The sequence below is a fragment of the Cygnus olor genome, chromosome 7 (genome assembly GCF_009769625.2).
Source record: "Cygnus olor isolate bCygOlo1 chromosome 7, bCygOlo1.pri.v2, whole genome shotgun sequence".
NCBI classification, from domain to species: Eukaryota; Metazoa; Chordata; class Aves; order Anseriformes; family Anatidae; genus Cygnus; species Cygnus olor.
The window spans coordinates 33,959,443-34,090,613 of NC_049175.1; the positions used below are offsets into that span (position 1 = coordinate 33,959,443).

The 131,171-nt window shown below is 39.2% G+C and overlaps 1 protein-coding gene across 1 annotated transcript; it reads right to left on the reverse strand.

Annotated features, from left to right (window-relative positions):
* Nucleotides 1–10,443: 10,443 nt before the first annotated feature.
* On the reverse strand, nt 10,444–87,940 carry CPXM2 (carboxypeptidase X, M14 family member 2). Its single transcript, XM_040564072.1, has 13 exons — nt 87,193–87,940; nt 62,510–62,619; nt 57,681–57,820; nt 43,835–43,919; nt 43,142–43,292; nt 35,719–35,807; nt 29,468–29,591; nt 27,892–28,088; nt 26,846–27,025; nt 25,664–25,961; nt 22,131–22,270; nt 21,095–21,194; nt 10,444–15,564 (listed from the first exon to the last, which is right to left on the reverse strand). Exons 1-13 carry the CDS (start codon nt 87,518–87,520, stop codon nt 15,311–15,313), a joined length of 2,196 nt encoding a protein of 731 aa, XP_040420006.1. The 5' UTR covers nt 87,521–87,940; the 3' UTR covers nt 10,444–15,310.
* Nucleotides 87,941–131,171: the final 43,231 nt, after the last annotated feature.

Genomic DNA, 131,171 nt, shown 5'->3' on the forward strand with positions numbered 1-131,171 from the left:
TCTGCTGCAAGAACCCCTTTGAAAGGGATAAACACTTACACAATAAGACATTCCGCACATGCTGGCACAGTTTAGTTGCATTGTTTCCAAGCTGTTGATAAATCAAGAGAAAGACTGCCACATGATATTTTTGAAAAGACTTCAGGAGATGATGAAATAGAAAAAAAAAATTAACCCACATTTTCAAAACTTAATTTACTAAAAACTTGGTTAAAATACCAGATTCTCACTTTTCAATGTTCCATAGCTGTAAGTTTTAAATCGTAGAATCACAGGATCGTTTGGTTGGAAGTGACATTCAAAACAATGCCATTCCAACCCCCTGCCGTGGGCAGGGACACCTCCCACTAAATCAGGTTTCTCAAAGCCCCATCCAGCCTGGCCTTAAATTCTTCCAGGGATGGGGCAACCACAGCTTCTCTGGGCAACCTGTTCCAGTGCCTCACCACCCTCTGAGTGAAGAATTTCCTCCTTATATCTAACTTAAATCTACCCGACAAAGGTACCCCCAACAAAGAGTCCCTCCCCAGTTTTCCTGTAGGCCCTGCTTAGGCACTGGCAGGCCGTTATAAGGCCTCCCCAGAGCCTTCTCTTCTCCAGGCTGAACAATGCCAACTCCCTCAGCCTGGCTTCACAGGAGAGGTTCTCCAGCCCTCTGGTCATCCTTGTGTCCCTCCTCTGGACTTGCTTTTACAGGTTCCTGTTCTTCTTGTGCTGGGGGCCCCAGGGCTGAACACAGCACTCCAGGTGGGGTCTCACAGGATCAGAGTAGAGAGGGAGAACCACCTGCCTTGACCTGTTTGTCATGCAAGATGTTATTTTATAAATAAAATATACATGACACACAACATTTATGTCACATGTAAACTGTTAGTTGAATCCCTGATAGACTACATTATTTTCAATACTATTTTTTAAACCAGATTGGGAAAGACAATTAATTACCTATGACATTGGAGTGTTTCTATTAGGCTGCCTTAGTTTTCCATGCTGGAGAGCTCACTATGTTTTCTTGGCCATAAGAAAGCTGGTGTGTGTGTGTGTTTGTGTATGTGCATGTGCGTGTGCACCAACCCATCCAGTCAGATAAACCCTGATGAGATAGAAACAAGGGCAGCACCAGCAGGGTCCTCCTTGCTTCATTACATGTTGTGATGCCTCCAGCACATCCCACTACACTATTACCCACTGCCAGTACAAGGTATACAGGGAATGTAGGAGCTGAATATCCCATATGAGATGAAAGCTGAGAGCTCAACTGTAGTTTTGGCAGACAGGACCAGGGTTTCACATCCTTTAAATGGTGCCAGACACCAGGGCTAGCATGTGGGGCAGATGTATTTCTATTTGCTCCTGTAATACTCATGTGTTTTTATAATCAATGTCCTTTTCAGTTCTCTGAATGTCATTATGAGAGCTCCCACATTGCTCTTACATGGATTCTTTTGTCTAAACAGAATAAATATACCCTGAAGTGATATCTGCTGCTCTTGGCATAGCACAACTCTCATGCTGAATTTACTTGTCGGACCTGTGTCTCAACAGCTTCAGAAGCTAAAAATTTCAGGATTTTCCAGAGAGCAAAATAGGAATTATGAAAAACAGGTACTTAAAATGTTGAAAATTACTGCAACCAGTATCAAAATTGTTTTTCTAGAAAAAGATCCTCCTGAACCATGTGCATCCAGAGAAAGAGGATGCCACAAAAGTCAGCAGTCAACATTATAAAAATTGCAACAGCAGAAAAAATCAGAAGCTAACAACAAACCTGACAGTTTTCTGAGGCTCAGGCTTGACCCAAGTATTTTCTGAACTCAGACAAAAGTGCAAGAGACAAGGCAGCACTTTGCTGTGTTAATTATTTACATAGGTACACACTTTCTCACTACTGAAACTTATTGTTTAATCAGTATGAGAAGACAACAACAGTCTATTTAAAGTTTTTAACACATACAAAGTCATGATAAGTTCATTTTCACAGGACTTTCCTTCCATTTTTCTGATATAAAGATTGCTTTCAGTGCTTTGTCATCTGTCCTGGTTTAATCCATTAAAAAAAATATCTGTGCAGCATGAAACATTGCTGTTGATCTCATAAAGTGTCGTCTAATAATTACAGGTTTTAAACAAGCTAAAGACAGAAACTGGTTGAAACAAAGCTTGTAGTGAAAAGGAACATGAAAAAGATGAGTAGGAGTATGGTAATTACATGCTTATGACTGTGACAGTAGGCAAAAGAAAACAGAACAGCAGATGGTATCTAAATCTAAAGGAAAATGTAAATGATGCTAAACTCAGACAGTTCTCTAAATAATGGTTTATTTAACAGCAGGTAGATGTTCCACCTGCTTGATAATTCAAGGACATGTATAGGAGGGACAGAATAGACTTCTTTGTTTGGTATCCTACATTATCATTATGTTATATACTGCAAGGCCTGTACTTCACCTTTGTGGCCATCTCTATGATTTTGCTATTGATTAAGTTACATTATATTTGATGCTTGTGATTGGTAGTCACACAAAACATCACCTCTTCTGTGACCTTGGTGGCCTTAGCATGGCCATTTGCAGCGTAGCCTGAGTAGTAGCTGGCCTCTAATTCAGTGAGGAAAATTAACATAACACTAAAAGCCAATAAAAAGAGCCAGAATTTTAGGACTTGCCCCCAGGAAGGTGGCTGAGCATTGTCATAAAGGTGCCATCTGAATGAGTGCAATGCAAGAAATCAGGTCTCCCTGATTTTCCATGCCTGTGCCTGCAATTAAGCCCAAAAGGACAAGAGGAGCTGGGCAGGGGCTCTGGCCAGCAAAGTGCCCGAGAGAAAAAGAGTTTATTCACAGAAGAGTAGAAAGCAGGGCACGGGTGCAGCCCAAATCTTTCACCAGCAGAAGCAGCACATTGGGTCTTATAAAACTGCTGGCTGAAGCACCAGCCAGCTGCCTAATGCCTGTTTCCAGCTATGAATTACTGTGTGTGTGTATAAACACAGTTAATAAGTTTCTTTGGCTTTGTTTTGCTCACATTATAATTCTGGAACCAGCAAATTATGAGACCACTCTGTATAGCCAGGATGTATTCATTGAAAGGTATTTTTAGTCATACTTTATTTCTCCATTCTAATGTAAAAGGTTGAAGAGGCAGGGAAAATATGCCTATGCATTCTTTAATATTTATATACTTATATATTTATATCACATATAAATATGTACGTGTTTTATAAATGTATTTCTCCAGAAGGTGCTAAAAATGCAATAAAATCCATTATCTGTTAAAAAAAAAAGGTCTATTTTTATAAAAAAAATAATATTTTAAAAGTATAATTATTTTCACTTTTCCTATGTCAACAGAACCTAACAAATATTGCTGCCAGTAAATATTGAATATATAGAGACAGCAAAACCATCTTGGAAGAACTTGTGATTACTTTAGATTGCTTGCTCCTCTAGTGTCTGGCCAATTTGCCCAGACTTTCTCCAGGGACTGAGGCATATTGTTGTCCGTGGTAGAAGCAAGCAGTTAGTCGATGAGATTTTGAAGACGCTGCCTGTGTCTTTCTAATTTTACTTTCTCTTTGTCTGTACCCCGAGTTGCATGCATGTTCCAAAATCCCCTATTTTGAGGATTTTCCTGGAGAGAGTTAGGCGTTCAGCATGGCCCACATGACTCCCCAGTCTCACGCTCCTTGTGCTGATCATCCTCAGCACTCATGAGCCTGCACAGTAAACCTGCAACGTCCTTTTCAGTTTTGCTTTAAGCTCAAGACTTTGAGTACATGGTCCCAGGCTGTCTTACAATGCGTTTTCTCCTTCTTCTTTCCATCTCAGCTCCAACTGGCCCATGCTACGACCTGCAGATGGGCTGATGAGATACTGCTTGCTATTCTGTATATTTTTCTTCTTTCAATAGATGCAGGTGCACACACTGCTGAAGCGGTTTCCCCAGGAGCCTGCAGCTCTTAATCATCCTATTAAAATGATTGTGTATTTGCCATAATCTTCACATTAAAATTATCTGCTTTGCATACACAGAGCTGTTCAAATTATTTGTTGTGAACAGCTGATTGAATTGAGTTCTGTTTGCTATTTACAAATCATCCCCTGCTAGTTCTCAGTTTTATGGAGATGTTGAGTCACCAGAACTTCAGGTATCTGTGGCTTGGGGGGCACAAGCACTGTTCCTCACAGTGAGCTGATCTTGGCACCCAGTTTCTGAAATGTGGTGGGGCACCTTCCACATTTCTTTGCATATGTTTAGCATCTATCCTGGTGCCATCCCTGGGCTTCAGTAGGGTATCTGAGATTTCCTAATCCTGACTGCATGCTTGAGACAGGAAGAACCGAGTCTCCCTAAAGCAGCAACGTAACAGAAGTAGCCTTGGTGACATCTTGGCAGCAGCAGCCTCCATGGATAGGGTTAAGCCATCAAAATAGATATATGTGCTGCCTTCTGCTTCTGTGGAACCTGCACATTTTTGTCTTTCCACACTGCTTTTCAGCCTTCTGTTCCAACCGGCTGATGTGCATAAAACAAGGGAGCTTCCAGGCAGCTGTTAATGTCAGTTGATGTAATTGCTAGCTTTAAATGTCTTGCTTACCCAGACACAGTGGGTAGATGTGAAAATGCTGCTCCTGCCTCAGAGCAGGAGGAGCAAGAGGAAGAAGATGACAGCCTCAGATATCTTCTGGTACTTCTTCAGAATCCATGATTTAAAAAAAAAAAATAAAAATGCTAGCTACCACAGTGACCATGAAGACCTCTCCTGCTCTGTTGTTTGTTTTTAAATTGTTGAACATGTTTTTATATTGAGGTTCAAGAACCCTGAGGTTTTTTTTGCCTTGCAGAAAGAAATGTGCATGCATATGGGATATCTCAAGGGCTTTATAAAGTTTAGGAACACTTCTCCTATTTAGGAATGGTGCAAGTGAACTTCTAATCAGGAAATACAATACTATTTTAGAGTTAGTTTCATAGCTTTTGCAAAACGCATTTGTTTATAACATGCAGATATCTGCTTTATTAAAGCAAATTTAGCTTTCATACATTTGAAAATTGTGATGTTATTCCATAGACAAAGGCAGTGAGCAGAAAAACTACCAAACGCTGGAGTGAATACTGCTGCAACCACTCCCTCCCCTTCCACTTTGTATTCACAAAAAAAAACCACCTCGATAGAGAGAAGCTCCTTGGTTTGTACATGAAGTACTGTTTGCCTGAACACAGGAAGAATGAAAAAAAAAAACAAGGAAACATTTTCCTTGCTCCCAAATATCTTTTCTCTCAACTCCTCTCCCTTTGGGATGTTTTGCACAAGCATGTTGCCAGCATGTTTCTTTCAGGCTTTTTCTTGGTTTATTTCTTGGCCCCTTACACTGTTTCTCTCCCAGTCATCCATACCACCACAAATCAGTAACCAGATTTTGGGAGAGGGCTGGCTGATGGAGGCAGGTACAGCTGAATTTTGAGGAGTTTCTGGAAAATCCATAATAAATGTACAGTGCTGGATGTGCCAGTTACCCCCATCAGTCCCCACATTTCCTTACAGTGCCATCTACCTCTATTGGGACCCCATGGCTGGTCTCCATTTCTCCCTCTTGCAGCAGTACAGCATCACAAAACCTTCTTTCACCAAAACAGGGTTCTTTTCAGCAGTGACTTGTACTATGGGTCTGTCTCTGGGAGGCTAATCCTTCTTGCTTAAAATATTGAGCTTACAGCTTAGAGAGGGCAGAAAAGAAAGACGGGGCAAAGGAGAAAAGGTACTGTCAGTTAATTAAAGAGATTATTAAAGTGATTTCCTGGGTCCAGAAAACACACTTATAAGCTCAATGGTAATGGTGGTCATAGAACTCCTATAAGAAAAGCAGTCTTAGGAAGCAGCAAGTGAAAAACAAAATATCTTCACAATAGTATCAAGTCACTGTCTTCAAATTTTTATTCCGGCTCATGCGAAGTCATGAGTTCATCTTAAAAATGATTAAATTAAGGAGAAAATGTAACTGAGGACATTGCTATTTGGCTATGGCTTTTCCAGATGCTTGTAACCATCTGATATGGGGCTTTCCTTTACAACTCTGAAGGTTAGAAATTTCTTCTAACAAAAGAAAATCTGAGCTTCTTCAGGGAGATCTCCAGCATAACTACAAGAGTTGGCAGCATTTTATCAGAACTCAAATTACAAGTTATTTTTTAGTAGTGTGTTTACAGCAGCACCCACGATGTGCTGGACCTTTTACAAACATTCAAGTGGCAATGGGTCACAAATTCTTGTGCAGAAAATCATCGTAGTTTCACAGCAGGAATCAGATAAAAAATAACTCTTTGTGAGCCATGACACTGTTTTTAAATGGTCGATAAGGAAGTCTACCAAATGCAGTGACAAAGCGTCTGGGCAATTTTATCTTGATGTCAGTAGATTTGGTTTGGCTTCAACAAGTAAGAATTTGTTCTTGTTACCTCCCTAAAACCTCTTTATAACCTAACTAAAATAAATACCTGGCAAAGATATTATATATTTCAAGATAGCATTTTCAGATGCAGAATTCACATGAGACATTGGGGTTTTCTTTAGCAGGTTTTTTTTTTTTTTTTTTTTTTTTTTTTTTTTTTCCGTCACTTTATTTGGAGGTTTGGAGGGATATTGAAACAGTTATATTCCATCTCTAGTTCTTAGGCTACAGCTTGATCACTGAAACAAATTCAATGACATATAATCAGGAAAGCTGATAAATACTACAGACTCCTACACTCTGCTCTGATTGTTACTATAATAAGGCTACATCAGTACAGTTTGGTTTTCCTAATGTCAAACAATTGGCAACTCCATAGCACTGATGCCCCGAGAGCTGCCTGTTCTCGTAATTGCTTCTGTCTACTGCAAGTAAGCATAGTGTACACTATATGCCCACACAGCAGCATATAAACACACACACACTAGTATCGTCATGGGTCATAACGACTCATTTCTACTCTATCATCTTTAGCATCCTTATTTGCTCCTTCTTCCCCCTCCAGAGTATATAATAATACACATTTATTTTATTTTAATTTGTGAATGGATCATTTCAGCATCCTCAACAGTTCTATAACATCTTTCTAGAAACTCAGCACCTCTCCCCAGATTCTCTGATGTGGGACTGTGGTAATTCAGAGCTATCCCTGTGCCTGGTATGGGCCAAAAACTCTGGAAAACAAGAGGTGAGTGGAGTCCCGGCTTGGCTTATTTCACGTGTGCTCAACTGGCTGTCCATCTTCCTGCCATTATAAGAATATTACACCATTTTCTCTTTCACAACAAATAAGAATTTCATGTCAAATGACCAACTCATTGATAGAATGCTTCCTTGACTATCTGATTTCCTAGCCTGAGCTTTTACCAACTCTCTTCCAGTTCCCTTGGTGTGAAAAGTACCCCTACTTCCCCTCCTACCAGATCTGAAAATTCAGAGTCATTTTCTGTTATTTGAAAAATTGCAGTTATCAATGTTCAGGGAGAAATGATTTATGAACATCTGCTTCTGAACTCTCTGGTTTGGGCCAGAAATCTTGAAAAGCCATCACTATGGCTGTTCTTTGTTGGACATCTCACTGAATGCTTCAAAAGAAAAGACTATTTGAAAAGTCAGGAAAAGGCAAGTTCAGGGAAGATTTTTTCTGGTCAAATAGGTGAAAGGAAGCTTTTGACTATAATCTTTTCCATGTTTCAGCTTTGCCCTGAAAATCTGTTCTCTCTCTCTCTCATTTTTCTTTTTGCTGCTCTCATGCTTTTTCTGTTCTCATTACCCAAACATTAGACCTAAGAAGTTAACATGTTCCCTGCAGATTACAAAGATGAGAGCCTGTGAAGTTCTATTGATTTATACTTTGTGCAGATCTTGTCCACAGTATTTCTTTTCAACCAGTGTTTTCAGAAACGGGGAAAGGTTGCACTTCTTCATTGTCCCTGGAGTTTGTGCCAGTAAGCTACCAAACAAGTGGCCAGATGAAACTCCATTATTTTCAAGTGCTTATTACATTTGATTTTCAGTCCAACAGCAAATCATCCAGCAGTCAAAGAATTAATAATACATTTGAAGAGTGTGATAAGCTGAAAAGTACTCTCTGGAGACTCATACTGCTTTAAGAATGATAGATTTCTTCCGAAGCCAAGATGGAAATTCACTGATTAATTTTACAAACACTTTTATTAGTGAGAAACTGATTTTCTTATGTTGGATTTTCTCCAAATCATGTATGTTCTGCACACCACCTAATGCTGAAGGTGGCATAGCTATTGACAATACAGTGCCATCAATATTTGAATTTAGAGTGACTCAGACTCATTAAACTGGTCCCTGGTGACCTTTTTAGGGCAAGAGTGCTACAAACCATGCAATGAAACATAACTGCAAAAACTCAATAAAACCATGTGCCAAATATCTCTCAAGAATACCTCAAGTTATAACATTTAAGCAACATAGTTTAGGATTTTAAAGCGGCATAGAAATAGAGGCAACAAATGATAGCAGAATATTTAGAATTAAACTAAATAAGTAGATTTAACAGTTTACACATAGTTTCTGGTGTAGCTGTTGACTTGATTGTCTTGGTCCTTCAACGCAACCATAGGGGGGCTGAAATGTTGCCAGAAAGCATTATATTATTAGAGCAACTCTAGATGTGATTCATTACCAAAAGTAGAAGAATAAGCTTTTGCATTTGTGAAGATACAGGGTAGATTATAGACACAGAGCCTGTTTTCCCATTCACTTCCCACTCCTTTCCACATTATACTATAAATCTCTCAGTTTTGTTTCTGAAGATCTGATCCAACCCTGAAGCCACCAGGAGCTGATCAGTGAGCTGGCTTAGAGCTATAGCATGCTTCTGGAAGACAACCAAAGTAATAACTAATGACTCAATTTGCCTTCGAATTAGAAGTCTCAGAAAACAGTAATAAGTAGGAATGTAGGAATGTGATTTTAAAGCCCTTACATTAAAAAAAAAATAAAAATAAAAAGAAATCACAACAAACCACAAACAAAACACCTGAAGCCATGTAATCAGATTCAGGTCCTTGTGGTAAGAAATAGATCTCAAATTTAAATCCCTCTGGTCTATTCAAGTAAGATTATGCTGTCATTGATCCTTATTAACCTAGGTATTGAATTTCTGTCACATCTAAAACATGAAAAGTAATTCCATTTTTCATACCTTACTTGCTGACAATAAGGCTGGCTGAATTTTGTTAGATCTTTAAATGATGGTTTACCCTGAATGCTCTTTTCTGTTGCTCTTGGGAGAGTACTGAGTTAATAAGAATGACTGTGGTGTTGACATAAGTGGTGTATTGAATTCTAGACAGCAGCTGCTGCAAATTAAGTGAGAGTTAATGATTAGAATAATTAAAATATCAGGTGGTTGATGTAACTAAATATGATAATAGGTGGGAATTGTTAACATTTTTCTCTAAACAGCACCAGTATTTCAGAATACACCAAAGAGATTTGGAATGTAAATTAATTCAAAAGAAAAGAGAAAGCTTTCTTTCCACAGCCATATTTTGGTATTAATATTGATAAATATTATTCAAAAATGCAGAGAAAGAATTTTGCTTGTTTATTTTGCTTGCAGAAAATAGTTTTTTTTTTTTTTTTTTTTTTTTTTTTTTTTCTCATTCTCATGGAACAGCCCATTCTTTATATGTATTTTAAAACTGATGTTATCACAAGCCTAGCTGGGATCCTACTGTCTGGGCATTTAGCAAGCTGCCATGCTTGAAACTACATGCTGGCTCACTCCATTTATGTATTTCTTTAGATCTGGATATGTCCTCTTCCATATACCTTTTTCTGGCCTTGAAATTCACTCTGTGAACATTGAAGCTTTATCCTATGAGACACCATCTTTCAGATGCTATCAGCCTCAGTCTACATGGAACATCACAGTTCCTCAGTGCAGAGCAAAGGGCAGGATGATTTGTTATTTAACCCACTGGAGACAAGTGATCATTTTGGTACAGAACTCAACTTTAAACACATCTATAATTTTTTCATAAAGTCTTACAGAAATTATAAAAATCTGAATGAGCCTGGCTGATGAGGAGAGGTAAGTGCTTGAAAGGTCTCTGCAGATGAGTTTAGTAGGGAGAGTCAAGCCAAGAGGCCTGAGCAGAAAACTGCAGGGGATATTATTTAATCCAGCCCGTACAAACCACCAGACACAAGGGAGGTGAAGGTGGGTGTATAACCTCTTAGAGCCTGGCTCTCTGTATCTGATTATTAAAGGTGTTAGTATGAATGAAAAGGCAGATAGCATGGAAAAACACAGATATAAAGCACCTTTATATTCATTACCTGTTTTTTGTTTTGTTTTTGTTTTTTTTTCCACTTTTTGTTTTTTTTTGTTTTTTTTTTTTTTCCACTTTCCAGAATCTTGTTCTTGGCATTTATTTTATTTTTTTATTGATGTGTTATTTTCAGCTAGTAATGAGTTAAAATGGTGTACCAAAAATCATCCAATAAACACAGTCCCTCTGAAATTTATGAAAGGCATAAACCCATCCTTTTGCTGCCTAATGAGCAAGGAGCATATAATGAATGGAAGAACACTGTTTAAAATATTCAATGTAGAGAAATAATCCAAATCTCCATTAAAAAAAAATATTAAAATGGTAACTTGCCAGGGTAAGAAGACAGAGGAGCTACCTGTCTTGCAAATTGTCCTGCAAACCTGAATGTGGAGTTGGTGGATTTGTAAATCTCACCTAGGCTTAATCTGGCAATATACACTGCACAATGATGACTACATCAGTGGAAGTTGGCAGACAATAGTTATTTACTGGCTTACTGTTCCAGGCACAAGATTGCATTCACCATGATGGCTTCATTGACCATAAATTTTGCTGCTCAAAAATCTTATTAAAGTGTCATAGTGAAATACAAAAATGTCATCTCAAGCTAAATGACCTTTAAAAAGAAATTAAAGATTAGTAAGAACATCGGACTATGTATAAATGTGATTTAAGCTTGGAAAAGTGAGGAAATACTAGAATAAAGATCTTAAACATCTACAAGTTAATCACCTGAAGCTTAAATACATTCATAGCCTTTTATTAAGGACTGGTTCACCTGTTATACCTATTTATGGAGAGGACTGAAAAAAGTGCTTGCCACTGTGGTAGCACAGATAAGCACAGGCAAAAGCGGTACTAAAATTACCCATGAAATCAACTGTAAAAAAGTACTGCCCCTCTCTCCACGTGTGCAACTACAGTAAGAAAGAGTAGCTGCTTATCCTGTGGTGTTCCCATGCCAGCCTAGCAGCATACCAGAGCAGAAAGTGACACTGCCCCAATCTATACCATTGGCATAGGCTTGTACACTTCCTCACGACAGGCTGGTGGCTGCAACCTGGCTGAACTCACATGGGTACACTACAAAGTTAAATGGTGAAGAGGGACTTCTGCCTCCAAACTTGGATATTTTACATACCAATGTTAAAGGTTAACTAATTAAAGGTGTTGGTGTGACACCACTTGTACCTCATTTCAAGTTAACCCATCTTTCTTCAGGTGTTTCTCAAAAAAGTCCAGCACCCACTGTAGAATGATGAGAGGCAAGTAAATCTGGTTGTATAACTGTCACTGATAGTTAAATCCACAGTTTGGGAAGATATCCTGAATTCGTTGAAAATAATGAGCTGAATTTATAGGGAAAAAACCTCCACAACTATACATGGATAAAGGAAGGGAAAGTATTTGGTAAGAGAAGTTGAAAATACACAACAGACTTAAAACATCCAATGAAACATTGCATTTCTTCATCAGCGTAGTCAACAACTTCATCTGCATTCAGTTTTATCAGTGTGTGTTACCCACACTGAGTTCAATTTCACAATACTCAGATAATCCTACCAGACTTCTGGTGCCAGTAGATTAAATTTGATTTAGAGATTACCAAGATCCAGTACACCCATACTAACATGTGTAAGTAGATATTGTTTTAGTAGATACAGAATTATTGGCTTCAGCATTCCCAAGCCGATTTGCAGATACTAAGATATGTCTTCCAGAGGTTAGCATACTTGCAGTAACTAAAATTGATGAGAAAAATTGAGAGGTTGTTATAGAAATTATGGTAATTAAACAGATAAAAAAATGAATAACTAGATGGCATGACATGAGGACTCAAGGAGAAGCCAGCTCATGCTGTATTTTGTGACTGTCAGCGCTCTACATAGGAGCAGAAGACTGATGGCTGGTATTATCAAAGAGAGTGGAATACGTCCTGTTACAACCTTTTATTTGTTCAACCTTTACTGTGTGGGTGAGATTGTGGAGCTGAATTTCTGATTACTTGAAATAATTACTTTTTTTTTTCCTTTATATCAGGAATGATGAAAGCTCGGCAAAATCCTCATATATGTAGCTGTTAAAATGAAACTGTAATTATAAAAGGAGTGTATTTATCTGTAAGATTTATTTCCTTTCTTTTCTTTAGGGTTGCAAATTTTTTCTACAACAATAAAATGAAAGGAGATAAAAAGCACAGAATTTAGCATAAAATACTATTTTAAAGACGGGGAAAAAGTAAATAACTAGAAAATACTGGCATCTGAATTTATTGGTTTGTGGCATGGATATACATGGAGATTAAATAGCAGTACCATGTATTTAAAAAGAAAGAAAGAACATTTTAACTCCCAAGTGCATTACTATAGTAGCAAATAGGGCACACTTCATTTTGGTACTATTGTATTCAGGGCAAGCATAAGCATCTTATCTCAGCATGAGATATTCGCATATCTGAAGTTACTAGTAAATTTCTTTTGAACTTGCACGTTCAGTTTAAAGGTGCTGAACAATCACAAAATAATTGCAGTGACGACTACACTTGATGTCTATTAGGCCATTTATTTAGTAATGCCTGGACCAAAATAGAGTAAGGTCACCTGCATTAGTCATAGTTCTGCTACACTCAAGCACATGCAAGCACTAGTCACTGCCAGCAGAGAACACCAGGGCCACTGTCTTCAGCATTTATGTTAGTGACGTCTGCAGCGATCAGAATCCATTTAATTTTAGCTAACAGACATCAAATGCCTTCCCATGAAATCCACTTCTCACTACTGAATAAAAAATGTCTTGTTTGTTGAGATAACCTCATACCTGGGAACAGAGCATAGGGACGGTTAGGTTTGTAAAGTAAATCTCAGAACAGCCTGAAAAGTTATTACAAGGTAGAAAGAACTGACCTGCCAGGACTGACTGTCCAGCTAGTGGTTTCCACCTTCAGTCTGAATATTAGTGAATTACATTTGACTCCTCTTTTCCCTGTTTGCGTCTTCGTGCAAACAACCCCCCAGCAAAATGATTGGGACTTCATAGGATTCAAGAAAGAAGCTACCTAAGGAACTTCATCAGTTCATAACAAAAAAATCAGTCATGCTGGCAAATTAGCAGGAAAATTTTTATGCTGTCACTACTCAAAAAAAAAAAAGTTTCTCATCATTACCTGAAAAAAGAATGATATCACTTGTCCTTTCTCAGATGCTAAAAAAAAAACCTTCTTAACAACTTTGCTGTTAAGTTCGTAGCTCAAAATAAAAATATGGAACATAGAATGTTGTAAAGGTAACAAATAGAGTGAAAAAAGTAAAATATCATTCAAAATGCTAATGTGATGATTGGATTATTTGTTTACCTCTATTATTTAATTTAAATGATGCTGACTGGGAGCTGGAGTTCGATAATTTCAGTTATAGAAAATTGTGTGCACCCTGTTATTTTCTTTGTGCCTTTGCTGTCAAATACATTGCTGTAATTTAATGGAATTTGCAGAACAAACATAGGCTGGAATTGTCTATGAAATTTAATAATAGGACTATTTATTATGCAAGGGTTCATGATTATACTATTCATTCTGAAATCTTTTGCCTTTTGTGTTTACAAGATTCTTTGCTGACAAGAAAAAAGATTTAGTACAGAGGGCAAGTAATATTTTTACAGTAAGTTTTCTATTTAGTTTATTTTTCCTGTTTTGAATGATAGTTGGGTGAATGTCTTTTCCAAGAATCATATCAAGATATGCAAGAACTGTAATAGCAATTAAAAAGTTTTAAACAAACTATTTGGAAGTGTACATTGCAGCCTCACTACCATGCATATTAAAAATGTTTGTTTATCCACAGACTTTTGACTGGCTAAAAAGGTACAGCTGGCCCTTCTTTTGGTATAACTAAGGTCACAACATTGAAGCTAACAGAACAAAATCGATTTTCACCAGCTGATGGTTTGATGAGTGTTTATTTAGTTCATTCTTTCCTAGATCTGATCTGCATCTTTACCAAACCTCAATCCTATCCTGCTGTACAACTTTGTTACTTAAAAGACAATAAAAAAGCACAAATCCAACTCTAAGAATAGTGAGGCCAGAGAAGCAGCAGCTGTAATGGTAAGATGAGGAGACCATGTAAAGGAACATGAAATCTCTTGCATGTTATGGAACACAGGGACACAAGGTGTGCATGAGCACAAAAGGCACTTATAGGCAGGCCAGAATCAAGAAAAAAGATGCTGCCAGTGGATTTGTGAACTATATACATGCCCATGACCAAGCCTGCATCCATGACGAAAGCTTCATTTCGAGTCCTTCTCCTGGGTCAGAGGGGAGGTGCTATGGCACAGTGCTGCAGTGATCTTTATCAAGCAACCTTTTTGTTAGGTTTAGAAAACATAGCCTTCTAAAGCAGAAGAGAAAACGCTCTGGGCATTAAGTTCTGGAATCAGATTATGATGCTTGTCCAAAAGTCTCTTTCAGGGCAAGAGACTGAAATTTGACACATTTTAATGATGTTCAGCAGAAGCTGTGCCCTCTCAGCTTTCCTCCCATATGTGGATAAAATGTAAAGAGCGTCATAACTTTTTTGAATTGCAAATATATATCAATTTTATACTTTAGAAACACCATTTTTCATTTTTTTCATTCAAAACAACATTTCTCATTTACAAGTATCTCTCTTTCTTTTTCCCTTCTCTATATTTAAAGAAAACAGATTTACAAAGGATTAAATAATCCACAGGCAAAAAAAAAAAAAATCACTTCAGTTTAACTCAAAACATATTTTTACATTCTTCCCGCCTCTCCCCCACACACTGGGGCTTATTTCTCTTCAGCTCAAACTGAATTTTGTTTCCAATTTTTCTCCAAAAGAACAAACCCACATCCAGCTCCCCTAACAGAAAGGCCTCGCGCAGGAAAATGCGTATGAAGAGATGGGCTACATAACTCTCACTACTGCTACAGCTGGGCTGATGGAGGCAGAGCTGAGGCCTATCTCCGCTGCCGCCACTGCCGAGCCCGCTGCCGGAGCCGCCGCAGGGACAGGCTGATTGGCTGCTTCCCAAACTTCCTCATAATTTCCTTGATCCTCGCCAGGTTGGTTTTGGAGATGGTGAAGTCGCACTGGGTGGCTCCCATGTCGTAGCCCACCTCGCAGGTCTTGGTGGCACCGGTGTAGCCCTCCGCTTTCACGCTCACCACGTATTCCCCTGGGTTGAGAAGCCGCCAGTAATCCCCATCAGCTCCTGTTTGAAAAAGGGATGGTTTTAGGACAGGGCTCCTTTCTTAATCAGGGACCTACTTGCACCACACATGAGGTCCTGGCCAGACCACCTGAACACACGTAGGTTAGTGCTGGGGCTATGTGAGAGTGTGTACCATATCGACTCTGAGATCTAAGCATCCCCTTCCATAAAATCTTACATTGAGCTTTATTATGCTAATTTTCCTACAAACTATAATTCATCAGGGTACTTGCTTACCTGTAAATGCATGAACAGTGTCACTGTAATCAACTAAATCACTTGTGCATAAAACATTGTATTTTAACACCTCATTCAATCAGGGCTTTCCTTTCATTTCATCTTGGTTTACCCATATATACACTAGGATGGTTTTAGACTTTTTTAAAAATATTATTCTAACCAGAAAGTATACATCGCTGAGGACCAAAAACAATGAAACATCAATATCTGAAATTAATTTTTCAGCCAATCCTGGGAAAACCCACTGTGGACTGAAAGTGCATATTCAAATATGCAATTATATATATCTAAATAGAAATGCAATATCTTGCATACAAAGAGTTTTTGTTTGTTTTTAGTACTAACATTTACTGACAGCCCTGCTATCACTAGCCTTGGGTTGCTTGCAATGTAGTGTTGCAAAAACTAAAGACAATTTGTATGAAAATATTATATTTGTGAAAAAATCAGACTAGCTGGCTTCTGTTTAAAGAAAAATGATTTTAATTTAGGCCTTTGTAAAATAGAAAGTGTTTACAAGCAGCAAGCATTAGCAAAACAGCGATATCTACTATACCCTGATATTGCAGCCTTTGACTGCAAGCATGAAATTGTGTGCAAGCACACCTGATACTGTTAGTTCTTGCACACCACCTTGCTCAGGTGTTTCTTTCAGACACTTCAGCCCTACTTGGTGGTGGCCAAAGTCTAGATTTGCTCTTTCTCAAGACCTTAGGAATGGCACTCTTAGAAAGGATCCTCTGAGGAACACTTTATTTAGTTCTTCTCCTTTATTGGTGGGTCCGTTGACACCCTAACCAAAAGACAAAACTGAAAATTGCCCAATTTGTTGCTAGAGGCTCATTTTTATCTGTAAATGCCCTTCAGCATGTGCCCTGGGTGTACCTGGCCAGTGCTCACTGCCATGCTGCATTGGACCCTGCTGCAGCACAGTAAAAGGAAGCACAATTTGGTTCCCACTGACGTTTGTTTCCATGACCATGTCTCCAGGGATGTTGCTACATGGCTAGTGAATGCTGCATGCCCCCAACTCGTGGCTGTGAATTCATCCCTGCTCAGATGTTGGCTTTAGCCCCTGGGATTCAAAGCTGACCCATAATTTTTTGACACGTTTAGCCAGCAGTTCATCATAACCCTGCACAAGGCCAGGAAAAAATCTGCAAGTTCACACACCACAAGGAAACCATTACACATTCGGATATTAAGCTGTTAAGCACGATGCATTTTACCTCCTTTTCATTCACAAGTAACTAGACATTAGTGCCTCTGTCAGCTGTCATCACCCAGAATTTAATACCAGACTAAAAGGGTAGGGTTGTTTTGTTTCATTTTTTTGAAAATTAGGTTGAATGATGCAGAAGGTAAAAAATAAACAAATAAAAATCAGAGCAGATGGCAAGAGAAACAATTAAAAATACAGATACTTTTATCAAATACTAAGACTACTAAATTAACAGTCTCCAATGGGAGAAGGCTGAAGAAAGGCTATGTCCATATCCAAAAGCTGGGTCTGGAATGAAATTTTCATGTCCATTCAGGTAAAATAAAAATGCAGCAAAAATATATATATATATTAGAAATTAAATGTGTCAGATAACTCCAGAAACACTCTAGTTAAAAGGGGTGCTCTGAGCCTGATAGGATCGATCAACCTTTTACAACTAAATGACTTTAACTAAATGTTATGAATTTAAATACATTATTAAAATTATCCTAATACTCTGTTATCTACAGAGGTCCCCAGGAAATCTAGTCATGGTGATGCATGCCCAATGCATACAATAACTAAAACTTAACTTTTCTCTGCTGAACAGGCAGTCAGCAAGGAGAAAAAAACTGGAGAATTATAACATTAGAAATATGCTTAGCTGAGACTAATGTTATTAAATATTAACTAAATGCTACTTCAAAATCTTTCAGTTTGGTTACATAATGTATGCTGAAAGCATATCAAGTTTACCAAAATATTCATAAATCTTTCTCTGAACACTGTGTGAAATTAAATTAATTATGCTTAATTGCAAAAATCATACAGAAATGTGCATCTGTCTTTGAATTCTGGTAAAGACTCCAGTACAGAAATGCTTCACTAGAAGGGAACTGTACATTTCTTGATCAAGACACTAAATACTCCAGGTTTAACATTGTCTTAATTGTTTACTGCAAGCAGTCAGAGGCTGCCACAGGTCAGGTGGCTTCTCTTTCTGTGGGTGCATGCATGTGTGCACACAGGCAGTGATGGGAGGTGTCACGAGAGAAACCCCCAGGCAATGGTGCTTTTGGAAGGTGGTCTTTTCTGTAATGACATTTGGCTTGCTTGTTTCTCTCCTGCTAGTATATACAAGCAGTTAAAACACTAGAAATTCCACCTTCCAGTTACTTTTCATTGCAGCAATTATTGGAGCTGCCCAGTGGGTGCGGGAGGAGAGGCTCTGTACTATCCTGAAAAGGTGCCACTGAGTTAATTTCTGTATCGAGAGGCCCTTTCCCTATCCTTGAGTGATCCAAACCTGAAATGCTGGCACAATTTTGAAAATATGATAGAATATGCTCAAGTCTGCTTCCTACTCTGGTAACAGGGCACATTTGATCTACCCATCCAAAAAAATATATAAATAAATTAAAAATGAGCTAAAGCACTGCAAAAACAAGCAGGTGATAGAAAACAAAATATAACCCTTTGCCAGGTACTTGGAAAAATGCCACTGGAGTATGATTTGATACACCCATTGGCCATAGTAAATCAGAAGCATTTTACAAATTCCTTTCCCTTTGTAATGGAAAGTCCACTGACCTCTGCTAGTGGGATCAAGAAGGCATCCCAAATAATTGCCTGCACTTGCAATGCAGGGAAAAAAGAGTGTCCAGTACATTTGTCCATCCAATCAATGAACTCTTTTCTGAAGGTTATCTCATAGAGCATAGTCCACATCTAACTGTAACACCATGCAATCAGAGTGAAGCAATAATTACACCTACATCAAAAGAAAATAGAATAATCTTCCATAAGGCTTACTCTCTAAATCAATAATTTCAATTAGCCTGTTAATATTATCAGTTTAGTGCCACCCGTATCCTTTTTCAATAGGATATATTGTACTGCCAAGAGAAAATAAAGGACTTTTTGTGCATTCTTTTTTTGTCCACAGAAAAGAGCGGAGAAATTTTCTCAAACAAATAAATATTATTAAAATACCTTTACACACAATTTTGTCTGCTGTACAGGGTAGCCAAACACATCAGTGTATCAAAGAAAAAGCACGTACCTTACAGCCCAGATCACTTTAAACAAAATTTAAATGAATAAAGATAGTGGCCACAATTCTTCTTCCATTTGCATTATTTTTATATCAAGGCAACTCAGACATTTAAATTGATTAATTTTTCATTTAAAATGTATAAATGAAAGACAAATGCTGACAAAAGAAAGCCTTCTTTCTCTAAAGTTGTCATTTAAATTTTTTTCTGCACCATAAATTCTGCAGTTTCAAGACCAACATATACATTGTTATCTGTGTAATATAAAAGAAGATAGAACTCCCTCTCCCATCTATAAAGTGATTCACAAACAGTGTCAAATTCAGTACTTCTCCTTAAATAAACAAACAAAAATAATGAAACTATTACTTTTGCTTGTACCAAGAATTTCAGATTGACATTAGCCACAGAAGCTCAGCTCTACACCTCATCCAAACAGCTGTAAGCTTCCCAAGAGTTGCAAGCTGGGTTCTGGAACCTTGCACAGTTATTGCCATGCTACCAGGACTCATTTCCATATGCTTGTCCATTGTTTTTAAACAGTCAATTTTTATTTCACGTAGCAATCCAGTATGCAGAGAGCTGGAGATTAATTTCCTCTTGCATTTGTTTAGTCTCAGGCAGAGTAATATCTTAATTCCATTACCAGAGCAATGCAACCCACCGTTTATGGCAGTCTTCCAAGATAGGGAAGACCAACTGATTACTTTCATTCCCACTATCATTTCCCACTGGTCCCATTTTGAAATATTTAAGGAAGAGTCATTATTGCCTAATTAAGTATCTGCCATCCAATGTTTTCTTGGATGAACAACAGAGACATGGTAGCACTGAAGTAAAATTAATTGTAAACTAAGTTAGATATTCCAAGATTTATTATCTGCTCAGATAAAACATTGAAGAGTTGGAAGTCTCTTATCTAACGCTCGGTGATGCTCTATAACCTGGAATCAGCCAACATATCAATGTGGCATCCTGTACCTCAGTGGCAAGCAATCAGACAGACTCTTGCTAACAACAGGTCTTGCTTGGCCATCTCCTTTCTCATGCTCCTCTCCCTGCTCCATACCCTCTGTGGTTTCTCTAACAACAGAGCTCACAAGCACAGTGATGACCATAAACGACTGTATAGGACCTACACAAACACAGCAGCCAATGGACACTATCCAGCCCCCAACCTGCCAACAACAGTTTTCGGGTATTACCATTAATCCTGTAGTTGCTGGTATCTATTTAAAGCAGTACTTTATTTAGAACCATGACTCCTTGCCAGGCCATTAAATAGGCCTGGAGTTTACTCTGAATATAAACATCTGTGTCTGGGTATAGACTAAGGCTGTACAAACAAGGCAACTATCCATTTGTCCATTTATTTATTTTTTTAAATACATATAGAACAGCCATTCTCTGGGCTGCAATCCACCCATTCAAGTCCTTGTTTCAGCTGGGCCCCACCAGGTTATCTTTTATGACACTTTGCAGAAGGCTCTGCAGCATGTGAAACTCCACTTCCTGTAGCAGCTGTTCCTCCTCTGGACACAGCTCTGGATCACATCTCCAACACATTCCCATAACATAACAGCCAGAGAAGCACTCTGTGCAACGAGCTACTACTACAGCCTTGTTTAGCTGTGCTGCAATTACTCTGGGTTAGAGCTACATTACCTTTTCATGAGAAAAGGAAGAATGACTTCTCTTTTAACACAGCCTTACTCAGGCTATAGATTTTGGGCAGATACAAGGATATTTGCTCAATACTTCAGAAAAGGTAGGAAGAAGAGGAACAGGTCCAAAAGGAAAGCCATAGTTCTGTTCTCGTCTACGCAGCTATGCCATGGAGAGAAAGAGCTCCCCAAATACCATCCCTTCTGCAATGCACTCCTTGGATTACATCTCTGCTGGTTTTACTCAGAAAAGACTTTAAGTTGTAATGAAGTTCTGTGTGGTTTTTTGTTTGTTTTTAACCATAAAATTGTTCATTTCCACTGACTTTCTATTTTAAATCTATTTTTACTTTTATTATTATTATTACCTGTGCGAATATCATGGTTAACACCTTCTACTGAAATAATGGCATTTGGGATTCCCCTTCCATGTACATCTTTCACTATGCCTTTGATGCCCCGATGGACCTAATAGGAGAAATAAATAAATATTACACAGCAATGAGCAGAACCATCATTAGGAAGATACAGCAAATCATTAATTTCTCATGTGAATCAGGTGCATCCTATTCTTGTTTTGGTGCTCATGCTTGTGAATCAATTTACAAATTCTGTTGGGATCCTAGAAACATCAAATTCAAGAAACTAATTAAAAAAGCAGATAAAAAAGCAAACAAAGGGTTTTTAGGTGCTCTTTTCTGGCAAGCTCTGCAACTTGCCAAATTTTAACAAGCTTTGTTATTTTGTCCTCTGAAATTAAGACAGTCTGGCTGAAATTATATGCCAGCGTTGCTTACAGTTAAGCTTTCTTTCATAAATATCAATAATCATGCAATTTCTACCACTTGAAGTGTTAGTGAAACCTTACTTTGAAAAAGCCTATGAAGTTGGGAAGATGTTATCCCAGTGAATTTGCAGGGGCTGTACGGCACAGACTTCACATTATAGGGACCATTTCTGTTTTTCACATAAGCATAGTTACAGCTGAAATATTTGCACAATGCAGACAGCTTCTCCTTCATGGGGATACAATGTGAGCGTGAAGCCTAAAAACTACATTTGACTTCCTAAAGCCACCTAGCAGTTTGTATAGAAACTTCTGCCAGAGCAGGACAATAATTACAGCCATGTGAGAAATACATCAGAAACCCCAGACTGCTTTGAAAACCTCGGTGACAGCATTAGTACAGCATGAGGGGCAAGGGCTGGGAGATGCTGAAGGCAGCAGCAGGTGGCTCAGCTCCTGCTTTGCATCGCAGCACTGCTCCGCTGGGCCTCAGCCCCAACAAGGCTCAACACAAATGGTCACAGCAACCTCAGGGAAAGCCAGAGCTGCTCCTTAAACTCTCTTTCAGTCTGAAAGGAGTCATCAAGTTACTCAGGAGTTGTTCTTCTGTCAAATACCTGCTCCATAAAAACGATCAGGGATTCCCGGTTGTTCTCCCATTCTTCAGGCAACTCGCTTTCATGGGGATACTTGTCACAGCCCACATAGATGGACAGCTCAAAGCAGTTTGTGTGCAGGTAGCTGAAGTCATTTATGCCTGTCAGAGAGGAGGGATAAAAAAGGAAAAAAAAAATAAAATCTTTTTTTAATCTATTAATCAGATCTGGTGATTTTATGCAAAGTAAACAACTTTTTCAAGCACAAACTGAGATTTTATCTAGCTGGCTTAGTCTGCAGATCTGGCAAGGAAAATCTTTTTTTCAGGAATGCTATGTCTCCTGTAACAAAGCACCAGAGTAACGGCAGAGTAAAGACAGCATCTCCTCTATATGCTTAAAACAGAGGACACAAGACCACAATGTGACAGCTGGGGTCATTGGTTCACCCCAGCACTGCATCCTCAATTCCTTTGATGCAGAGAGCTGTGCCCTTCTGCCATCATAAAACTTAAAGGAATCAGATATTTAGCAGAAAACAATAAAATAAAGAGTAAACTAATTCCAGATAAGGTTTCTAAGATACTGGTGAAGATTGGAGCACACCAGAAAGATGTTAGGAAAGTAGGTCTCTCCCTACAGTAAGAAGCTTGCATTTAATAATAAAAGATTATTTAAACAAATGTTTATTAATGACATTAGGTGTTATTCTTTACAACACCAAAGATCAGCAGGAAATACATTCATCAAGCGGTTTTGAGTGGAAAGAGTTAAAGAAGAAAATAAAAAATCCTGTCCTGTCCAATTACCACAGAGCAGTAGCCAAGTATTTAACGAGCCCTCAGTGCCTTCTGGGTGCAGAGCAGGAGGATTATGTAATACAGATGTTACACTTTTCACATTTGTTGATGGAAAAAGCCTAAATATCAGACAGTGGCATATGCTACTCTGCATAACTGTGCTTCCCTTCCATTTGAGGAACATTCACAGTTATTTTCCCCTCACATACTATATCGCACCCTGATTAGTCTATTGCGAGATGTTTTGCAACACACAGTAATTGATCGGTTTTAATACATTTATTTTAGAAAACAGCTTAATGTTGCCAAGAGCAATTTTCCATGTAGTGTCTGAACAGGCAAATCCAGCCTCAAAAACACTGGAAATAAAATAAAATATTCATATGTTCTGTGTCTTTGTGCAGTTCATCCACTGCAGAAATATTATAATGTCAAATTGCTGAAAAATTTGCATTCATTGCCATCCAGAATATGTGCAGGAAATGGTATGGCTGGCTTTCAAAGGCACTGGGAGATGTGTGATATCTGTGGTGTACCAACTACTCTAGGGATTCTCTGGTGCTGAAAAGGAATCGGAAAAATCCCTTACAAATTTTTGCCATAGCATGAGCAGCGAAAGGTTTATGTGCATGGCCACTGCAAGGCCACGCAATAGTGGGTGAGGAGAGAGAGGAAAGGCAGCTTCAAGGTCAGCAAAAGCACGGGGCAGCCCATTGCCAACAATATTCAGGTGTGTCACCTTGACATCAGGCATTAAGCAAGCAGCTCTTTGGAGAAGAAACTGTTATGCATTGAACTGAAGGGTAAATAAACAGAAAGTTGAGTGACCTACATAACTACATATATACAGTCATGGAAAAACAGAGGAAATGGAATGAAAAAGGTCCATGAGAAATTTGTGTACAAATCTGGGATCATATTTGAATAACCCTTTACATTGCAAGGTACTGTTGATTAACTGTCTGCTGTAAGATTTGTGTATATATATGTGTGCATGTGTATGTATACGTGTAAACATTTATATATGTGCCATACAAATCATTCTCTTCCATTTCTCTACATAGAGAAAAGGTCTGAAACCATCCTTCAGGTTGGAGGGTGAGCTTGCATGGAAACATTGTGTGAGGTTTAGTCCAAGGTGTAAAGAACAAAGGTAAAAGCAATATTCAAGCATTTTTTCTCAAAGACAATCTTGGAAGTCTTATTATAATGGCATAAAGCAGGATATACAATATAATGAGAAACATCCTAACTCAGTAAAACAGAACAGATGAACCAAATCCAATATGCAATTGTTACTAAGAAATCAAGATACTATACACCATCTATATTGCACACCATTACCTAATGTAACTTAATGCAATATCTGTCAGTGACATGGCCAGTGCCATCTTTTCTGTATCGATTCATAATTATGTTTCTGTAGCACTTTGGAAAATTAAGCTCATAAATTAGATAATTAAGCAGTCAAGTTGGCATTAAGAATTTGGAGGTTTTTTTTTTTTCTTTTTAGAATTTGCAGAAACGCACAGAAATGTATCATTGGACACTGGCCTTATGATCCGAGCAGTTCAATCTTTCTTCCCCCCCAAATTCACCCAGCACTTTTTAACCTCCTGAAAAAATATCTGAAAAGTTAATTCTTGGCTCTAGTCCTCAATGGCTGGCCAGCATTAACTGTACGCAGGCCAGTGTAAAAGATGTGTCCAAAACCGAGAAATGTTTATGCAGTGAAACTACCTGCGAGTTACAAACGAGCCAGCTCCAACAAAAATGTGTCTGCACAGTTGCTTTCTTGCATCTGTTTGCCATTAGGGCTGCAGTGGCTCCTATTGCTATTCAAGTGGTGGCAGGTACACTGCTTGCTTCTTAATTTCACAGAAAATGTTGTCACTTAGAAGCAGTTTTTGAGTAGAACTGTGATGATTCAGCAGAGTGCCTGTTCAGAGTCTGCTTGAGTGTACACCCATAGAGATAACTGTACCTATTGGGGATAATAATGTGCCTTTAATTGGGCTTTCCTGGAAATTGATGCTCTGTCTGCATTACAGGACACAGCTTCCCCTTTGCACTCTTTGACAGGGAGACAGGCTTGGGCACACAGCAAATGAGGCAGTCTGTAATTTATTCTGGCAGCAAAAATGCCTGTGGAGCCCAGTCAAAGTTTAAGCACAGGTGGTCCAGGTCTTTTAAAAATAGGACAGGTGCAAACAAGCAGTAGCTTTCTGTGGTATGTCTTTACAACTCAAATGAACATCAATGGGGGCTGGTCTGCAAATGAATGCCGTTAGCAGAGGCTGAAATCACAGTTTTCTTGTCTGAGGGTTACCAAGGGGGCCAGGCCCCTCTGGGAGTCTCTGCCTCGGCTCTGGCACTGACTACCTCTGCTGTTCAGCAGCAGCTTTCTGATGACACCTTCTGAGATGGCAAAAGGTTGACAGGTTCCCCCTGCTAAAGGGTTTGGGCTGCATTGTTGTTCCCCCAGCAAACCATATTGAATGTATGGAATCCATATATTAACATATTGCACGTGCACTTTTGGAAACCTGGGTAGTAAATGTAATGGCTATTGGGTATTAGTGACATGGTCTCTGTCAATCCGCTGATACCTCATGACGGCTTTCAGATAAGAAAATATTCCTCTTGGAGCACATTTCACCACCTTTACCTCTGCTATGTATAGCGGGCAGTGATGGCCTTATCACGTTCAGCACGGTAATGCCACAAGGGATAGCAGTTTCCACAGACACCTACTTCCAGCTACGGTATGCCACGACGCTCCATTAACTGTGCCGTCCTCCTTCTGGAAGTCCTCTGTGTGACACGCTCTCCTCCTCGCATCTGTCATCAGTCGGTGCGTGGAGGCGTAGGAGTACGCAAGCCAGCGAAAGACGTGGTCATCTGGGGTGGGTGTGTAGTCCTGGGTTTTCCACAGGGACCGCACCATGTCGTAGGGGTACGCCACCACCAGCTCTCCTCCCTGCAGATTGCCACCCAGCACAAAAGGAATTTTTTCCATCCATGCAATTATTGCTCGCGTCTCAACGGCCACCTGTGAGAAAGAGCTTTGTTTCAACCTGTGAATTTTGATAATCTTCTTTGAAAGGTAGACAGGGAGTTGCTTAACATGGAGTGAGTAGCCAGCACAAGACATGTGGCCAAGAAGAAAAGCTTCTGTTAATTGTGGTGCCTGCCAGATTCATCTTCAATTCCAGTGACAATCTACAAAAACTAAAACAACCTTAACATTTGTAATTTGTGCAGAAAGAACAATCTAGAGCAGCTACCAAGAAAGATGTCAGACCATGACACTGTGCCCACTGGCATCAGCTGAAACAAGTGTTCAAAACAAGGGATCTTAAGCATGGAAATAATTCTAAAGCCCTTAGAACTGTCACAGTTAAGTGCCTTCCTACAAAACAGGGGAAGCTCAGACACTATAAATAGTTGTTTAAAATGCCATGCAAAAATAAGTTAAATTTAAACATGGCTAGCATAAGCCACTGTGGTGGTTTTGCATTATGTTATTTTAAACAACATCAAGAAAAAAAAAAAGGGAGAAAACTTCATAGTGACTAAGAGCTCATCCATGCAGCAAAGACAGGGAGCAGCCTGGTTCGCAGAGCTGGGCCCTGTTGTGCGTTTCCCTTTCTTTACTGTTTCAGCCTCAAATTTGGCTGTCAAGTCCCCCAGGCTCTCAAAACAGCCCAGGGAAAAGATGATGCTCCAGGAAGCCCTTCCCTTCCCAAGCAGCCTCTGCATGGGACCTAATCATGCTTTTGAGATGCAATTTTATTTCCACTGACTACCAAGAAAGCCTAGAGCCGGTATGCAACCTCACCTACAAGCTGTTCATGTCTTGAGAAGCATAAAGCTCAGTCTTTCAGCCTGCCCTGGGCTTCGTATTCCCCTCTCTCCAGAGCGAGCGTTACTTACAGTGGCATTTTCAGACAGGTACCAATCAGGAATGGGAATGTGATGGTTTGGAACTTTTCTTTTGCTCTTCTTCTGATCTTCAGACTCCCAAAGCAAAGAGTTTAAATCAGGGAAATTATTGTTGATGTCAATGCCATCCTGAGTCCATCGTCCTAAAGACCAGCCCCCTAATTCTGAACCCTTAGGGGAAAACAAAAAAAGAGGAGGAAAGGTCATTCAGAACATGACAACCTGTGGTCCCCCAGGAAAGAGTTTGGGGATGCGGCAAACATAATTCCATACAGAGAAATAGAAAGACAAATTAGTTCTTTAACTGATTTTTTTTCTTTTTCCTATTTCATGTGAAACCTTGAATGAGACAAAGCAGAAGTCAGGAAAAATTAAAAAATTACCAGGGGTTAGAAAAAATATTCTGTTTTGTTTTCAAGGTTTCTACTGAAGACTACTTTTCCCGAGTTGCACTAGAGATAACATATCCCTTCATGGCTGTGAGTGCAACTTTTGTATTCTGGTCTGCAGCTGTAGACTGCCCTGGAAGATTTTCCAGTGCATTTGAATAGAGCCCCTGAATTTTTTCCTTCTGTTGTCTGTCTTCTTCCAGACTGAATTATTACAACGCCTGACACACTGTGCACTTCTTAAAGGGGTACTATTAATTTTCAGCTGCAGAGAAACACAAATTTTCATAGGCTTAAGTTTGGTTTCCCATGAAAAACAGGCTGCATGAACTTTCTATTTTCCATAATGGTGTTCCACTGATCTGTACACCTCAGTAATCTGTACACCTCAGTATGGTTTGTTCTGACAGTCTTAGTGCCCCTCCTTTCCATATACTTCCTCATACTAGCCAACATCACATAAAAAAATTGTTTCATGCTTTTTCCCCAGGTAAGATGTTCCAGTGGTTTACTTTTGCTTGCATGATTTTGGTTTTATCTTTTAAGCTTATTTCTTCTGATTGCTTGTAAAATTTGATCCCTGGAAAAAATAAGAATAAATTGCTTGTTTCATTAACCTAACTGAACTAAATAATTCCTCCATATTACCGCTTTATATGCCTTGTCATATCCATCCGGGTTGACTGAGGGAAGAAGGTGAATTCTTGTATCCTCAATGAGGTGGACAATGCGTGGGTTCCCAGCAAGGTATTCCTGACACATGAACTGCATCAACAAAAGGATCAGCTCACGCCCAAGCACTTCATTCCCATGAGCTCCTGCAATGTACCGAAATTCTGGTTCACCTGTCAAACACATAGGACAGAAGTGTAGTCAGAACAGCAAATCAAGGATCTACTTAAAACTCATCGATGTCAATCAGTAATTTTTCACTTAGGACAGGTTAGAGAAATGCCTTAACTGAACAAATGATAGGTGAAAATATATAAGAAAAAAATAATTACTTTCTGTACACTTTCTACAACAGGCTCATCAGTATCAGTAATGTCTAAAAGTCACTGTGTAAAAATCTCAACATCCATTTTCCACTAAAAACAAATTTTTAATTACCTGCAGAAAGCTGAAATTGCGATTGTAGATCTTAGACATTCTGATAGTGTAAAAATAACATGAAAAATACCTTGCTGGTAATTCATTTGGAGAGATATTAAGGCTCTGAAAAGATAATCAGCCAGTAACATTATCTGATTGATCTCTGACTTCACACACTCCTTTTCCTTCACTAATCACAAAACAGGTTCACATATATTTCTCAAGATTATACATTATATATTCTACAATACTTGCACTCAACTACAAAATGTCAGAAATTATTAGGAAAAGTATTAGCTATTCAAAAAAGCATAATTCAATTGTCCTTTGTAAGAATAATACTTGAAAACACCATATACAACAGATCCAAAATGGACAACCTATGACTTGTGCCTGGGTCTACCCTCCCAGCTGCCTGGCCCAAGATGCAGTCTCTGTCCCTACCCTCAGCAGGGGGTGAGAGACTGAGGGACTAAGGTCAGCCCCAAGTCTACTGACAGATGTCGTATGCTCAGCTCCATACCCTACAGCAGAGCAGAGAGATGTCTTAGGAGCATGTTGCAGCACTCTTCCTCGCATGGGGTGGGCACCTACTGAGGTATTCACAGGTATGGTAGAGCACAGTCACCTTTATACCAGCAGCTGACCTAAACAGATCACAGTGAGTTCTTTATTCATCTCCACAGAATGACTCAAGACTGAATGACTTTCTGTTCTGAAGGACTATATTACCATAGGAAATTATACCCCAACACTCACCGGTGAAAGAATACTGTGAAAAATCTCACCTGTCTTTGTTTGCAATGCAAACACTCCTATATAAAAAGGCAAATTCCCATTCAAAACTAAATAAATCCCTAGCACTAAAATTCACTGATTTTTTTTTTAATTGTAAAGAATAAAAGTCATTATCATTAAAGAATTTGATCCCACATTCAAAAATGCTTTCTATTTGTGCTCTACCTCCTCTTCCCAATTTAGAAATTCAGCACTGAAGTTCCTCCCACGTACATTTGAAGTCACTGCTGCCACGAATATAATTCCATCAGGGATAATTACTGCAGATACAGAGAATGAGGAGGAAAAAAAACCCTGACACCCTTCAACAGATTTAGTTTTACTAAATCCTAACCAACTTCGTGTTCTCCTGGGTTGTCAGAAATCTCAACAGCATACAGCTTTAGTCCTTGGTGGCTTTTTCCAATATTGTAAATTCTTGTGATATTCGGGCACATTTTATTCACCGTTTTCATCAACTGCCAAAAAAATGACATAGAGTTAGACAATGCATCATCAATAAATTGACTATTAATTATTTTATTCCAAATTGCTTTTTATCAGAAACTCTTCATTTTCTATTTTATTTCTTAGTTGTAAATGCTTCATGTTTATTTTACAAATTATGGCTTTGCTATCACACAACACAATGTTTGTTCAGCTGGAACAAATTGAATACTGTCTGCTGAAACAGCAGAGTGTAGATGGGTTCCAGATCTTTCTTACGCATTTCCAATATTATCACATAATTAACTAAAATGGGTAAGTCTAACAGGAGTAATAATAAAACAAAACAAAAATTCTCCTACATTACTCCTGTACTACCAAGAGGTAATAAAACATATGTTCTCAAAACATTACATGCTGGGGGCTGATTAGACACCCCAACACTTCTTCCTACATGCTCTGTGATCAATATAGCTAAATGACTCAAGATGACCCAGTGTGTTAATGGCATGGCAATGTGTATACATCACAGGTTCCCACAGACACACCGCCTAGTAAGGATTTCTCTCCCCTTCACCCTATGTGGTGATGACTTCATTCAAAATAAAGAATATCATCCATTTAAACAGCACTGTCCCAGAGAATTCTCATTACACCTGTCACCACCACCGAGACAGAAATCAAGCCCACCCCTGTATTACAATATGAAATTTCATAGGTGTAAAATCATTACTGTAGGCAGTGTTGTTGTGGCCAAAATAGCAAGATAGGTGTTATCTGAATGTCTCCTGTAAACATAGCACAATATACTCCAGGAAAAACTGTTATATCAGATTCTTCTGAACTGATTTACCAGGTTTCAACAAAAAATAATGGCAATACCAACGACCAGTCTGAAGGCATACCTATAGACAAAATCTATTCATCATTTCTACAGATATTGCATGACATAATCAAAACATAATCAAATAGCCATACTGCTTAATAAAGTGCATAAGGAGGAAGGTCATGGTAAGTGGTGTAGTCATGTTTAAATCAATGGAGGTACACAGATGTCATCCAGATAAGGATAACTGCGGTCTAAATCATCCCACAAACAAACAAAACCAATTTTCACTGTGACATTTCAAGTTAACATTAAAATTCACAAACAAGACTGAAAAGATGTGTTCTTACTAAGAAGTTATTGCAAGTAGCTTTAAATGACAAAATTTATCTGTTTTGATTTTTTTTTTTTAATGGAAGAGATTAAAGAAAGAAATAAGGACTTTACCGTAAATTGGAACCCTAGGCACTATTAATTAGACAATGTTTCTGTAAACAAGGGTGAATATATTATTGAAGAAGGATTGCAGGAGGATAAAAAAAAACCTCTGCTCAAACAATGTTAATATAGAGACAATACTGGATGATAACAAAGCAGATGATTTAAAAAATACATTAATTAGATGTGTCCAATTCCCATGCCACCATTTAGCAAATCAAACTGGAAACACAATTCACATTGGAAAGAATATCATTAAAATTCCTCTCGTAAAAGACTTCACTTCTATTTATAAATCATGCAAAGAGACCAAAGAGATTATTTTTCAGGTTTGTTCATCTTGTACGTTAGTTTTATACATATGAGAAACAATTTCTTTTGTAAACTTAAGCTCAGCACTCATCTGAAAAATGTACCCAGATATTGTTATCATCATTAATGTGCTGATATTATGAGTACCCAGCTATTTCCATGGATTTATTATTATTATTATTATTTGTTAATGTTTTGGGTGTATGTAAATGGGTATACCTTCATTTGCTGTTCCAGCTAAAACACATACAAGAATCAGAGGAAATTATTTTACATTTTCTAACACAATGTTTAAGAAGTCAAAACCCATTTTTTGGACAGACCACTTTAAATCTCCATGGTCAAGAGCTGCTGCACCTGAACCTGCTCACAATGAACCAAAAATACTATCAATGGATATGGAGCCATGGAGCTCTTAATAGGGTCTCACAGACCATCATTAATCTAAATGCTACTGTATGTGCATTAGTAGTCATCCTGACAATAGGATGAAAAGGATCATTGTTGGACAAGATACCATCTTTTTCTCCACAGAGATAAATATATATATATATATATATGTATTTTTTTAAACTTTGCCAATGAGTACAAATATTGAATTTAAAAATAGGTCTATTCTATAAGGCTAAAATCTTCTTCCTCTAACGTGTAAATAATGTAACTGTCTCAGCTCCGCGCATACCCATTCCTCTCCTTACTCTTGAGACTGCAGGAAGCTTCCCTCCGGCTGATGCATTCCTGCATCCATGCAGCTCTCCAAGTTTGAAATAGGGAAGTTAAGCTTGTCCTTGCAGAGATCTCTGTGAAATCATTCCACGGTGCAGAAGCTTTTCTTATGTGCCTGGCACTACATAGGCATAGGATATCCACGGCATCGATTAAGGAAAGTGGTTAAGAATATGTTAAATTTCATTCCTAGCAAGAAAAATGCCTAGAACCAAGTTCAAAACACATTATAATCAGTGAAAATATTTGTATTGGCCTCAGTAAACTCCTAACCATCTGTTTAATTTCAAACATGTGACTAATTTCCTAAGTTGAATGAAGAACTTTCCTGAATCAGGGCCTATGCAGTCGGCTTTATGTCAGCCCTTTTGTTGACAGTGCAGATATGGTAAGGTAGCTACGTGCTTATATACAAATACAAAATGGGAAACGAACATATTTTGTATTTGCTTTTCTCGTGCCCATTTCCTACAAGCAGCACAATAGGTCACCTGAAATGTCAGTGTTTTCACATATACAAACTGTCAAAGACAACTGAAGATAATAGTCCATCACGGCTTTATTAACCACTAGGATTGTAAAACATTTCCAGAGTTATGCTCACTGGCAGCTCTTATCGGACAGCTCCTGTTTGTTTGTCATTACCTATTATTTATCCTATTACCTATTATTTATCCTATTAGCACTTTGGAAAGACTGCAAGCATTCTTTGAAGCACCCCTGCAAAACTGATGTCTGAAGGTCCAATCATTCAGTTTTGAATAAAAGGCTTATTGATTGTAGGTCTGAGTGCTATCTAAACTTAGAGAAGGCAAAATGGCTCTCCTATCAATGACCTTCAGTTTAGGGCTATTCTTTATCCTCTATGGAGATCTTTTGGCTATCTGAGTCAACTGTATGGTTGTCAATGTTGGTCAACTGTATGAAGTTCAACAAGGCCAAGTGCCGGGTCCTGCACCTGGGGCGCAACAACCCCAAGCAGAGCTACAGGCTGGGAGATGAGTGACTGGAAAGCTGCCTGGCCGAGAAGGACCTGGGAGTATTGGTTGATAGTCGGCTGAATATGAGCCAGCAGTGTGCTCAGGTGGCCAAGAAGGCCAACAGCATCCTGGCCTGTATAAGAAGCAGTGTGGCCAGCAGGTCTAGGGAAGTGATTGTGCCCCTGTACTCGGCTCTGGTGAGGCCGCACCTTGAGTACTGTGTTCAGTTTTGGGCCCCTCGCTACAGGAAGGACATGGACGTGCTCGAGCGAGTCCAGAGAAGGGCGACCAAGCTGGTGAGGGGTCTGGAGAACAAGTCTTACGAGGAGCGGCTGAGGGAGCTGGGGTTGTTCAGCCTGGAGAAGAGGAGGCTCAGGGGCGACCTTATCGCTCTCTACAGTTACCTTAAAGGAGGCTGTAGAGAGGTGGGGGTTGGTCTGTTCTCCCACGTGCCTGGTGACAGGACGAGGGGGAATGGGCGAAAGTTGCGACATGGGAGTTTTAGGTTGGATGTTAGGAAGTACTTCTATACCGAAAGGGTTATTAAGCATTGGAACGGGCTGCCCAGGGAGGTGGTGGAGTCACCATCCCTGGAGGTCTTTAAAAGACGTTTAGATGTAGAGCTTAGCGATATGGTTTAGTGGAGTACTTAGTGTTAGGTCGGAGGTTGGACTCGATGATCTTGAGGTCTCTTCCAACCTAGAAATCTGTGTCTGTGTCTGAGTCCTGCAACAGAGCAAGTACAAAAAACTCTGCATTCTTTGTTCTGCTTAGGGTCAAACCAGAAATTGCCTCCTCTTTGAGCTCAGAGTTAGAGACAGTCAATCTGGTCTTGCATGCAACCCAAGATGTTTCCTGGGTTTTGCTCTAGTCATCTAGATTTCATTGCTTCACCCTCAGATATGTTCATAAAGTAATACATAAAGCTCAAGTTAGAAGAACTTTCTGCATTATCATTGCATCACTTCCATAAAACACTCTTGCCATGAAGACCAACATGACTTCAGGAGTGCTTGTAGTCTGACTTTTCCCAAAGGTAAGAATCATGTCCAGTTAACTAGATATAAAATAAGCGCTCTTATTTCCTAAGGCAGGTATGACAGGGTTTAGATATTTCATTCTGTTACAAATACAAGGTTGAAGCTTCAGACCAGATTCAGATTCACCTTCTTCTGAAGTTCAAAGCTATTTTAGAATAGGTACTCCTAATACAGAAAAAATATATTACTTTCAGATACTTTCACAGGATTCCCTCATACCTTCAATTTAATCAGGTGTTTCATTTTATTAGAAGGGATGGGTTTTCCATTCTTTCATACAACTGATTTGAGTATACACAGGCAAAAGATGTACTCAAATGTCCATCTCAAACTATTTCCAGTGATATCCATCAGCCATTTTAAAACCTTTCTATACAGTATAAGTACATGGTGTATATACTTCTTGGACTACAAAATAATCCCTACTTCTGAGTATAGGATACAGTGAGTGTTCCTATTGACTGAAAGAAGATTCCTGAGGGCTCTTTTGAAATAAAAATTTGGTACTATAAATTTCATCTTCCTAAACAGAGAGTTCTATTAAAATAACCTGACACGGAGAAAATTCCTCCCTCCCACAAATACTTGACATATTGTAATGCAATGCTTCCAAAACATGGCCCAGGGAACACTCTCCTCCTCCTTCCTCAATATTTATGATAAATAACTTCAAAGAACAGTGCTTTTCTGAGATGATTGGCAGTGAAGCAGCTAATAAAACTGATAACAACACTGTTTTTAACAAAAAAAATGGAGTTAACTCTGGAAATTGACAGTTACTGTTCTATTTTACACTCAGGAAAGAAATTAAGTTCTGCAGTTATCACTAAAAAGCAGTTTAGATGATATAAGACTTATTGCAACCCAGCCCACAATCTTCTGCCTACAAGCAGCAGAACCCAATTAGAATCCAATCAGTTCTAAATACACTGTTTTACCCACAGAAACACAGACTACAATGAGAACACAATGATAGGTCACAACTGACCAGCTCTTGACCACAGCTGAAAATTTTCTACTTGTATGAAAACTGGAAAAACATCCTGTTTTAAAGCTACATTTTTTTCCAAAGATCTTTCTAACCTGACCAACCTGTCTTTCTGCAAAGAGAATCTAAAATACCCTTTACTTTATTGTTCTTGGCAGTAATTATGCCAATTGAGTTTCTACTTGTCTAATCTTTGTGCTAAGAAATACAGGCCATGAAATCTCTACTGAAATAAGCGTGTGACTCAGTACACAATTGCTCAATAAAAATGAACGGTGATTCATGCAGTATAAATATACTGAAAATTCAGCACACAGCAAATGATTCACACACTTCAAGTCCAAACATATTATCTTTATATTTGAAGAGAAAGCAGGCAGAAACATTTCCTTAGCGCAACCCACACCTATTCCTGTGGTGATATGAAGCAAGATTCAAAAAACAACACCACAACAAAAACAAGAACAAAGATTGCTTATTTGAAGTTAAAGAAACAAGATTAACAGTGCTGGTAGATTTAAAATCATACCAACAGGATTTATTTTATTTTTTCCTCTTTAAGATTTCTGGTCAACAAAAGATTTTCAATGGAGAGTTTCCAATTCCGAAAAAGAAAATTTTCCAATTTCCATTGGAGATTTTCACTATTCTGAACACAGAATTTTACTCTTTATAATTTTTTGTAGTTATCCCGAACAGCTGAAAGATACAAGAATTCTGATGGCTAGGTCAAGGTCAAACTAGAAAGGAGAAATAACTGTAACATTCACCACTCAAATATACATTGAAGCAAAATAGTGGAACATATTTTGGAAATACTCTACTGTCAAGTAGGTAGACTCTACCTACCTGCCTCATTTCCTTGTAGTTGTGATGCTTGAAGTCAAGATTATCTGTGGTTGTCATTTCATTTCTTCTGTGGTAATAATTATTTGGGTCTATGAAGAGAAATAAAAGAATTTTCATGTACTTTTTAGCCATTTCAGATATAAAGATTAACAATAACATATGCATAGAACATGGAAATCTGAGTTCCACAGTTGTATGCAGCATTTCAAAAACAAAGCTCAAAGAAACAACACACTTGAAATAATTCTTGTTTCAGCACAAATCAATTCGTATTGATTCAAACAGAAGCAAAGAGGCAACAGGCATCAGCTTGCTAGACAGCTACTCTGCTAAACTTCAACAGAAAAGCAAAAGGGCATCCTCAGACTACAGAGGAGGGCAAAAGACAGGCAAATCATGAGTCAGATGCAAGGTAAGAGTGGGGAAAAAAATCACATCAGAGGAGAAAGCTCCAGTAAATGTTTTGTGTCCACTTGATTAATATTCTATTATGAAGAATGGGATTGCTTGATGAGTAGTTTGTCTACGCATCTCTTAGAGAGAGAAACCGCTACACAAATTACATATTTCTAATTGTTTTCCTAAAAATTTTTATGGTAGTTTAATTCCTTTTTACTTTACAATGAACACAATTGTTTCTGTAGTGATATAATTTATAGTTCATATGTTTTGTAACATCAAAGGTGTATACACGGCTTGAACAAAAACAGTTTTTTGTCCTGGACTTTTCAGGTGAGTGCTTTGGCCATTCACCTGGAAAAACAAAAACAAAATACAGGCTAAGACTGTCATTACTTTGCTTTATATTTCCTGATATATGTTCCCAGTTAATTTATTATGATTTTAGAGATAAACAAAGCTTTTTAGAAAACAAAATAATTCCTTAATTTGTTCTATTCAGAATGTCTGGAAATCTGTGTAATTTTTTGTCAAATCAGTGGTTGTCAGGCTCGTATGATAAATCATTTTCTTTCCCACAGTCATGTTGATTTCATTTAAAATTATTGAAAAAGCCAAATATTAAAAGCTAAATATCATTCTATCTTGTTTCAAGATAGCCAAAAGACACCACCTCTAGAGAAAAGTATTTTTTTTTCCTTTTTTTTTTTTAAATAAAAATCAGTACCAACTAGCAGTTGTGATTTTGGGGAGGGGAAAGGGAGAGCATAAGTGTTAGTAGGAGAAATAATGGTGTTTGTTTCCTGCAACCACTAATACTTCATGAAATTATGGAAAACTACCTAAAATACATTACAGCTTAACATATTTAAGTTTCATGTTTCTGATGTTAAAATGGCTAAATTCTCAAAACTCTTCTCCCCATATAATTCTAAGTGGGTTTGTTCTGCATTTTCATGTGTAAAGAAAACAAAATTTGAAGTATTTTAGTTATTTATGAAATAAATAATATTAAGCTTTAACCTGGCCCATGTTGCCACATTTATTTTCCATTTCCATGACTCTTTCCTTCTATTCAGAGTCTACAGCAGAAACACTAGATGATCAATTGAATGCTGATCTACAAATAGGACTGAAAAAAGACAAAAAAAATCAACTTTTTTTTTTCCATGTGCTCTGTCATTTCTAGTGAGAAAGTACTATATAGCAAACCAACAGGAAAATTATTTAAATTAGAGCCTAACCAGATGAGGAAACAAGATTCCTTTGCTTATGAAGACAAAGTTTTGAAGAATCAAGAGGGTGAAGTTTCAGGCAGTGCACCTGCACCTTTAAGTCTTCTTTCCAGCCTAACTGCATGCTAAATCATGCAAGTCCACCCACAACAGCAATGCTGCTGTAACCCTGCAGATGACTCTTAAAGGTTAGCCCATGTTAATTCACATAAATTACTTATTAACATATCCATGACTGAAAAATAGAGCATTAAAACACCTCTTCTAGAAAGAGGCAATGTGTTTAATGCTGCATGGAATATCTTCACTATTGTAAAAGTCTCTGTTGTAAAAATATAGAAAGAAACATCAAAAAATTGCCAGGACGTTGAAGGCTTTCTCTATCACCACAAGCCAAAGTATACAGCAGCTGATTTTTTCCTAATACTTTAATCCCATTCCTTCAAAGTCTGGCACTTTTTCCATACATCAAAAATTAATATCATGGGAATGACTGAATAGTGCAGAGTTGTTGAAAAGTCAAGAAATTGAAAAAAAACATACATTGAGAATGATTGCATCTCTAGACCTTCCTCAAAAAACTTGCACAATTTGACAGCTCCCTAGAGAGTTAACACTCATATTTTGCCAGGCTCTACTTTGAGTTGACTTGGATTACTGGATTTCTGCTGCAGCAGGAATACAGATCAGAAAGTTAGAGGCTAAAATGTAGAAATGCATAAAATCTCATGCACAGTTTCCTAGGCCCAACTTGGCAAAATTATATTTTGTAAAACAAAATAAAAGACCAAGAACCTCAAACCACAGAAGATTTTGAATTGAAATATGCTCATTTATTCAGGACACCACCTCAGACAGCCTCTCTTTCTTCCAAGGAGGAAAGATTTTGCAAAACCGTGGCACTCCTGTTTATACAGAGGAATATATTAGTATTTTCTTCCACTAGTCTATCTTTATATTACCAATAGAATTAAAGTTTACAGGCAAAGGTAATTTGATTCTTTCACACCTTAATTCTTTGTAAATATGGACAAGTAACTCAGAAGATTTCTCAACCTGCATTTCCATGAAAACAAGAGGCCAGCTCAGAAATTCCCAACGCCAAGTCCAGCATGTCAGCTATGGGCCTTGCCCATAAATTTAACCCAGTACCAGAGCAGACTGATTCCTCAGCAGCTTGACACATAGACGGGATTTTCTGTTGTATTTTAGCTCTCCACAGCACCTCACAACTATATATTACATATAGCGTGAGGTATAGTTAAATACCTCAAAACTAATTCCAATTAAACATATTGCATGATGACAATATGCAAGGTAAAAAACAAACCCTTAACCTGTTGTAGATGTTTGTTAAAAGCTTTCTAGCATCATCTAATCTTTCTAATGAGTTCCTACGTTTTTATTCTAATAATAAGGGAAACTGAGCACTGGCAATACTCTAAAATAGTAAACGTTTTAGAAATTAAATACAAAATATCCTTTTAAAGATGACCACTACAGACTGGGAGATATTACATACCTGTCATGATGACTACGTAGAAACATAATACATTGGCCTTCCCCAGTAACATTATATAATTTGGTCTCATTTTTATTCAGTCTTTGCTCAGAAAAACTTAAAAGTTTTAAATTGTACAGGATTAAGTTTTATCTTTATAACTATAAAAGCAGAACACAAGGACAGACTGTCACTCTAAGCAAAACTTTACTCTCAAAAATAATGCACTGAGTTTAGCGCTGCTAAATGAACAATCACTTATAACCAAAGAAAACTGAAGAGTTTTACATAGTGAGCTCATGCCTAGACTTAACGACGTAGCTTGGCAGAAAGAGGCAAGCAATGAAAATAGGACTGAATGATGCATCCACTGCAAAACACAGTACTCCATTACAGAGTTAAAGTTGGTCTTTTATCTTGGGTTGAAAGTGATGGCATAATCGTATCAGTGACAGTCTTCCATATAAGAATTATTAAAAATTAAATTTTATCACAAATTTATTCCATTAAAAGAATTGCCTATTGCCTTGAATACTCTACAGTATAAATAAATGCATGAAGAGTTCAGCTAATTTTCTCTCTCCTATCTTCTGGGTACTTTTGATCATATGCATTTTCTTTTTGTTTTTTCTTAGGTTTGAAAAAGAGCAGGCAAGGAAAGTACATCCATCCCTCTGAGGCAATTGCAGTAGATTGTGTGTGTCAGTCTACATCTGTGTAAACTCTACCATCTTTGGAAACTGGAGAGAGAATTAAATGTGGGTGCTTTTGTCCACCTTTTTTCCCCAACAAGTAATGGCAGCACTGATCCTCCACTACAGGTAGGATTTGCTGGCATCTTTCCTCTGCAGCTAAACGCTTTTCCATTGGCGAAACAGCAAATCACTTCTGTTGCCTGAAAGATGGTACTGACAGAATTCAATAACAGCTTTTGTTTTTGTACAGCTACTGTATTAGTCCAGAAAAGGCTGTTTGTCAAAACCAGCCTACAGTACAGCAAAAATGTATTATGAATAATATATAAGCTTTTCACTGATAAAAATGACAATCATTTTAGAAATACCGATTATCCAATCGGTAATATCTCTGTACAGATTGTATAAATAATGTTTTCTCACTTTTTGTCCAATGTTTGGGTTATGTAGCGCACACACCAGTTTTTATTAACACTGTCCTACTACAGGAACAGGTCCTAGTTGGCTCTAACCACTTTCATGGCCTTCTGCCAATGCTAACAAGCTTTCCTAGAATATTAATATCTTATTCAGGTTTCTTTTTTGTCTGTTATTTCTTTCTTCCTTTCCCCTGTGAGACTGCATGATGGAAAGCTGATACACAGTACAAACTGAATGCAAACCATTTAATGTATTCAGGAATTAATAAAGACAAAGCCTTACACTACAAGTTAAAAAGACATGAAGTGAGATTCAGCCATGAAAGATTTCCAGAACTCTCTTCTTTCTTTACAACTTTTTTTTTTACACTTTTTTTTTCCTTGATGTAGTCCCCTATGCAGTTTCTGCCCTTGCTGCCATTGCCCCAGGAGGGCACAGTGCACAGTAGCTCTAAAATCTGACCAAGCTGCTCTTCTTGACAACTTGTTTTCTTGCATGTCCATGTTCAGGTGCAGATCTGGTCACAAATATATCAGATATTCAAGAAAACTAAGTATAGCATAACTTCTTTCATGGATCATTGGGCTTTTGAAAGAATAGGGTTGTGAGAACTGATAAGAGTTCCACTCACTGGCTTTGTTGAATTTGATTTTGCCTAGTTTTGTGTGGGAAGCCTCTGTCAGAAAAGAACATTTCTTTTGAAAACTGATTTCTAGTTGCACAATCAGTGCATGATCAAAGAAGGTGGACCCATGGCCAAACCTGCTGGTTATGTAACTGGAACCAAGTAAAGTGACTCCTATAAAGAGTGAGGAAGTTCAGTTATAGGGAACTGCAAAAAAATTACTCGTCCTGCAGGAGGAAAGCATGCATGGAAAGGCCTCTGCAACCTGGGGATTTTTGTTTTGAGAGTTTTTTGTGTGACGAATAAAATGAGCTAGAAGAAAATATCCATCCTTTCTGAGCTAAAAAGATGGTTCAGCAGCTTATCAAAACATATTATTTCTTTCAGTCCAATTACATTTTGAATAAACACACCCCCATTCCCATTGTGTTTCTCAACGAATGATTATGGTATTTTCTTTCAAGAATAAACTGAATCAGTCACTGCAGACAATTAACTCAATAAATGACTACCAGGAGGAAACACTGATGCTGTTTCCATGCTAATCCAAGATCTGTGACAAGCTGTAACAGTACTCATTTCAACGGTGAAATAAGTGCAGATAAATTCAAATCTCAGTAACACCTTCACCAGCAGTGGTGGCTGAAGGGTGACAAATGCTAATGCTGGAAAACAGAATTTGACCCTGTAAAATATATATCCAATAATAAAACTGCTGCATTTACAAAACAAACAACAACAACAACAACTTAAAATATCTACGTATTTTCTATTTCTTTAAGTACTGTTCTATGGAATTGAAAAGGATTATGAGAAGTTCCCTACAAATTGCTCTTTACAATAGTTTGAGTGTCATCTCCATTATTCTCTGGAGACCCCAGTGCATGTCCTGTAGTAGAGTAATGGTGACAATGAAACCTCTTTTCCTTCAGTCTTACGCCGTGTTATACAGAATAGAGCTGATTTACCTTCTGCAAACATATGGAAATTTGGGGCAACTGGTTTCAGCTGTCCTACCAAAAGCTGAAAGAAAATGCTGGCTCTGGAATTGCTCCTCCAGGGTAAGAGGTATAAGTGGGAAACAAACAACATGTGGAGGTAGAGTTGTCTAAACCCATGGTTAAAATAAGTCAGAATCCTACCAAAAAAGTGAATAGTCTGTTACACAAGATTCCACTGGTCATTGCCATTCAGGTCCAGGATGGATTTGTTACCCACAGAAAAGCAGTTGCCTAATAATTGCTGCTAACTTGTCCTGCTTCATTGTAAGATACCAATTGATTTAGTTTTATGACAACAGTTGTTCCATACTTTTCTGCAGAGAATTACCCCTTCCATAACCCACACTGGTTTTGTTTTCCCATGAGTATTTAAACATCTAAAGGACAAAAATCAGGCTACCTCTGCTTGGTATGTGAAGACCCTACATCAACAGTGGAATTGGATGCAGCAAGTCTCTGAACAGCAGCAGGCACAGTTAAAGAAGTAATGATAGGATCTGGAAAGGCAGTTTTCTTTCTGGTTCTAGCATTTCTGAAAACATTATTCATAGCTCCCTGCAAAAAAAAGAGAGAGCTATCCCCAAGGTGCCAGAATTTAAGAGCAAAGAAAAAAGCAGACGAGATCTGGAACGAGTAGTGAACAACTTAAAGGTTTGGACAAACAGTTCTACAAATATCTATGTACATACAGACATGTCAATGTGAATCCACCACAAGACTATTTATGACATACTTAGCAGAAACGTGGGTTCACCATAATTTGCTATACTGAATGCCTCTTTTTAAAGCGGCTTTGTATAAGTTTTTAATCTGTATACACTAACAAAGTCCTAATTGTATTTTGCACTTAAATAGTAAAAGAAACATGTAATGCTTAACATTTCTGCTAAACATCCTGTTGTGTTGTTTCAGTCTCTATCAAGAACAAAACCATTTACCCTCATCTGAAACGTACCGGGAATCATGTTGGATTCAACAATACTTGAAATATGCTAGATTTTTTTTTTAATATATCCCCAATACCTCCCTCCCCTTCCCCCAAAATAAGCACTAGTTCAGTCATAGCTTTTGACTTCAAATTAATTCAAGGAAGTCCTATAGCTTTTGCAATGAAATTAAAAAAAAAAAAAAAGAAATAAAAAAGAAATCAGACAACATAATTATAATGGTTCTTTCTTGCCTTAAAAGCTTAAGACATCTGCAAGTGACTGTCTTGATATATAATTCTATTGCCTCTCTAGTACATGTGCACTCAGTAAGATTAATTGCACTGCACTTCAGCCCAAACAACAGAGAAAATCTTGTTAGATCATCCATGCCAACTTGTTCTTATTAATATAACCACTTATATATACTATGCAGTTGCATTTGAAATGAGCTATCTTAATATTGCCCATGTGTCTGGACAGATATTTTTCATTTCTTTTTGCATAGTGCTATCCATTAAAGAGAGGTATTATACCAAGAGCAGAGACATCCAAAGGAAATAAAATTTCTGTGTCTTGGCACAGCCAACCATGTCAACACCAACCGAGCAAGACTCTTACCTGGCAAAGGACACCCTAAGATTTCCAATCTCATACAGATGCTACCTTCTTCATACCAGGACCGAGGGTTTATACGGATGTAGCGTGCAACCAGTGGCACTGGCAGCATATTGAGAACTGGGATCTCCTTCTCCCTATTTCCTTCAAAAATCTGTGTAGGCAACAAACATATAAAAACAGTATGATCATTTCTTCAAAAAGGCTTTTTACACCTTTGGTAACAGAATCAGATAAAGTCACCTGGTACAGCCCCAGGTCGATGGTGGCTCAGGCCAGAATTGCTCTTCAAAGAGCACAGTCCCTCTGTGCTCCTCAGAGAGGGGCAGAGGAGCCAGAGCTCCACACCCTCCCTCTAGTAATGGGCACCTCATGTACATGAGATGTCCCCAGGTAGCAAAGGACAGATGCTAACCCTTGTGCAGGACATGCAGTTAGCGACATTTCTCATCTCAGGTAAGACTACTACCAGGGTGCTATCCATATCCATAGGCAGACTCATGCAGATTTGCCATACAGAATATTCTGAGTCCATCTTCGTATTATATGATGTGCTCTTAAAGTTACATCAGGTTGGTGGGACTACAGAGATATTGCCTTTCACCCTTTTACTTATTAATTTGGCAAGTCAAAATCCCGATAGGCAGCCCCCCACCCCCCTCCCTTTTCACAAAACATCTGTTTTGTGATACTCACCACATCTCCAGATTCATTTCTGACAGCAGTCCATGCATGACTGTCATTGCTCACCAGTACTCTGTAAGAAGTCACCCAGTTACTCCTTGAAAAAGACAAAGCAGCAAAGTTATTTTTTTCCATAGATAACAGCGACTGCAAATTACATTGTAAAAAAGCTTGTAAGGTTGGAAACCCCACTTGGCACAGTCATACCAACACTTGGATTAAAAAAGTAACATGCAGATCTAGATTTAACAGATAATTAAGAAATGTTAATGCACAGAACAAAAAAATAAAATAAAATAATATTCTAGGATTCCAGGATGTGAGGGAATACTGCTCTCCTTTCCTTTTCGGGATAAATGGCTTATCTAGAACAGATATATTCACTCCAGCATTCAGAACTCTTATCTGTTCAGGCACAGAACACATTATTTCTGCTATTATCAGAGAAGACAGAAAAAAATAAAACCTCCCAAATGAGAAGTCTGAATTTTAAGCAGCAATTTTTTCATTCACTTGTTTTCTATTTACAAGCTGGTTCCATTCCTTTGTACAAGCATTAGTCCTTCACCTGGCACCAATATTGAATAGGCCATAGCTTGTGAACCAGAGCCTGCAGTCATTCCCGGTTTTATTAGCAGTAGGTTGGAACGCAGACATAACTCTGCCTCTTCATAGCAGTCTAATTGATCACAGTACTTGTGCATTACTGCAATATAACAAGATCAGTCTTTAATAGTTTGATCTTTCTAGTGGTCTGTTTCTTGATTTACAGGAAAATCCCCTTTAATCTCAAAAGTAAAATCTTCATTCATATTAAGATAATACCTTGTCTGTATTCATCCAAAGAGGAGTTAGAGGAGAAATAAATGGCTGCTTCCCCTATTTTGAGTGGAGGTTAATCAACATGGCTCATACACTGTCTAGGCATTTCCCATGGTAATGCGTATACTTCTATGGGGAAGGTAACAACCTGACTCTCCCATCATGAGTTTTTTTTCCTCCATAATAGATAGTTTCAACAGGCAGGGGCTTGGATGAGAGTCATGCCTCAGAGATATCTTTGTACTGTAAGAATAGTCCAGGATGTTTAAATCCAGTTTTCATGTATGCAGACTAGTCATCTGCAACCACCTGTCCTCTAGAGCAGTCACTCTTGAAAGCAGGCTCTTAGCTAAGCTACATATTAAAGTTACTGAGAGTGAAACCTGAGTAAGGAAAGCTCTTGAGATTAGAAAGAACAGGGGCAATAGGAGAAGTTGTGAGAGAAACAACACGTCGTATGGATCAGAGATACAGGAGGACCTGGAAGGACAGAACTTCTTGTTCAACCATACACATGCAACTATATGTACTTTTATTTCTTTTAAATAAGAAAAACATTCACAAGCTATTTATGAATGTTCACATATTGACTTAACTGTGCTTATGTTTAAAGGGACAAATTAGCCTTCATGTGTTCTATAGAAAGTATTCAGACTTCCAGTGGATGTATAAGGGCAAATTCAGCAACCACAGGATCAACACAACTTCACCCAGCTTTGTAAGAAAATACATTGATCCCCTAACTTCCTTTTGCAAAAAAAGAACGACCTTCAAATAACATTTGAGTCAAGGCATGGAAGCAGAAAACTTATGGCTTTAGATGTCCAACTCTTTCATTTTCTATCCCATTTGTATGAACAATTCATACTGAGGTCCAGACTTGAAATGACACAAAACTAAAGTGCTTAGTAGGATCTACTTCTGCATGCAATGTATTAGTACCCCAAAAAAGTCAGAGGGTAAATATGTGCTTTTGAAAGAACTGACTGAAATAATCCAACTGTTATACACTGGATCTGTACTTTGCAAACCTCTGACCATCCTTTTTAGATGAAAAGGTTTTGCACTTCATGTTATTTTAAATGGAAAAATATTGGCTACTGCCGAGCAGATTGAACTTTTTTATTGTACATAGCTTGTAATGAACACATAACTTCAACATTTGTTGAAAGACTTTAACAAGTTAGCAGCCCTTGAAAATACTTATTTTCTGCCTGTCAACAGAAGATCTCCTGGGGTAGAGGCTCCTCCTGAGGTAGCAGATCTGTGAAGTGCCATGCTGGCATCTCAAGTCTTTGTGGCTGTGAAAGAATATACAATAAGGTAGACAGTGATTCCAGTGCCCTACACAAGTTCCCAGCAACTCTTGAAAAGAACTTTACTCTCTTCCCTCAACTTTGGCAATAACATGGTGGTTGCACCAAAATATTTCACTTTCACTCACAAGCTGAAGGAAGGCAGATTTACATCTATCAAAGACAGAAAGGAAGAATTTCAGAAATGGCCAACATCAAACCTCCACGAAGAGAAAACAAATTTTGCAATTGAAAAATAAAGCAAGCTTAAGAGCAAGACTAACAGGTTTAAACAGGTGAGGAGAAAGGGGTGTACATATTCAGTGCACAACAGAATTATGGACATTTTCAAAAATCAGGATAAACGAGCAAAGAGTCAATGTTACAAACCAGAGGACACCATTATTTCTGAATACAGAACAACAAAACAACCACACAACTAACTGCATAAGTAAAATCAGGACAAACAATGCATCCATATTCATTACCTTACAGCTGAAAAAATATTCCAAGAGAATATCAAGACCACACAATAACAAGATAAAAATAGGCATTCTTTATAATTGAGAGCTTTGTAAGAAAGTCACAGCACTTATACATTTTTTTATTATTATTTTTTTAAAGAACCAGGTCAATTTACTGGCATAAGAAAATATGTTGTTGTTACACTAATGTTTCCCAGCTAGGACTTATTCACCATATTTTAATTTTCTCATTCCATACACTCACAAAAGTTCAAACTTCTCCTGAAGGAAAATGTATACTAATCAGTAGTACACATAATCCATCTTAAGTGATAACAAGTAACATGCTTTTCAGAGGCAGTCTGCCAATTAAAATACAAATGGGACTTCATCCAATCTTGTATGGCTGCATTATAGAAGGACTACAGAGGGTCATGGGAGGAGATAAATCAGCATGATGTATTAGGTCACACACCACAGACTTAACTGGGCTTGCCTGTAAGGAATAAACGTTGCTTTTGCATCTGTTGAGCTGTAGAATAAACAAGTCACAGGTGACCAGCTCCTTCTCCCACTGGCACTAAATAGCAAAAGTGCCTCTACAGGTTTAAGTTCCCCCTCCTTTTTTCCCCCTACACATCATAAGAAGGAAATAAAAAGCTTCTGCCACTTTTAAGGAGGTTGCTGTAAATTCAGTCTCCCCTCAAAAAAGGAGGTCTTCCGCCTTGAAATTGCATTCCTGGCTGAGTGTCTTTAAACCCCAGACACTTCTACAGATCCAGATCAGCAGAGCAATATTTACATGTTAAATCTTCCTGAAAGCTGCAGGTTTTCCATCCATGTGCAACAAGGGAGGTCTGATACTTCCAGGGAGCAGATCAATGCGTTGCACATGCTCGAATCAACAGCCAGCCTGTTTACAGCAAGCACAGTGCTTCCTGGAATTGAAGAGTTTAATTCTTACAGAGTGTCTGGTTTGTTTATGTGTACACAGACATGTAAAGCTTTCAGGGAAACCCGTCACAAAGAAAAGCCTTGTGCCAGAAGTAGTACTGAGGAATGTCATCTGCTTTGTTTTGTTAGTGACAAAAAGATTCATCTCATTGGGTTCTGGAGTTGCAGACACCAATTTCTGCAGCACATCACATGAAATGCTTTTTGGGCCCCATCAGCATTGAACAATAAAACCATCTAAGGAAACTTGAAAGATAAGTATAAAGTTTTACAGTACTTCGGATGTCCCTACAGTTGTTATAGAGAAGCTCTTCTGAATTCAGTCTATAAAACTTCCCTGGACCTTACTATTATATTCCTGAGACAAAATACACAGACACTTGTTACACAGTCAAGGAGACAGAATTCAGGGAAGAGACCTACACCAGCATTCAGAACAGAACAAATTAATTATCAAGGTTTTCTTGGTAGGAAGCTAGGCAATACAGAAGGTATAGGTTAACAGTATCTTTTCAAGCACTAAAAGTTACATCTAGTTCATTGTACTCTAGCACAAAGATGAGCTTAAGTGCTACCTACGTGATTTCCTCAGAATTTCATTTATGCTATAAAAAGATCACAAGATACAGATTTGACAGGAATCATTTGGATCCAGGTGTTTCCCATTAATAATCCTTTTTAAAAATTACACCAGCCTCATCTCTTCAAAAGAAATTTATTTGAAAAATCTCTTTATCTTTAGCCAAGATTAATCAACTTGTTTCAAAGAAAGTAAATACAAAAATCAAAACAATTCCAATTTGCTTACTGTAATGAAATTCTTAAAAGTTATTTTCTATAATTAGTTGATTTTCATCTGTGATGCATTGTCTTTAGATTATGCTTAAACGTGTTCAGTTTCCCGTGATGTATGGAAGTGTCCAGCTTATCCATTTCCATCCAAAAAACGCAAGCTGAGGGAAGCTTAAGCAACTGGCCTATGGACAGAGGTGAAACCTGAATCAAAGCAGAGGCTTGAGTGCAGATCTCCTACAGCCTTTGCAGGTACTGAGCTTAGGTAAGGACATCATGACAACAACAGAACATCTTTCTGCCTTATCTTCCTCAACATAATTCTCTTACTTCTTTATGTAAGAAACACTGATATCACAACACAGCATAGCACACAGACAGTGCTGAATGAGAAGCAGTGAAGAGATGCCAGGCAGTTTTGCTGCCTGACCTCTGGCAGGTGAGTACATTGAGACTGACTATTTGGATATGGTTTTATTTCATTTGAACAGGATCTGCTACATGCCTATTTTAAGGCCAGACTCCTCAAATATGGGAAGCTGAATAAGGAACAAGTAAAATTATCTCAGTCTCTAAGTATGCTTGTCCACATCACCAAATTGCCTCATGATTTAAGACAAATGAGGAAGGTTGGCAGGTGCCTGTCAGCAGAAGCTGGAGCCCACAGCAGCTGAGATGCTGGAGATGAGACTAGCAAACACTGGCAGAGTTCAGGCTAACACCATCTACAGTGGACCTGGCTCCAGCTGACCACATTATTTTTGCTGCTGTCAGGATAACCAGATTTATCTGCATTATAAAACCCCAGAAATAATAGAAAATAGAAACAGACGGGCAAACAGATTTGTATCCTCCAATAATGTATAAACTGACATTCTAAAGTGGTTGAAACAGAAATCTCTATAGAAAAAAAAGTTAGGCAAATTTTAGATTAATCTCTAATGATGCAACAGAATCAGCATGCTGGCAATTAAATGACTTTCTGCTTGAAAAAGCAATCTGTAGTCTCTTGCAAATAAATATAAAACCATTAATATAATCTAATAACATTCATGCAGATAACATTTTAAATCACCTACTACCCAACAGTTTCCAGAACAAACCAAGTCAAAAAATGCTCTGGCTAACCACAGGTAGCCCATCAAGTTTTACAAACTAATTAAAATAAATATGATTTAAGAGATGGAGCTTAAATAGCAAGCAAGGGTGTTTTTTTAATAATTGAAATCTTTTAATATTTAATTTTTGAAATTGCTTCTAGCTGACTTAAATGAATATACTACTGTGAAATCTGCTCTTCAGAGGCCTTGTGAAGAAAAGCTCAGGGCCAGAATTTCATTTGCAATGGATGAATTAAGCATGAATTTTTTCAAAAGCTCCCTTCTCAAGCGAGTAGGAACTGGGAACATTTCTCACTCAATGGTTGCTACTTACTGCTGAGTTTGAGATTTTTTCTCTGATTTTCTAACCTTCCTTGAAAATCCAGTTTCCTGTTGCTGTTTCACATTCGGACTGTAACAAAACCTGAGGGTCCCAGGCCTCTTGTGTGGGGTCAAAAACATTCTCTGCCCCTAAGATTTTACAGTCTTAACACCTACCATTCACAGGCCCCTCCTCACAAAGCGATCTGCATGCATTTGAAATCCTTCCGACACCAGACCTTTCCCCTTTCATATCTTTTATACCCGCTAAACACAATCAAGGTGTTATTCCTTTTATTTTAAACCTTCCTTTGATATTTCACATTGTCCCTTTCTTTTTTGTGCCCACCACACCTTTTCATATTGATTATATACTTGAGATAAATCCAAACTATACAGCCACTGCCACATCATGCATTTTTGTCTCCTGCTTGTGAATATTAAATTAACGGAAAATAAAAAGCTCTGACAGTAACCAGCAAATATTGCCATTTGTGTGAACAGCTTTGAGCATATTTAAAGCAATGCTGAAAGGCTCATGCCTACCAAGTGCACACAATACCACAACCAAGTACAGCTCAGTGTGTGCAAAAGGGACACTGGCTTGGGAAGGATGCTCAGGTGGAAGGGAAAGCAGCAGCTGCCAGACAGCCATTCAGTAACTCCCCTGTGGTCACTCTCATTGCAATGAGTTCACATTTTGAATATATATATTGAATATATTATAATATAATATATATAATATAATATATATTGATATATTGAATATAAATATATCTTTGAATATTTATCATATATATATATCTTTGAATTCACATTCAAAGATATAAAAATCAAAGCTGTGAATGATAAACAGGTTTAAACAGTTGCCTGTATCCTATCTGGTTGCCTGTATCCTTTTCCTGTTTCAGCCCATTTGATTTAAAGCTTCCCAGTCTGGTTCCTTACACGGGAGTTAAGCTTTCCTTCATCTTCTGGACACCCCCAGAAGCCTCATTGCAGAACAGGTTCTCTCCACGCAACATTGCCCTTTCCAAGAGCCAAGTGGTGGCTAACCAGCCAGGAGCACTCCTCATGGGGATGGCAGTGACCCAGCCTCTGCACCATGAGTCACAAAGTCCCCAGCAAAGCAGTCATAACTGGAGCGCGAATACCGTGACAAATCATACCCACAGCAGAATGTCAGCAGTTCTGACATTCTTGTCAAGCAGAGTTGCAAAAGCATAAGTACATTTCTGGGTACACTTCTGCAGACCTCCACCCACGCAGGGTCACTGGAGGTGGTCACAGAGCAGCTCCTGAACTTCAGGAGCAGACAGTGAGCATCTGTGAGAAGCACTGGGCTGCGTGCTGCACCTTGCACAGGGCACAAGGACCGAGGAGGAAAGTAAACCTAGCACAGGGAGTGAAGATAAATAGATAGATGGAGAGCACTTGAGGCTGAAGATGCCAAAAGCTGACTGCCTGGGTACCACAATACAAAACCCAAGATATAGTTCCACCAAGCCAGAGTTAATGAAAATATAGCTTATTAACAAAGCCAGTGATAAACACCACTATAGTAGGTAACTAATGACATTGATGTATTGAGGAAGCTTTTTCTACACTGAATCCAGACTGTTGCATAACTCCCATCCTATATTTGATATGATTTCAGTGGATTTGGAGCAATTCACTCAGTGAGAGTGACTTCAGTGAGGATGTAATAATCTCTGCAATCCTGTCACCCAGTCAGGGCAAACAACAGCTCACACTGATTTAATGCACCGTAACAGTACATGTCAGTACACAGCAGCTGCTTTTTTATTACAGGACTTGGATAAAACATTGAGACATTTTCATTGAATTTGCTGAAGTCTTTAATCAGGGTCTGTTTTAGCAACCTCTGCATGGTGACAACATATTGCTTTGAAAGACAATGCCAACCATGGCTGTTGTTCTTGGGAACTGGACTGTATTTACAATTATCCCACGATGCTTTCAAAAGCAGCATTGTGCCTTTTTATCTTTTGCCCCTTCTTCCCATGTACAGTGCAAAATTGTTTTCTTAGATATCTGTAGCAACAACTTAAATACCAATGAGTATCCACTATGTTGACCCAAATGCTACTGTGGCTCCACTGGGATATCACTGCTTAATTCCTGATTATTGTAATACTAGAGACACTGATGTTACTTTCTCTCCATGAAGATAAAGTTACTATTTCTAAGACTATAACAGGCCACTGAACTGGAAAGGAAGCAAGAAATTCTACCTTCCTGCAAGCAAGGAAGTTTATTAACTTGCAATCCTCTCATGAAGACTGCCTATAAAAGTAAATCTCAGTTCTTGAGGAAATGTCAGTGAATACAGAAGTTAGGAAGTGGGACAGCAGATTTAGCTTGTGAGTAAAGAAAAAGCAGAACAGTGCACCACCCAAATTAGAAGTAAACTGTACTGACTTGAGTTTATCCTGAATTATATATCTAGAAATTACCGTTTGCTACAGACCTACTGTTCCCTAGGGACAGTTTGTCAAAAGAGATACTGGGGATCATGTTGGGTTGCACTGCATGTAGAACAGCCTGAGAACATGCTATAGGAAACTGCAAATTATTCCCCTATCCAAAGATTTAGTACTTGTAGTTAGAAAGAATGTGATCAGATACAAATAAATAAATTCTGCTGGATATTTGCTATCCTACATTGTATCACAAGGACAACAAACAAATGGCTCAGTAGGGTCAGTGTAATGGTGTCTATACTACCTTGTAGTTAAAGTGTATCTCCAACAGCAATGAACAATAGTGGGCAGTTTAGAGGTGGGTCAGAACTATGATCCTGTGTCCAGATCAGGTCTCCCAGGATACGTCAGCCACCTGACAGCTCTAAAAAGCTGGCCAGGATGGTTAAACATAAGTTACAATATTGAGCAAGTGTGGTCCTAAATAAATTCAGGAAGTGTTGGAAAGAAATGTGTCCATTTAAGTGACTTTCTTATTCTATTGAAAAATTGTTTCATACATTTTTACATCTTTACATACTAATAAGGACTAAGTTGTGCCCTGAAGAAATTATATAATGGATGAGGTCCATGGTCTGAGGTTCAAATCTTCATGCTCTGCGAGACTATCATGTTTTACAGGAGCAACAGAATGGGATACCAGGTCTTCAGGAGAGGTATCAGGTAAGTTGTGTAAACTAGGAATCATCCCAGTCTTACAGCAAGGCACACAGACTAACCTCTACCCAAATCAGACTTGGAGATTTGTCACATCTCCATTTGTTTCCTTAAATTTAAAAAAAAGTTTTGTTGTTGTTTTCCAAACCACTTTCAATATTTTCATAAAACAAGTTCTTAAACTTATTTGGAAACAAGTATTTTGAATTTCACCTGCAAAATTCCAGAAATTTGCTTTAGAATTTGAGTATTCCGCAGATGCTTTCACCCATAATTTTTTCACGTTGTCGTTGTTATTTCGTGACATGCAGTATTAGCACATAATTTAACATTTGAAAGATTAATTTTAATAAAATGCACGGATACTTCATAACTGAAATATTGCATCAAATTCTCTAATATCAAAACATCATCTGCATTGAAACACTCTGAAGCATTATATTAAAAGTACACATTGAGTCTATTTAGACTTTTTTCTTGATACAAGAGATGGTGTTGAGTTATCAAGATTGTTTGGGTTGTGGGAAACATGTTTCCTATGTTTTTTAGATTCTTGCCAAACTGCTAAGAGTGATTAATATTTTCTTTCCCTCCGTCAAAAGAGTACATATTTTAAACTATCACATCATTGTTTTAAACATGGCACAATTCCACAGTGATGCTTCCAGTGTCCCACTCAGCCTTGAACAGTTGTTTAAAGACACAGTTCAAAAAAGTCAGAGATGTATTGGCAGAAATGGAGAATTATACACTATATTTCTCTCCCAAATATTCATCCGTAAACCCTCTGGTAGCCCAGTTCAATCTTATCTGCTGGCATTGTCACTCTCTAAGAGGAGGATGTCCCAGGAATTTCTAAGAGATTACATCACTCACACAACTTCTCTGAAGGCAAACAAAACAGTTCTGTAAAGAGATATCAATAACATCCTTCTATTAACTATGGGATATTCATAGTGAAACAGCATGGTAACAGCCAACAGACACTGAACACCAAATATACTCAGTTCATAGGAAGGAACTGATGTTCTGCTCAATTTCACGGTGTTAGATCTTATTTATACTGGCCCACACTAGTAACACTAGTTAGTTTCAGATGTCATCAATATACAGTCAGAAAGGAGCCCTGTTTCTTGTAGCTGTTGCCCACTACCTCAGAAAAACAACATCTGCATATCTTCTGGAGAGTCTAGCCAGTGTTTGCTACTTACAGTGTTAAAAGAGTGCTTTGCCATTTTGGGTTTCTCAGGAACGACTGAGGTGCCTGAATAGCTACAGCTATTGAGTCCACATGCTTGCTTTGACTGGTAAAAGGAAAGACTCCTCAAATTCAGGAGTTTTCATTCAAAGGCTGTTTCTGCTTATTACAGGAGGGAAAGAGAAAAGCGGAAAGATTTGCTTCCAAGTTACTGTCACAGAATTTGCAGCCACGCAGTTCAAGTACAGCATTTGACTTAGAAGTGTTTTTCCTCTATAAAGGAAATGATTAAACAATTCAAATATTCATTACTAACCAAGCATGGTTTCCTTCTTTCCCTAGTCAGGTCACATGTGCTTTCAGGAGCTGTTTCCACACCTTGGCCTCTTCCTCCTCAGGGCTCTCATGTCTCAAGCTCAGGCCCAAGAACCCCGGGAAGGCAAGCAGAGCCACATCCCGCAGGGGGAGGTGGACAATAAAAAACAACTTTCCAAGTGAGACTGGGAGAGGAATAACTGAGGTGAAGCAGTTCCTGCCCACATAAAAACAGTGACAACCCCATGTATTTTTGTGTTCTTTGCATTATACCAATCATAACCTTCATTTCATCAATATCCTCCAAAGTTTTAAAACCAAGAAGCAAGGCTGATGCAAAGAAACCATCACTCTTCGGGTGGAGTGGGCCATAAGCAAAGCCAGACAGCAGTTGCCAGAGCTTATATAAAAGTAGAGGATTGTTCGCACCACCAGTAAACTAACTTTGGCTACAGCATCAGAAACACCAGCAGAATCAAAGGCCATACTCCTAATTGCAGCCTTGCAATGAGAAGCAGTTACTTGCTGCAGCATTCAGCTGGGTGTCCTCACCTGTCTTTCCTTGTTATTTTACACAACCTCATTAAATCAGCAGCAGGAAGCTAAAGGGACCAGGAAAGGAGTGAATTGGATCTAGGCAGAAGCTCAGAGAGGATTTTAAGTGAAAATTTCCATTTTGTTAAAGTTTCCTTGTTCAATATGAAGAGAAAAAATTGCTTTTCTCATTCTTTATCAGCATCACATAATAGCATTGGTGAACCTAAGACATATCCTAGCGCCTTGACTTTTATATAATGCTGGGAAAGTCTCCAAGGCTTAAATAAAATCTTACCTTGGCTCCCAAGCCTGGCAGGTTTTTGCTTCTAATACAACACAGAAGAGAGGGCTGTTTTCTAGCTCTTCTACCTGAAATAAGCTTATTTTCCAATATATGTTTCTACTAGCTACAAATGCACTATATTCCTTTCACGTAACTTCATGAAGTTGGGAAGGTGCCTCAGGTAACATAATGGAATCTTTTTGTACAAACTATCATAAACACTTTTTTGATACCATCACAGCCAGTAGCTAAATGTAAGAGAAAGAAAATGAATCTCCTTCATATCTAGTGCCCATTGTAGCAGAACAGCCACAAAAGAACTTGCCCACACCAGTAGAAGTGCCACCAGCCTGCTTCTCCTCAACTGGCTTACAAAAGAAATTCACTACATGCAACCAAGAGTCACAAGTACCAAAGCTTTCAGCAGAGCCCCTGAATTCCACTCTAATACAAACTCTGCTCCACGCTCTCTAGGATCTCTCTATTGATGTTCATTTTCTTTGTTCAGCTCCTGCCCACACCAGGGTTTCACGGTTCTTCCTTTCCTCTCAGTTCCTTGACCGCTGGAGGAGTTGGGGAAGGAAATTACACTGAGATCGTCTTTCAGATACAGCAGTATAACTAATTCTAAACACAGCCCGTCATCACCCTGGGTACTACCCTCCCAAATGCTGAGAAACTGGAAACCCTAGGACAGCACTTTGGTCTGGATGAGGGCTCCACATACCAACCTAAACTCTATTGAAAATATGAATATCAATTTCGGTATCCCTATGAGTACCAAGTTATTTTTGAAATCTAATGTCTTATACACATAAGAACATACATAAACTAAACTTGTTTCATCTGTTTTATCTAGTGAAGGGAAGGAGAATGTGAGTTGGACTCCAAGGAAGCCACTCCCACAGCCAAAGCTAGATCAGCAGAAACCAGGTTAGATGGAGGCCTCCATCTTGTCAGATCCTGACAAGAGAAGCCCTGTTTTCCAGGAAGCTAGTCCAGCTGAACCCATCTTTGCTCCTGCAAGGCAGAAGTGCATTTTTTCCCCTGCAAACCTGAGTAACAACCCCGGAGGAGCCTGGACCTGTTCTCCCAGCACCAACACCACTCCTCCTGCCCACCAAATCTTCATGAAGGAGAGGGTGAAAACAAGAGGGAAAAAAACACAACACCTCCCTCCCGAATAAAAACAAACAGGCAGTGAACAACAACTATAAATAGAGCATCAAGTCCAGCTGTAAACTGACAATACAGCTGAACTGAAAATAGCAATACAATACGATGAAGGAGTGCAACAGTGGTGTTGATGGGAACAGCAATGTCAAGAGTATGAATATAGAAAAGAATAAGACTTTTCTATAGTAATTATCTAACACAGAACAATGTGGAATAAATATAGAAACCCTATTGCCAAAAAGGCTCCCACACCAATGCTAAAAAATAAAATCAAAAAATTAAACTGCAGAAGTAAAAATGTATCTTTTTTCTTAACTGAAGTGATATATATATATATATATATATATATATATATATTTGATTTGCCTTTTATTATATGGCACACCAATTTTCTTAACGCAAGAGCTGACCAGAACCAGTCTAATGCTATGCATCTCTTGCATACTTAGTCAAAAAGATCTCGCAGCATGAGCAGGGTTATAGGGTCGTTTACTCACATAATGTTGTTAAACCCAACAAGAAGTTAATTGAAAGTGAATTGAAGAAAATAAGCCTTCACCTTCAGTTCCTGTTTATGCCAGCTGATTGCTATATTCCTATACCAAGAATAATTTTCACCTGATTGACATTAGTTATATTATAGAGTAACCTGGGTACCTACAGTCAGAAGCAGATTACAAAGAAACGCACACAGCTCTGTGCAAAATTTTTTTTTCCTACTGCAATATGTTCAGTACATAACATGAAAAACAACCTGAAAGCTCACAAATGCTAAGTAGACAACACCATGGGAATAAATGTGTAAGACCCAGGCTACAGGTAGCTGGATTCCCCCTTCAACAAGGGAACAAGACAGCTGCCTTACTCATGGCAAGCACTCTTTCCTAAAACCTTCATAGCAAGCAGGCTCAAATTGCATCGAGTCATCTGACCATCCATAAACTCAGCACTGAATGATTGCTACAAAAATACTGCAGTCATCATCAACACATTCTGTGGGTTTTGGTTATATTATAATTCCTCCTTAGAGCAAAAATATAGGGATATAGAGAATTGTTTTAACTGTTCATTTAAGAGTCATGTTTTAGAGTTTCACCAATTATTCCTTAGTATGATAAACTAATCAAGCTAAATACTGGTGAAGAACTAGGAAGGTTAACACAAGCAAATTCAACAAGGTGAGTATAAAAGCATATAACCAGAGGGAATCATGTTGCTTCCTTTACCAGATGTGAATAATGACTATAGACATCTGCTACCTTTAAATTTGTGTTTTATGCCATACATAAACACTTTGCCTTTTAATGTTCCTCCATTCAGTACTTGACTTCATACATCATCTTCACTCATTTATTTTCTTGAGAAAAGAAAACACACCTCAACATGTACTCCTTGGTTTGAAAGCTCAGATCTCAGTGAGGAAAACCACAATGTACTTACGACCAGAGAGAATTTCTTCCCTGTGTGATGACTCCAGTGAATTTTGTTAGCCTTCGAGCATCTACTTCAATCCACTGAAATGGGTCATTTCTTCCTGCACACCAAGCACCATCATAAAAATCATTTTCGTTAACACCTGCCTGAAAAGAAGGCAAAACTGTCGTCATAAATCAGAACCAAGAAACGAAAGGTCTTACACAGGAAAAAGGAAAGAAAACCTGAAGTCATCATTCATTTCATTTTCTCCTTTGGCTCCATTTTAAGACCCCTGAGACTGTCATTCTCCACAGCTACATGGAGAGACCAAAATATTTTCTTACTCAAAGGCAGGGAGAAAGAGTTTTGCAAGTCCCTTCAAAAACTAAGAACCATTAAATATAAATTTAACTTAGAGAGCACAAACAGAACTTCAGTTCAGTCCACCTGTCTGTGCCTGTGGCATAACAGATCCTTTATCCAGAAGAAATTAGCCACATGGTCTTCAGAGTTATGAAATTCCTAAAAAAGAACAAAAAAAGCAGCAACAAAAAAAAACAGCTCCACTCCATTTCAATAATGGCAAGTGAAGGAGCAACCTCTTTGTCCCACAGAAGAAGCAATGGAGCATGCATGGCATATGAAAGCTGTAATACTGTTTTCCACCAGTTATCATTCCGGGAATTATTTCATTTTTCATCAGAGATTTTTAGGCCTTAGAGCAAATTAATGTCAAAGGTTAAGGACTCAGGAATGCCCAGTTCCCTGGGATATTCCAACTTGCATACCAATTTATACCCTAATTTATGCTGGTAATAAACATCCCAAATACACCCCTTCTCAACATTTTCATAGGAGAAATAGCTGAAAGATATTTTGTGTATTCTAAACACACAAGAAATAACACTCAAAGAAACATGTCATCTGAGGTCTTCAGATATTTATCTTGTTGCTAAAGCCCAGGAAATGTTCTGCACTAAGCTGGTTACTGTCAGAGAAAGCACAGAAGCTTCTCCATATGGTTCTCAGAGACTACACTTATTTTTGTTATATCATCTGTGTTTAACATGGATTTATCATTGCCATCCATGTAACTCCAAGAAAGGATATACTTAAATATTTCCCAAAGAGAAATGAAGAAAATGGAAAACTTTGTAAATTTTCATAGACACTTTAAGCTCTGTTGTACAGTTATTTTATATTGCAATTGAAATTACATTCGTAGCTGGGTTACAGTGGCAGAGGCTGACAAGTCTTTCTCCATCTTTACATACAGTTTCTACCTAAATGGGTGTTGGAGTAGTCTAATTTGAAAAAAGGGGATGCAAATGTCAACCTCTCTTTCCCTAGTCTGAGCCTGGTAGCATCTGAAGGAAGCAAGGCAAAACAGATTCATTTCCTAAATTTTCTCACTTTCTCTGTATTCAAACCTGAGATAGGGCAGCTTCAAATTTATTAGTTTGCCTGCATTTTCCAAATTTACATGGAGCCACCTGATTTTATACTCAAATTCCAATATTTTAAATGTGAAGCTCACATACAGTGAGCACACTTCCACATACAGTGGAAGTGCAAGGTACAGAGAGGAACACTATTAACAATGGAATATAAATTCTTCAAGGAGACATGAATAATGGGAAATGAGAATAAATATAGTAACAGCCTTAGTTGTAACCTTTTTCAGGAAAATATTTCAAGGCATTTTAAAGTAAGATGGAACTTGAAGTAGTCTTAGGGTTTAAAATCAACACTTGCCAGGAAGCATTAAAATCTGCAGAGCACCTTGAACCAGCATCATGCTAATCCCTGATGAAATTCCACTAATTTCTGCAGAACAAAAGCCCATATCTCAGTGTTTCAGCTGGGAATCTTGGTCCTCAGACTGAGGTTGCTGTGCATTAATTAGCACGATGCTCATCAGGTCATAAACCTCTCCTCTGCATTACAGAGAGAAGGAAAGAGAGGAGAAAGAAGAGCTTATTTACAAAACAAACAAGCCAAAACAAAAAACAAGAACATCACATCAACAAAAAACACTAAATTACATATTCATGTCTTTACTCTTTCAACTGGACTTAATTAAAAGCTAAACACATATTTAAATTGTAAGCATACCCTTTAGACTCTCCAGATTAGATTTACAATTACGTACATCTTAAAAAACCTTACCTTAAATTGGGCCAAATATTAAGCATTAAAAAAATAAAAAAACAACACTTTGTTGCTTCTCCTTCCTGCACTTGTTTCCTGATGTCAGCTTCTCCAAAGCTAAAATAATATTTTCACTAGGTTAAAAAGAAGCAGGTGTCTGTGTGTAGCTATCACTAAGTAATACTTGAAATGGGATTTAATCAATGAGTAGTCATTATTAGAAATATTTCTAAAGGGAAATTATCCTAAGGAATTTGTGTTAAGGTTTCTCTTTTAGAATTTTAATTCTTTTTTCTTCCCCTCAAGGAAGAGGAAATTTTGAATTTGTCCTATAAACACTTCAAAATATTTTTGAGGTTATAAGGTTTTTATAACAATCAAACATGTAGTTTAAATTGCTGTTAAATTTAATTGGAAACCTTTCATTCCTGAAAGATGAGAACAATTATCATCAGATATTAATCAAAGAATATAGATCAAGCTACCTTGTCTCAGTGAGATGTTTACTTGAATTTATAAATCATGCATTAAATTAACAAAGTGAATGAATTCAAGTTATGACAACTTAAAAAAAGCTTTGCATTTTTAACACTTCTTCATAAATAGGAGAGTGAAGAAGCTAATGGAAAAAACATGCAAACAAACAAACACCACACACAAAAAAACAAAACACAAAAATACCCCCATGATCTTTCTAAACAAAGATCTCAGACCAAAAAATGAAGGGTAAAAACCATATTTAAACTGGCACTGGATTGAAGGTCCTTTAGCCCAATGCCCTGCAGCTCTGCAGGGAGGGCACAAAGCTGTAGCAGTACAGAGGTGGAGGCCTTTTTCTGCACAATAAATGAAAAAGAAACCTCTGTCACAGAACAGGCAGAAGCATTGTTCTAACCAGCAGGTGAACATAGGAGGAGACAAGTACAGCCACAAGATCCTGGAAGACAAGACACCAAAAGAAGGAAACCCAGCCTGAGCCAAGCCTCTCATAGTTTCAGGAAGGAAGAACTGACTGCTTCCTTGCTCCTGCTCGCTTCCCAGCGGGAGACTGTTCCTTCAGCTCCTACTGGAGGCTCTGGACAATAGGAAGAGCAACACCCAGAGGTAAAATACTCTTCTCTATTTTCTTTAAGGTGGTGTTATTGATGACAACGGTACACTGGGCTCCCAATCTGAAGCAGTATGGTCATTCTTGTACTTAAATAAACTGGACTTTAGTGTTACCACGGAAAATGAGAAACCACAGCCAACAAAGAATTCATGATGCAAATATGCATCACAGTCCTTGATATATATAATTGATTTTATATCGCTGTATAGACATTGTAATAAAATAATTAAACATTCCTATAGGATTAATCCAAATATCATCTATATATCTTTGTGTGTTCATTAGTGTTTTCCTTCCTTTTTTCTAACAGGAAGCATGAAGTGAAGAAACAGAATACCATACTCAGCTCTCAACAGGAATTCAACCCGAAGCCTGCAGGTGAGGCCTCGCACGCACCCAACCTGCCATACCCGCACATTGGCTTGGAAAGGAAGAGCTTCTTCCTGCTCTGTGCTGCCCACAGGCCCATACCGCTCACCTCACGCTGCCTCTACTACTTCTGTGGTTGCAAATCACCTTACTGAGCACACTGACAAAAATTAATCCATGAAAACATGCAAGGGGAGATGAAGAAACTTTCTTCCCCTGGAGAAATTCACAGAGCTATTTCTGCAGAAGCGCTGCAAGAAGCTGAAGGAAAGGCAAGCCCTTGCAGAGAAGAATTTTATCCAAGAGTGGTGCCACCTCCCAGCAGCTGCCCACCATTACCCTGCAGTGGGCAGCAGGTGAAATTACACCACTGATTAGAGCTCATCCTTCTCAGTCTCAGTCTTACTTCATTAGCAGACAATTCCCTTTAGCCGGAGAAAAAATCTACTGAAGGGTCTAATAATAAAAGGTAACAAATGAAATAATCTTTAGGCATTTTTATTGCTGACTTGGTGCTAGTATCCTCTTTATGAGTTTGAACTTTAAATGTGCTTTCTCGTGCAAAAGCACCGTTTTTACATCGGAAAGGATTTTAATTCAGAAAGTAGCACTCCTGAAGTTGAAAACATAAACACAAGAAGTAGGAAAATAGAATTTGGTCCTACAAAGCACCTAAGCACATCTTTAATGCTAAATAAAAGCAGCTAAACAATTCTGAAGCTAGTAGCTTATGAATTGCAGATTTTTTTTTTTTTTGCAGCATAATCATTGCTTTTGAAAAGCTGCCTCAGGGCAAGTGCTTCACTTAGAACTACACACTTTCAATTAACTGCTGTCATTAACTACAGGCAAATGACAAAAAAAAAAAAAAGAAAAAAGTAAAAGAGTAACACAGGTGCATTGCTGAGTACCTGGGGTGATTTTCTGCAGCTGGGAGGGGAGTAGCTCTGGGCTGCTGCCATCTCTGCTTACACATTGAGGTCTGTGTGGATTTGTACCCTCACCACACAAAGTTTGGAGCGTTTTGTAACCCAGGAAACAAGCCCCAGAACTTTAAGGGTTATCTGTCAACGTTATTCACTGCTCTAATTCTAGCATTTCCCCTTCATTTGAATTACATGAGCTGACAAAGTAGTCAGAACCAATAACCATCCATCGGCTCTCTTTATACAGTCATACAACCTGAAGCCGTTCTCCCACTTAGAAGCAAAATTGATGTTACCTGAATATTAAGCCTTCCTCTGTGGGCCCCAAGGCCATATCGCTTTGCTGTAGAGGCATGGAGCTGGAAGTCAGTAATTTTTAATGTCTCTAGACCAAGTGGAGGACAATCTACAAAACAAAAGATTTATAAAAAAATATTTTTTATTTTTTAAAAAGCAAACCATAAACAAGTATTCCAAGTTTCTTGATCTCACTTGTGCCAAACTGGCCAGGGCTCTCAACAAGCACAGCATCAGTGAAGTCGATGAGAAATGGCAGCTCTCATAAAATCAATGAAGCAATGCTGATTTATGCCAGTTGAGAATCTGGCTTTTTGTGGTTGTCAAAAAGTTATTACTGCTTGCTATATGTTCACAGATATGCAGAGTAATTCCTGTCAAGTGCCTCTCAGTATAAAATGCCAGTAAAATGGCCTTTTATTTTTCTGTCTTTTGGCATTTTCTGTTTCATCTCTTGTTTTGATTTTCCCCCTGTACTCATTCCAAGCTACTGTATGAAGTTATGGTTCTAATTAAAATCTGTTCTGGAAACTTCAATCACAGTCACTCACATTGCACAACAGCGTCTGTTACAGAGGGCTGGGTGGCTGGACTGCTGAACTCTGCAGAGGTAATAACTGAGCACTGTCCAGGTTTCAGTTGGGATAGAGTTAATCTTCCTCCTAGTAGTTGGCATGGTGCTGTGTTTTGGATTTAGGATGAGAGTAATGCTGATAGCACACCAGTGTTGTAGTTTCAGATCGGTGCTTGCACAGAGCCAAGGACTTTTCTGCTTCTCCTGGTGCCCTGCCAGTGAGGAGGCTGGGGGTCCACCAGGAGCTGGGAGGGGACACAGCCAGGATAGCTGGCCCAGGCTGGCTAAAGGGACATCCGATACCATGTGGTGTCATGCTGAACAATAAATATGGGAAAATTGACTGGGGTGGGGGATGCTGCTTGGGGATGGGATGGGCATCAGTCAGTGGGTGGTGAGCTGTTGCACTGTGCATCACGTGTTTTGTATACTCCTTTATCATAATAATAATTATTATTTTCCCTTTCATTTCTGCCCTATTAAACTGTCTTTATCTCAACCCACAAGCTTCTCCCCCTCAGATTTCTCCCCCATCCCACTGGGTAGTCTGAGGCAGTGAATGAGCATCTGTGTGGTGCTTAGCTGCCTGCCAGGTTAAAGCACAACAAGCACAAAGAGGGCAATTCTGAAACAAGGGGACATCTCTCTAAGCTCCAAACTTCACAGAGCTTTGAAGATTGAAAAGCAGATGCCATTACTTTAACAGTGAGCAAGTTACAGCCTGAAGCTCTGGCTTTTGAAGACAAGACATTGGAAAGAGCCTACTTCATTATTGTCATAAAAAACATTGTGGTCTAAGATGAGTCCAGCCACCAGTGTTTGAGTCCCTCACAGTCCTCAGACCTGGAAATAATATGGCCGGGTTGGGAAGACGCACCCTCAGTGTTTCACAGGAGGTGAACAAAACCACAGAGAAGCATTTGGGGAGCATATAGATGGTACAACAGAGCACAACTTAGAGATCCCAAAGTCAGCACCAACTGGGATTGGAAAGTCTATGTAGGGCAGAGGCAGAAACTGTGCCACACTTACTATTTAGCTGTGTCTGACTCTCACATGCAGATTTTATTGCTGTGCACAAACTGACAAAATATATATGAGATATCCTATGCTCCTCATCAGCTCATAACAACATAAAATCCCTCAGGAAAAATATTACATGCTGTTTATTTGTGCTAGTTCTTCTTTGCTTATCCTTAGAAAAGTTCTTACAGAAATCCAGGGCCAAAGTTTTATGTCTTTATCAGAGGCAGTAAAGAAAAATGTTAAGTACTAATGTATTTTCTGAAGTACCATGATCTTAGTATTACACAAGAGACAAAATGTAGACAGTTCCTCATTCTGAAGAGCTTTCAATCTAATTATCCAAAACAGAGGAGACAGTATTTATAAGGAAATCCAGAGGACAGAGCAGCTCAGAGGATTTTTGTTTCATTGGCAGATTGTTTTAATTGCATTTCCTTACAGAGCACTTCATCTTTCATTGCACTCTAACTGGAAGAAGTCTCGGGCTCTGACAGATCTCCACCAGCAGTAGATTACTTAGCTGAGAACTGCTTGCCCCCCTTTAACAAGTTCAGTCCTCAAGACAGGTTTGGAAATCAATCTCATGGGGTAATCCCAAATAATCTTTTCCATTTCAGTGTCTTTTTGTCTGCAAATACACTCTAAGCGCTCAGGCACTCAACCACTACGAAGAAGTATCAAAAGCAAGATGCTTTGTCATACTCAGTTCAGAAAAGATCATTTAGCTCTATGCTTATACCACACCTAACTGAAGGCTAGGGGGACAATATTTAGGTACTGCTAGAAGTTAATAAAGTAGAAGATTTCCCACAAAGCAAATAGCAAAGGATCCAGTGAAGCTTGGCCTCTTCCAGATTGCGTTTCACAGCCCAGTTCTCTGTTATCAAATATCTCCCTATCGCTCATAACCACACAATCTGCAGCCCCGTTTTCCTCAGCAGGGGTATTAGCACAATTGCTGTCTTCCATAAAAAGACCTATTTTCATGAAACCCATAGGAAACTTGCTATTTTTGAGCCTGGCAGCTGCCTGCCAGAGCTGGCTGGAGTTACCCAGCCCACTCAGACATTCCTGGAGTGACGTGCACTTGCCAGTGTACGTACAAACAACCGGATTTGATTTTATTCAGCAGACTGAAATGTTCCTAATTTACTATGAAACTGCAATATTCTGGGGTTGCCTGTGGATTTCAAGCAATGTTTCTTAAACTGCAGGATGGGCTATTTACAGGCTGCAAAAAACCTGCCTGCATATATTTGTGTGTATTATCTCCATTTTTAGAGAAACTGAAGCGCAATAATAGTTTATATGGATCAAGAATGTTCATATGGATCTCAGTTAAACATGTCTGACTGCTCATTATTTTTTAAGGATAAGTTATTTGTATTGTCTGTGAATGCCTCAGATTAACCGGCCAGTATTCCAAAATGCTCAATTTGACAGGAGTTATCAATGGAAACAAGACTGGCTCTAAGACCTGGCAGGAGCTATCTATGGTACACAATATAGATACTTTTGATAAAAATTATGTAATGTGTTGTTAACAATACACTGTCCTTTCTTCATGTTGTCAAGCTTTACAATATATCAGGCGAAATCATTAGGATATTTACCACCTATTCAATAATATCCAGGAATTTATTTTTTACTGTTTTTCATGTAAATTAGTAGCAGAGCACCTAATGTGCTTTCTCAGGAAGTGAATTAGACTAAGCTGTCACTTCACTAATTTACCAAATCACTTAAGGGTTGGATTTTTTGTGTGTGTGTGATTTCTTTTTTTAAACTTGGTAAGAAAAATGAAGGATTTTGCTCTAGCACTTGACTGAAAATTAATGAAAAAAAGATGAGGACGTATGAGGAGCAGCTGAGGGAACTGGGGCTATTTAGTCTGGAGAAAAGGAGGCTCAGGGGGAGACCTCATTTGTCTCTGAAAGGAGGTTGCAGCAAGGAGGTTGCTAGTATCTCTTCTCAGATGACAAGCGATAGGACTTGAGGCAACAGCTTCAAGTTGTGCCTGGAGAGGCTTAGATTGAATATGAGGAAGAATTTCTTCATGGAAAAGAGTGATTAGGTGTGGGAACGGGCATGGAATTGGTGAAGTAGCCATCCCTGGAGGTATTTAAGAGACCTGCAGATGTGATGTTTTGAGACATGGACTTGTAATGTTAGTGGTGGAAATGATGATCTTAAGGGTGTTTTCCAACTAAAATGATTCCATGATTTTATGATTCCCTTCTCCGTTGGCCCCTCTTTCTCCAGTGACTATACTGGTGACAACCAGGAACAGAGCAGCAGGATTGTCCATAAAAGACCATTGACTTTTGGGTATTTCCATCTCTGCAGCTCTGCACAGGGATGGTATTTTTGAAGTGATCAAGCCCATTCTTTTCAGTAGCATTGATGTATGGAATTTGTGCTGTCTTCAACAAGATCTTTGATTTTGCTTTTAAGTGAAATTTTGTTCTCTATTTATAGCCATAATATTTGATTGTTAAGACTTTAGAAATATTTTTTTTCACATGCATATGAATTCCATCATCAATAAAGAGAAAAAACTAGAAGCATCTTAGACCAAATCATCAACATGTAATGTACAGACATGGAGAGGGCAAAGTTTTCAGTATGACTTTATCCGATTAACCCCAAGTTACTCACTATAATATAATATGATCCACCTAAAGTTGCCATTTCCTTAAAGAAAAAAAATAATCCTGAATCATGTTGTGAATTTCAGTTTATCTATTCTACTTTGTTGTCCATGACATCCCCCTCCCACATACACACACACTTTCTTAATGCTACTAGAGATAATTAGGACAATCTAATTATTTTTAAGAAATATACAGGAAAAGAAACTGATTTATGGCATTCATAAATACTGTACTTTTAAAAGTATTGCTTTAATATATTCTACGTAATTTTAAGAAATCTTCCATATAACAATGAAAACTACCACACAGTTGATAAAACTGTCTTATTGCTGGTTTAGAAGACATACACAGAAGCTATAGAAATGAGGTAGCATGGATAAGCAGTGCAGCTTACCTTATAGATTCAACTTGAAATTACCTAATTATTTTCATTTCTTTAACTGGTTGAAAAAGGAATTATTATAAAATACAGAAAATTCACCTGTGGCTTTGAAAGACATTTAAATCCACATACTATTTACATAAAAACTTAGTAACAAACTCTTGCAACACATTTATGTTTTACAGTGACATAAAAGCAAGCATTAATACTGCAGGTTTGGGGAAGAATCTGAGGTATGGGCGTTTGTCTTTTTCTGGCCTGTATCCAACCATGATTTCATTTGCAATTTTCAACCATGAGTAGGTATTCACTCTAGAAAAAAGTCATTAACAAGATGTCTGGATCAAATTAATTAATTCCAAGACCTAAAAAGAGACAGGGCATGGATACAGATTTAATAACATTTGCATCTTGAAAAAAGGCTATATCTACATGTCCATGATTTTCAATTTTGCTTCTGCTAGCCAGATGGAAGTTTGTATCCCAGCTAAGGGCAGCAAGACATTTCTGATAGTTTGACAGTTAGCCATCACCTGTCCCTTGAAGTCAGGAGGGGGAAACCCTTAACAAATACCTCAGACCCCACCTCACCTCTTGGAATCTGAACCTTCCAGTTATAATTTAGGGCTTACCTATAAAAAGAGGACTACCTGAAGGAGGTACTGAGCTCCCTTCTCCAGCCAGCACCAACTCAGGTTGCAATTTCAATTTGTCTCTGTACAGATATATTAGCCCAGATTTGAAAGTAGTTTGAGCCTCATGATGGCATACCCTAATGATGCAACATCTTCCACCAAAACTCTTATCAAAAACAAACAAACAAAAACAACTCTGCAGAGCCAGCTTGTTTGTATTTATACATGCAGGGTAATTATAGTTGTTCTGCTGCAACATTAGCTGTTCTTTATGGTAAAACTATTAGTAGGCATTCTTAAAAACACAAATTAATGTCATAAGTAAAAGATACGTATGAACAGGGCAAGAAAAACACTCCTGTTCATCTTTATTGCCCAAATTGTTCATTTATTTTATTTTTTGTATCTAAATAAAGGTTGTCAGGTAAGCACAGATTGTCTTTATAGCTCTTGCATCTAATAAGGATGCATTTAGTAAATCATTCTGTATTGTCCTTTTGGAGACAAAGTGGAGAAATGATTGTTTTATTTAAAGAAAATTTTCCATCAATTTAAGTATTTGTTCAGTTCTTCAAATGGCAAGAAAACAGAAGCAACATGTTTTCTTTTTACTTATTTTTTAGGAGCCATACCTATAATCCTTTTCAATCCCTACAAGTCTGTGCTTGTCTAACTCATCACACTCAGATCTGGAAATGGAGAAATATCATCCTTGTGCAGTGTGACAGTCTCCCTAACATTTGGAGACAGAGTGTACTCAATTTATTTTTTATGGTTCCAAATGTGTTTTACCTCTAGGAGCTTTCTCATTTTAAAATATGTAAGAGCCCCCTTGCACTTGCAAACATTTGTTTGGGGAGAAAGGATGTTACACTATCCAGATACAGCAGTTCAGAGAAGACAGGAGGAAGTCAAGGCAGCACTGATGATGAGTTGACGCAGAGTTTTCTCTATGCAAATAATTTTTTAGAGCCAGGATATTTTGTCGTTGCTGTTAGTATCTCTGTCTTTGCACTTGAGACTTGAGCCAGCACCACCAAAGTCAATGGAAGAACTCCCATTGACTCAAGTGGAAGTTGGATCAGGTTTTTACCTCATCAACCTCCCAGCATAACTGATTTCTTTAAGCTTTTCATTTTCCATCAAAACGTACACTACCAGTGTGATCTCCAGTAATGCAGCACAGCCCAAGTTCTCTGCAGTCAGCAGCAACAATGGACAAATGAACTATCTTTTAAAATGATGTTGGTCAGTTTAGAAGGTCAAAAGCCCATATTGCATATCTTGGCCCTCATGTAGCCAGAATTTGCCCATGTAGGGGGATAATAGTGACCAGCAGGCACCCACCAAACAGAAAGTCTGTCACTGCTTGGAAGGAAAGCAGTATGGTGCCAGTGTGATGTGCTTTAGGATGCTATTTCTATTTCTAATTAGCAACCTATTGCTATAATCAAAACCAGTTTCTTATTTCTGCACACACATTTGCCTATTAGATTTGAATACAGTCTTGTCCCTGCTCCAGAGACCTTGTTCTCTGGGGACCCAACACATATCCTTGCTAACACAGCATGCTCAGGCATCTCAGGCAAAGTCACATCTCATAAGGCAGATGTACTTTTGATTTCTGATTCCCTATTTCTTTTTCTGGGCCATCCTAAAGTAGAAGCAGAATTTAGGCTTCATTTAAGCAAAACACTTAAACACTATTAAAGAAGAAACTGATAATCTATGAAGCTACTGATATAGGTACGATAAGCACACAAACATATATTTGAGGGGATGAAGACTTTAACACTTATATTATTCACACTATTTTGACCTAAATCTTAGATCTTTATAGTCTTAGACAAAACTTCTTAATGAAATCAATATAATAAATTTTAACCTATCATCTAACTTTAGAGTTTTCCTGTGAAACATGTGGTTGATAATTCATTCCAATAGTGGAAACTTAATAGAAACGCTGGCAGTCTAACACCTGTGTCTCAAATAATACTTAGGTCACAGATATGCCAAGTATTTTAAAAATGTAATGCACCTGAAAGGTGAAATAACAGTAAAAGCACATTTCTGCTGGCCTGCTACTTGCTGAAAATATCTTTTGATTGCTTTACTGTCACAGACAGCCTTTGTGGGGGCTGAATTAAACAGAACAATGTTTTTCATTTTCTAAAAAAATTGTTATATTTACAGTCTTAAGCCATTTGTAGGGGGAACATGGTTTAGCTAAATTTTGCTGTTTTGAAGATGTGATTTTGGAAGTGTGAAATTTTCAGATGTTCATGAGTCACACTCTATACTTGGTATGCCCCAGCTTTTCCCTGGAAACAGCTCCATGGATTTCAGTCTGAGCAGTTTTCTGACTTTGTTCACATACAAAATATTGCTAGCAATGCATGCTAGTTTGTTTTCTGGCCTGAATTCAGACTCCTAGCCCCCTTGTGCCCCAGATTAACTGCAGCAGTATAGGCAGATGAAGGTTCTTCAAGAAACACATTTTGCTTTTATTTGCTTTTTGTTATAAACCCATTCCCAGGGCACTAACAGAATAAAATGAGCAATGTACACTTAAAACAAATCCCCTATATATAAGCTAAAATACTGAATTATAGTCCCAGATCAAAGATCAGTTAAAGGATTAAATAGATGCCAAATTTTATATCCTAAGATGACATTAACTATGTTAACCGTGTTCTAATATTGCATCAAAGCTGTATATTTTTCTAGCACAATCAGAAAACACTGCACAGGAGTTTAAGATGTCAGTGACTTATATGAGAAGGTGAGGGCAGTATTTATCACAGCACTGCAACATACACTTCCCTTTGTGGTTGCTGTTGAAGATTAAAACAAAAACAAAAACAAAAAAGACTTTTGGATAGAAGCCACAAAACCCAGGTCAGAGCCAAAGCCTCATTAACTCAGGAGGAGCATTTTGAAGGGCTCTAGGTGAAGGCAAAGCCTCGGTGAGGTTCCCACAAATATGACCCATCTGATGTCTCTAAGCTACTTTTGATAATCAAATATCCTGCTTCTTTGTAACCATCTTCTCCAGGGGCTTCAAGGCCACCAAAGTTATGTTCTCACCGTACCTGATACCAGTGGCACACAGAGCCTTTCCATGACACAAAGACACTACTTTTTTCGTGCTTCTTTTTTGCCACCTAAGTGCTGAACTGATGGCAGGACTGGACACCGCAGACACCTGAAAGGCTGCAGGGTGCCAACTCTATGCAAGAGTAAAAGTGTTTCTTCTCATGTTTTTGAGGTTCAGGGAATATTCAGCAGTTAAAGTCAAATAAATGATAAATTGAGGATTATCTTGATTATTTATGTCAGATCTGACATGAAATCAAACATTTTTCGTATTCAGAAAGTACACTTTTTTATTACTCTTCACAGTTTTGCTCCCTCACACATTCAGATTATGGCTGGTTCTAGATGCAACAAAAGAGCACATTTAAGACGGAAGAGTTTCTGTTATTCTTGGCACAGCTAGAGGCAGGAATTTCCAGAAAGCCTGTTCTCTGGGAGTTTTCTGGCCAAGCTTTCAGACTCAGGAGGCTCAGCTAAACTCCAGACACGACATAACCTTCTTGGAGCTGCCTGTTGCTGCATACAGTCTACCTAGGAGGTGACGTGATTTATGACATGGGCAGTACAGGAGCTGTATCCTCCATGCACAGAGCCAGTGTGACTGAGCAAAAGAAGCTTGTCCCAGTTTTCCTCCTGGAACTGGGTCTTGCTGCCTATGATCCTTCTGCTAGGGGTGAAGAAGCAACCATGCCTGTAAGTGCCTGGAGTGCCTCCTCCTCCAGATGGTATGGAAATACTGCCCATAGCTCTTGCATGTCTGAAACTGGGCTTGTCTCCCTTTCCCCTCTCTTTTCTTCCCTCTAGTAGAAGAAAAAGGTGGAGGAAAGAGGGGTTTTTAGGTAGGCACCCTGGAGTTTCTGCTGTGCTTGCCCATGGGAACACCACCTACACTGACCTGACTTGGGTGGGAATCAAACAGCTTCATGTTCCAAACCCTGTCATAGCAACAGGCCCTAACAAAAAGAAATGATGTGCTAACAAGCTGTATTCAGCGTGGAACATAACTGTATTTAGGTGTTAAGTCTTGCTGTAGACATAGCCCCAGGAAAGGTTTCCAGTTGCTCATAATACAAGGTACCCTCTCATTTGTATCCAAAGCTGACGAGTCCTCCACTTTCTCTACAAAAGAATATGTGTATTTAGTCACCCTGAAAAAGAAATATTTTTCCCTTTAATAGCCGAAAAAAAAATACAGTTTGAAAAATAACATATCAGTTCTTAAAGTTTTATTATAAGCTTTGAGTAATACTGACTTATGTGCTATTTATTTTAAAATGTCTCCTCTGGTGTTTTTCTGAAGCATGGGATGAAGACTTTCTGTAATTCCAGCTAAAGCCACAAAACTGAGCACAGACATCAAAAATGAGAACCACTCTTTTCCTTCCAGATCCAAACAAATAGACTTAGCCAAACAATGGAGAAAAAAAAACAACAAAAAACAGTCAGACTACTTGCAGACTGGCTGGGTATAGGACTAAAATTACCATTAAAATGCATATCTATCCAATATGCTCATGCCAGAAATAGCTTAAAATATCAAATCACTGAGGTATACTGCAAGACCAAAGATTTTACAATAAGAACTTAATTACAGCTATTAAAAATAAACATTGAAACTTGGAATACCATTAACAAGTATAAAATCAAGACAGAAAATAGCTACTATCTTAAGATAGTACCGTGGCCCAAAAAATGAGACACCTTTAAAGTGCTAAAATTTAACCACCTTAACAATTCAATTTGAGTGCATTTTACCAAAAATAGTACAACTGCATACAAACAGTTCTGAGTACAAAAATATCTTATGATACAATCAATTTCCTCTCTGTCCTGTGAAAGCTGCAGTAGTAACTCTGTTCAGAATCTAATACACCCATAGCTCAGTATAGCACATTCACTAGGCAGATGTACAGAGTAACAGCTTAGTCAAGAAACTCCTTAAACATACATAAACTAGCAAATTGCCTAAACTTTGGGTCCTGGAAATACGGATCTTCCAAGGATTCTGTGAGCTTTAAGGATTTAGGGGCAGAGCCACCAGTTCTGGATCAAAGCAAGGACCCCAGGCTCCCCATCACAAGGATCAGAATTACACACCTTAGGCTATAGTAGACCTAGTGGTGAAGTAGAAATGAACAGCTTCAGTCATTCTCTACAAACTCATAACTTCACTGAAATAAACGGCACCACTATACCCAGTTTTCACTTTCTGTCTTCCTAGCACAGACATGAAGCACACACACATAGAGTAAAACAAAACAAAACAAAACAAAAAAGAAAGATTGTAAAAGAGTTCTCATTTGTACTGCAGAACCATTAAATTTTATCGCCACTGCTTCTGTTGCCTCCATTCCTGAGTCCTAAATTTACAGCTGAGAAACTGAAATCAGCTACTTACCAGTCAGCACTACATAATGCCTTTGTACTTTTAACCAAGTTTAAGTCCTAGCATAGACCAAATTGTATTTGTTTTACTTTCCTAAAAGGTGGGAAACATGCTGAATGTGATATTGAAACAGATACATTAGCTTCCTTTGATGAAGCAGTCCAAAGCTTAAGACAAGCAGATAAGTGATGAAGATAGAATCACTTTGCTATTCCCTGTTGGGTTCCACAGCAGGCTGTTTCCTACCAGTTTAGCTCTCAGACTTAGCTGTTGGTGGTAGCCAGCAAACTTCAGAGCCAGCACAAGTATGAGCTATGCCTTTAGGCAGCAGATAGTCATTAGTCATCTTAGCTGTAAGTTGAAATGTCATCTTTCATTTTTTTCACGATTAAAACTAAAAATATGTGTTTACCAACAGAATGTAGAATAGAAATAATCTGTGTCTGCAGTGATACCTAGGTGAACAGTGTAGGACCATCTTTCTTAGAGTCATTCCCCCCCTCTGCTGATCTGTGAAAAATTAGTCCTTGACATTTTTAAATCTTCCCAAAGGGTATGTGGCTAATCAGAAGTGGCATTAAAATCTGCCTCCCTGTGCGTAGACAAGCACACAGTTGCAAACACACCTCCATGAACAAAGCAAGAAGACCCTGGAAGGTGGGCTGGCCACTTCAGCAGAGCAAACCATCACACCCCAGCACCAAACTGTGCTTATAGCAACCCCTGGCACTTGTCTCTCTTCCTATGGCAGCAGTAGCAGAGCTGCCCACCACGAGGAAGCATCAGCGAGCGGTGGGAATGCTGCTCGGGGCACAGAGTTTGTTTGTGAGTTGTCACCCCGTGCAGGCTGGTCTCAGCTGCAGCCTATGCCTCCTCCAGGTTGCACATCTGGGCTAAATACTTGACCTATATAGAGAGCCTGTGACAGGAAATACCTAAAATCTATCCAACTTGGTTTTAAAACCTTTTATACGATGTAAGTCTCGGTTTTATGGCGACCTGGTGTGTCTGCTGTAGCAGTGAGTTTAGACATTTAAATGTTTTTTTCTAAAATCACATCTGTTGTTACTATTTTATATGAAATAATAAGATGAATGAATAAAAACAAACACTCCTCATAAAGCACAGAAGTCCCCATAGTGCCTGGAGCTGTTGCTCAGACAATGATTTCAGAAGGAAGTTGTGTGGTTACAATTAACCTGATTTCAAACCGTGTGCTCCTTCCCAGCCCTTAAAACAGAATGTTTGTATTTCCTTGAGCACAGTAAAAGAAAAAAATAAGTTTAGTTGGCTTGTTTGCTCTTTATTTAATTCTTTTTGATGTACTCTTTTTTTTTCACAGTTGATCCAAGCTCAGCTCTAATATTGTACTAAAAAGTCAGAAGTAGCTGATACATTTAAAATCCTGAACAGTGGAAACTGTTTTAGTAAGAGGATGAAAAACTGGCCAAGGGCACACAGAAAGTAACTGGAGGTTCTTTGGATATACCCAGAAGTCCTAAAAGGCAAAAGATTTAGGAACTCATATAACAAAGCTCTCTTCCTTTCTTTAGAGCACTCTAAGTCCAAGCTGTTGCACCCTTGAGAAGCACCGTGAAAGCAGACTCTTTAAGGGTTCAAAACTGTAGGAAGTAAAACTTCAAGAAACAATTAGATCTCAAAGATTTGAGGAAATCAACCCCAGACCTGGATTGAAATGTGACTACTCACATTAAAAAGTGAAAGAAAAAGAAAGTAAGAAAGAAAGAAAGGAAGGAAGAAAAATGAAGGAAGGACAGAATGACAGAAGTAAGGAAGGAAGGAAGGACAGAAGGAAGGGAGGAAGGAAGGAAGGACAGAAGGAAGGGAGGAAGGAAGGAAGGAAGAAAGGAAGGAGGGAAGGAGTTGCTTGGGTGCAGGAGGGGTGCAGGAGAGAACAGGTCCAAGGATGGTGTTTGGGCTCACTGTGGGACACAAACTCCAGGGCAGCACAAGAATCCCTCTTGAAAATGTGCCACCAATGCAGAGATCTAAGCACAGAGCCCAGCTCCCACAGGCAATTAATTATTCCCTAAAGTAATTTCAGAAAAAAAAAAAAAAAAAGACTTTTATGGAGCTCAGAAAACACACAAGCACCCTGCAGTCAGGCTCTCCCTTTCCCACGTTTCACCAGCTCTCTTTCTCATGAGCTTTTGCTTCTGTTCCCAAAGGATTTTAGTTTTCAGATGGCTTTTTAGCTTTCAGATGTCCACTGTGAAGATGGCACCGCGCACGTATGATAGCCTATACATTTTACCTCCCCATCTCTACCTGCCCTTGAACTAGTCATGGGAGAGCCAGTTTAGGGAACTTACAAAAAGTAAATAAATAAATGCCTCAAGCCCAATCAAGCACTAGAATTCTGTGGTTTTAGAAATTCCATTAATATCTGCTACATTTTGAGTGCTCAGCATTTTCACTAGCTTCCTGCCTGCAGAAAGAGAAATGCTAAAAATACCATGAGAAAGACATGGCACTCAATATTTCTCAACTGATTGGAGGGAAGGACTGGAGGTTCAGCAGGGAAGCTCTTGCAAAACTCCAGCTCCATGCTAGAGAGCAAAGGATCTGAAACAGTTCAGGCAAGGTTCAGACAAACATCTCAAAGGGTAGGCACCTCTCCAACCAAAATGACTGTGTGTCCAGAGGTCCTTCCTCCTCATTCCAGCTTCGTATGAAGCCTCCTTGAAATGTTGCACAGCCCACAAAAAATTCCCCAAATTCATTCTTTCTAAACATCTTTCATGATTTGTTTAACAACTCAGCCTTGGTCCAGCAAAGGCTCATAATCACAAGCTAAACATATGGCACATAGGACTCACTGATGTGAAGCTAAGTGTGTCAGAAGTTTCAAATGACATCAAATATGAGCTTTTAGTGAGTTTAAAATTGAATGCATGCATGAATGTATGATTCTTTAGGGCCCAGAGATCCACACCAAAGGCTTACCACTTACCAGCCTGTGGATCCAATGAGGACTCCTCAGGAATGCGTTCAAATAAACCCAAATATATGCTACCTGCCCAGTGGGGTTTGACATCCTTTACCTGGAGAACAGTCCTGTACTAGCAATAAATAGCCTGTGGTATTGCTAAGAGAGTCTTTGCCTCTGCTGTAAAGCTTGAATGTGCTAACATGAAAAGTTCAGGCCATGATCCAGGATTTTTCACTAATTCAGCCACTGCCATAGAGAGCCCATCTTCCCAGCCACCCACAGGAGCTGGAATTATTCAGGGGGCATAGGTATTCTGCACTTGGAAAGAAGGGGAAGAGAGAAAGCTTCAAGGCAAGCTTCCCTGAGCATAACAAAATGTTTTTCAACTTGTTAATTGGGAGGAAAAAATCTGGTTCAGGATTAATGACTAGAAATATGGAACAGTTTTGCAGAGGAATAGTTCTGTGCTATTTTCTCTCTATGCTTTCAAAGACCTCAGTGGCATTTTAGCTGCATAACTCCCATACTAGCATTTTTTAATTGTATTTTGAAAAGTACCCCATTCTAGTTCTCTTGTAAGAGTGTATGGTCTCTCTCTCAGTCATTGCCATTTGACTAGGATTTCAAGCATTAAAAAGCCAAAGTACATATTTGATCTTTGCATATTATTAGCAACATCAAACAATTCAGATGTGTCTGCAATATTTTGTATTCCATATATTACTAGCATTTGTCATGATTTGGATTATTTAGAAAGTAGATCCGCAAGAATTTTTTCCCCTCTTTTCATTTCATAGTTTAAAATAACATTGAATGCCTTCATTTGCTGGAAGAGAGCTTTGTTCTTTGTTCATTGTGGACTTGAACTATTGCTTGCAAAAAGACATCATCCTTTTTTCTTTATAGAAGTGTTTTCAGATCCTAAGCAACAAGCGTTTAATTTTGCAGGAAAAAAAAAGGATCTAGAATATATTCGCCCTCATATTTTTTAATTTTTTTTTTTTTTTTTTTTATTTTTCAATAAAGAATTCAGTCATTCAGACAGAGAACAGATGCTAAACCTTGTGATTACAGTGACCAGATACCTCATTCCTCCTGTGCAGCAAGTTTGGCAGCTGAGGAATTTATCTCAGCCTAATTTTCTTCTCTGAGCCTTGTGCATCCCACCCATCTCTGGATCTCTGCAGTGCCTGGGCTCACTATGGAAGCATTCACAAAGGTCTTTGGAAGAAGACTCACAGCTTTCTGCTTTCTGTGTATGATCCCTCAGTCATCTGTTCATCTATAAGATGGAAAAAATATTTTTGGGGCCCATTTTTGTCACTTATACGTATCTAATGAAATATCCAATGCAAAGGAACTGGACCAGATGTGAGACAGTCTTCAGAGGAGTCTGGAAAAGAATTGGACTGCAGTCCTCTGCTGGGATCCAAAAGCATCCAAAGGAGTCTAAGGGCAATGTATCTGTCAGAATAGCTGTAAGGAATTTTTCTCTTCATCTTGGGATATGCCCTGGGCCCTGGCTATGGCTGGCCTTGGCTATACATCCCTTCTTTTCATCAGCCCTGTCTCACCATAGGAGAAGTCTTCTTTTCTGGGCTGTTCAAAATGCAGTGAGAACTGGGGCTTGTCCCCATGCTGTTAGGTCACCTACATCCAGGAGTATATCTAAGTCCAGATTTACTCTGGGAAATTCCATATGTATCGCCTGTATATAACCCACATATATTTTTGGTAGGGTTCTCAATGGAATTCTTGCTTGGAATTTAAAGTGTGCAAAGAGAATGTGGATTAAATACTTGGTGGGATAAGATTGGCTCTGTCCTTCAGGGTAGGGTACTTGCCATCTATCTTGTGATGGCGAATATCATTCTGTTTCTGAAATATTTTTTGTAACTTCTCAGTACATAAACAATTAAGAGGAAAAATAGAAAATTGATGTTGTCAAAGGCTGAAGTTTTAAGTTCTACTCTTACATGTAGGCTTTTGGCTGAAATTGAAATTTCTGCCCTAGGTCAGTAAAAATCTTTGGGAGGTCTGAAATCTGGTCCCATGTTCAGATGTCCTGTCATGTGCATGGGGCAAACTCATTACACTATTGAAAACTATTTGGGGGAAAAAGGAGTGTATATTAAAGCCAATTAGGGCATTAGGGTTGGTAGTAATGGTGGTGGTAGGGACTGCTTACATCCAGATTTGAAATCAACTATTCTAAGAAACTTTGAACTCTTCCCTTCCTTTGACAGATGTTATATGAGCACCCTGACAGTAGAGCAGAGCCATAAACCTGTCACCATCAGATACAGTCTCTCTGAAGAGGAGAAGGAAAAAATACTCTAATTTCTGGGAAAGAATGAGAGACAGAGTTCTCAGTTGCTTCCACTGCAAACACCATGTTTCCCAGCACATCATGATGACTAATGCACTCAGGCAGTTTACAGTAAACCTCATATGTGTTAGAAGCAGGAGACACTTGGCCTCAATTTACACTCTCTTGTCAAACAGAACTCCCATTGAAATGGGATCATGAAGGCTGATTTACTCTCTGAAGATCTTATAAGGAAATAGAGAAAAGGCAAATCTGGGGACAAGAGAGATCAGAACTCTTGGGCCCCTCTATAGGCCAAAGAAAACTCTAAGTCAAACTGGGACTTTTGGGCTTCCCCTTCAGGTTCCCTTCAGTACCCAGACAGAAGGATCAGTCTTGTAGAGGCAACAAGAAGGGAAATGCCAAGAAAGGTACTACATTTGTGACACTTGGGAGTGTGAAGAAGAAATAATCTACAGGAAGCACTCAAACAACGTAAGCCAAGAAAGCAAATCAGATTTAGGAAACTATTAGTCATTGTCTGGATGAGGTATTGAGGACCAAAAGAAAAAAAGAACAAGCTGAATAGAGGACTCTGGTGCTTAAGTTGCAGCTGAGTCCCCTTTTAGATGCACAAATCTCCAATTAATTACTATTTTGCCTTTAAGACAACTAGAAAATTTGTACACGCAGCATAGTTTCCTTTTAGGTACCTGCAATTCACCTTTGGGACATATCCAGTATCTCCTTCTGAATAGTCAAGATCAGTCCACTGTGTCCACTATTAAATAAATAAATAAAAATATTCAGATACACTATTCACTTTGAATATTAAATTTTCCATGCCAGTAACTAGAAACTTCAGAGTAGATAAGATCTGTAGTAGAAAGAAATAAAAAGAAGTGTATGCTACCAGTACATGAACTATGTTTAACTTATGTATAGAATAACAGTTATTACATTCCTTGTTTGGACTGTTTGATTCAGCAGCACATTTGCAAATTCAGCATCCTGCTAATGTCTGTGTGAAAGCAGAGCAGCAGAGCTATATTATTTACTGAATAAAAGAACTGTACACTTACAGTATTTTCATACTGTAAATAACTGCAATTAAACAGAAGATTAAGCCTTTGGTTGCTTTCACTACTAAATCAGATATTCAACTTCACCTGTGATTAATAGTTACTGGAAGTCACTATGGTCTGCTGAAGCTTTTCAACTTTTGTCTGATTTTCTTCAATATCAAATCCCAGTGGACACTCTGAGACTCAGCCCCACACATACCATACAGAGCAGGTTTGAAGCTCTTTTATGTGTCAGAACAGGGAATCATTCACTTTTTCTGATATATTAGTAGTATTTCATATACTTTTTACAAGACATTCTTGTAAAATATATTTTACAGTGCATTGAGCCAGATTCCCATTTATAAGACAGCTGCTTGAAACACCACTCCAGAATCAGAAAGTCACACTAAAGCCTTATTTTATTAAGAAACAATGACGTAGTTCACTGTGGAAATAAAGAATAAACCCCTCATCTTTACTTGTCTCCATTTAAACTGTAATAACATGGTACAAATCCTTGCTTGCTAATATCGGTATGTTACCCAGCAGAAAGGAACAATTTGATGTCCATAAGAGGACTCAGATATCTATCAACAGACTCTCTAGAATATCCTTTTTACAGAATATCCTTTTTAATTTAATTCAAACAGGGCTAGAGAGATCATTAACTAAACCCAAGTATTCCAAAGATGCTTTAAATGATCCTCACGTACTTCTCTGATGTCTTCATAGGCACTCTGACTCTCAAAGTCACCATCTGGCATTTTTTCATTCCCCCTCTTGTTTTTTTCACCTTTTTTTTTATTGCCATTTTTAGCTATGGGTAAAAAAGAGAAACAGTTTCTCTTTTACACCTGTCAAGTTGATTTAGCACTGCCTGTTGACTGCATGGAGAATAAAATGCCTTGCTCATCTCTGGTTGGGCTCCAGCACTTCCTGCACATAGCAGACACCCAGAGTATTCTGTTATTCCCCAAAATGGGTCTATAAAACCACAAGGCAACAGAATCATAAATGCTTCTTTTGCTGTACTACAAGAAAATTAGAAATGTATTTACTTTTGAAGTAATGAGTCAACATTGCAGTGTATTTTACTAATAGTAATATGTAAAACTAATAAGAAAACTACTAACAACTCTTGAAGAAAACAGACAGCCAGAGAAAGGTTTTCAGAGAGGCTGGTTAAGCTCCTGAAAGAGATAGCTGAGATGTTCAGTGATCAGCATCCTCCATGGCTTAGGAAATGAAGTCCCCATCAACAAAGTTATCAGAGAGCAGTGGTGTTAGATGTCCACGGTCATGGTGACATCTAAAGACCCTTAACCCACTGCCCATGCACTTTATTCTTGTCAGGGCATGGACAGTGTGTTCAAGAAGTTTACAGAGAAGTAGCTTCTGCATCAGAGACATATAAACGCACAGATATGATGGCTATGATCAACGTTGAAAGAAATCCCTTCCAAAGAGACTCTAATACCCTCTTTGATTCATGGCTTATTGAATTAAGAAGGACCAAACCATACATTAAGGTAGTTCCCAGGGACAGAAAGATTAAAGGCAATTGCCTGCTCCTAGCATGACTGATCATTACTATCACCTCTGTTTTCTCTTGGGGAATGTTTGTTTGAGCTGAGAAAATGCTGTGGGAGTGTTTTGCACGTGTAATCACTTGATTTTAAATTTCAGCTCCATCACAGTTTTGCTTGTTTCCGTTTTCCACAGGTAACCAGCAATGAGTGTTGAGGGCACATACTTGGATATTTGTTTCAAAAAGCCCTACTTTCTAAGACAGGCAGTACCACAAGACATACCATCACCAGAGGCCTGACAAGAAGGCCAGATTTATTGCATACTTTGCATAATAATGTGGTAGTGCCCCCCCCCCCCTTTTGATAATATAATCACGAGCAGCTATTTTGTGTGAATATGACAATCAAATTTCATCCCTGTATCCAGACAATAAATCTTTCAGAAGTCTGCTTTTTACATAGACAATGAATTGGGCAAGGCTCAAAAAATCCCTGGAAGAAAAGGCTCATATTTTAAAAATTCAAGAAATTGCTTCTTCTGCACCATATCTTCAACTTCCAGTACTTCATCTTTTTGATAGATTCTAAGTTCACGTAGCTGATAGAAGTCTTCCTGCCAAACCCAAAAGAAATAATTGAGATTTGATTGTGAACCATCGGAATGACCTCTCTAACCAGCTCACTGAACAGAGAATAACATTAGAAAACAAGAATGAGTTCAACTAATGATTGACTCAGAATATGCTGGTATGTCAGGGACAGGTGTAGGCTCAGATTCATATTATTAAAATCTATTCAGTGAAATCATCCCTTTCTTAAAAAGGTATTTTTCTCACCTTAAAAATTAGTTTGAATTCAGAGAAGCTTGCTAGGAGAATTATCATAGAACATGGTGTTCTCTAGCATAATCAAATGCGTTTATTCTAAATTTTTTCTCATGTTATATTATTCATTGAAGCCATAGCTAATCAAAAAGGGTTGGCCGATTTTGAAAGCATTGCCCATTATTTATTCTTAGTCATCCTTTTTCCTCTTTTGCTGTGACATTCTTTAAAGGATGGGCTCTTAAACAGAATGGTTGTGTTATGGTTTATTATTCTACTTATTTGCAGAAACGCTGAGATGAAAATAGAAGCTGATAGATGAAAGAAAGCTCATTAAAAGCCAGATGTTTTCATCTTCGCTTGTCACATCTGGCAATTAGGACATGATACAGGTCGTATTAAAATCCATGGGAGATATTCCAAAGAGCATGTAGGGCCAATGAGTTCATTCATAGAAGGTGCCAGTATAAGAAGTTTAAGCAAAAGTTTTAAAATTACAATCTACATCCTAGGTCGCAGGAGTGCTCCAGTTTCTCTGGACTTCTCAGGAATGGAAGCCAGGCTGAAGACAGGATACCAGTGGGTTAGATAACAGCAACACCGATAATATTCTTGGTTGCTATATAGGTCATTTACAACTCAATAGCATTCACTTATATATCAGCCTCTGTATGCAGTCATGCCCAAACTTCATTTTACCTTCTGATTCAGTTCTCTAACCCCAAAGCCTGTTTCATGGCCCCTCTGAATCTCTGTATTACTAGCCACTGCCCCATCTCCCTTCACACCGACCCCTCTAAGCTCCTTGATGCATCACCTAAAGCTGCTGCTGGCACAGCTCTCTGCCAGACCCTCACCAGCCTCCCGCCCCATCTGGCTTTCAGCCCTTGCATTCCACAAAAATGCTTCTTGCCAATTTTTCTAATGAATTCTTCCTAGCTGGAGCTCTGAGACATTACCCCATCTTCAACGTGCCAGCAAAGTTCAACATGCTGGATTTCAAACGCCTTCAGAAAACTGACTTTGATGACTCCCTTTGCTCCTAGCCTTCCTCCCAGCTCTCTAGGTATGCATCCAGCATGCCTGCCCATTTTCAATCTCCTCCCTATCTGCTCCCTTTCCATCTTTTCTCTAGCTAACCCCAGCTGATCTTGGCGAGCAATGTTGATTCACAGGCTACCTTTTCCTTCTGCATCTCCTTCTGTTCTAGCTGGAAACCTAGCGTAAAAACTAGACTAAAACCCAAACACAGCTCCTTTATTTTCCAGTGGCAGTCAGAATTGTGGTGACAGAACAAGAACCACTATAACGTGTAATTTTGTAAGTCAGATTTGTTTCCTAGGAAGAACTTTTGCTAATGTTTGGTAAGTTCCACCTTTCTCTACTTTCCATGAGCCTGATAGTCTCAGATTAAAAAAAGCTGTGTAGATGGCCCTTTGGAAAGAATGGTATCATGTTAGACATGAAAGGCAATATAGAATAGAGTATCTTTTGCATTGCCTTTCTGAAGCTATTTCATAGCTATGCTGAAAAACAGCAAAAGTATAAAAGAATATATAATTACAGATATAATTGTGGCACATTCACGCACAATAGGAATGCAGGTTTAACCGTGACCCTGAGCAATAGGCAATATTAAGCAGTGTTCATGGGCACCTCAGCCCATAAACCCCTCTCAGGTGAGTTTTGGCCTCTAGGCAGACAAAGCCCCAAACCATCTGTGGGGGTCTGCCCAGGTGGTAGCTGAGGCAGCATTTATTAAACTCCATTAAAGAACTCATAAAAGAAAAACACTGATGTTAATGAGACTCTTTCCACTGATTTGAATGGGCTTTGGATCAAGGCCTAAATAAGCAAGGATGGAATTAGAAAAGGGAAATTTGTATATACAGAAACCCGTCAATCTGACTGTTTACCTTCCAACGATGACCTAGTACCATTTCATTTATAAGTCATTTAAAGGACAAGAAGGCAGGCTGATATTTTTTTGCTGTTATCTGAATCAAATATTTGCAAATATTGATTCCAACAATACTTTTCCAAACATATACATATATTGCAACCCCACTGACATCAATAGTATTTCTTCCTGCAATTATATTTCACAGACTGAAAACATTTATATTCTCACTACCTTTAGTAATTAGCTTAAATAAATTGAGCCCGTGTCATCTGTTACGTGCTGCATCCTTCAGACTGCTAAGTTTGATTTCAGCTTTGATTCAAAGCTAGAAGTGATCAGTACCAGCTGCTCAGCCAAAGGGCAGATCACATTTTCCCGGTCCTCCGCCTTCTTCATCCCAGCTCTGAGCCAGCCTATTGTTTGTTACAACTAATTAATCCCACATGCCCCAGCTTCCAGCGAGCCTCACAAAAAGCAGATTTTTGTATTTACTGCACGTCCAGTAAATTATTTCCAGTTCTGAATACATGTATAAGTACATGGATGTATACACATGTGTACAACATGCACACAGCCAGACTTGTCGTTATTGTTCATGGCTGTTTGGTAACTGCCATTGTTGTCCTCCTAATTGGCCAAATGTGAGAAATTATAATTATGTATTATTATTTAGGCACCTCTGTGCAGGGCCAGATGTTCAGCTATTCATTTCAAACCCAATGACATGGCACTAGGCTTTGGTGTCACTGCACTGCACTGTACTGCTGGGACCTGGATGTCTTCTCCGTGCCCTTGCTAGACTGCTGCCTGTTGCCATTGGCTGCCTTTGGGAGAAGGAAAAGGAGAGATTTCAGATGTTATAGCCAGAATTTTTATCACTGTCTCTAGTTAAAATTGCCTGACACTTCCTTTTAAATGACTCCTGTTTTCAGTTATTTGCATCTTCAACAAATGGTAACCATTCTGTTTTCTAGGTGTCTGCCCTAGGGTTTTTTATGGCTATTTCCGTTAATATAGTTCAACTTCTCCCGAGGGAACACATCGCATTTTACCATATTAAAGTAGATCTAACAACCACCTTACTGAGTAGGTGTCAAGCTTCCACGTGCTGGAGCAAGGAGCAAAGCTTTGGTGGAGGAAATCAGTTTGTGTTACCTCTGGCTAACCTCACAAAGCTCAAAGGCTTTAAAACCTCTTACTGCAGGTGGTTGGTGGAAGCTTGGAAGCTGGTAGCTCTGTCAAAAGAGTACACGCCTGCTGTGAAAGCAGCAATGGAGCTCTTTCCAGCTGCTTTTGGTTGAGCATCATAAGTTTCACCCATGCTTCGCTTGGCCTTGTGCTTGGCCACACTGAGGAAGAGGAGGGGACTGAGGAGGAGCTCACCAGGCTGAACACAGAAATAAAAGAGTCAGGTAGGGTGGAAATCAAGAAGCAGTAAATCAGAAATTAAAATGAATCTTGTACAAGTCAATTGGTTGGCACACAATGGAGTATGTTTGGGGGAGAGTTTAAGGAGGAGTTTTGCTTGTTTGTTTGTTTTTCTTATCTAATTCCATAATTTCCTATGTAGAAAAGAAATGTGATTCTACTTGAAAAATCAAACATTTTTAGGAAATGCCTGTAACACCTCAGTTTGCTTTCCCAGCATAGTTGGAATTTTGTGCTGCATATGCACAGTGCATAAAACAAACCAGGCTGGGAAGGGAAGAGTGCTGTGTAATGAAGGAGGTCGACATCAGTACAGCTGCTGCTTCCTCTGCACCTGCAAGGTGCTCAGCACACCAGATGGGGAACAAGAACGATGCCTGTCTGCCAAGATAAATGAACATTGCCCTTCCAGACTAGAAGTCATTCCCCTTGCTGTGCTTCTGTGCTTTCTGGAGCATGTGTGAAATCATGGTGCCAGAGAAATTGGGAAAAAAAGCCAACCAAAAAAGGTGAAAGCAGAGCTGAACTGCACAACACCCCACTACAGGTGGGAATCCTGTGTTGCATCTACCACTTTGAATAAGAAAAAGCCTGGGACCTAAAGAGGTAACTTAAAAACCCGTGGTTAGATAACAAATGAGGCAGTACTTGAGACCTGGAAACTGTTGCCTACTTCTGGCCCCGATGGATCTTGCTCTCGTCTGTGGTTTCTGCCTTGATTTACACTGGCAATCCAAACTGGCTGCCCCACAAAGGGTTTTCAAGATTTCAGAAATGGTATTTCCTTACCACTGTTTATTATTATAACAGCTAAGAACTTTTCTAATCAAAGACTAATTGATTTCTATCAGTGTTAACCTTAAATTGAAAATTCTGTGTTTGCTATTGGCTAGATGTAAATGGAAAAAAATTAATGTCCCTATACAACCCTTGATGCTCTGTTTTGCTGCATTGCACACAGTAATGTCTCTGGGTTGCACACTTTGTGCTCTGTACTCTGGTTGTTATCATTAAAAGTTTCCTTCTGAAGTACAGAGGAGTTCTTTTTTAAGTGAGTGTCATTTGGCCCCTAACTGTACAACTCTGAAGTTGATCTCACGGGCTAAATTCAGTTCTGAGTGTCCCAAACCTACCAAAAGTAACTACTATACGTGCAGAAAACACGGGAATAAACCTTTCCTTCAGGGTGGTGCAACTAGCTCTTGATGGGAACAACTGGATGGTAATTGCTAACCAAGTTTCTGCAAATTTTAATAATATTTGCATATTTTCATTCAATCACGTGCAGAAAACAGAAAATAAAATAAAAAGTGATTTTTTTTTTTAATAAGGAATTTTTGTTGTCGCTTAATTTCTTTATTTTACAGGCCAATAATTACACTGAGTTTGCTATGGCTCAGTCTCTTACAGTGAGGATCTTTGTCTATATATCTTCCTCTGGAGGGTTTTAAAGTGAAATCTCAAATGAAATTCACATTTGTAAGTACAATCAATTCAGAAGCCTCTCTTACACTAAAATTACCAGGGACAAAGTAAGGTGTTAGCATTTACAACCCACTTGTACTTCAGAATCTGTCTCCCTTCATTTGTTGTTAGAACTGCAAATTTAACAACAATCCAGCTGTCAAGTGTAATTAAGCAGGAAAAGTCCATACACTAGCTACAGTGCAGCATAATTAGTACGTTAGCACTCCTAAACCTCTTTACTTGATGAGGAAGGGGTTAAAAAGTCTGTAAAAGTTCTGAAGACTTGTTCTGCAGGATATTAAAAATTAATGTGTTGTCATCATCATCACCACGAACACAGTTATTGTTATTACTACCAAGACTCCCATTAACTGGATATTCATTAATGTTAAAAGTCACAGCATGAGATTCAGCAGACTCCAAGCTCTGGAGAAGGAGGTGGAAAGTTACCTGGTGGAGTTTCAAGAATGGATTTTCCTTTTTTGCTGCTTTTCTTCGGTTTTAACTCTTTCTTGCTCGGTTTGAACCCTGGGTGCTCCTCTGGCTGTGCAGCACGGATAGTTCCCTCCTTTCCAGGTTGCTCCGTGAAAGGAAAATACTCTTCACCGGGGTACGGAAAAGAGTAATAATGATCCCTGTTGCTAATCTCCTGCAGATAATAATCCTGATCGTCCATGGGTACAGCCCGGGACAGATCCCCCAGCAATAGGAGCCCAAAGGCGCAGAGAACGAGGCAGAGCTGAGACGAACATGAGCTTTCCTTACCAAGGGCGATCATTAGTGTTTGCTTTCTCCTCTGCAAGCCCCTGAACTTTATTTGGGAAGAAGGGGAAGCAGAAAGCCCTGGCAGGGGGATAAGGGAGCCTGTCTGCGGAAAGTGCCTCTGCTCTGGGCTAGTTTGCAGAAGTTGAGAGGCGTGCAGCAGGACAGAGGGCTGCGGAGGGAGGGGGCAGGAGCGGGATGCATGTGATCGCTGGGCTTACCAGCCAGAAAGACAGACAAGCGCACGCGAGGAAGGCAGGGCGCTCGCTCTGTCGGCGCCTGGCAGGTGTGATCTCCAGCACAACTCTCTTGCTGCTTTTCCTTCCGTTGTTGTCGCTTTCTTCCAAAAACACAGCTAGGAGGCAGCTCTGGCTAAATCCCCTAAGAGTTTCTTTAGTCTTCCCACATGCAGCCGATCCAAGTGAGCATTTAGTCAGAGAAAAGTAAAATTGGCAGCATGCCTTTGCCTCCCAGCCTGCGTGTAAAAGTGTTTCCCTCCCCTGGGAGATGCTGTGCAGGATGGGGGTGGGCACACACAGCCCTTGGCGAACCTGCCTGCTCTGACACTCGGCATGCACACGTACATGTGATCAGTCAGTGTCAGAGTCCTCATGCCATGTATGATGTATTATAAATATTTTTGTTATATTTTTTCTTTTTAGCTTTTACAACAGTAGCATCCCTCTCCAGCACTGATCTCAGCTTCCCTGGTTGCCCCAAACAATATAACTAAATACACAACATGCACCAATTTATCATAGGCTTCTCCTAGGACATAGGGGTGCTCACTGGACATGGCCCAACTGAACATCAGGAAGCCCTTTTTCTCTCTTTTTGGAAAGATCCTGACTTTTGTTCTCTCTGAAACATCTTCCAAGCAGATTAGGTTGCACTGTGCTAGCAGCAGCACACGTGCAACCCAGTGTCGTTAATGGAATCAATTTGTCTGGGGATAAAGTCTTGTCTTTCATCTTCTTCTTACCTCCAAAATAACATTCAGCGCTGAAGGAAATGTGCAGCCATTGGCCCACATGAAATATGAATCCTCACTCCTGTGCTGAAAATACCAGCTTATATTTTCATCATGTATATTGAATTTCTTGCCATTGTCCAATCACCTAGGAGAAAGTATTACATCTGTTACTCTGCTCTTCATTCTGCCTTTGCAATCACATTTTGTGTGTGTTTCTCATAACTTTAATAACATAATAAGCACAATTTCACATCTCAGTACCTATATCTTTTGGAATATTTGGTTTCCAGACTGTGGGTGATCCAGTCCACTGTACTTAATTATTGTTTTTGCTTTCTTAATCACTATTCCAAAAGCAATTTAGTGAACACATTGTGTCTATGGTCCTCCTTTTTGCTGACACACAAAAAAAAAAAATGAAAATGTTTTCACCATTGATTTTATTTTCAGTCTGATATTTTATATTTTACATGTTTTTAAAACTCAGAACTATAAATTTTTCTTTTTTGAAGATAGCGATTTTCATTTTCCGAAGCTAGAATTAAAGGTGTTTTGCTTTTCCACTGCTTTACTGAATTATAATTGAAAAAATGGCAGTTAATGTTAAAAATTAAGCTTTTCAGATAATTTTATCTGCAATAGAAGGCTTTGTGACATTTGGCGCAGTTCGTGCAGTGACTGGGGGAAATGTGGGAGCTCAGACACACCAAGCACAGTGTGTGAAACAGGCTGCTTGTCCTCTGTATTCAGTGGCAGGCTGAATATCGTGGATATCCCAATTTAGCAATTTCACAGATGTTCGTACTTTGTTTTCCCTTTCCAAACTATTCAGTCCTCTTCCTTCATCCCAACTTCCAAGGACAGAGCACGAGGTACGGAAGATGTGCATACTTTTGTTACTGTTTGCAGCACAGACACTCTTTTGCAAATATTGTGGACATTTTCATGTCTACAGAAGTCATCATAGAGTTGACTTTTCCATGTCATCATTAATGACCTACATTTTTGGTAACTAAAGAAGCCCTAGCTGCAAATTCTTAAAGTCATTGCAGTGATCAAAAGTGTTCCATAGAAACAGAAGAGGATGTACATTTCCAAGCAAAACAAAGTATTTTCATGCAATGTAGAGTCATGTGTACATTAATTAAAGACTGAGGAATGTGATTTGGGGGAATTTTGTATTATTTACTTTTGTCAACTCTATAAATGCACATTTCAATAATATATGCATGTAAAGACCATGTATATTCTTTTGTACACAACAGCTGCTCTATAAAATAGTACCTTCTTGTAAAGAGTCAACTTTTTTAATTCATCCTACTTATATTAGTTATGGTTTTTTATACTATACTATATATTATGTATATTATATATTACATGTTATGTGTTATATAGTGTATATTTATTATATATTATAGACATGTGTCACATATGATTTGGACCTCTTTACTAGATAACCATGTATTTTGTCTGCATATAAGTAGATGCATGACTATAGCTACTTCTAGTACAGCAGGAAAAATCTTCTCCAATACTAGCCATATACCATCAACAATACCATTTGTTTGATACATGCAAAAGCTTATATTTAAGTGACACAAATATCACCCAAATGTTACCTAGATCACCCATCAAAATACCTTTTTATTTGTGTACCCAGCAACTGATTGCTGTATGTTCACGTTGTCGTGAGGTGATGGTGGTATTTGCTGGAGATGAAGACTCAGTTGGAGTGTTCATTTGCACACAGCTTCCTAAGAAAATCACCATTCCATGATTCTGTGATTATGTGAAATGTGGCTCAAGTGACAGTAGTGTCTGTGTGTTTTTCTCTCACCCCTAATAATTTCTGAATTCTCTGGCAAATTACAAGCAAGTTCATCAAAGCAGTGAAGGTCTCAACAAAGTTTCTATGCATTGTGGCTGAGAGTCCCTGCAAGGGCCTCCTCACAAATGATCTGTGGTGAGAGGCCACAACACGACCTTGCACATTGCAGGAAACAGGAGAAGCCATGCCCAAACATGCCTCTAGGGACAGTCAAACCAGAAGAGAACCTTGGTTAGGAATTCATGGTCAGCCATGAGGACACATCCAGCAGGATACATTGAGAGATTCAAGGAGCTGCAGGTTCGCTTGCACACCTCCATTTCTGCAAGTAACAGTGTTGCAGAACTTCAGGATGGGCCCCAACCATTCCTCACCTCTCAGAGCCACCACAAATAACTCTATCCCTTCTCTCCACGTGTCCATACCTTCCTTCTCTCGACAGCAATCACTGACTCCTAGTCGCCCAGAGAGACTTACTCACCCAAACATGTCTATATCTACCAACACCTATTTCTATGTCCCTGCCCATGTCTGCACCTAGCTTGCCTACATTTCTTTCTCTTGAACTTTAATACTTTCTGCTAGTTTGTATTTCTTACAACTTGGTCAGAATGCACGGAGTGAGCACTCCTAAGAAATGGCTGTTATTCCTGTGGGTTTCTGTCTGCAAGCATTGCTGTTCCTGGTGGACCCACCTCTGCTTTCAGGGTATGCATGCGGCCAGCCAGCTGCAACCATGGCAAAGCCTGTCTGTGGTCTTCCTAAGTATAAGAAGTCTTTACCCTTTTTTCTCTCAGTCAGCATCCTAGCAATATACAACTTACAGGAAGGGAGATGTTTTTTCTTCTTAGAGTAGCATGGGAGTATTAACCTCATTGAAGTCTCATTAGTTGAACTGAGAGATGTTTTTAGCATAAGAAGGGCTGCTCCTTATTTTTGCCTGTAAAGTATCACAAAAGCTTTTAAAAATTTGCAGTTGATGTGAAAGGAGATAAAGCAAACTAATATTTCTGTAGAACGACTGTAGCTAGCCATATCCTCCCTCCTGGAACAATGCCCATGACAATGTAGAAGTCATTCTACACAAATTTTTGTTCTGCTGAAGTGAAATACTGCATGCTGTTATCTGGAAATTAGCAGGGGTTTCCCCCTCTGTTCCCGAGAATCATTTATTTGCAAGATTATGGTTTACCCTCCAAGCCGAGTTAACATTTTTCAAGCCGTGTTCTTTGAGCTAGCTTCATCAACAGCCCTGGAAAAAGACAATTCCAGTTCCTCCTCACCCCAGCTGCAGGCAAAAAGCAGCACCCTTTCCCACCTTTCCTGTCCCTTGAGATTTTTTTTTTCCCCAGCTCCTATTTCAGATTGAAATTATATGGCTTTGATGGAACTACTAGTTAAAGTCTAGGAGAACTGGGCTCCATCACACTTTCCAGCCCCTGCAGCCTTGTTTTTCCCTACCCAGATGTCAACAACCCTATCTTCCAGGAGTTCTGATTCAGGAATGCATTTTTACTGAAGACAGGTAGGGTTGTATGTGTAAGCACTGTCCTCCTTCAAGATCTTCCTTTTTATTTACACAATGCACAATCACACATTTCTTACTTAATTCCACTTCAGACTGGTCAGTGACTCCTGCAACTTCTCTTTTTGAATGTGTGCATCGTTTTTTAATTGGAGAAAAGCTTAGTGGTGGGAATGAAAAGATGAAGAAATAGGCATCCCTCTCATTCCCATTCCTCGGTAACTTTCTGAGGTAGCACATAAGGTTTCTATATGTCTTGGCAACAAAACACCACTAAAAATAACTTTTCTTCTGAACACCAGAAAAGTTTTTCTCCCTTTGTACTTTAGATCTGTAGTAAATCACAGAGAACAGAGCAGAGCAAGAAAATAGAATTAGTTTTTAAGCAGTCTTTTTTTTTTTTCTTCATAAATCATTTTACTCCTGCTGTCAACAAGGTCAAAACATATCAGAGGAATGGAAACACAAAACTAACACTGGGAAACACAAAGTAAACTGCATTTAACATTTATATGTCACTTAAGTGCTGGTTCTTATGTATGTAACTGAGAAGAATTTCAGCTAGCTGCTTTTCTGCAGCATACCTGTGTTTACTGCATGCACCCCTGTGGTACCCAGGCTCTTAAAAGCCTATTTGCACTTGCTTGCAAGTGTCACTCTTCCTCCAAGAGCTGACTGGATACAAACCCAAGCTCTGATAGGGAGACGTTTAATTCGTTGTTAAGAGAGGTTTGACCTAAAGGGAAATATGATTATATTACCAGGTGAGGGATGCCAAAAATGTGTGGGATCTCAACTTTTGTCTTCTGAGCACATAAAACAATGACAAAAATATGAGTGAGTCTGAAGAACAGTCACTTATGCTCCCTTCCTTTGTGAGCAGGCTGGTATTCCTTTTTGAAAATAGATTTTAAAATAAACACGACATCAGTGAAAGCAATTATTTCCTTTAGAAATTGCTTATTTTAACTGGTAGGAAATGCAGCATACATTCTGCCTGGGGAAATTAGCCCAGTGTATTGTCTTTAACTTTTCTGGTAAGAACAACATGACCTTCAGATAATCATTCAGCATATTGCCTTTGTGTTTCTCTCTGAAGAAGGAGCTCAGATTGCCATGGAAACAAAAGTTCCTTGTTCTCTTATACTTCCCTGTGTTATGATATCATTTTTGCTGTATGAACACTTTTCTTAGCAAGAAATGGAACCGTGGGATTTTCATGTTTTGAGCATCCCAAAGTCATCTTAGGTGATGGCTCAGTTCACGGCAGAAATGCTTTGAATGTGGATCAGAGGCTTCACACATCATCCTTATTATTTAGGGATACTTAGATCAGACAAATTTGCTTCAGTCCATTTGTGCTGGAGAAGTGAAAAATCTCTGCATACTCTTTTCCAGAGTTTTCTTTTCCCTTCCATGTTGAACAGATGAGAAGAAGCAGCATTTTGGGAAAGACAACATTAACCCATGACATAAACAAAGCCAAAAAGAATTTCTGGCATTTTTGCAAAGAATGCAATAGTTCTTTTTTTTCTTTTTCTTGTGATGGGAACTACATTTCTTCATGCCCCAGAATGCCTGTAGATTTAATGTTGACAACACATCGCCCTGGCGTTTGGCAGTCACTGCTGGATCATTGCCAGTAGGATTATCACCAGAAAGGGGACTGAAGAAGCTGCCACGCGATTCAAAAGTCTGTAATGCTAGCAGTACAGAAAGAAGAACCAATATTTTTTTTCCCCTAATATTATTTTCCTTTGGCTGATTAATCAGCATTTGAAAGACTGGGGATCTGCATTAGTCAATAGCTGAAAGTAGAGTTTTTGCGTCAATCAAGATAGAGCAAATTTTACGTGTCTTTCATTTTAACTGTAAGGCCAAGCTAGCATTAGGGCTACAGAGATGACTGAGTGACGGTGGTTTTATGGAATAGTTGGAGAAAATGGGAAGAAATGCCCCAGCTTTGGAGGCAGACAGGCTGTGGGTGATGTGCGGCAGGAGCGGCCTTTTCGCTTTACTTGTACAAAAACAGCCACTTCCAGCAAATTCCCATGGACATCACCTACGTGCCAACATTTGAATTTCAAAAAGTAATGACTCTCACATTTCTGTCTGGTATTTCCTGGACCAAAATTGCTGTACATGTGCCATGTGGAGTGTGAGCAGTATGTTTAACACATCCCAGGCAGCAGCAGGGAAATGCAATGTGGAGATTGATGAAACTCAAAAGCCTTTTTTTTTTTTTTTTTCCTTTTTTTTCCCCCCTAGGATTTGTTCAATATCCACAGCCTAAGTGTAGCCTGAGAAGTCACAGACAGAAATCTGGTGTGACTGAAGATGACATAAATGTAGCAGTCTTTGCCATGCCAAATGCAGTAGAGCAGGCAAATGTGACACCAGAAAGCAGTCATCAAAATTATTATATTTAAGAGCTTTTTAAAGACAATAGCAAGGAGTGATTCCTTTCAGATTAAAGTAGTATTCATGGTTGTGATTCATTTGGACTAATAAATAAATAATGCGATACTTCCATAATAACTATGTCCCTGCATAGTTTATATCCAAATCTGAACAGACTCAACATTAATTTAGAGACATTTCATTATTTACAGCTAACGTATTTGTTTGAAGGTTGGAAGAACTGATTTTGTTAATTGTCATAATCACACGTTTTTGACAAAATGCTGGAAATACCTTCCATAATGCATTCACTTATTAAAACAGTGAAAATGCAAGAATTTATGTGAAAGATAAGTTCCAAAATGAGTCTTCACTTGTCATGCAGTAGGCATCAAAGATTCATGTCAGACTTACATTACTGGATATGACAGTATAGTTTCACAGCTGTGTAATAAACTCGTTTGAACCTGACTTCTAGCTGTTAAAAAAGTACTTGTGCCAGCCTGTTGGATAAAGCTAGTCAAAAGGTGGAGAGAGAGGCTCTGAAAATACAGTGAAGCTTTAAGACTGTGCAGATGTTTATTAATATGTGGAATAATGTAAATTACCTCAAATCACAAGTGCCCGACTATGAGAAATGCATGAATGTATTTCTCCAAAACAGTCCTGGGCACTGCCAAGGAAGCAAGATAGTGAAAAGGTCAGGGGTCTGATACAGTAATCATTGATGCCTTGCATTTTTTTAATCTATCTTGAGTATTTTGGTTCCTAAAATCACAGAACAATTTAGGTTGAAAGGGATCTTTGGGAGATCAGCTTCCCCCTTTTTTGTCCCCTCTGCATATTTAGACTAAGATTTCCAAGAAGGGGTTTATTTCTCACAATATGCTTGTACAGTCCCACTTATTAATGGAATCATCACTATTAGAGATGTTCTTGACTTCAGTTGAGTTATATCATTAAGACAGTCTTTAACATTTGGGTTACTGAATTTGAGTTTTGGAAATATTGAAATGTAGCCAAATACACCCCACAGTGTAGTTCAGATTAGCTTTGTTCCTTCATACTGGGTATGGCAAACACAGCTCAAGTAAAATACCTCAGCTTCACTTGAGGCCAGATAAGCTTGTCAGCTGAACAGATAATCTTTTCCAGAAGCATCCATCAGGATTTAACAGCTTATGTCATAAAAAAATGATAATAAAAACAATAATAATATTTTTAAAGGAAATCACTGGTGAATAAAGTCAAGAACTACCACATCCTTCGCAGCAGTATCCAGACAAATGAGTTTCCTATTTCTTGGTTACTGCTATATCTAGATTGATAACCAAACTGGCACAAAGCAGTTTCTGCATTCTCCTGGGGTTTTTAGAGATGCAGCTATTGCCTATGACCTTCTCTTCCTCTCCCATCCTTGTTTCCTGCACATCTGCCTTGTGATGAGCCCCCTTTTCCTCAGCCGTAATATTTTTTGGCATTGACCACAGTGGATCAGGGGAAAGGCAGAGCCCAGAGGGTGGCAGAGCAGGTACCACGATGTTTCTCCAGGTGCCAAAACATTATTTAACTAAGCAGGCTTCCCTAGCTTTCAATGTTGCTTCCAAATTTGAACACCCCGAAGCCCCACAGAAGGTAATTTTTGTAGTAGGGTATTTGGAAATGCCTGTCCCATTGTGTTGCACTGTCACCAAGCTGTCTGTCCACTGGTCTTCCCAAAATCCATCCATCTGCAGTGCTGTCATCTCTTGTGGTGTTTGAGTCCCCGATGGATTTCATTTCAACTCAACATTAAAGTCAAAATGGCAAAAAAATATCCACTCACATGGCATGAAAATTGGCTGAATAGTGAAAAGACAGCTAAACCAGTAACTCGAGAAGAAAATTGCTCTGCGAATTTAATGATTTTCTGTTATGTTTAGCTAGCTGTTATACCAACATACAGACAGCTTCAGACCAACCCAAGCACATGAATCCTCTTGCCAAGATGGCAATTAGGGGATGTGGAAGAGAGCCAAGGGTATTCGCTCTGGATGAGGGAGCAGGAGACATGAAGAAAAGCTGGACTGGCTGTGATGAGCAGTCAGATGCATCAAGTCATTACAGAGGGACACAGGATGGAGGTCCAGAGGAAATCACGCTCGGTTTCCCTCCTGCCTGCACGCAATGCCGGTACCTCCAGTCCTTCCAGGACAGTTGCTGCAAGCTCAGCTTTTCTTCTTGCTTCTCCACCAGCCCTCCTTGTCCCAAAGGCTGCAATGACCTTCCAGTCCTGCTGCCCCCTGGCCAAATTAGCAAATGGTGGGGGGGAGCACATCACCAAATGGTGGGGAGTTTTATACGCACATTTGTTTTAAGTCATGGATATCCATCCTAAGCACAGAGGAAGAAAGAAACTTCACTCACAATGTTTGTCCTACCAATGAAGTTGCCATATGTGGAACTCAGGTTGCTGCTAAGAATTTCTGGGCTTTCTCACAGCTATGAGTATGCACAGTGATTAGTTTCATCAACTAATATGAATACAGTCTTCGGCAGCAGATAGTATTCCCTGAATTTTTATGATGAGCTGAGCTGTCAGCCACTTCTTTCTTTAATCCCAGAATTACAGTGATTCTGGCTCGTGATTCAGCAGGTGCTTTGAGCCCTTGGTGAGTCCAGTTTGCACAGGAATGTTCTGCCTCATCCTGAGCCATCTGGCAGGGCCCTGAGCCACAGGAATTAGGAGAGGGCTCTGGTAGACATGACCGGTCTGCTCAACCATGGTCATCTCCCCTGCGTGTCTGTACACCTCCTCGCACGTTCAGCAATTTACTGCAGGGCAGCATTAGTTAGTCAAGAGGCTCAGGAATCCACTCAGACAAACTAAGCGTTCCCCAGTATCATATTTTCCAGTGTGAAATGCCTCATGTCATTAACCTTCCTATATGCACACGTATCTGTTGTGTCCAGTGAACAGCAGTGAACTGCTGTTAAACAAGCCGAGGGCCAGCACGGCAGGGAAGATGGATGCAATGTGCCTAGAAACTTTTGTTGTGCTGCAGCAGATATATCTTCACCTTGGTAGTGGAAAATCAGCTTCAAAAGTCAGGGTCAGCTGGAGGATCACTTATAGCTACTTTGTAAATGGTTCCCATCTAGCTGTGATCCATCATACATACCAGACTAATGGATTACAGTGCAGCAACTTTAGCTTCATCCTCTTTTATCTTGGAAAATCTGGGTAACAGTATTAAGCACACTTTTCCATAAATAATTTATGCGAGGAGGCCAACCTTGTAATTGCAATGGAAAATATTTGTTTCGTGTTATTTCACCCAATCATGTGTAAATTCCTCCTGCCTACTTGTCTAGGGCTGTCGTGAAAGAAAAAAAAATCCTATAAGGCAATGTTGAAAATGCCCTGGAAAACACCAGAAGCTTAAAACAAAAACAGTAGGATGGAGAAAGGCAAAGCAAGACACACCACACTCCAGACAGACAGCCCGATTCCATGGACATTCATTAATCTGGGAAAAAATCCCTTGGAATTTCTAAGATTATTGGAAGTGTGGTGGTGGTGGTGGGTTTTGGTTTTAATCTTTCTAGCATTAAATACTTCACCCTCGCTCCTCTGCTGCAGCCACCCATGGGTGAGCCCCGTGCAAAGGCTGGGATGCAGCCCTCAGCCCCATCCCGCCTGTGACCTGCCTCATGCAGGCTTTGCTCCCAGCCCCAGCTCACAACAATTCCCTTTCTGAAAGCCCTAATGAGATGGTGTTTACAGAACCCTGCTTGTGCGTGTCAGCAGCGGTGGGAGCCCCACGGCTGGCCGTGCCGTGCAGCCAGCTCAGGCCAAAAAGCCTTTATCCAGGCCAGGCAATTAATAGTCCCCTGCATTCTGCCTCAGCTCCCCATCAGGCAGCCCGCTTATTTTGTCGCTTGGTCCTTAATGACATCATTTCATATAACTCCTTACTCTTTATAGTGTTGGTGTTTTCACCACCTTGATTTTTTCAAATAGCCGGTTTTGCTAAGAAAACAGCCAGAGGGTGCAAGCAGGTTTTATTACCAGCCCAACAGCAATCTGTTGAGGTAACACTGTCTTTACAGGCGGATCTTTCTGCTTGGCCTGCCAGTCTCTTTCATTTTTGTGTCAGAAAGTAGATGTCTGTGCTATAAAGAAAGGTTCACAATGTGATAGTTGTGATTCTGGACTCTTCAAAGTGGACTGTAATTGTGCTTCTACAAATAAAAAATCAAAAGCTATTCATCCCAGAGAATCAGCAGTGCATACTCATGTTTAAACATATAAACAACAGCACCGCACTCTTTCAAGATCAGATTTAGGATCTGAGAGAGAGGAAAACTTTTTTCTTTATATTTCTCCCTCTCCCCCAAGCACTGAGGCCCTTCTTGCATATTTTCTCTCTGTCCGGTTTCTTTGTACAGGCAGCCACCCACGTTCCAGCCACAAGCACAGAAAGCTGAGGAGTAGCAGAGCCGAGATTTACCTTCAGTTCTTCAATGTTCTGTCAACCTGACCATGCTGCTCCAGCTTTCTGTGACTCACTTTCTCCATTTATTCTTCTCTGGAAAAACTCTTCTGCAGCTGATAAGAGCTGCAAGTTTAATTCTCTTGTACTTACATGTGCTTGTGTGTATTGAACACACACGTTCAATAGGACTGCATAACTTTGTTTGGAAATTCGTGCAGGGAAGATTCATTAATAGGTTGACTGTGAACAGTGCTCCACCATCCTAACAAGGAGGAGGCAGGATGATGGAAAAGCCTTGGCGTCTATTTATAAAGTGTTACTTGGTTGCAGTCAGTTCTCCAAACTATTTCTTAAAGAACCTACAGCTTGTAAGCTACCAGTTTTTCAACTGAACTGTTTATAAAAGGGACTGTAAGAGTCTCCCTCCTGTGAGTAAGACTTTTAAGGTCTCATTTCAAAGCAGATGTCCTGGCTAAAAAGGTGATAAAGCATAATCATGTGTTTTCTTTGCCACAAAAGGAAAAAACAAGAGGTAATATATGAATTATATTAACAATTTCTTCCTACAAATGACACTTTCCAAAGCAAATCAGGCAAAGCTCATTTTTTAATAGTTTTCACTGAAATTAAAATATTTCCCTAATAGGGAAATTTAGCATGAAAATTTTTGAGTAACACTCAACATACAATGGTCTGTGTATAGCAATTATGTTATGTATATATATATAATTTATAGAAATGTATAGGATTAGTTGGTACCTTTATAAGGATGCTATAAAGCTGTTAAAATGTAGTGTTATTTAATTTTATAATGGTGGTTGTATTTCACATATGTGTAAATTTATAATTGTAATGTATGTTGTATGCAACTATATACAATTAGATAATACAAGCTATTAGGAAACAATTCTGTGCTAAATAGTATGGGTGAAGCTGGATACACGGGTAGACTGTGCTTACCAACGCAACACATTAGAGCTGCCATAAGACAGGCTGTTTGACCTCAAAATCAGGATGGGGTGGATACAAGAAAGGGATGGGAAAGGAAAGCTTAGGAGTTTTCAAGAGAGCTTCATAGTTCCAGAATTTAAGATTAATATAAGGGGGCCACATTCATATAAATTGAACTTCTCAGAAGCAGTTGGCTCTCTCAGTGCTGATTTCTTAGAGGTACCTGTCATAAATCACTCTCACTTTAGACTTGAGATAGATAGCTGGTGCTCTGCCCAGCATCAGCAAAAGGTGCTGCACTGAGAGCCTGATGGATACCACGCTGTGCCCTTGGTATGTTGGGCCAGCTCTGTGGCTGGGCATCGAGCAGGTTGTCCTGCTTTACAGGTACTGCTAATGAGGGCTTCAAAATGGGCTCAGGGATTTTTATTTATTTATTTACTTATTTTTTGTCCAGAAAAACATGGAGCTGATAATGATATGCAACTTCTCCTTTTTCCAGACTTATCATTAATTTCAGCTAATTCTGAAGAATAAGCTCATGATCTGGAAGGTAAATATTGTTATAATTCTTGCTTCTGGATCATGTTGATTCCTGTCCTAAAAATAACCCCTCCTGCCCAGACCTGCCTGAGTCCCCGGTTGCCCCCAGCCTGGATGCTGTGACAAGTCCAGGACTGACAGATTCATTTAAACAGTAAATGGGATTCTGGGGGTAGAGTGTGCTATGAACAGTCACTGTCAGGTGTTTCAGACCACATCACTATTCCTGACTATTTCCAGAGCAATTAACATGACAGTTTAAGGTCTGTAGGTCTGTATTGGTAAACACACTTGGTTTCCATCATTTCCCTCATGTTGCTGGAATGGTGAGTTCTGATACTTTTTTTTTCCTTTTTTTTTTTTTCTTTTTTTTTCCCCTTCTCTTCTATTGGTATGTTATTGTGTAAAACCCTCTGGTCTCTGGGGATTCACCATGTGGCCCTCAATGGCGTGGAGCTCTCCAGGTGCATGAGCTTTGCTGATTTCCCTGGGGTTCCATGGGCCACAATGAACAGAGCTGCAAAGAAAAGGAAGTAGCTGCAATGCAAGATCAGGCCAAAAATCTGTTTCAAAACTAGAACAGAAGCTATGGCAGTTCACACTACATAATAAGCCATTGCAATAAAAATTAAATAAATATTTATTTGGGGAGGGAAGGGGGTGAGCTACTTATCACGTGCCTCCCCAGATAGCTTCTGTTGTCTGTTAACGAGTCAGTTCAGGTTATGGCCTGTTCCTCACCCAGAGCATCAGCAATCTGTATTTCATAAAAATAAGAATGTGGGAAAGGAAGTCAGTAGTAACTCTAAATCTCTACATACTCCAAGTTCTCTGTCAAAATCAAAGGAGTGTGTCCAAAAAGAACAAAAACTATTGGAGGCAACATTCTCACAGTGTGGATATAAAAGCCTAATTAATTAACAAAGCAGGCTAATTAGAGAATCAAATTGGGATTTGGTAACAATATCCAGAGCACTAATAAAATTAATCATGTGTACACAATTAATATGCTGTGAAGATTTGGGCCAATAATTTGTAACTTTGGGGCATCCTTTGACTGTCAAGCAAAGGTGAGGAAGATCTTGTGACCAGGCCATTGAACTCTTGGGCATTAATTAATGCAGGGGACACTATAAGGTAAGATCCACAGAGACATCTGGAGTGCCAGTGAATGAGCCAGGGTCAGCTCATACAGCTCGAGGGACACTATTTATTTTTAGCTTCTTGAACATTTCCTTGAAATTATCTCATATGTGATGGATGTATTTAAATGAGATTGTACATAAGTGCCTGTCCTGGTTTCAGTTAGGACAGAGTTAATTTTCCTCCTAGTAGCTGGCAGGGTGCTATGTTTTGGATTAGAATGAGAAGAGCGCTGATAACATGCTGATGTTTTAATTGTTGTAGAGCAGTGCTTACACCAAGCCAAGGACTTTTCAGCCTCTCTCTGTCCTGCTAGCGAGCAGGCTAGGGATGCAGCAGAAGCTGGGAGGGGACAGACCCAGGACAGCTGACCCAAACTGGCCAAAGGGGTATTCCATACCATCTGACGTCATGCTGAACAATATATAGGGGTGGCTAGCCGGGGTGGAGGGGGGGGGAGGGGCCGGCTGCTCGGGGATAGGCTGGGCATCGGTCAACGGGTGGTGAGCAATTGCATTGTGCATCACTTATTTCGTACACATTATTACTATTAATACTATTATTATTATTATTATTGTTGTTATTCTTTTCCCTGTCTTAATAAACTGTCTTTATCTCAACTCACAGACTTCACTTTCCCGTTTCTCTCCCCCATCCCGGAGAGGGAGGGGGGAGCGTGAGCGAACGGCTGTGTGGTGTTTGACTGCCAGCCGGGCTAAACCACAACAGTGCCCATTATAATTAATAATGAAAGCAGCTGCGAGAGCCGCACAGGTTCATTTACCCAGCCTCCAGCACAGCTCATGCTGGGTCCCATCAGCACTGCCACAGCTCCGCACACCGGGCACGCTGGCTTAAACTGCTCATACAAGCGATGAACTGGTGAAAATCTGGTGCAGAGAAAATTAGTATTTCATCCTGCCAGCCTAGGTTTTCTGGAGTAGATGACCCAGTCCTGGCTTCCATGGAGTAATTTTAGTCTGTGCTGTCACAAGGAAGAAAACCTGTCCATAACGATGTGTCTGCAGCCACCACTGTGGCAGCCTGCGTGCCCTGTCCTCTCTTCCTTTCTCTTCCTTGATGTCCCCTTATGCTTGCGGTGGGTAGAAGAACATAACATGCTGTGACCTATCTTCTGCTGGTCAGAAAGGGTCCTCACTCCTTCCACGCAAGCTGCAGTGCATCTGCTATACACAGCACATTCATCCTCCAGATGCAAGGGAGAGCACAGAGGGGACCCAGCTCTGTGTCAGGATCAAGGGAGAAGCAGCCAAATAAAAATAACTCTCACAACTAACATTCAAAGGACATAAACCTGGCGTTTCGACAAGCCAACTGCTTTCACTTTGCAGAGACAGAGCTTTTTTTAAAGGTCTACTTCCATACCTCTAATGAGAGCCATATTTTTAGGAGAGCCATGAAAATAAATTGCATTTGTAGAAAACTTCAGTCTTTGGACCATTGCTAGCCTTGACTGTGTTTGCAGGCACTATCATCTTGCCTTATAAAAGTGTTTCTTCTACACTGGATGAAGTGGTTGTGCCATGAGACATAGTCCAAAACAAGACTGCAGACAGGCGCCTTCCCTATAAGACTGACCAGTGTCACACACCCCTCTTTACTTGTGGTTGCCTAGCTCACACCAAAGACAAGGTCTAACTTGAGCCATTTTTCTATATGTTGTTTTGAAAAATAACCATCTGAAGGTGAAATCTGAGACTTAAAAACTTGAGAGAGGGAGAAAGTATTTTTTTTAACTTCACCACAATCGAGATGCCAATGTTTGCAATGCCAACCCACAAAAACTGTTGGCAATTTTAGAAACATTTCAGAACAGAACTGCAAGAAGGATGCCAGCATAAGAAATACTGCCTTCAAAAAACTAAAAAAATCTGGTTTTCTACACTATGCAATAGAACACTTGACTGTGGGCTAAAAGTCCCCTGGGTGGAAGTAGGTTTCCAACAGCAGAGGGCTCTTTTGGCTCAGCAAATGCCAGAATTATCAGCTCTAGTAGCTGAAACTGACTAATAAAAAAAAATCAGAACAGGAATGAGCTGCAAATTTTTAATGGCAAGGCTAAACTTTATTGGAACTTAACTGGTGACAGATGTAATAGAGAATTTAGAATGTCTTCAAAAGTTATGAATTTGGGTGCAGAAATAAGCTAAAAAATCTCTCTTTCTAGTCTGAACCATGTGGTAGGTCAAACTGGGTAACCATAAAAATCCCTCCCAAATTTACATCTTTTCATTCCTCTCTGGAAAATGTCGTGACCTGAGGATGTGACACTAACATGATTCTAATCTTTAGGATTTATATGTTGGTATTCTAGAAATTTGTTTTGATTGAAATGTTGTCCACAGATTTTTCACATTTGGTTGGGTTCTAGCTATGCAAGTTTACCGGCTTGATATGTTTACAAAGTATTTGGAAATTCCATCTGAGGCTTGGATATAAGATTTGGAAATAAATCACTGTAAAGTAGTTGAAATTACTAGCTTACTGTTCTTGGTCACTGGAAAATGATACTTTTTTCCTATACGGACATGAAGTTGACATTACAGATCTGTAATATAGTAATCTAGTCATGTATCTTTTAGTCCTGAGGCCACTTTGTGCACTCAGGATCTCGGAAGATTAGCAGATGTGCATGTAGACGCAGAGAGTTTATATGCTTGTCATGGCTGAGTTCATCATGATCTGAACCAAATGACTGGCACAGATACGACTTCTATATTATTAAGTACACTTTTTCTTCTCTAAGCAGAAAAAGCATTAAAATGTTCTGATATATGTTCCATCTAAACAATAAAAAGTATCCCTACTTAACAGGAGACTCCACAACACTTTAGGATCAAAACTTGGTATTAATGGCTGATGCTCAATGTCATTACAGGAAGTTTCCTACTATAAATCAGATGACATATATTTGGTGCCTAATCCTTATCGATGAATTGTGATTTTTTTTCTCAGTTCTGAATTTCTCACTAATATTTCTGGTAGAAAACTGCCATATCTCTCAGTAGTGTGCAGTAATTGTGATTAATCTCTGCTTAACCTGAGTCTGCCAATTGGAGGTTCCCTTAACTCAGGATCATGCCTAAATACACCAAAATGATCTGATCATGTATACAACCCAGATGGGGTCTCTTCATGGGATATATGGAATATGCGAATGGAAACTAAATAGAGGCAACTCTTTGAAACTCATAAATAAATACCATATGTCAAACCTTCTCACATGCCCTTGTGTAAATTGTTGTTTTGTTTGCACTATGTAAGCAGATGTTGTTATATAAAATATCTCCCATGCTGAGAGCTGTTACTAGAGGCTGCAAAGAGCACATGCCATTAGCAAAAGAAACAGCGTTCTTGGTGTTTTTTTCTTTTTTTTTTTTCTTTCTATGTGCAACAGTTTATAATGCATTATCTCTTACTCAGATTGATTTACACACGCTTGAAAGAAGAACCAAGCTCTATTTATGCAACACCCAGTGCCAGCATTTCCATTAGCCTTGAAGACTGCTCGTTCTCGTCTTCCTTAGAGGTAATGTGACCTTTTAGCTCCCAGCCATTGGGCTGAGGCCCATGCAGAAAGCTGTTCCCTTGCAAGAGCAAGAGCAAGTGAACTGCTGTCCCTGTCTCCCAAAATACCCTGCCCAGGCAACACGGTGCAAATGCTTGTCTCCACAGATGAACAAGTTATTGGCCTTAAGTTGGGACACAAACTTTGCTACTGATCCATTCAATATATATTCTTGAGCTCATTTTTTTCTGTTTTCACACAAAGAAATAACATCAGGAAAAATGAAAATCTTCCATTTCAGGGCATTTTACTACAGATGACCTGACTCCACAATTTGCACATTCACGATGTACTGCAGAGCTGCTGCCTTTGTGCCACGTCCACATCCTCAGCTGCTGAGCCAGGAGGTGGCTGGAGGTCTTCAGCCTTCCCAGGACAAAGCAGCAGCTTTCAGGTACAGAGCTGGACACTTTGCAGTTGACTTGAATGGTGATTCTTCCCCTTTTATTTCGGAAGGCCTCTTTCATAAACAATAACAGGTAGGGGGGAAAAATAATAGTTAGATATATATATGGATGTCTGTGTATATTTCTGCCATTCTAATAGGAGGAACTTTTCAGAGCTAATGCTCCTTTTGGAAACATGCAGTTTTTCACACAGAAAAGGATCTGAGACAGGACCTGTGCATATGATCTCCTTCAAATCATTAATTTTTCAGAGCTTGCACTCCATAGAAAAGGAACTTACGGATTAAAGGGAAAGAGCTCACTGACTTTGGTGGGTGCTTGGAGGGGTGAGAACCAAAGGGACCAATTGTCCCTCTAAGAGCAAAAGGCAGGTCAAGCCATGTTTCTGAGTCTGTGTAAAAAAGGAAAGACTTTCTTCACATAATGAATAGAGTATCTCACAACAATATTCTGCTTTGATCTGAGCAGCTACCTTGATCACTGCTTGCTGCAAAGCCTTTGTGCTGCCACTCACATGTGGAGATGTTTTAAGCAATTAGAAGAAAGTGAGATGAGAGCTGTTCTGCCACGTTCCTTTGGAGTTCATTGAAATGGCCCTTGTACAATGCAACCAACCACCTACTGCTAGGAAATTTGGTCAGAATACAACATTACAGTGAAAAATTAACCTCCTAAGGAGCAAGCTCAGTTTTGTTAGGCTGAACAATGTGTTAAGAATATCTCTGAGCATATGGCTTCCCTATGATCCCCATTTAAAAACAATCTGAACTGATTGATGAGAGAAATTAAAGGGTACATCTAAACATTTCCTACAGCTGTTGAAAGAGAAAATTATTTATTTAAATTTCCCCTATAGGAATTTAAGACTCAAATCTCTACAAGGCTTCCAGCTATACCAGCATGTTTTTCAACATTATAGGGGCATAAGGCCTGGGTAATGCTTATCTTACAAATGTTGCTTTTAACCCCCCACCAGCTTCACTCATGTCTTTTGCCATCAGACAGCAGAGTCTGTCTCCAGAAAGGAAATCAGAATGTATTTCAAATTAGCAATGTGTTACTATTTTTATTACTTCTATACATATCTCTAAGCCCATAACAAGTATTTCTGGATACAGAAGCAGATCAAATCATAGTCACTCCTTCAGCAAGTGGAAGTTTTCATCTCTTTGTATTTGAATAGTTTTGATGTTCTACAACAATGAAATGTTCAAATTTGTTTTTACTGGTGGCACTTATGCAGGTACCTGGTACCAGCAGATTCCAAGAGACTTCCAGCCTATGGATTCTGCATGAACCAAGATGTTCTGGGTCCACAGCCAATAAAAAAAGCACCATCATCATAGCAGAGCTGGCAAAAACCTTGTAACATGCTACAGAAATGTCTTAGAGAAAAGGGGTTGCTGGGCAGACAGATATAGAAATGATTTTAGATCAACTTCGTGTGAATTTCCAGAGACCATCTGTAGGTATTTGTATTTCTTAATGTATGTACTTTCTCATCATCTTCTCAGCAGAAAAGCAGAAAACAGGAGAGACGTGCAGAGGTAGAGGCTCGTTGGTTCTGTGTCAGTTTACTTTACCTACAGAATGATAAAGTATCTTCACATGAGAGTTATAATTAAGGGAAATGTTTCTGCTCAGCTCAAGATACCAGAATCAAAATTAAGTCTTGAATGATTCTATGATTCTAATGATGATAGTGTCTCCAAAATGCTTTGTTGTTTCTTCAGGACAAACTAAGAAAAAAACCAAAGGCCTTCTTGCAAAATCATCTGGTAATATATGTTGTGTAAGTAATATTTTACTAAAAGCTCAGGGGTGACTTATTCATTTGATTCTTGACCCATGGTGCAAGCAGAATAATACATTCTCTCTGGTTATTCCAGATTAACCCTGGAAGAAAAGGCATCAAATGAGCTCAAGTCTAAGAATCTGTTGTGTCTGGAAGGTGAGATAATTGATGATGATGATGAGCTGACCTCAATTTCAGTATTTCAATATGCAGTCTGCTCAGGCTGGAGATACAGTACTGCCCATCTTGTGCTTCTTAAAATCTGTATTCATCCGTACAGCAATACCAATGCAATAGGTTCTATGTCTGAAGCCCCCCATGTCAAAAATTTTAACTGTCCTTTTGTGGTGTTTTCTTACATCTGATAGTCAGTATTGAGTCAGTGTTTGCTTCTCTGATAATGAACATCACATTGAGGTCTTTTCATCTTTATAAATATGGGGAAGTTAGTCTTTTAGGGAAAATTCCAGAAGTGCTCCAGAACATAGGAATGCATCAAATTTACATTTCTGATGGTGAAAAAGGCTCTTTGCCCAGTACAGTACACCACTTTTGGTGTGTTTAGTAAAAAACTCTTGAGAAGAGTAGAAAACCCGTAATAGCCTACCATCAACAGTAGCTATAACAATATCTGTTACAGGTTTCCATAAGGTAAACAGTGACAGTTCAGTGAATCTTTGAGCACCTGGCTGAGGTATCCAGATGTTATCACTCTCTTACAAATGAGGTATCAGAAAAGAAAGATTAATCAGGAAGAACACACAGGACACTGGTAAAACATGTAAGCTTTTAAATCAGGATCTTCAAATTGGTTTGATGCCCTAATTTTTATGGGAATTGGGAATCAGTTGCTCCACAGAAAATGGAAAGGAGGAAGACAATAAGGAAGAGAAACGAAAGAAGGAAAACTTCTTAAAAAGAATATCAAATATCTGAAAGTGATAAATAAATAAGAGGAGATGCTTTATAATGAGAAACTTCATGTTTGTTCAGCTAAACACAATAAACACTGAAAGTCGCTTGTTTGTAGTGAAACCATCTTTGCAAGTTACAGAGGTAATCAAGTTATCCCTAATCTATTCTACCTTTGGAAAGGAGATAGGTGATCTTACTGTCCTCTTGAGCTGGCAAGCCTATGAAAAGACATATAAAGCTTTTTTCTGAATCTGGTGATTATTAATAACTATGAGAAATGTACAGCTACATATAAATGTACATATAAATGAGAAATGTACAGCTACATACATAGAGTTAAGACAGAAGTGTTTAATAATGCACTCACTAACATATTTGTCTTCATCTTCCTTTTCTATTTCTATCCAAAGTACAATTTCTCCATTCAATGCCCCTCTTCTATACATCTCATCTTTTTCTTTACCTTTCTCATCTTACTACGTTTCTCTGTCCAAAAGGGACTAAAAGGCAATGCTTCTGTGTAATATAGAGCCTGGAAGATGCCTAGAACTTCTGTAGCTGACAGATGATGTTACAACACCTATTCTAGCTCCTTCTGAGCAAACCTCAAAGAGTACATTTGCCTCACTTGCAAGGTGTGCTACCATTGCTGGCTCCTCTGGGCAATTTTGGCTTTTATGGCCTGAGTAACAGGATGATTTCACTAGAGCTGCTGAAGATCTTTATGGCACTGAACTGCAGCATAAAAGATCACAACTTGTCCCACAAAATATAAAATAAATAAATGAATGAATAAATAAATAAAAGCCTGTGTTTTTAAACTGGAAAATATGTTGCATTGCTTCAATCACATCCTGCCCTAGCAATGTCCCTGCTGCTATAAATTCATCAGGATTGGTATCCTGATTTCCTGATTAATATCAAGAAAATATGAAATCATAACATGCATTCTAGCATGCAATGTAAGCAGCACTATTTCTATCAAGGTGCCTTTTTTGATGGCTTGTTCTGATGATAAATCTGCTTACACGTAATTGATTGTAAGTAGAGCTGACTTGAATCGTTCATGCTGTCTGAGTGATTAAAATTCTCCAGATGGATCCTCAAAATACAAAGGTCATATAATTAGTCTCTCCTTAAGTGAGAAATTCTTTCTTCAAATGTAAAATATAGTGTAGCATGTAATACACACAACTCTGCATAGATCAGTTTGGAGTGTCCTTATCACATAACACTTCTCAGGTTCAGAGAATGGTCCCAGATTAATGACAGACACTTTGCACTTACTCCTGCACAGAACTGTTGTATTTTCCCATCAAGTTCATGAGTAGCAAAGACTTTTATTATGAAATAGTTAAATAAGAAGATTAATGTTTTATGCAAGGTTTTTAATCTCAATTTGTCAATTCCTCTAAATCTCTGCTACACTGCCATGAAGAATCTTTGTTTCGTTTGTTTTGGTTTGTATTAACTACAAATGCATCTGCAACAACAACAAAAGTCTTTAAAAAAATGTCAGATCTTTTTTCCTAATTTTAAGTCATGGAAACAAATACTTCTAAAACTTTTTAAATAATCTAGAACAACCTAATGGCTATGTTTTTCCAAAAACTTTTATTTAGATTATGGTACCAGATGTTGAATATAAGTTTAGATCCAAACCATGAGTCTCCTCCTGTGTTTTCTTGCAATAATTGCCCCTGATGTAAATAAAGATGGCTGGAAATTTTTTCACACATAGTACAGGTACAAGTCTTCAAAACAAAACTTACAAGAAACTTCTCCAGCAAATCTTGAGTCTTTTAAGTAGCAATGTATTTCCATTCCGATCAGGAGTCCAATTTTATTCAGTGCTTCCTGAGTTGCAAAAGAACTCATAAATATTTAATCTACAAAACTTCAGGCAGAACTTTGTAACAATATGTGCTGCAATGTACATACAGATGAATTGATTGCAAAATAACAGCTTCACCTTTTGAGGTCTCACAGAAGACATGGAGTGAGGAACCCTCCACTTAGTTCTGTATGAACAGTGTCATCCACCTCATTTTGTTACCGTATTACTTCTCACTACTGTTTCCTTCTTGACCTTGCTACCTGGCAAGTGACTCTTGCACACCAAATCACTGTGCCTTCAAGTTTCTCCCTAAATGTTTTTTTTTTTTTTTTTTTAATTCTAACTCTACTGCTTTTTTATTATTGTTCTGATTTTAATTCAACTAAGTATAGTTACTTACCATGGTTTGGGTTGTATGTCTTTTTTTTTTTGGATATTGAAGAATATCAATGGCAGACCTACAGAAGTGGTTATGCTCTGGCTTTGGACTCCTTCAGGCAATTTTGGCTGCATGGATCAGGGCTCTGACCATAGACAAATTGGGATTTGTTTCTCCAGGAAGTTTCCATTAGGAACTGAATTCCTTTAAATAATTACCTCTTTTTACAGATCTCCATTTTTATAGCATGACTAATTCAATCTCACTTAAATGCTGACAACCCTGCTTGAGCAGTGGGGTTGGACTAGATGATCTCTGGAGGTCTCTTCCAACCTCACTTACTCTGTGATTCTGTAATATTCTGTTCCTTAAAACCATCATATGGTTTTAAAAGTTCATACATTTTTTCAAGGTTGTTCTGTTAATAATTTGTTTATATGGAGTTTCTCTCCCTCTTTTTTTTTTTTTTTTTACCCGCCAGAGTTATATTCGTCGTCTCCTATAGCTTCCATCTTTTGTTTCTCCTTTTCCCTTATTGTTATCTTGGTGAAGGAGGAAGACTTGTGAGGCTTTATTTAAGACTTTATGACTAAACTGCATCTAGACTTGTTTGTCCTGGATATGCTCAGACATCAAGGTCACCTTTCTAAATGTTGTTCAGTGTGGATTATAAACAAACTACAGAGTTAAAGAAATCTGAACTTTTAGTCATTGTATTTAACAAAATGCACATCTTTGTACATTTTAAAATCATTTACAATGCTGCTGATGCTTAAAAAGTACCCTAAGGTTATATAAATTCATTAAAATGTAAATCAAAGAAAGAAAATTCTGTCAGATTAATCCTTGAGAACTCATCTCCAGTATTTTATCACAGATAAACCTGCATATCATCTAATGGAGTCACATCTAGATAAGCTGCACATCAAATGAGGCACATCTAGAAAGCTGAAGAGCTTGGGGAAAGCAATAACTGAAGAGCTTGAAAAGTGAAAGGTAGAGTTCTAATTTTTAAAGAAAAATCTAATAATTCTCTTAAGCTTTAAAAATGTACATAACTATGTGCAAGCTTCAAATAATTGATATTCCTTCCTTAAAAATACATAAAGCTTGTCTTAAAATAGAAATAAGAAGCCTGTGATGGTCACTGAACAGTAAAATATAAGGGATTTTTTTTTAAGCTAAATGTTTTGTCTTAGCTTAATTTCTTGCCACATTGACCTGTGAGATAGTTTATATGCAGCTAAAGTAAACAGAATTGGCCGGATGAAGAGGATATCATAAAACAATCCATGATGGACACTTATGGAAGAATACATCTTCAGAAAGAGTTCCACAGTTGGCCAGCCCACAGGAAAACTAGGACATTTACAGTAAATCTCCAGTCCTGACTAGTCATTCTCATAAAGCGCCTCTTCTGCAAGAATGCAAGGGAAGAGATGGGGTCCTCTTCAGCCTTCGTTAATGAGCAAGAAGCTCATCTAGGTGTCCCTAGGGAACAGCTGTCTTCTCTCCTTCCAGATGTAAAACTGAAATTGTCCAGACAATAGTTGTCACCTCAGATAATTCCCCAACACTTCAGGTGCACTTGAAGTGAAGCTCCTGTGCCAGATCTGATCCTTCAAGGCTGAGGGGTGATCTGTCTGCTTTCTCACTTGGGTGGGCAGATTTGGGTTTCCCCCTTGTACAGCATGGAAGATGTAGTTTTGCACATACACCAGGGAAGGCTGGAAACCTGGCACATACAGTAGTACCTCTGCTGGCCCTGGTAAGCAAGGTAAATATTGTTTTCAGCCAGTTGCCTGCACTAAATAAACCCTGTGCTGCCTTTGAAATATGCTCATAAATTTAAATCAATACTGAGCCTGGAGTCTCCACTCCTTGATAAGAGCACATTTTTCATGTTGCAAGCATATTGCTGAAACTCTAGAGGCTGAATCCTTGTCTGCCAGCCAACATCTGGGATATCATTTTTTAAGGCAAACATTCTGGGTCATTATAAACTGCACTAATCTCCCTTGTTGAAATTTGCATTTCTAAACCAAAGAGGGATCATGATGCATTTGTCCTGTCACATACTATGGCATTTAACCAGGAGGTTAATTCATTGATTGACTTACCGCTTCTCTTCAGCTTGCTTTGCTACTAATCTTCCATACAAATGGGGTTAGGAATATAATTTAGGTTTACCAGCACAAACAAAGCGTACAGCCACCTCTCTAGGATACAAAGCATTGGAAATTCAAGGGATAAGAAGAAAAGAGCATGGTTGAAGAATTAACAAGATGAACAGTAGTTTCCACATCTCAAATATGGTAAAAATTAGGAGGAATACATGGAAAAAAAGGAAAGTTTTTCCTTCCAGCATCCAGGACTGAGCACAAAGGCAGAGAAGAAGGGGAAGAGAGCAATGTCCCCCCTATTAATCTGCATCCATGAGCAGCACTGGCTGCAAAGCACAGGCTTCCCCTTCTTGCAGTGTCTGAAATGGAACCCAATAGGTAGATTGGGTTGATAGCTGTCCTGCCGCCCTAGAAGAAACTCGTGGTAATTTGAAAAACCCCCAAAGGACACTGGCAGCACCCACAGGGTGGCTGTCACTGATGAGCCATCTCCTGACAGCGGCACTGTGATAGCTGTAATGACAGAGATCTGGAAAAGGTGACTTAAAACACCCAAAATACATGGACTAATAGAAACAAACTCTAATCTAACAAGGCTTCCAGGGAAAAAAATAAATTAAAATAAAATAAAATAAAATAAAATAAAATAAAATAAAATAAAAACCAGAAAAGACAGGTTTGTTTCTAGCTCAGTTTCTCTGCCCACTGATCCTCCTGCACCAGCACAGAGCAATCCTACCCACAGGGAGCTGTGAAAACCCAGCACATCACCACATCAATCCCTCAACGCTGCTGTTACGGTTTCAGAGCAATTTCTACCCTGCAGGTAGATCCTGTTAGTCTGTCTATCAGTGCAGCCCTTCTGATTATTGAAAGTATCATGAGCTCACCAACTTGGAGACCTAGCGGGCCCCAGGGACCATCTAGCATCAGCCAGTGTGAAATAAAATAGCAACCTCTGTCAAAGTGGCGTAGGTTTTGCAGTGTGCAGGGAATCTCCCTTCATAGCTACTACCAGCCTTGTGCTGCTGTGGTTGTCGTCATCAGCCACCTTAGTTTTTGCCCACTGTCTTTATTCCTCCTTCCTCATGATTTGTGAAAATTCCCCAGGTTTCCAAGGTGCAATTTTCATTCCTGCTCAGCTGATGAGCAATAGAGAGCAACACCAAAGCTATTGGCAGCTGGGGGAAATGTGGGACTGCAGCAGCATCCCACTATGCCACACCATGTCTCACCTCTCCCACCCGCAGGACAGGACAGGGATTCAGCTAAGACCAGATGGTTTTACCACTCAGCAATTCTCAGACTAGTGGCATGTTCACTTGTGACCCCGAAGTGTAATGAAGCAGGGTCTCCCATCACACATCCAAGTGCATTAGCATCATGGAGATGGCAATGATGGAGAGGGAGGCCATGTGTGCTGGCATCATGTATGCTCTTTGATGTTTGATGTGGCTGGGGAGAAAGACTGTGATCTTGCCAAGCCATGTGGCATGAAAGTGTAAGCATGTGAGGCAATAAGCATTTATGTTGGTGACTAAGGATTAGATGAAGGATTTTTGCCCCTCTGCTTCCAGTATCTTCTCTCTCCCATCTTCCTGTTAAAATGCTTTAACTATGGAATTAACAAAATTTTTCCCACAGGTGGGAATTTTCCAAAATAAGGGGATAATAAGTAAATTTCAGGTTCAGACACAAAGGAAAGAATTGTTGATTGAGGACGTTTTCAAACTGCCAGGTTCGAACAGAAATCTCCTGCTGTCTCTGGCACTGAAAATCATCTCAGTACATGGTGGCAAAAACTGCTGTTGAAAATGATTTAGCAAGACACCACCTTCAATCTGCTATCTGCAAAACATTCAGTCTTATTGAAAAATAAATAAATAAATATATAAAGCAAGGAGCATGCTTTGAATGCCAACTGATGAAAAAAAGTCCTGGCCAACTTAGTCATTTTGCTGCATGGGTGAAAAAATGTCTAGTTTTAATGTTTTCAATTAGGTCATTGTCTCCTAATCTGGGTTACCTGTCCCAGTTGCAGTGGGCTTTTTTTTTTTTTTTTTTTTTTTTTTTTTAACATCAATATAAAGTTCTTTTTGCCTGACTGTACCTTATACTCTAATAAAAGTGCTTTAGTGGTATGATAAACTTGCAGAATGCAGTCCCAGGCTGTATACCACGCAGCCCATGGCACACAGTTGTCTTTTTGGATGTTGAGCCAATCTTAAAGAAAGAGAGAAAGCTGCTGAAATATTTTGATGGAAGCATCCACTTATTAGCAAAAAATCACATCTTAACTGGGAACAACAAAAAAAGAAAAAAAAAAGATTATTCAAACAACTCTATTTTCAGCTGAACAGAATGTATCTAAGACTCCTTTAACAATTACGGAATTTTGATAGAGTTGTAAAAAGCTAACATTCACTGACTAATTATTTTTTTGAAAATCTCTAGAAAAGTATTGTGGAACAAAAAGTATTCCCCTTAGTGTAGAAGGAGAGTAATCCAGTGAGTTATCATGGATGGACTATCACGGTCACCTTCCCTGAGAAATATTTATTCAATATTTGGCTGCTTTTCATTCTTTGTCTGACTTCAGTCTCACGCAAGCAAAATACAGAGCTGTTTGGGACTTGGACAAGTAAAATAAATGCAAAACTATTTCCTGATCTGCTCTAGCTAGAAATGAAATATATTGTTCTCAACTTTTTATTAGTGTGTCTGGACAATTTTGACTTTTTGGAAAAATACCAAACCAGAAGTATTCAAACTGTTGCCAAGATAGAACAGGGTAATCGAAGCTGAGTTGTCCTATTTACTGTTCTTTTTGAGGAGTTGGACGTCTCTGGCTGATTAACCTTCTTTATCATCACCACTGAGCGGTAAACAGCAGGTCTGAAATGTATATGGCATCTCACAGAGCAGGTGAATTTAAATATTAAGGGTAGAGAGACAAAATATCTCAAGTCCCAAGAAAAAATCACTAGTATATTTGTGACATATTTAGAGTTCTCAAAAATGTTAGGTACATTTTGTGTGCAAATATCAGTGAATTCAAACACTGTTGGTGTGGATCCAGCAATAGAAAGAATAAATAACACCCCCAGGAGACACCCAAAAGAACCAAAATTAATAGAAACCTTTCTTTCCTTAAGGAACTCTGTTCTAATTTTAGAAACTAAAACCATTGTGGCTTCCTCACACAGTATATCCAAGGAACCCAGAAACTTCATATGTCAGAAAATGTATTTTTTTTTTTTTTATCCTCATATTCTCAGGGTAAGGATTACCCTAGATCTGTTTGTTGTACGTTCTGCTATACAGACTGGTCTCTTGTGATTTCCTGGTAAATATGTTTTCTGAAACAAAAAGCTTTTTCTTTAAACAAACTGCGAGATGACTTTCAACAACTGACAAAACAAAACAGTGAACATATTCAGTAGTATGTAGGAGCGGGTTTGGGGGCTTCTGTTTACATGAAATAATTGCTTGAGGCAATGAATCAAGTCTCTGGCATCTACTTTCGTCAGGACCTTACAAATTCTTTTTCTTTGTATAATAATATTTATTCTCAAAGCACCCCCAACTAGAGCCTTAAAATGTCAGTGTGATAAATACATTTCCCTTAAAAGTTGCAACAATATTTCCTTTTTTTCCCATACCATGAAGCTGTGGTTTCTGCTTCAGATTCCTTTCCTTAATTTTCCTCCTACGCTCATTCTTCTCCAGTGCAACTTGCATGAGGTTATTCTTCATATCTATCAACATGAACAAATGCATACTCAGAGAAAGAAATATTATTCAACAATTTTTGCAAATCTCAAGCCTGTGTTGTTTATTATATTTAACTAAGAACAGATTTTTCCAAATTTCCAACCAAGTCTTGGTAATCACCCATGGTATATCAATAAAATATGTTTTACTGTTTGCAGTCATCAGATGCTTTCCAGAAGTTGTTCCAGTAACAAGAGCACATCCAAATACATTCTTTAAGTGAAATAAAGAAAAACAAGCAAGATCAGCCCAGCAAAGACTTCAGTGGCACTCATCAATCTGTACAGCTTTGACTATCTTGCTGAGGAAATGCATACTTGGCCTTTGTGAAGGTTTCTTGGGAAGAGTTCATGGTGGTGCCCACAGAGCTCAACTTTTGTGGAGCAGAGGTGATGACCTACCCCAAAGCCTTCCTTCATTTGGAACCCATGCCCATTGTCATGTGGTCCCCGGCAGAAGCAGCTGTCTGCCGAAGAATAAGTCCGTGATTTCATTCAGCACTAAGCTCATGTGTCACCAAGGATGCAGGATCTGTGACAGTTTGGGTTCTGACATCTCAGTTGCCATTTCCGCATGCTGGAACTGCTGTGTAGCACGATACTGTAACTGCTGTGTAGCACATGATACACATCAAGCACATTGGACATGGTGTGCATATGGTAGTGCTGCACTAAGTAGAACATCTCATTGACTTAACTTGGATAGGGCTTTCATTTGAAAAGAAGAAAAATGAATCAATTTTTCAGATTAACAGGAAAAAAAAAAAAAAAAAAAAAGCTCCTTGCTAATAAAAAAACTAGAGGAATGGATGCCACGTTGACTCCAGGCAATCTAAGCAAAGTCATTATATTACAATCAAGAAAATATATTCAGGCTTATAAATGGCTAACCTTATGTTATTATTATTATTATTATTACCGAAGGAAAGAGAAAATTAAAAAGAAGGAAAGATCCCATTATATTTCTTAATGTTCTAATGAGTCTTGAGTCAAAGTTTTTTCTTCTCAGGTTAGAACATTAACAAAAGGATAATTTTCTAGTTGGCTGTGTGTCAGGAATATAGTCTTTATCCTACTTTTTAAAACAATTAACAGTTACAAGACTGTGATAATGTCATGTGCAGTAACTATCACAGGAATTTCCAGAGGCAATATCTTGAAAAGTCCATGGTTCTTTTTAACTAACTTAGATTGAGACGGGCAAGAACTTGTGTATTCAAAACTCGGGAGCTTGTGGGTATAGTCCTTGTCCCGAACAATAAAAAATCTCAAATTTGCAGACATTCATGATTTTGTGGTGATTTAAATGAACTATTTCTCAGTAATAAGGACTATATAGCACTGTCAGGTATCATGGAGAATGACATCAGACATTAAAAGTATTTTTCATTGGAAAATAGACTTCAGATTGTAGATCTGAATTTTCCTTTTTGTTTGTTTGCTTCATTTATATGAAGCAGTAGCTTATTGCTCAAGTAATACCATTGAAATCAGTGGCATTGGTCCTACATTCAACAGGAACACAAAGTTTAATGCCTGCTCTTGTTTTCAGATTGATCTGCACAGAGGTGAGATCCACAGAAGACCATTTTGAATAAGGTCTTGGCAAAAGGTTCAACCATGATGCATGGCAAAGAGACAAGAGATTTCAGAATGATATGTTGAAATGCAATTTCTTACACTCTTGTTGTTTTTATTTGTTTGTTTAATTTTTGATCTCCTCCTGTAAGTTTTATATCAAATTTTGAAAGTTTTAACCAAACTTATGACTTTGTGCTTTTGTGTTCTAAAGCCAGGATTTAGAGATGTATGTGGTATGTCATCCAGAAGCATATATGGAAATGTGTATGGTGAGATTATAAGTGGCAGTACAAAACAAAAACAAACAAAAAAATAGAATTTGTATGGAAAATAGTGTCAAAAGGAGGGGAAGGTGGAACAAAACATTGGGCTAAATAAAGAAGAGTGGGAGGAAAGAGGAAGAGAAGGGAAAGAGCACAATAAGCTGTGTGTTGTTTTTTTTTAAGACATGGAAGCATTTCCAAGCCTTGATCTCCAGATGACATAAAACTGTGCATGTACACTGATATCATTTCAGCAATGCCAATTTAGATAACCAAGTATTCTGCTCTCAGACTCTCAGCAAGTCACTCCTCAGCTCCTGCATCCTTCAGGAAACTGCCTCAGGGCACTAGCAAAGGAGCTGTGACAGCAACATGAGGTGATGAAAGGTAACGTTTGGGTTTTAATGGTTTTAAGCTCCCTGGATGGTGCTTCATTTTGATCGTCTGAGGGTCTGGGAAGTTAATGTAAGAGTCTGCGGAAAACCTAGCCTATCATTTCAGGACAATGCACTACAGTCACCTTTGCAGCCTGGAGAAAATTGCCTCGTTGCAAGATCCAACCACAACAAAGGGAATTTTTCCTCAATGAAATCAGCTAGTGTTGGAAAATATCCTCGTTCACTGAAATCCACACTTGCTGAGAGGTAAAGAGCTTGTTCCCCATGGAGTGGGACACAAAGTGTGAAGAGAAACCAACTGCAGGACCCCTCCTGGGCTCCATGGCAGACCCTGAGCAGCAGGAAAGTTGTTTGATTTGTCTGTTTGTTCCATTTCTTCTTTTAGTGGTGTCCAAGACAATGTGATGGCAACTGGAAATGTGCCTGTGTCTTCCCCATACACTTCACTTCACCTGGACAGCTAGTACACGAGTACTGTTTTACAAAATTTTGACCCGTTTCCTTCTAGACTGTCAGTATCAGCTTCATTCTGCTTCTTTAAACTTAACAGAAGTGAAGTGAAGTGAAAAATTTGTTCTTGGAATCACGAGCCAAAATAATATCATATTTTATAAAGACCGTTACACTCTATCAAAATGATAGCATTATGTAACTAGGCAAGCAATGGCTCTTTAATAGAAACCATAATAAATATATTAAATGAATTCATGCTGTGCTAATTGGTTCAAGGCCTGCTTTGTTTTCTTATGTAGGCAGTTCCTCCTTGTGTAAGTCACCATAGATTTGGTATTTCCTAACAGTCTCAGGTGTTAGAAAAAGAACGCATTTTTATTTATATAGTGTTTGTCATGGCAAAAGCATAGAAAGGCATTGTTTTAAGGTCAAAAGCATAAACAAAATCTCTTGTCACAACAGATGAATGCAAATTCTTGACTTTTGAAAAACACGAGTTCCCAACACTATGGGAACACTACTCGTAGAGCAACCAACTCACCTGCAGCTCTAATAGGGTCCATGCACTCACTTGCAATCCCTGTGCAGGCTTTCAGTGTTTGCCTTGACCCTGGCAGAGGGCTGGAGATCAGCCAGCTGCCCGAGAGCAACGTGCGCCCAGCACTTGAGCCAGCACATGGAGAACAACACCGCACATGCCATGCAGCTGCTGAAAGATGTTATTACGAGTCAGCTGGTAATGAATATTTTCTTTAGAGGCCCACCAGCTAAACTTATTTAGTGTGCAAGAGTCTCAACTTTCCCTTAAAAAGTTAGTTTCTAGCCCACATGGCTGGGAAGGCAAACATAAAAATGAAACAGGAAACCTGTGGATCAAAATGCAAGCCTCAGAAAAAGCCCAAATGTTTTATTTTAATTAATCTCACATTTCATGGGATTGGATTCGCATTTTTCAATACATGGGATTAGCAGCAGTGCACATGCAATATACAGTATTTATTCTTTTAATTAAACCTGAATTAACCAAAAGTATAGGATTTCTTGTGTGACTGATTTATTTTTATTTTTTGAAATCTTGTTTTCTTGCATGGGTGTGAGACACACCATGGCCCAAGAGCAGAGATCTCCGGAGCAATCACTAAAACTGATGTCTTTCAGAGGTCTGAAGCAGTATTTTTGCCAAATGAGATGTCCGGCTGAAACACATCTCTTGTGAAAGTTAAAATACCTTCCTGGATTTTCACATACAAACCTGGATGTGGTACATGATAGTAAAGACTGCTAGGAGCAGGGGATTAGTAACAGACAACAGCCTTCTACTTGACAGCATTAATAAAATGCAGTAATTTGAATGGATAGATGAAATCAATCCAGAATCAACAGTCCCAAAAAATATTTCAAAGTCATTTTTTAATTTGGACCTGTGTGCAGTGCACTTAGAAACAAAGAAATAATTCACATTTGCTTTATCTATTTAAAATTCTAGATGGATTCTCTTTCACAAGCAATGGATTAAACTGGATTTCCTAGCAACCACCTAGCGTGTAGATACTGTACAATAAATTGTCTTTGTAAATAAAAGTGCAAGTCTCTTATTAATGGTAACATACAAAAAAAAAAGAACAGATGCAGAACATGTCTTTTTCTTAGCTGAAAAGGCACAACACTCAATAGATGGAAAAAATATATATATATTCTTAACAGCAAAAGTTGAATCTATACTTATCTCGAGGTGCAGGATGTGCACAGACCTATTGCTGTTGTGGTCTGACATCTGAAAAAACATTTGTTTGGTATAATAAATACGTGTAATTCCTACTGCTACAATGAGAATGATAGGCATAATTATGGCAATGAAAACAATATTTGGAAATGATATCAAACAGTTCTCAATCACAATTAAGATAAAAACTTGGTGGGTTTTAAAACCTGATAATTCAGAGTTGAACACAAACAAGCCCAAATCTAAATGGGGCAATATTAACCTGAAAAAGTTGCTTCCTTGTGAAAAGAAAACTAAACCTGTCTGTAATTTTTACAAAGACAGAAACAGTGACAAATTTATCCAAATGGCAAAATTTGAGTAGAAACACATCTTTGTTTGAAAGTTTTCCCAATTCTGAGGTCAGTTTCATAAACATTATTAGTTCATTTTTAGTTTTAGCACAATAGTTTATATAGCAGTTAGCTGTGGTAGTTAGCTAATATAACAGTTTGAAGCCAAAAAAAGGGTATCTTAAAAACAAACAGAGGAATGAAGTTTAAATTTAGTAGACAAAATGTCAGAAGTAAGCATAAAGGAAATGATGAAAAATGAACTTCCAGTGAGACTCCAGCAAATATTATCTTCAAGTTGAGCAATTCAGCAAAACAGTTTGAAAATGTTTGGACACTTATTCTCTCAAACAGACGTTTTTAGTACTTTGAGAAAGGAAAGGATTATTTTAGAGGCTGAAAACATAGATCGGTATTTAGGATTATGGAATGAGATTTAGTAGAGAAGAGTACCATTATAATAAATTTGCCATTAAAATTATGCTGTGCACTGTCCATTAAAGGGAAGTGATATTGGGCATATTGGTATAACACCTTCTGTCATCCAGAAGTTTACAATAGGAATTGCTTTTATAAGAGAAGAGCTTTCCCCCCCCAATCCCCCACACCACCCCCACACCCCCACCTCCCCCACACCCCCCAAAAAAAGCAGTTCAATTCATTCATTTTTAATCTACCATTAAAAAAAGAAAAGGGATGCAGAGTTGAAAGGCTTTACTTAACCCCATCTTTCAGCCCCAAGGTGCTGAGTCCTTCAGTCTTTTATTGCCTGTTTCTGTCTCCTTATCCTCCAGCCAATGTTCTACCAGGTAGACCTTCTCCAGGTCCAACTCTCAGCCAGGAGAAAGGCTGAAATGCTCCACACTTTTCACATGAAAACCTTTTTTACTCTCTGTCAGATCTGATAGCTGCTTAGGTCTCCGCTCACAGGAAACTCATTTCTTTATCCCGCCTGGGACATCTTAGAAATCCCAAGTATCCTCCTTGGTACCTAAACGTCTTTGAAAATCTTATTCAAATATATAGATATATATTTTTTAACACAGGTATGAGTAACACTCCATCCACTATGGCTACATAAAACAGTCTTCTGCAAAGTGATTAGAGACTGGGGGTGGCCACCAGGCATCTTCAGGGAGAAGTTAAAACATCAGCCTTTCTATTGCAACAGGTACAGCTTTCAGCCTGTGGCCAGCCTGTGTATCACACAGCCCTTTTTTGGCTTCCAGACTTCTGCCAGAGATCCACCGTACCACAAAAAGCGTGGTATGACTGATGCTCAAACCCTGAACCAAGAAGGATCCACTTCCAGTTGGTAAATGCCATTCATTGTCCATCACAAGGACAGGACAAGCACAGGAACAAGCAGCAAGCATGCATTTGGCAGCCACCCTCAGTTTTAAGAAGGGCTCTTGTAAGGGAGGTGAGGTCAATTTTTACCAGATGGTTTTATCTATGTCTCAGCAGCCCTTGCTCAGCTGTATTTATATTTATTGCAGAGGCTCTGCTTGTGGTTCAGGGATTGCAGGAGGTGCGCTGGAGCATTGTAATCAGTGCTGACCGTTCTGCTTGTTGAACAAATGACAACTGGCAGCCTTTGCAGTATTTCCATTTCGTAAGCACTTACTGCAGTGTCTCTCTGTGATGAAACACATCAGCTCCCAACAGCATAGGACCACCTGGAGCGCATTAACATCAGAGTGATTTAACATCCTAATCAGATGTATTTCAAATAGCAAGCGGGATTTGGAGGGAACAGGACATGGAAATCACAAAGGCTTTTCAAGCAAGCACACTTCCAAGCAGTGGTCCAGTTTTTAACACTCCATAACTTCCAGGATCACCAAGTAGCTGAGTGGGTAACAGAATATCAGGGGCTCTGAATATTGCCAGGAACTGTAGTACTGCTGCAGCAAGAGCAACTGTACCTGTTAAATATTATGAGACCAAAAACAGAGGGGAGCAGCCTCTCTCCACTAGATGTTAGCAGTGGATTATCCAATTAATTAAGGATCTCATTCTTTTAAAACAAAGACATTTTCTTCCAAAACTGGCAATGATATTCTGATCAGGATCACTGCCTGCCAAGGAAAATATGGCTATATGATACCCCAAACCCATACTGAAACAGCACTGTGATTAAAAAGCCTCAGAAGCTAGGAAATGCCATTATCAGCCTATGTGTGTGTGCAGAGGCTGTGGGATACCTAGGCAGGGCTGCCTCTACCACTCCATGTTAACACAACTGGTGCTGCAAGGCCTTGCTTCTTCACTAGCATCCCTAGCTGTGAATGCAGGCAAAATAAACAGCAGAGACAATAATCTGAACTATTACAGGATGCCCAGGAAGGATAGAATTAATAAGAATTAATTCAGCATTTTCACAGAATCATAGAATCGTTAAGGTTGGAAAAGACCTCTGAGATCATCTCGTCCAACCATTTTAAAAGACAATGGAGTACCTTGGGAACACCAGCCCAAAGATCTTATTTTTTTCTTAAAGACTTGAAACACATTTTGTAGTTTTTGAAAATGATTTTATGTATAGGCAAATTGAAAAACAAACAAACAAGCAAAGAGCACAAGTAGTAATTACTGCTTTGTTTTATTTTTCATATTAAGGAAAGACATGTTATTTTCACCAGGGAAGCAAATGATAAGTACAAAGAGATCACATTTTCTTTTAACGTTAGTGTTATGACCGATAATAACTGTTACTTTAAAAACCTTTGAGAATGTCCTTATGGCAATCAAAAAGTGTTGTAAAAGAACATTCCTTTCACTAGTTTTCTTTCAGACAAAGATGGAAGGGACTGCAGGGGGCAGCAAGTCTAGTTCTATGTAATGCCAGGAAGCCATACAAATGGCTTGGAAGTGTCAGTTCAAAAGGGTCTCTAAAACCCCATCTGAGTTGACCCACACCCCACAGATTATAGCACCTATCCCATCAACACTTCAGGACCTCAACTCAAAGGTCACGTTATAAAGTACCCCTGGAAGAGAAAAGGAAAGATATAGGAAAGTCCTTGTGCCCTAGTTCCCTACAAGAGCAACAGTATTGCTGTTGCATAAAACTCCCAAATGTAAATATAATTTTCATTTTATTTTAAGTAAGTTCCTGTGCTTTTCTTTCTTCCTTTATATTTTTCACTTGATGTACAATTTCTTATATTCCAGTCTTTTCTCATTTACACTTCTGGAAAAGCTTTGTTTATAAAACGCCAAGATCCCAAGGCCATATAAAATTTGGATCAGATGTGTTCTCGCAGGGCTAAGGACGATTCAACATTTCACCTGAAAGTGCCTCTCCGATTAAAACCAGGCCACGTCAGTCAGCCTATTCACATGGCTGAGACAGAAGCAGATGCTTTCTGCTCGGCCTTGCTGGCTCAGAATAACAGGATTCTGCTCCAGACGTGGCCCAGTACCTCCACCCTCACAAACAGCCCCCATTAGATGTGTTGGATGCACATCTGTTTGCTCAGGGCCTGCTCAGCTGCGACCTTCTCCCAGCACATGGTGGGACCAGCACCTCCCACAGCTGGGACTTCCTGCTCCTGCAAAGCACTAGGCCCTACAGGCCGACACATCGGGCTTTGTGCCATTCTGACCCTGAACATCGGCAGGGATTAAAGAAAAGGGCTTTTTACCAAAAGATGTACACAGAGGAGGCCCAGACTAGAGCTTTGGAGAGCTTCCCAGGAGCTTTTGTTGGCCCCTCCATAGATGACTTTGGCAAGGCCTCACCTTCTCCTGCTCCTGCTCTCCCTGTGCGACCATCCCATATAACTTGTGGTGCAGATTTGGGGTTTATCCCCAGGAAGGATGCACATGCTAATGGGAAGCAATGCAACAGCACAACCTCTCACCCAACACAGGACTTGTGCATATATAACGTCCAGGTTGATGATAATGGGGGAACACCATAGATCCTGCTTCAAGTCCTTGGAAATCCACCCTCCGGCTCTGCCTGCTGCATTTTGCCAACCTGCACTCATAAGGGAGTTAAGTGGATTTTATTCCTTTCACTAGATTTCCGGTAGAATTATTTCCTGAGCCATAATTACAGGGGTAAGAAGATGCAGCCCCACAAAGCACATCCCAGTGTGCACAAATCTATGAGAGGGCAGGAACAGGCTCTGCAGATCCCAGCACTTTGCCACTGCTTGTGTCTATAGGGGCAGCACATAGATGCATTTCCCTTTTACTTGTTTTATTGTGACTGTATTACACCTTTTCATTTTTCATTGCAAAGTCTGCAATGTTATTTTGTGTGGTCTTTATTTCCAGAGTGGAGTTCAAGCAGTTGCAGTTGAAATAGCCTTGTGATTCTGACTGAATTTTTGTTTAATCCCTAGCCAGTAAGACATCTTTTGAAGTAACAAAACTATGCTTCTCCGTGGGTTGATCTGGACAGACAATAATCAGAGAGAGACAGCAGGCAAATGTACTTTGGAGCAGAAATCACAGGTTTGATGCTAGATCCCTGACAGCTCCGGGTAGATACTCTCCTCAGGTTTTGGCTTTAGTTTTGCATACTTTCCCCTTGCTCCAAAGAGAGGAGCAACAGTGTAAGGACCTCACCCATTAAGCCCTTCAGTCCCCCCTGCTGCTGGCCTAAGACCAAGTGACACAACCCTTGCTGCAGGGTCTGCCTTGCTCCTGCTGAGCAGCCCTGCTGGTCTTCCACTGCACAGAGCCCTGCTCCATGGCATGGCCGCAGCTTGCAGGGCAGCCCCACAACAAAGCTCCAGGCTGGGACCACCAGAGAAAAAAATTAGCTCATGGTTATGCTGTGGAGTTCATCTGTGGTGCGTGCAGAGAAGGAAAAAAAACAGCTTGAGGTGTGTAAGTCCAGGCTGTGGCTGTGCAGTGGCAGCTGACATGGTCATGATCCAGAGTGGGATTGATCAGTGACATGCTGCTGCCTCTTGAAAGAGTACCTTGAAACCTAGCTGACCATTACATGGCTGCCATAAAACATGCAGCATAACAACCAAGAAAAAAATGCACAGAAAAGACTGAGGCAGAGGAGCAGCCTGCAATTGATGCCTCTTCTGTCATCTCCATCTCCCTCAGAGGAATGCAATGCCAATCACACAGAAGGATGCAAGGTGGTTTTGCACCTCTCTTAGGCTGCCTTGCACACCTCAAGAAGGTGAAGAGTTCCCACATACAAACCAGATTGCATCAATGCAGAGGAGAAGCACAGCGCTTCAGCTCCACAAACAATACACAGTGGTGGTACAACCTGAAAACATCTTTTCCCAACTATATTCAATAAATCATAAATACAAGATAGTAGACACTGGAAATAGGTGTTGCTGCCACTTACAGTCCTATTCAAATTGACTTTGGAGCATGTGAAATAATTTCTAAACTTCAGTGAACATAACTACATGTACATCTAAGTATCCTCTTGTGACTTATTCAGAGAAGATATTTTTCTTGTCTGGGCTTGTATCTCAATGTATACACATTCCATATTCTAAACATGGAATAAATTTGAAAAATTATAATTCAAAGGGAAAATATTTATACTTTAACATTCATCCTGCTGTGTCAGAGTGCAGGAGAAGATTTTGGCATCAAAATGTGCTGTGAGGTAGCAATTCCAGGTCACCATCCAGGTGTCCAGCTTGGCTGTCCTGCAGCTGTGCTGGTGCTGTCACAAGTGTTCATTCTCTCCTTTGGTCCCAGTAATCATGATATGTATTTAAAGACAATTTACACTTTATTTAGGAGACATTCATTATGCTGAAGATTTCTTCAGGTGGCATCTACGATTTTGTGTACCAGCTTAACATGCAAACCTGAGCTTGAGTTGTGTTACATCTGCACATTAAAACTGGGCTAGTGTTACAAAGCATCGAGGACAACCAGGAACCAGCTCAGCTTATTCTGGGACTTGCGTGAGCTGCAGAGCAGAAAATCTGCAACATGTGTCTAGAAATCAGTTGCACTGGGGAAAAGTAGGACAAATGTGTTAGGAGGACCAGGCCTGAATAGCTAAATAAAAATATGGTGCAAATAGAACAGACTAGCAATATACTATGAAGTCCTGTGGTAATTTTTTTTTTCCTTAAACATATGGTAGATATCATAACATCATGTCAATCAGCAGACCTCCTAAAATGCTACGTAACCTGATTTTCAAAGCTCCTACATCTATGTTAATATGTCACAGAGAGAACTCGAAGTGCTGTACTGGTAACTGATGCTGTTAATCACAGCACTGCCTATACTATGTAGAAGCCTAGCACTTAGTATTTGCTATGGAAACTGTTTCACAGCTTTGCACTCTTTATTGCTCTCTGGTCTTCTGAACTATTAATATAGAAAATCACCTTTTTTTTTCTTTTCTTTTCTTTTTTTTTTCTTTTTTTTTTTTTTTTCCAGAGCCCCAGTGAGATGGCAGACATCTATTTTTGAAAGGCAGTGTCGATCTGTTTTAACTGTGTGCAAGTTCTAATGACAGAAAATGATTTTTTTAAAAAATAAATAAATAAAAATCCAATATTTTCTTGGTTCTTGGCTTTAGAAACCACCAGCTTTTTGCTGCCTTCACAAAGCTTTGTAAAAAACTCTGTGTATTTAAAAATATCAGGATATTAATCAATTAGGTTCCTCATATTCCCCTTTGCCTTGTTTTTTTTAAAGTAAGTGGTCAAGCAAGTAACAGGCTGGTACTTTGCAGCAGGTGAATTCCTCCCTATGTCTGTACACAGGTCCTGCCAAATTCTCCAAGTCTGTCCTTTGTCCTTCCCATCTGGAGTTACGTGTGGTCTCCTGCACATCCACAGGCAGGTACAGTCATTAAAATTGTCTGAGTCTCAGGTAGGTGCATTAGCTGTAAGACCATCTTCCTTTAGGTTAGGTGACTACAACCCTGAGCTGGGTATTTTATTACCTGGAGCCAATCCTTGGTGCAGTATAGAATTCATGAAAGTAAAGAAAATGTAAACAGTGAGGGTCATGCAACCCTTCAAAAACATGATCCTAAGAGCAAGAACAGATTTTAAGCACCCACAGGTGACTGCACTTCAAATTTTAAATAATTAATGTGTAAAAGTTCTTAGATCCCTTCCACAAGAGCAGTGTCCAGCAAGTATTTCTCACTATTCAGCTCCTTTACAGTCAAGGGACCAAATCGTGCTGGCACCAGCCCCAGTTTCTCCACCACCCCCTTGGGACTGCCCTTGGAACCTTTCATTTCTCACTATCCCGAGTCCTCCAGTCCTCCAGCACTTCAGTTCCTGGACTTCACAGTACTAAAATTCCCAATTCCCTGTCTCTGCCAGGAGTTTAACAGCAGCAAAGGCTGCCTCCTGCAGTGCCAGACACCTACGGCTTCTGCCTCCTGAGGTTTTATCACGCTCATGCTAGTAGATGTAGCCTAGTCCAAGTGCTTTGAACCTTCTGGCCTCAAAAGCTTAGGATTTTGATTGCTTGCCGAATTGTTCTGCCTCAAATACCTGGGTTAGCTCATGCTGCGCTGCCTCAGACCCCCTAGCCTTTAATTACACAGCAACACGTACCCACTGGCATGTTCACTGAATAATATAAACTTCTGTAACACACAGAGGAGAATGGAAAACTATTGAAAATCAGCTTAATGTAAATGTATATATTCAGTACTTTCCAAATACAGTTTATAAAAAGCTCAGGCACAGATACAAGAACAGGTCTGCTCTGCAGCACCACCTGCTGCAAAGAAATATGCTTGGTTTGCCATCGAGCTCAAGAAACGTAACTGTTGAATCAAGCCACACATCATGCTCCTGTGGATTTGGGTTGGGAACAAGTGTTATAGGATTCACCTTGGGCCAGATGACGCAGCACTGCTGCACAGGGATTCAACGATTGGCTCATGTGTGCCTGTGTAAGAGGTGTAACTTAAATGCAGGGTTTTCTTTTCAGTCTAAGAAACTTTTTTTAATGTTTTGGTAGTACTGCTGTGGCAGAAGATATTTCATCCCCCCTCAGTTTGGTAATATTAGTGTAAGGCAACACAGCACTTAACAAATATTTTTAAATGATTCAATACATACTGAACTGACAGTTTAGCATGCAACTGCCACAAAAGTATGTTTTAGTGGTGAAGAATTTTTCTTCTGTCTTTTTCCTGATATATTATCCTGTAGGGTATGTAAATAATGCACCAAAATAATAAATTCACAGAAACTGGGCTTAGGTTTGCCCATCACAATAAGAAAGAGGATTTTTCTTTATTACCTTTAAAATCCTTATTGGTCATGTTGAGCTCTGAGAAGGGATTTGTGTTTGGCAGCTTGGATCAGAGCGACCTGGAAGATGTGCTGGGTACCCCAGTGCCGGTCGGCTCCCGCAGAAGGGTGAAAGGAGATTGCGATGCCAATGCCACGATACAAACAGCATCAATGGCATGCTCAGTTAATACACCCCAGGATGTAAATGGCCCAGGTGTGCACTTTTTTTTTTCCCTTGCCTAATTCTCCAGGTGCTCTTTGTGTTATGCTGAGTTATGGTGAGCTCTGTTACTACGAGTTATGTTGCGTTATACACGCATTTGTGTTGTGTGGCGCTGAGAGCCACTTTCCCTCGGTGCAATCGTGGGGAAATCTCCGCTAAACCCTTTCTGCAGGCTGTAAGCCGCAGCTGTCCCCGGCACGCCGGCTGAATTTCCAGCTACGCCCTGCCCTCTTGCGGTGTCCTGCCGGCCTCACCGCTCCTTGCTGCTCCCACAGCCCCCCAAAATAAGTGCCGGGGAACCCCCCTGAGCCCCATCCGCAGGGATGCTGTGGGTACAGAGCTGTACTGCTCTAAGCCTTAGTGAAACGGTCAGGGGAAAATTACAGAAAAAATCTCATAGTGCCAGCACTTTCCTCTTCTTAGCTATAAATGCAACATTTAGCCCTTCTTTCAGATTTTTAACCCAGTCATATAACTCCTGTTTTTGTTAGCCCGTTCCCTGCAATAATCTAGTTTTATTCCCCTTAATATAGTGTGCTCCTTCCCAAGCATTAATGCAGTGAGTGACTGTTGTACGAGGCAGACAGAGGCAGGTGAGAGCCTTTCTGCAGATCCCATCCCACTCCTCCTTACCTTGAGATGATATCTCCCAGTACCACACGAAACAAAAAGCCCAGTCCGTGGTGAGCTCAGCTGATACCTTTCCAGCCAAGGCAACATGGTTTCCCCAAGTTATATCATTATTTTCTTGTCCTAAGCCTTTTCAGCTGATCAAAAAATCAATCCTTTCTTTCCATCTGACAGCTGCGTGTCTCTCCTCTTTCTGCTTATTTCTCTGTCCAATTTCTTCTATTTTTTGGCTACCTTGCTTGGTTTTATTTTCTTCAGTGCAATTTTGCCCAATCGATTTCTCTCACCACTCCAGGATTTCATTTGACTCAACTGCAGGACCCCTTTCCTATGTCTCCCCCTCCTCTACCTTCCTGCAGCTGTTGTGTTGCATCCTTTGGTCCTTGGTTCAAAAACTGGGGGAAAAGACCCATTTTGCTTGGCTAAGCTGTGAGCATCGCTGGTGAATGAGGCCTTGCTACACATGATACAGACAGCCTTTGGCCTCTGGAAAACATAAAATATTTGATAATTGGGATGCACTGGTCTTAGATTCATCAAAAGCTAAAGCTCACACTATTTGCAAGTCATCTGTGGTTTAGGCCCCTGTAGCCTGAAATAAAGAAAATTTTAGGAGCTACTCTCAGGATGGGTTTGTCCTTCTACTGCAATACTCGGAGTGCAAGCACAACTTTCTCTTTGCTCATTCCCATTCATTATTAAAGTAGAGGAAGAGATCATTTTCTAAGTGTGTGAGCTATAGCCAGATGGAGGAAATAACTGTGAATTAGTCTGCACTCCCTTTAAATAGCGAATGGCTGTGCTTAATGATAGCTTGCCTGTGTTTTCCTCGGGGAAGATGCTACTTGCAATGCCACCACTGCCATGCAATGAGTTGTTACCCCCCAGCAACTGCTACTTCAGTGACTAAATGTCAATTTTAAAGCTCTTAGTTATATTTTCAGCATTCTTCCTCTAGGTCATGCATGTCAGAGGGACCTACCTGGGGAGCAGGAGGAGCTGGGGGCCCCCGCTGTTCCCATGGTCCCTCTGCCCCAGTGAGAGCATCCTGTGCTAGGCAGTGCCCCAGCCCCAGAGGCACTAACCCAGCTCACTGCTCTATGCAGGCAGTTTTTTCACTCAGTGTGTGGATGCTCAGAAGCTAGGAGGGTGAGGGACAGGAAGCGTTTCCTTCCTG

Bases quoted from the DNA above. Each gene is read 5' to 3' on its own strand.
- CPXM2 (XM_040564072.1), bottom strand. From the start codon at position 87,520: ATGATCGCCCTTGGTAAGGAAAGCTCATGTTCGTCTCAGCTCTGCCTC. The intron at 28,089-29,467 runs GTTAGGATTTAG...TGTGTTTGACAG, and splicing joins CCCAGGAGAACACGAAGTTG to GTGAACCAGAATTTCGGTAC. The intron at 25,962-26,845 runs GTAAGTAACGCT...TCTTTCTCACAG, and splicing joins ACCTGTCTGAAAATGCCACT to GTGGCCGTTGAGACGCGAGC.